This window comes from Columba livia, chromosome Z (assembly GCF_036013475.1).
Source record: "Columba livia isolate bColLiv1 breed racing homer chromosome Z, bColLiv1.pat.W.v2, whole genome shotgun sequence".
In the NCBI taxonomy this organism is placed as follows: Eukaryota; Metazoa; Chordata; class Aves; order Columbiformes; family Columbidae; genus Columba; species Columba livia.
This window is the reverse complement of record NC_088642.1, coordinates 24,142,558-24,286,736: the sequence shown is the minus strand read 5'-3', so window position 1 is coordinate 24,286,736 and position 144,179 is coordinate 24,142,558. Positions and strand designations below refer to the sequence as shown.

The 144,179-nt window shown below is 37.5% G+C and overlaps 1 protein-coding gene across 4 annotated transcripts; it reads left to right on the top strand.

Annotated features, from left to right (window-relative positions):
- Positions 1 to 23,806: 23,806 nt before the first annotated feature.
- Positions 23,807 to 140,083, top strand: FGF10 (fibroblast growth factor 10). 4 transcript variants are annotated; one of them, XM_065045172.1, is made up of 6 exons: positions 23,807 to 24,225; positions 25,096 to 25,138; positions 74,747 to 74,821; positions 74,913 to 75,476; positions 133,089 to 133,192; positions 137,729 to 140,083. In XM_065045172.1, the coding sequence occupies exons 4-6, from the start codon at positions 75,140 to 75,142 to the stop codon at positions 137,924 to 137,926; spliced, it is 639 nt and encodes a 212-aa protein (XP_064901244.1). In that variant the 5' UTR covers positions 23,807 to 24,225; positions 25,096 to 25,138; positions 74,747 to 74,821; positions 74,913 to 75,139; the 3' UTR covers positions 137,927 to 140,083. The 4 variants fall into 4 exon arrangements, with proteins under 4 accessions (XP_064901244.1, XP_064901243.1, XP_064901242.1 ...); XM_065045171.1 differs by lacking the exons at positions 23,807 to 24,225; positions 25,096 to 25,138 and adding an exon at positions 74,078 to 74,330; XM_065045170.1 differs by lacking the exons at positions 23,807 to 24,225; positions 25,096 to 25,138 and adding an exon at positions 74,078 to 74,625.
- Positions 140,084 to 144,179: the final 4,096 nt, after the last annotated feature.

Genomic DNA, 144,179 nt, shown 5'->3' with positions numbered 1-144,179 from the left:
ACAACTTTGCAAATAAGGAACACAATGTTGCCTAGAAATGATGCTTTTCTTTGAAAAGATGAGTAATATTCCAAGATGAAAACAATTAGTATTGGACTTGTATCATGTTTTTTCCAATACTTTCAAAAGAACTGGAAAACCAAGGAACATACTACAATAAACATATAAAAACAAAAACATGAAAGGAAACTTAGTGAAGCTATTGAGAGCCGAGTATCTAAATTTGGGCTTCTGAGTCTACAGTAAAGCAGCTGTATATTAGACCTGATTTTCTAAAGGGCTGAGATCCCAGTACCTTCTACTAAAGCTGACATTTTGGAAAGTGCGATCGCCTACTTAAGTGTTTTCACCTGGGCCTCAGTTCACAACTCTAAATTTCCATGTTCATTAGTCCTTGAAAAGGGAACATAAATGCTCTGCAAAGTAAAACATGGTGAAGAAGGCAAGTACAAAGAGAAAAGACAAGTACATTATTAACAACAACAACAACAACAAAAAAGGCAATATCAAATCTGAGATGTCAACCTTTGTCTCAGCACTTTTGGTTATCAAGGAAAGCGATGCTGTTATTTCTCACATGCTTGGCTTTTCCCAGAATACCAGGAGGTAGGATCAGACCTAAATAGGAAAAGATATTTAAAGGTTCATCATTTGACTGTGGAAAGATTAATAGAACTGACCATCCAGCCTTCTCTACTCTGTTGGTTTGTGCTACAGATAGACTGAGTTTTTTGAAAAGCCGGTTAGCAGTGAACATCTGGGAATTACTTCTGTTTTAACAAGTGTTCTTCATCTTTGATGCTAAGACTGTACTGTTCAAAGCCAGCAAAGTAGTCCCTGCTTGACTTGTTTCCTGAGTTTACATGCACAGTGAAAAAATGGGCCCCATTTAGGTTTAACTGAACTCAACTCATTGCACTATGGCATTCTTGATGTGAGTATAATACTCTTCCTTCAATGCTGTAGGGGGCACCTCTATACAAATAAATTATTTCTACATACATTAGTATTCTATGGAAGTATCATAGAACTTTTATGTTTTAAGATAACATATAATTATAGAGACAATGAAATATATGCAATACATTTATTTCGCTTGAAGCACTTCTTTTTGTTTAAGTGTTATGCAATATGCTATGCGTTGCTTGATGCACCGTCCTTTATGGTTATCTTGTGATTGTGGTACAATGGAGTGAAAGTTTCACAAGAAACAAGAGGAAGCACCATTCTCCAGAGGGAGCAAGGCAGAAAACAAATATTGACATTCCACAGAAACAGTGACTAGATTAATTTCCCTGTGGCAGACTTACTGGCAGCAAGAATCAGGTGTCCCCTGTGCCATGTAGAAGGGTGCTTCATCCATCTTCCATCTCGCTCTAAGTGTGCAAATCTGTCTTACCTAATGCAATTGCCTTTGCCGTAGTGACAGATGTTAATTTGTTTGCATCTGTTGGTTGTTTTTCTTTTTTGCCACTAATGGTACAGTTTTTCAGTTGTCTTTTTTTTTCCTGTGGTCTAGTCATAGAAAGTATAATGCACATTTTTTCTTTCATAGACCCACACTAGATTCCTCCACAGATCACCTTGACAGTAGGAAAAAGGAAACCATAAAGATAGAATTTTCATAAATCAGGAAGAAAAACAGGACTCAAAGCTGAAAAAAAGAAAGTCACAACTAAATAAAGAAACACTTATTTTTGAACGGCAACAGAAAAGCAGTGTTGGGAATTGTTTGATTATTATTTTTAGAGAAGCATACAGTTTCACACAGACAGCTTTTCCAAGACTGCCTATCTGCATATTAGGTGACTTCAAAGAGCTGTCTAGGCCGAGGAAGCAGATCAGCTAACAATGTGTAGAAATTATTATTAGCACCGGTACTTCTATCTATTGAAATTTTGTTCAGACAAAAATGCAGTAAGCTCTGAAAACAAACATATCATGGCTGCATGCATATACTTGCCTTCTTTTATAAAATAATTCTAAAAGGAAAGTAAAATTAGTGATAGTATCAGACATAAACCAGATAGAGGAATTCTTAAAATGTCTAATCCTTAGTATCATAGTGGCTTAGATCAGCTGCCAGATGAATGACTGCTAGTCTTGGGCAATGCTCTGACAAAGAAAAGCATTTAGAAAATTTACAGACTTATGTGGCTGAAGGTATTTTTTCCCAAAGCTGGTCAATTTAATTCAGAATTTCGGACTACTTCCGTATTCCTTATTGACGCAAAGCTCTTACACAACATATTTTGTAATTATATTTGCTAAGCCACACTCCATCATATTTGAGATGTTGTGGCAGTCTGGTGGACGTCCCACCAACTGGACAAGGGGAAATATAACCCCTTTTTTTTAAAAGGGAAAAAAGGAAGACCCAGGGAACTACTGGCCTGTCAGTCTCACTTCTGTGCCCATCCAGATCATGGAACAGCACCTCCTGGAAACTATGCTAAGGCACAGGGAAAATAAGGACATGATTGATGACACCCAACATGGCTTCACTGAGGGCAAATTGTGCATAACAAGTCTGGTGGTCTTCTATGATGGGGTTACAGTGTTGGTAGATAAGGGAAGAGCATCTGACATCATCTACCTGGACTTGCGCAAAGCATTTGACACTGTCCGCATGACATCCTTGTCTTTAAATTGGAGAGACACAGATTTAATGGATGAACCACTCAGTAGATAAGGGATTGGCTGGATGGTCGCATTCAAAGTGTTATGTTGAATAGCTCAATGTCCAGGTGGAGACCAAAGACAAGTGGCATTTTTTAAGGGGTTGGTATTGGGACCAGTGCTTTTTAATGTTTTTGGCAGTGACATGGACAGAGGGACTGAGCGCACCCTCAGCAAGTTTGCCAGTGACACCAAGCTGCGTGGTGCAGTTGACACACTGGAGGGCAGCAATGCGATCCAGAGAGACCTTGTCAAGCCTGAGAGGTGGGTCTGTGCAAACTTCATGAAGTTCAAAAAGGCCAAGTACAAGGTCCTGCACATGAGCTGGAGAAATCCAAAGCACAAACTCAGGCTAGGGGATGAAGAGATTGAGAGCAGCTATAAGGAGAAGGACTTGGGTGTATTGGTTGATGAGAAACTTAACATGATCTAGCAGTGTGCACTTAGAGCCCAGAAAGCCAACCATATCCTGGAATACATCAAACAAAGTGTGACCAGCAGGTTGAGGAAGGTGATTCTGCCCCTCTGCTCAGCTCTCCTGAGACCCCACCTGGAGTCCTGCATCTACCTCTGGGGCCCCAACACAAGAAGGACATGGATTTGTTTGAGTCAGTCCAGAGGAGGGTAACAAATATGATGAGAGGAACACCTCTCCTGTGAAGACAAGTGGAAAGACTTGGAGTTGTTCAGCCTGGAGAAGGCTCTGGGGAGACCTTATAGCAGCCTTCTACTACCTAAAGACAACCTACAAGTGAGCTGGAGTTGGACGTTTTACAAGGGCATACAGAGTTAGGACACACAGTAATGGCTTTAAACTGAAAGATGGTAGATTAAAATTAGACGTAAGGAAGAAACTCTTCACCCTGACAGTGGTGAGACACTGGAAGAAGTTGCCCAGAAAAGCTGTGGATACCACATCCCTCCAAGTGTTCAAGGCCAGGTTGGATGGGGCTTTGAGCAACCTGGTCTGGTGGAAGGTGTCCCTGCCTGTGGCAGGGGGTTTCGAACCAGGCAATCTCTAAGATCCCCAGTCTGCTTTCTGGAGTGTCATTGTCCAAATAATTCCATCATATAACAGCAGATGCTGATTTAGCCTAAATTATTCAAACTCTCATCACCTTCCAGTTGAATGTAAAGTATTAATTACCTAGGAAATTCTAGCTGGTATAAAACATTATAGATCGTGCTTTTGATAATACTTGCTACTGTAGAAAACTCAAACCTGCATTCCATTCTCTACAGTAAAGATAACTACCCATCCAATTTGTAAGAGTCCATTAACCCAAAACCAGTGTATTACCATTATCACCTAGAGCTCCGGGCTTCATTTAATATCTTCCTGCTCCCAAGGTATTGGCATTCACTAGGAAAAGCCTAATTATTGTCTGTGCAAGGAACATGCATTTTCAGGGACAGATCCAACAGCATGCTATGTGTTCCCAAGGGATGAAGAACTAGCTTGCTACCTTCTGGTCTAAAGTAATTTCCTCAGCATTTATTTTTTGCCTCTACCATAAACATGCAACAACATGAATCTATCACTGAAATGAACCCAAAACACAGCACTTCTTGCACATCTGCCACTGGAGAGGAGATGTGAGAATGAACATGTGGCAGATGTTACTTACGTTGCTTAATGCATTATTGGAAGGTGTTCAAATATTGCGGTGATATCACATGGAATACAGCAGAGAACAGAATGCAGGCAACAACAAAACCTAGGGAAGTACAGTTGTGTTGCAAAGTTTCTGTTCTGTTTTATTTTCTCCTTTCTATACAGCAACATTTTCCACAGCTTAATGATCTCAGCCTCTCTATTAACCTTAGAATAAATGAATGTGTTAACATTGAGAGCTTTTTTTTCTCTTTTTCTGACCTTATCTCAACACAAAACTTTGAATGCCTTGCCTTTTTTTTGTTACCTTTTTTTTTTCCTATGCTCGTGTGGAAATTTGTTCCCTTAATGTGGTGTTTAATGGAGCTATTTTCCTGCTTCCTCTAATATGTTTATGGTTTGTTCTGATATGTAGATAGATTAATAGAACTGAGGGCCCAAACTGACCTCCAGGTCACCTGTCTAATCTGACTTCCTGCATATCATGAGCCATGAAGGTTATGTCTACATCTTACAATGCAGCATGATGAAGAGATGCCTGGGCTAACTCCAGAATCATAAATATTTTTGTCACATCATTATGGCATTCCTCCTGGGATGATTAGCTCAGTTGGAGCACTACATAACATAGCTATACCACTGCTGGATACAAGGTAATATTTCTGCCTGAGACCCCAAGGACACATCAACTCAACATATTTCAACATGAGGCTGCTTGACTTGCGTTGGCATGTCCTCAGTTTCACTTAGTTTCTGATGCTTGAGACAAGCTAACGATAATGCGAATATATATGCTTTTTTTAAAATTCACCCTTGCACATAATTCATAATTTGTGTGTTTTGTAATATAATGTTAGATATAAGTGAAAAATTAAGATAAGAAAGCCTATCTTAAGCATTCAGCTAGAGAAGCCCTGATGTATACCAGGACAAGGTGATAAACATAACAAGAAATTATTTCCATTGTTTTTAAAACTTTTCATCGCAATGTGCAGAGGCTTCCAAGAGGACTAGACCCATGCAAAATTGTACACTGTGCAAAGGCAGTAGCTGAGTTTCTGCTCCTTCAGCATCTTGCTCTTCATTTGCTTGTTGAAAATAAAATGTAGAAAGCTTCCACTGGCAGAAGTTAACCTTAAAGTTGTTTGGGACAGCTCCATGATTACCGTGGAGCCAGGAGATCCCAAATTTAATCTTTACAGTATGTATTTCCAAATAATTAATCTCGGTGATTCCGTTCCTGAGAAAATCTGGCAGCAGTGTGGCCTGTCTTCCATAATAGTCCCTACAGGTTTTATTTATATGCCTGGTGTGTATTCAAATGTGTTCATTTGCAAGTTAAGGTTCTTCCAACAAAGCAAGCTAACAATGAGAAAACAATATAATACCCAGGATTTCACAGTCTTACTCAGCATTAAAGAGCCAGAGGTAAAAGAATCATCACAGTCAAAATACTGTTGTGAACAGTGGGGAACAAACACAGTAAATCATATAAATTATATTAAATTATATATAATTTTAAAGCTTTGCTTGGTTGATTAACTGAATAATCTTCCTCCACTTAGTCCTCCTCAGTACCCTGCACAATTTAGTCCCTAGTGAAGTGGCTGTTTCTGGCTACTTCACAACTGGAGAGTGAATGTGTGGTGGGCTAAAACATATGGTTCATGTTTCAATAGAAACACTCCTTTTTCTATATACAGCCTAGCAGGATGAATGTTGCCTTTTATGATGCAGATGCAGAAATGTGCTATTGGTTTGATTTTGACCTATGCTTCCCCTATCATCCTCTTGAGTTCACAATCATCTATAACTTTCACACTGAAAAGCAGTGATATGAATGTAAGAAGTCACTCCACTTTTCATCAGATTTCACATAGGGCAATATCCATCTTCCCATTGGTAGCCCTACCATGTAGGGTAATAAAAGGGATTTATGAGCCACCAAACAGTTACTAATGGATGTGTAAGAATCCACAAATGAATCACAAGCCTGAGTCTTGAGTAACTGGAGTTTGAGACTGGTTTTAAATGCAGCAGTTTCTCTTGGACTCTTTATTCATAACAAATGTACGTGATCACTATGTAGAAAATAAATTTGTTTTCAAAAAATAAACAAAATCTGTGTGAATGGGCAGTAATAACAAAAGAAGCATCTGCTGCCTGTAACATGTAATTTGCTTTCTGACTTTCAGTAACTGCATCCTCTTTTGTCAGCTAAAACTGTATGCTAAATACCTGTTCTCCTTCTGATCAACTACCAGTCCAAGGATCTCACTAGTGGCTCGGATTTGAACACACATGCTTCTGCTTCTGTAAGAAGACATATTAGAGAAGTCCTCCTGCTCTTTTTATGTATCAATGCAATCTAGCTTTCATCCCGCCTGAGCGTGAAGCCACATGTTCAATGGTCATATTCGTAAACTGGTGCATTTACAACAGAATACATTTGATGATGTAATACATATGAAATAGTGTGTTCTGAACATTTTTAAAATTTTGTTTTGTTTTGTTTTATTATTTGATTATGGCATCGGAGTTCCTCACTTCTCTATTGGAGTTTAAAAGTGGGGTTTAAAAAAAAAAAGAGCGAAAGTGACTGACACTGAAGTATATGAACAAATAGGGCAAAATATTCTGACACTGACTCAGATGTCCCCTATGAACTCACAATGGGATCAAAGCTATTCTGTGTAATTAAAGGCCATCAACACAGAGTAATGAAAACAGGAAAAAAGGAGGTGATTTTTGCTCACTTTTTTGTCATAATAATCTTAGTTGTAACTAGATTGAGTATAAAAACTAGGGGCAGAAATGTGACCTGTAGTTTGCTTTCTTTACATGGTTGCTTTATTTCTAGAAACATGGGAACATAACTTCAGAGTTTTAGATTTCCTTACCCTTGTCCATACAGTTTAAAGCACTGCTTTTTTTTTAAACCCTTGCTTAACTGAAAAATTCATCCCCTGTGCAAGCAAGTGCAATGCTACAGACGACTCTGCCTTTTGTTCATTTAAACTCAGTGTTTCTGCCGTAAACCAGGCTCCAGCACTCTGTCAGCACAGCCTGTGGTACTATACTAATTTTATTATTATTTTATTTTATTCAAAGTGCTTTGCTTGGAGTGTGATCTTGAGTCCTAAATTTGAGCACAGACTGGTATACTCCCCTGGACACACATGCATACACAATGAAAAGACAGAGTCTGTTGCAGAGACACAATGCTGTTTTACACTAGTTGGGTTCGGTCGCAAGTGTTTACTTCCAGCATATTTTTTTATTTACTACAACTAATTATGTTGGTTTTTTGTCTTGTTTTGTTTTTTAATGTTAGCCATATATAATATGCCTTCTAGTTAACAGTTTTAATGATCTGATTTTAGAAGCTGTACACCCTTATAATTGGTGACATTTTCTGTAAACATATATTTTGTCAACAGAAAATGTCACATTCTACAGGACACTATGAAGTATGCAGTGAAAAGAAAGAGATGTCCCATTTCAAACAAACAGAGGGAAGTCAAGGGAGCAGATATTTAATGCTTCGGTCCATCTGCCATTTCAAGACAGAGAATGTCTGTTTCTTGTCAGCTCGCAATAGGAAGCAAAGCAGGATCTAAGAGCTGCTGCAGTATGGAGGAAAAGGGCACACCAAACATTATTCACGTCAAGTCCATTGTTTGATCCATGCTTCTTTATCCTTTACAACTTCGCATATCCATATCATTTAGGTTTTGTCTACATGAACATGACATCCAGCTCTTGAGCTCACAGCCATTTTTCAAGCACTTCTAATTTACATCCTGAACATGTACCTAATTATCCTCTAAGCCTATTCACACAGCTAATAGCAGTTATAATGCTGTTCATAACTTCAGTTCATGTGTTTAGTTAGTCAATGTTGTCTCCATAAAGCAACATGAAAATACTCTTCCATAAACAACTCTTCCATAGTTTTCAGAAGCGTTGTTCCTGAAGACTTTCTAACTAAGTTTTCATTAAATGACTCTGTTGCTCGTATCTCTTGCATCATGCATTACACTGTTTTTTTAGCTCCAGACTCAGAGGTCATTTGAGATGTCAGAGTCTCAGGTGCCTCAGCAGGAAAATTTCCATGCTTACTTCAGTGGATTTTTGTGCTAGTGTAGTAAGAGGTTGTTTGCCATAGGAGATACTCTACATATGGCAAGAGAAGATTTTGGAAGCAGATAGAGACTTTGCATTCTTCAGGTTATTTGGGTAAGAAGATGATGGGAAAATAATCATTAAGAGATGTAAAGATAGAGAAAAATGAACCTAGAGGTGTCAGCATTTTCTCTGAAACCAATGTTGAGAGTTTGTGTCCTTTTAATAGTTCATGAGGAATATAAGCCAAAAATGCTCTTGGTGTAAGTTTGTTTATAGAAAATTGGATACCAGTAGTGCATTTCTTGTTACTAGTACGTGAGACTTTCTTGCCTAGAACTTGAAATCGGGTTGATTTTTATACCTCTCCAGCATAACAAGTAGTACAAGAAGTCTAAATTTGACTGCTGGTGCAGAATTCTTGTGAAGCTTGTGACTCAGATTTTCCATATGTGCAGATATTTGCTTATCAGTGCAAGGTGTGTAATATATCTTTCAGAGCATAGGAGTGATGCAGGACTGAAGACACAAACACACAGTACATAGCCAGTACTATGTACTATAAATACCTATTTCTCTGAAGCAAAGCTATGCCCATTGATGAAATTATCAACTATAGTAAAACAAATTAAAAAATCCCATAAGCCAAGTTCAATTTTGTCCTTCCAGTAGACAGAAAGAAAAACTACACTTGATTTTGTCTTTCCTCAGTGTAATCTATTTTATAGTACTCATGCACACATTAGGACTTGCAACACAAGATACAACTGTTACTTTCACTTCTATAAGAGAGTTGACTTACCACTAGATGACATATGTATGAGTGAGCAAGAGCCAAAGAGCTTTACTTAGCATTACCGCTGCATACCTTGCTTCCTTGACACATTTAGACCATTGCACACTCAACAAAACTCTTGCTGCAGAGTACATTGTTGTGGACATATTATCATCCCAAACTGCATGGACATCCTACATGGGAGGCAAGGAGCAACAGTAAGAAGAATCTCCTTAGATTCAGGCCTCTAAACATTGACCTCTGAGATGCATCTGGGACACAGCTCCATGCAGTTCAGCTTGTTTGGGTAATCATTCAATATTATAGCAAACACTGTACATTTACTTTCTCAAGAAGCTACTCAGGTTTAATTTATGGGCTTATCCAAGTATTGTTAATAGGAAATGTTCTTGGCTTTAAAATCCTCTCCATGACCAGAAGGGTGCATTGTCTACACAGAATTAATTACTGCAAAACTTGAGACTATGAAGACACTTACCATGTACCATGGGTGGAGTCTAGCTAAGTACTTCAGTGTTGAAATAACGGCATAAGCAAGGCATCTTTTGTCTGCCTATTGTAACAGTGCATACCCTCATGTGGAAAGCATTTTTACACCCTATTCATCAAACAGAAAAGCCTCCATTGACGCAGTACAATTGTAAACAGAAAGATTTTAAGAACCTCACACAAGAAATCTGACTGTAAAAGTTTATGGTACTGCTGAAACTCCTGTTGATGTCATGTTGGCAACCAGTTGACTTCCTCGGCATCTGGTGCTACTACATTTGATCAGGTTAGTGGTGACTGGATACCAATACACTGAGAATGGGAAGGCTACTTTTAGCTTGCTCTGGGGATGCAAGTCAAGAAGCCTTTGGGCAATAGATCTTAGAACAAAGATCTTAGAACAAACACCATAAAATAAAATAAAATAAAATAAAATAAAATAAAATAAAATAAAATAAAATAAAATAAAATAAAATAAAATAAAATAAAATAAAATAAAACCACCATTGACTGCAGGCAATGTCCGGCAGCTAAGTTTGCAGAAAGGAAATTAAGTAAATAGGAACATTCCACGCAGAAAGCTTGTAACTTCAAAGGTAAGAAATGAGAAATTTCGTGACACGGTGTCTGAAGAACAATTTCCCTGCAAATTTTGACAAGACTCGTAATTAGTTGCTTGTATGTTGTCACAGGCAATACAAAATTCATATTTTGTAACTAGAACAACTAAAACATTTTATAGAATTCAAAGAAGCTATACACAGGATTGTTTCCAGGGCAAACTGAACTGTTCTCCAATGTAATATTCAGTCCAACTATAATTTTTATTTAATGTTAGACCCAACTGATATCCAGTGCAAGGTTGCTGTCAACTTTCCTTCACAAATGATTTCCCAGGATTTTAGTGCAGCTGTCCAAACCATAGTTTCTCCTTATAAACCAAATATAAAAAGGAAATTAATCTAGAAATGCTGAAACTTTACCATATGCAGTGGTTATTTTGACAAAACTTCATCTGCTACTGAAAAAGTCCGTTTTTCAAGGATTCACAAACACACTATGAATATCTACAGTTCAGAAAATAGCCAGCTATTATTCTGGGAAATTACATGGTTTGTTGGCTGCCCCAATAATGTTCAGTTGAAATTCTGGTTAAAATGGTCTCCAGAAGTGTAATTCATATTTAAAGTCTTTCTCCAGGTAAAAAATAGAGTCCTACAAAATCAAAATCTTTTTTCATCATTCAGCTTACAAGAGATCTGTTGTTTTGTTTTGTGTTGATGCAACTAGTTTTTATTGCATTTGTCCAGCTGTTCCTAAGATAGTTTCTTCTATTCGAGCTGGCATAAATCTGTGCTCTGTCTACTTGGTAGTAAGAATTATGTAACAGGGCCATATCTGAGGTAATAAACCCTGAAAAAAATTCTTATGTAAATTAGAAGGCATATCAGTGGTATTTAGCAGTACTTTCATCAATTAAAAATTCATTAAATCTGATGTAATGTGATTGTTGTAGAGTTGATGGCTAAATTCATGTTTTGTTAATTTGGCAGAAAATACTAGTGTCTCGACAATATTAGACAGAGTTCCTGGAAGACTGGCTGGGGAGATGATTTGTCACTCAGACCTGAGTGAGTTTTGGGCATAACCATATCTGCATTTTATAGAGTTCATGGCGTAACATGAGTCCTGGTTCTGTAAAGGCTAACTCCATATTTCTGAATAGGGTCTAGTTAAAGGTAGAATATTGGCACTTTGGTGAGTCACCAGATAGTCATGGTGGGGAGGTTGGTACAGCTTGACTTCCTACATGTTAGCACCATCCTACACAGGATGTCATTTGACTCCGCCTCCTTCCTTGTATATATCTGAGCTAAATGCATTTGAAAAGTGACCTTTTCAAATTAGAAAAATTGCAGATCCGTATGAAGGGTAAGATTTGAAACAGGGGAGAATGTGACTGTAGTTTACATTAAATCCAGTATGGAACAAAGTACCTAATGCATTTCTGCTTATACCTCTGTTTCTTACATCTTCCAACAGAAAGTGGAAAAATTTATTCCATCAGAAGTGCTGCAAACATACATGAAATTACCTTTGGCGTGTCTAGACAGCTGACCATTTTTACAGATACTGCATCAGCTCCTTAGCATGTAAAAAAGTAAAAGATACTCAGATTTTAAACATTTGAATGTAACAGGTTAAATTAAGCAGCAGATCAGGTATCCCACAAGGCCAATCTAGAATTTCTAATTATTTTCCAATTACATTTATCATTTCCTTCTGGAATGTGAAATGGAAGCAAGTGCAGTCGGTCAACAGTCAAACTATTATTTCTTGGGAAAGACCAATTCCTTTTCGTTCAAACCAAGCATTAAAGAGAGCAACCGAATGGACTTTTAAAATTATTTCAATACCCTTCTGTTTAGATTTATTTTATTTTTCATTGCTTCATTTGTGAAACTGAGGCTCACAGGACCTTGATTTCCTTTCCTATCTTTCTTTAAAGCTCTATATGTTTCCAGAGAAATGCATATGTCTGGTATAAATGGATGCAGCTATAAATTTCTGCAAAGATTGTTGAGTGCACCTTCTTACAGAAACTCAGCTTTTGCTGAGAGAAGTGTCCCATGAAAATAAACACTTTCTTCAGTGAAGCATAAAATACTTCAGAGACACTACCTGAAAGATTGCTTTAAACCTGTAAATTAATTTATACACAAGATGTTTGATCAATATCATTTGTGTATCTTGTACTAGCCAAAAAATCCCCTGTCAGGTAACTTAGATTCTCACTAAATTTCCTGTATTGCTGAAGATATGATGTCATTGTGTCACTGCAAAAAGCCATGTGCATAATCTTTTCTTTTGGTTTACTCCAAATTGGTTTGGAACAAAAGAAGCAATAAGTTATTTGTAAGCCAAGTCATTCACAGAGAATTGGGTTTATACAGATTTGAGAGCAGAGAGGAAATTCTGAGACTAGTACAAGTTTTCTTAGAACGTAATGCCTAAGAAACATTTTTCATTATTATTTAGGTTAGAGCATATGGTACACAATGCTCACTGTTTATATGACAGGGAGCAGGTAACTTCTCAATATGTTGCAAACTTTGAGTATAGGAAACAATTAAGACTAGGCAAGTGTAGAAACCTGTTTGAACAAAAGCTAGGTAGAAGAGAAGGGAGCTTCTCTGCTGCCTCCCCATTACTTTTAACTTTGCCATAAGTAATGCAGGGTCTCTGAGGAACAGAATGGGTTCTTCTGAGACTCTTCACAGACTTTTTCTCCACCAGAAGTCTTTTTAATGCAAAGTCAAATGCAATTCTCATTCATACAGCTTTGACAAAAGCAATCACCAAATATTTAGCTAACAGATCTCATAACACTTTTAATTTACATTTCATGTGTGTATGTGTGTGTACACATACACATGCACACATATTTATACAGATTTAAGGGGAATTATTAGTTCCTCATTCTAATCCAATCCTGGTACATATTCATAGAAATATTCTAGATCAGACACGGGCTTCGCCCTCTAAATATAATATACTAGATATTAGAAATGTTAGAAATAGTCTATTCTAAGTTTAGGACATTTCTTTTCTTGCCATGGCTGCTGTATAAACCTGAGTAAGTACTCTTTATCCTCTTTGGATAAAGAGGAACAGCAAAGAAGGCTGTTTACAGCCTTTGTCACCCATGCCTACAGGCAAGTTTGTTTGAGAAGATGAACACTGTTAACTGAGTGATAACTGTTGGATACTAATAAAAACAGTTGTCAACTTGACATGAGTCAGTTTGGGCAAAAGTCAAGTTGTGGAAGAATCTTAGGATATCAATTTTTGACTGATTTCCTCTTTTCCCCACATAAATTCACAAGCTGGCACAATGAGGAATCAAGATATCACATTCCAGTGCCACACTAATTATAGTTCAGAAGCCAAACAAAACTTGAGGATGGTTTATATTAATCATATATGCACTGAACATCCTAAAGGTCTTGTCTAAACAAGGACTCCTAAGAAATATAGGGTGAATCTATTAATACTAATTTAATGTGCAAGTGCATTAAGCTCTTGTTTCTTTTAGACTGTCTCAATCATGGGCACAGTCTTTTCAGTTTAAGGTAATCCTATCCAAAAATAATTAAATCTCCTTTATTTCTGGAAGAGGTCACAACTAATAGGCAAATCCATTCTTATTTTGTGCATTAACTCTGGTTGATTTACTCCTATTTTTCTTTTTCCTGCATATACTACCATGAACATAATTTTTGGCCCTCTAATCAGGTACATGATTCAACTACCTGATAACTCTGGTGATTTCCAGACATACCTGTAGGGTATGTAGGTTAGAAGAGTCACAGAGAAAAAAGTTTCTAGGAAAGCTCACTGTAGAGCTGTCCTCCACAAAATCTCTTTTCCATTCCAGCAGCACTGGCATGAAATGTAACTATGTGAACTGTGAGAGGATACAAATCTTAGACCTGCTTAAAATAACAGCAAAATGGGTATCTGTCAGCAATATGTTTTGCATTACATTGGACAGAACATAAAAGCAGAAAAACAACATAAATCACTATATAACCTAAGAAGCATTGTAACAGTGCTATAATTTATGTCTGTTTTTCACAGTGCTTGATTTCATTCCTGCTAGCCTTCATTTTCTATTCACTATGGTTCACATTCTCCTTTGGAAACACCTTGCTAATTTTAGTATCATTTTAGCAATTAATTCCAGAGTGAGAAATGGTAGCTAGACGCATAAGAGAGGAGCTAAGGGATGACAACAACAAGGTGAGCCAGAGGAGAAAGGAACAAATGCTGATGGATACAGACAGGAAAGGTCAATCTCTTTTGTTTCTCCCCAAGCAAAGGAGAGAAAACAATGAGACTGATGGGGAAAGACACGGGAGTGATGCCATGGAGGGGGCCGAAGTCTTCAGTCTGCGTGCTAGAACTGCACCCATAGTTCAAGAATATTAAGCTGGGTCTATCAAGAGTGAAGCACAAAAAGAATTCCTATAAAAAACTAATGTAGCCTAAAAGCTGGAATATTTTTTTCAAGTATGATTTTTCTTGCAGTTTCTATGCCGTTTGCATTTGGGCTTGCTATTTCCATCCACCTTCTATTAGTGTTCAGAGAGAGGAATGCAAAAGAATCACAAAATGAGATATGTTCTCTAATAAATAATATGGCATATTGATTTGGAGTCGTATATGGAACAGGAAAAAACAGGAATTAATGAACGAATCTACTGAATATCTAAAGCAGACATTTCATTTGCAGTTTGGTCACAAAAAAGTCACTTCCAATCACAGACACTAAAGATAGGGTTCTTTTCTAGCACTCTCCAAGATATACCTCATATCTATATATGAATTACTGCTAGTGATTCTTTTAGTAAATGGAAGTTACCATTTCCTTACACATTGTTAGTTTCCTTCTGACAAGTAACTTGTCACCCTTTTAAAAGTTTAACAAGCAGTTAAACTTAAACTGTCCTGTTTTTATCTAAGGATGCAGCTTGACATTACAACTAAACTGATCTAAGTGTAAACTACTGTCAGAAGAAGCAATCTTGCTTCTTATTTTCTCCCACCAGCTATTAATCCCCCTCTCCACCCCCTTTTGCACCAGAGCGAGAGAAAGAGAAAGAAAGAGCAAAAGAGATTTTAAAGTCAGTCTTCCTTCCTTCCTCCCTCCCTTCCTTCCTCCCTCCCTTCCTTCCTCCCTCCCTTCCTTCCTCTTTCCCTTCCTTCCTCTTTCCCTTCCCTTCCCCTTCCCCTTCCCCTTCCCCTTCCCCTTCCCCTTCCCCTTCCCCTTCCCCTTCCCCTTCCCCTTCCCCTTCCCCTTCCCCTTCCCCTTCCCCTTCCCCTTCCCCTTCCCCTTCCCTTCCCTTCCCTTCCCTTCCCTTCCCTTCCCTTCCCTTCCCTTCCCCTGCCCTGCCCCTTCCCCTTCCCCTTCCCCTTCCCCTTCCCCTTCCCCTTCCCCTTCCCCTTCCCCTTCCCCTTCCCCTTCCCCTTCCCCTTCCCCTTCCCCTTCCCCTTCCCCTTTCCTCTTCTTCTCTTCCCCTTTTCTTTTTTCTTATTTCCTTAATTTCTTCCTTTTTTTCTCCCTGCCCTTTCCTCTTTCCCTTTCTCTCTTCTGTCAAATCAGCCTTGGTGGGGCTGGGGTGAAAGCCAGTGCGGGTGTCAGAGGAGAAGTGGGATTGCAGTGGGTGAAGGATGAGGACCCTGAGCTGGCTGCTCCCCCCGATGGAGCAGTATGAGCTGAGGGTGGATGCCAGCAGAAGAAACGCACAGCGCTGCTTCCTGGGGGTCAACGCCCCAAAATCTTCTCATCCAAGTTTGGTGATGGAATAATGCATGTAGCCAGAACAGGACTGCATATAAAAGTCCTTTCCCATCTATTACAACATCCAAACTGAGATTTAAAGCAAGCAATGGCAAAACTGAATAACAGATTTCCCCTTTTCCTTACAGCAGGTTTCATACTAGTCAATTAGAATAATCACTGTTTATTTAACCATTTGGTCAGAATTCAAATCTGGGATGTGCCATAAACACACATGAAATCACTTCTAAAGAACAAGGAGGTAACAGAGTAACAGTTTTAAGAGAGCCAAAAGTGGACTTGCAGCTCTTACAATTTCCATAAAACAAGTACATTTACGTAAGAAAATACATGCAAGCTAACACGAATATAGCAACCAGCACTCAAAAGTCAGGAAAGCCAAATGCTAAGCTTTAACTTCTTCAGTTTTAACTCTTCACATTGTATATCCTGTAGTTTTTATGTTAGAGTATAAATAACAAAATGATACATTAAGGTTTCCATTTAATAAAGAAACCAGGAATAGAAAATAACACATCTGTACAACTTGGCCAAGTAAACACTGTGGAAACAGTCTGAAATTTTAGTGTTTCCTGAGTCTGGATTGAGGATGTTTTAGACTCACATCTGGATCAAATGATGTGACTTGAGTCCTTCTCAGATATGAAACTGTGGCATAAGATACATTCTTATACTATTATAGCTCAGCTCCAATGGTTTTGGGGTTTTATGGTTTGTGGTTTTTTGTTCTTTTGTTTTGTTTTGTTTTTCTTTCAAATTTTGGGAAATTTAGTGCATTTAGATTGAAAAGCAATAATTAAAGTTCTACCACTGTAGTAATTAATTTGAAAAAGTTGCAGTGCACTGGAAAAAAAAAGGAGTGAGAAGGTTAATAAAAAACACCCTGTGCTGAGAGAAATTGTACTTCTTGAGATGCCTACATTTAAACAAGAGAGCGTGCAGTTAACTGCAACTGATAATGATCTGTCTTGCATGAAATTACACCAGAAATACTACATCAGTTCTAAGTAAATTGCTTGATATTTAAACAAGCACAAGTGCAATTAAACAAGACCTTTGGTTATATTGAAAATATGAGATCATAGTTTCCAAGAGTGTACCTTTTTGACAAAAACACCTACTCTGCTTTTATGGTACTCATAGCAAAAAACTCTTCCAGTGAACTCCAGTTTGCTTTATTTGTATAAAATAAAATTATCTTTTTAGGGCTCAGACGGAGTCCCTGGAATATGCACACCTTTCTTGGTTTAGAGCTCTAACTTTGAAAGTTATTACAGTCAAATTTAAAGAAACGGCAATATAGGTGCACACCAGCAGAAGTACAGATGAGTAATTGGAGCATATTTTTGAGACTTGTGATAACATAAGAAAAATAAAGATGTATCTGGTGTACTGTAAGTACATTGTAAAGTATCCTGTGCAGGTAAGAGTCTTCCACAGCTGCAGAATTCCTGAAAAAGCATCAGCCTCAGTTTTGAACTGTGAGGCACTCAGAGCAGGCACAGTTATGGTGATGGCTTCAGAGGTGTTATCATATCCACCTTGGCACATTGTACTTTTCTCAGAGAGTGGGACTGCAGAGGATTAGAAGGAAACGTATCTTTCAGCTTCCCCGTCCTTTCCCACCTGGAGTCCAGATGGCCTCCAGGGGCCTCGCAGATATTTAAATTTGCACCAGCTTCACTTATACCACAAAGTCCAGTACATCATATGGGGAACCAAGTATATAGCTTCAGGCATTCCAGCTGCCAGAGTTATTAGCTGTTTTTGCACTATCACATTGGATGAATGAGAGTTATCTTCCACAGCACCTGCAAGTTTTCTCCATTAGAACATGAGTTTGATTCATGACAACCTGAGGACTCTCCAGTTCCCAAGTATGTGTCTTTAATTTGAGGCACTTGCGCTAACATTCAGTCACTTAGATATGTGCTCAGACATTTTGTCTGAAGGCCCAAGGGTATTTCTGTATATGCATTGCCCACATTTGAAAACAAAGGCTTTACTTTACTGATCTAGAATTGAAGATCCCTAGGCAGTTCCAGTTATCTGCTGGACTGGGAGCTGGGAGATGTTAATGCTTCAGCTTCTGAAATTCTTGAATTAAATTTCTGACCACTTATGTTTACTAAAGGGAATTTGCTTGAGGTAGCTATGAACAACAGAAATTGTGCAAAGCTATGAAATATTCACTGCTAAAGTTCACTTGGAGCTTTAACCATCTCTGGGGAAAAAAAAAAAAAAAAAGAAAAATAAAGCTGTTGCAAGTGTTCCAGTAAAATCAGTTATTTCTTTGACATATTTGATCACCTCTCACTTTGTCAGAACTCAGAGCACCTGGCAGTATGCCTAGAAAAATCATAGAGTCATAGAATGTCCTGAGTTGGGAGGGACCCACAAGGATCATCGAGTCCAACTCCTGTCCCTGCACAGGACAACCCCATAGTTCACCCCATGTGTCTGAGGGTGTTGTCCAGTCTCTTCTTGAACACTGTCAGGCTTGGGACTGTGACACCTCCCTGGGGAGCCTGTTCCAGTGCTCCACCACCCTCTAGGGGAAGAACCTTTTCCTAATAATGTCCAACCTAAACCTCCCCTGGCACATTTTTCTGCCATTCCCTCAGGTTCTGTCATTGGTCACCAGCGAGAAGAGATCAACACCTGCCCCTTCTCCTCCCCTTGTGAGGAAGCTGTAGCTGCCATGAGGTCTTCCCTCAGTCTCCTCCAGGCTGAACAAACCAAGTGAATTTAGCCGCTCCTCGTATGGCTTCCCCTTCACACCCTTCACCAACTTTGTAGCCCTCTTCTTGGGAGGACATGCTCAGAGGTGCTTTTCTGAAAGGAGCACTAAGTGTTTACAGCCTCTCCAGGTGAAAAGCCCACAAACAAGTTCCCAAATATCTTATTATACCCCTTCATGAGCTTCAAAAACATTGTCTGCTGAAAACAGGATCATGCATGGCAAAGTGCTCAGCATTGATGCACATTTATCCAGCTGACGCAAGCAAAAATCTCTGCAAAAATCTGCCTTCAAAAGACCACAGCAATGCAAGCTGTGTAGACAGGCGCCCAAAACACACAACTCTTGTCCTGCCATGGGAAAAAGACCCCAAAGACCTCTGGAGAACTTCTATATTTTATGTAAAAATCAGCAACACCTGGTATTCTTTTTCTCTCTTTCTCATTTCTCTTCTAACCAGATATTCTCAGTAATTATTTCCTTCTCTGATCACCACAAAAATTGAAAGGCATTTGGACAGCCTGTCAGTTTGTTGTCCCTTTGCATTTTTCAGATCACAACATCATTCTGATACAAATCAAAACTTCATCACCATTTGACGTAAATACTCCCTGCAGATATTTTCAGGTGATTCTATTCCTAGATTGTTGACCTGTATAAAATATATCTGTGGTCATGCCTGCCAGGATCCTTGTAACTCAGTGGATAAGCATTGGTTACACACACTAAAGTTTCCTAAGCATGGCTTCGGCAGATCAGAAACACTGAGATTTTAAACAAGATTTCATAGTGGTTTGGTGAAGAAAATATTTCTCTTGCGGATTTACTACACTATATGCTTCTTCAATATATTTTTATTTTCCTATATGTTCTGGCAAGTTCCCAAAATCTTAAACTCAAAAGAAAAATAAAAATATTTCTAAAAGTCTAAATATTTCTTTTTAATTTCTTTTTTTAAAGTATAATACTCAAAATGAGAGCACAGGGTAACTTCCATTTTAGTTTCCAGCTGTTAATAGCTGCTACTGCCTGACTTTGGTCCAAAGAAGGGAGAGAATCATGAGGGAAAAGGAAAAGACCATGCAGATCTTTACCCCTCAAAGAGTTTTTGGAAAGAGTCCATTGAAAACAGCGATGCACGGTGTATGTTAGATGGTGTTGGTCTGTAGTGGGGTTTTCCCACTCTACCTGAATATATGCTCCGCCTTCTTTTACCCATATAAAAATTATTTGTTCTCAAGCTTGCGAGGTCTTAGCACTTGGGCACGTACCTTGCAGGGTGGTGCCCAGAAGATGAGGCTGGGAAGATGTGGCTGAGGAGTCCCATGGTGAGATTGCACCATGAAGCCCTGAGGTTTCTCCACAGTTGCACACAGGGAGGCTGACTGAATTCCCTGAAGTTTACTGCAGCTTCCCCGCCATAGAAAGAATGAACTGCCAACATCACCATGATACATTTAAAACCAATCATCTAGCTAATTTTATAATATTCAAGTAAACTCTGAGCTGCATTACAGGTTTCACTTGCTGTCAATAAATAATAGTTTATCTGCAATTAAAAAGCAAGGAGTATGCTAGTGTATAGTAACATGAGATTTACATAAAATGTGATGGAGAGGGAAAACAGTTTCTCATAGCCAAAATGAGCAACAGAGTAAAACTACATCAAGGAATTTCAGCACTTTATCAGAATACGGACATAGTTCCTGGAGTCTCCAGCACCAGGTTACAAGAGCATATGGCATCTCTAGGAAGGACACGTCCCACCTGGGGTGGTGAGCCGAGGTCTCTCCTCTCCTGCCAGTGCTGATTTCTTTGGCAGGAGGGGAGTGTCTACAATGGGCACACAACAGACCTATTGCTACCCAATCTTGTTTGCCAGGTTATCCTCTGTATTACGAATTCTACCTTTATGGGGTCTTTTTCTGTTATTTTAATACATGCTTGCAATGTTCTCTGCAGTATTACCACAGCAGAGGGAGCAACCAGCTGTCAAGGGTTTTGGTTGTGGGGTCACAATAAAACTGTGGCAGATGTATTGTTACCCCCTCTCCCCCCCCTTCTCCTTTCAGCCCCTCCCTCTCCCCCCTTCCCACTAAGGACAGGCAATTGAGAGGGAAAGAAGGGCAGAGAGAAGAGAGCTGGAAAAATTAAAAATGTTTTACTAATGCTACTAATAAGAATAGAGAAAATAATACAAAATATACAAAACCAATCTTGAAAGTCTCAGCAACTGCAGAGCCTGCACCCAAAGTCCTGGATTGGATTCTGTAGCCAACCAGAGCTAGATTCAGTCTCTCAGTAGGCCTCAGTTCGCAGGGATGACTAGCAAGGTCCTCTCCTAATGTCAGCCATAAGGCAAAGGAAAAGAAGGAAAAGGGATGAGATCCTCGTGATCCCCCACTTTTATATGAAGTATTCACGTGAATGGGATGTTATACTCTGTTGGTCAATTTCTTGGTCACCTGTTTCTCGTCGCCCCTCTCACGAGAGGTGCATCCGTGATTATCAATAACATCACATTCTATTGCTATGTTTACCGAAACATGTATCTGGTTTTCCAGGAAAATGCAGCTAATATGAAGGCTTTAGCTGACAGGCAAATTCACTAAAAGAGAAACTTGTTCTTAACAAAACCAGGACACCAGCTTAAAGCAGATATGTCCACCTCCATTCTTTTAACTAGTTAGCTGTGCAATTAGTCTTTTTCTAGTTTCTCAGTGTTGCCTGATTTATCTTGCTCCTTTGATAAGTCTATTCTGAACAGACGTATAGGAAGGGTCTGTGTTTTATTCTCCTTTGCAAATGATTGGGAACCATTAACACCCATTTACCATGGCTTTCTGTACAATAGTAATGAGGTTGCATTATTTGTAATGTTTTCTGAAAAGTCTTGAACAGTTGAAACTGGCTTGTTCAGTAAAATGGCAAGTGGAAGGCAGAAGGAAAAGGAGTATCTTAAATATACAATTGCTTAAGGGCTTCCTAGTGCTGGTGTTTTGGAAACATATTCTGCATTAGTCTCTCTCTGTCAAAAAAAAAATTGGTGAGAGTCCAAAACTCCAATCTTATGTTTTTGAAAAATATGCCCCTTTTAGACCATTTTATTTAATACAAAGTTTAAACATTTAGTAATAAAGTGTCTTCTTTTTTTTTTTTTTTCCACAGACACAGAAGTGCTTAAAGCCACAGTTTCACACTCAGTTTTCCACCACTGGACTTTTGCAGCTACCTCAGGAATAAAAATAACAAAAGAAACAGAAAAACATTGCAGGAGTAGGAATAGGATCATGAAGAGAAACCATCCATTTGAATGACCAGTTTTTGGAGGGCTCATGATAGGATGCCAGTAAGATATCTAGCACAACTAGAATACCAAACAGGAAATATAGGACAATGTTAAGTCAGGAAATTAGAATTATGCTTCCTGCAATAAATCAATCTGTGTTGCAGATAGAGATTTATTGATGGTTTTGGAGTTAGTATATATATGTAAGGTTCAGCACAAGGAGTGGAAGAAGGGACATGGAGCTGGGGATAGAAGGAGAAGGAGGAAGGTGTTAAAGTGTTTCAGTGAGAAAGTTAGAGTGACGTTCTGAATTTCAGGAGTCAGAGAAACAGACAGGACTGAGAACATCACAAAGGCCTTTCTCTAGGGTCAGTCCAGCAAACCCTCGATGACACTGTTGTAGATACACTCCATGGTGAGCAAAACATGGGTTAGTAAAAGCCCCTTACTGTGGCTAAGGGGGATAGTGGGCTCCATTATCAGCTTTTAGCTGTCTTGGATGTCCAAGACACTCAGGATGATTCCATAACTTTATTTCAATCAATCTGTTACAGCAGCACAGAAAATTCCAAGACACCAAGCAGTGTCAGGTAGGGTAAGATGCAGTGGAAATTTTCCATTCATGCAATCACAAAGGAGCAGGGATCAGATACTAGAACAGGTTTGCAATCTTTAGGCATTTAGGATTTTAGTATATCTAACAAAGGGTTGGTAACTCCACTAAAAGTACAGTTTTTTAATGGGAAGATTTGTCCCCTCCCTTTTATATCTGAACAGAAAAGTGATAAATCCTCTTTAGGTTTCCTTTGGCTGAGATGCTAACGTGGGACATTTCATCACATTTAAAGCAATTAACATGTGAAAACAAAGAATTACAGCAATTCCAAGTTTTAATACCCCAAAAATACAGTTTTTATCATGCTGCAAATATATAATGTAAAATAATGCAATTGCTTATACTGGACATACTGTGAATATTCATGATATAACTGTTTCTGCCAGAATTCTTTCTTAAATTATTACTTTGGAAAAAAAAAAAAAAAGGTTTTGTTTTTAAAGCTCCTCCTATACCAAGTTCTCTTGGAGTAATATCATAACCCATTTTTATAACAGAAATCTCTAGAGAAAACAAGAGGAAATTTCAAAAGCTCTTTGTTTCATCAGAGTTGGCTCATCATAAGCAATTGTCTCAAGTAGAATTAGTGAGTTATCTGAAGACCAGAACCTTAGTAAACAGGAAAAACTGATATAACAAATCTTATATTAAAATATCTTGTTTGCAGAACTATGAAGAACTATGACCTATTGCTAAACCTGGCATATCTTGTAGCCGCTGGATGATTACCTAGATGAGAACTCAGTCATTAACCTGATTTTTTCTGCACTTGATTTTTCATTCATTTATGCCAAAGTCCTGAATCTGAATGTAACTAAACACACAGGAATGCCTGGTAAGGAACAGATTAATCCTTTTTAACTCCTGCTTAATGCACTGCCCTAAGCTGTTACGACTGTGAAGGCAAATAAAACTGTCCCAACCAATATCAGATTCACCACAGTGTTCATCATTCCTGGCTGGTGACCTAGAGTGCTGTCAGCAAAATAATCACTCATTTGTCCAACCCCTTAATAAAGTTGGAGTTTTCAGTTAATATTCTCACATTATATTTGGCTTAAATGACAAAGAGAAGTATTGCTGTGTTGGCTGGCCTTGGTAGATGAGCAATATGAAGTTAGATCAGGAGTCCCTAAAGAGCAGAAGCAGGACCAACAAGAAATAGGAAGGGTATCATTTAGCTTTTTCAGAGAAGATTTTAACAGCCTAATTTTAAATGTGGTTGTGGGAACACACATTTGTTTCTGGAAAGGCTCTTCTGTGTAATTTACGAGCTACAGCTCCTCAGGGACTGAACACAGCCCATGGTGGATGAGCTGTACTTGCAGCATAAGTTGCTCCTCAGAGAAGACTTCAGAGCACCCCGTTCCCCTCAGGAAGTGGGGAGAAAAACACCAGGGCCATCTCCTCGGCTTTTTTTCTGAGCTACAGACCATTGCCAGTCATCAACCTCAGTGGTCACCCCGCTGAAGAGGCGTCTTTCTACCTGTTCTTTTTATCAGCAAGGATCAGGTGAGCAATTGCAGCCCTTCTTTTCTAACCTGTCTTGCCCAATCCACAATCCGTTTGTCTGATGTGGTCAGTGAAGTTGTCGAAACTATTATTATCTGCCTGGTCTCAAAGATAGACCTAGGCAGAAACAAGTGGCAGTATGGTGTTTTTTGTAAGAAGGCTGCTCTTATTTGCCGACCACTAGATGTGGAACCCTTTGCCAATATTAGGTTATCTGTTAAAAGGTTTTGAGAAACTGAAAATGAATATATAATGGTGTAGACAAATCTTTTGCACCTGGTCTGTTGTCTGATATATTTTGTCTCTCTGTATGTGTTCTACAGAACCACAGATTTACAGAATTATGGGAAATTAATATATTTTAGTGTCACAGTTCCATAATGTTTTTAAACATAATTTTTTAAAAAATATGTTTGTAAATATGCTACTGATTTATGTTATAAAATATGTAATATGCATTTTACAAAAGTATATAATAGATTCTAAAATTATAATGAAAATTATATATAGCATTGTTTGTTTGCTAATTATTTATTTAGAAGGTGAACAAATGTGTGCTGTTTCACAGCTAGGTATTTACAGGATGCCCTTCCAACACCACTATGAATTCCTACTTATAATCCTTCCTGGAAAAGTTTGTACTGGGTAGAACCTAATTTTTTATACTTTTCTACATTTATTCAGTGTCACTAAAAACAGGTATGTTAAAATATGCATTATTTGATTATTAAAATAATGTCTGTTAAAAATAAACATCCATTATAGTATTAATCAATTATACTCATTGTAGTTAAGAGCAGAAGTAGTTTTCCACCTTTTTGAACCAAAAATCTGTCTAACTTTTTTTATGTGAATTGTTTTTCACCACAGCATTGTTTGGCAACTAAGGACTGACTGGTAACTTACTATCTAGGTAAGTATCATGGTAACATTTTTAACAGTTCTAATTGTATTTATTACAATGAATATTTTAATTATTTATATTATTTTAATTATGAAACTACAGCTATTAAACCATTTCTGTGACCTTTAAATCTTTAGACAGATACTCCCAGCAGTCAGGATTTCACAATCACTTTGTTAGCTATCTAATAATTTCTTGCACAGCTAGATAATGCTGATTCAAGTTGTCGCATTGTTGGTTTTGAGCACTGTACCACAGTTTGGAGCCAAAGTTTCATATATGTTATTCCAGCAACAAAATTATAATTAGCTCTTTCCTGTATTGAGAACCCTGCTGAACATTAAGATTGATTCCTTTTCATTTGGATCTGGAAGTCTATTTCAGATACAGCTCCTTGGAAATTCTTAGAAAAAGTAAAGTCTAATTGTACTGTGATATTTGAGGTGATGAGCTGAGCAACCCAAATTTTCACCAGCTGCAGACAGTTGCCTCTGGAAGTTAATGGCTCAGAGAGAGATGTTCCAGGAAGGGGAAATGCTTTCATCCCTTATCAGAAATAAAACCTTCAACTGATGCAAGTTAAACAGTCCTTGTTTCCCAAGATGTGGCCAGAAGTGATGGGTGTGAACTGCTTCAGAACATAACATAGGCTTAAGACTTCCATTAGAAGAGGGATGTTTCTGAAAGGCATTTTTATTAGGCCTGATTTGGAGCTTTCTTTCAAAATACTTTTTTTCAAGCAGAAAATAATATTTTCATTTTAAAAAATCACAGTTCTCAAGATGAAAACAGTAAATTCTGACTTTGCAAATTGTTTTGGGCTGGATGTGGAAAGTGCTGGGAAATAAAGTCTTCCAGTAATGTGAGTCTGGAGACCCTTGAGCAAGACATGGCACTCAAGGTCCCATGTTCAGCCCCTGCACAGGGCAGAGCTTCCTGTTCTTCCTGCTGCCACTGAACTGACATTTCCAGGTTTCCTGATTCTGCTGCAGGGCACTAAGACATAAAATACAGACCAGTTTTATATTTAAATCTATTAAAAAAAAAAAAATCCTTTTCAGAGATAAGAAGAATTTTGGAGGGTTTTTTGTGACTTGGGACAAAAAATTTGACTGTTTCTCAATCCAGCTTTAATTTTAATTAGCATTAAAAGGAATAATCCTGTCTAGTAAAAATGTTGACTAACACTTGAAATTTATTCGTACAGCAATCATTGTCCCAGGGCTGACTATACTCTTAGAAAATTATTTGATTTTGTGCTATGCTTGCACAGCAAAAAAATATAAGCTGTGTTCTGCTGGTATTTGAAGAAAGGGACAAAGACCTATTTTTGTTAAAATGAAACTAGAAGCCAAGTCTGTATACAATAAATGTGTGTGGGATACTTGCTCTCAGGAAATTTTAGGCATGATTCATAGAACACAACTGAAACCTTTATTGTATGAACACAAGGAACCTGGGAGAAAAATGAATGAAGAGCTGCCAGTGTTGGACATGAAACCAGAGATGGCAAAAGTAACAAACAGCTACTGTACCTGAAGCATAGGTGTAGGATTTGGAGGAACAGATGAGCATAAGAATGAAAGTGCCAAACTGAACACTCATGATGACAGATACTATGAATAAGATCTAATATAAATAGAAGAAAATCTAAGTGAGTCAAAAAATCAGTCACTGGTGAAGAATTATGGTGCAAGTTTATTGGGATTAATGCTGGAAATCTCTGTAAATCCTTTAGATTAGGTTTGAATTAAAAAAAAAAAAAAACCTAGTAATTTCATTTGAAACAAATACTGCTGCAAATTTATGTTGTTATGGGAGACTATAACACTGGACACCCGGTCTATGAGAAACATATGGCTAGTTAGCTCTGGGTGGGGTAGCTCCCACCTGATGACTGAACCCATGAGAGGTGAGGGTCTTTTAGACTTTTTTTCGGTAAACAGTAAAATCCATCATAAAAGAGCTGGCCATGAAAACAAACAAACAAACAAACAAATAAACAAACAAAGTGATCATGAGTTGTTTTACTTTAAATGGAAGGACAAACAAAAGCAGCTCTGCAACACAGGCTCTTAATTTCAGAGGGGTGAACTAAGAAACTCCAGGAGCTAGTTAATGAAGCCAAGTGGACTAAAGAGATAAGGAACTATATAGGAAACCTGACATGTTTTTAGAACAAAAATGCAGCATTATTCATGGTTTACATTACCGATAGTTAGAACAATAAACGTAAAGGAAGTGGTGTTCAGATGTAATCCAGTGAACAGAGAGCTGTAAAAGGATACCTCCTCATGGAGAAGACGGGGGCAGGGGCGGGGGGAAAGATTGACTAAAATATGTTTAAAATTCAGAAATTGTAAGGATAAAGCAAGAAGTAACAAGATACTTATAGCATAAACCATAGGAAGTTCTCCAGGCACATAAATGAAAAGTAAATAAAAACAGAGGGGTAGAACTTCTATGACAAAAGATAGAAAAACAAAATAAATTTAAAGCATAAAATAAGTTATCTGTGTAACAGCTCCAAAACTAAACAGATATTTTCCCTCAGTTTCCAGCAAATTTTTAATGCTGAATACTAGAAAAAAATGCACAACCAAAATGGAGGAATGAAAATGAAAAGGATCACAACGCAATTAGACTCAAAAATTTCATTGAATTTAATATCTTGCTTAATGGGAACAGAGCAATCCACCTTGCAGAGTTCTAAAACAAATGTTTTTATTTAAAAAAATGCTGAGGCAAGATAAATGTTTAGTCCTCTAGGCATTAAAGCTCTTTCAAAAATATCAATACTTTGACTTATGTCCCTGCTTTGTACAAGCAAATTTAGAAGTTGGTTATATGAGTTTTTTAGAAGAGGTTCCCTGATCACTGAATTATGAGGTATTTTGGTTTGCTGTTAAAGGATAGTCCTAGTCCCTCATTTCCTCCTTGAGAGTCAGTAAGTGGCTTTGGAATGAATTTAGTTCCCATTTTAGAACACTTAGTGGAATTTGTTGAGTGTCAAATATTTTGAACAATAAGTGGTGGCAAGTGTTAAAAAACCTAGGCCTGAATGCTTTCCACTGTTGCTTGACAATGTCTATGTGGTTCTGACCATATGCTGACATCTACATTGTACTTACAAAGCTGGGAATAAATATTGGAAATCTCTGTGAATCATTTAGGTTAGATGAGATGTACTTATAAAATTGTAAATCTTGTAAATCTATAAATATGTAATCCTTACATGGTAATGGGTATTTGAAGGCACAGTGTTGATTGCTGTTGAATGATAAAATGAAATTCAGCTTGAAGGCTCCTAGTTATATATCAAAGGTCCTGCATCCATGAGTCACAATGTATGTTTGCATTATAAAAGCATCCAGTACTTCAGGTGTATTACAAAAATATTGCTTAATTAACTTTTTACCTATAGGTTTTATACAAATGCTCTGCCTTTCCACATTTCTCATAAAAATCGAAGACCAGCATGCATTTTGGCTCTGTGCTTTGGCTAATTTGACAGTAAGATTCTGTACCCATGCCTCATCTAGAACCTACCTACATGTCTAGGAATTTGACTGTAAAGGCCTAATATGATAAAAAGACACATGCACAATGATCAGGACATGATATAATGTGAACTGTTACAAAAAAAAAAAAATCTAAAACCAACCAAACCAAACCAAACCACTGGGAAAAAAATCTTTATATCTATGATTGTCCATTCTAAGATAGTACCACCAAGCTTCATTTTTCATTTTTTCCAATTCAGAAACCGTTGGTGTCTATTAAGGATACAGTGGTATCTTTGTAGTTGTTCTGATTCTCATTAGCTCTTTGCAGCACTCCACTGTCCAGGAACACTTGAAGGGATCAGAAGTGCACATTGCTGAATATCCAGACAGATTTGCGACACTGAATAATAAAGTTGCCATAGTTATTAGTTTCCGGTATTGCATTTACAATTGAATTGTTATGTATCTCTGGAACAGTGACTGTCAGTTTAAACATAAAATGTTATAGGTCTATAACTTTCGCAAAATCAGTGAAATCAGAATTCATATAATGAAATCCTTGTTGGAATTTTAATGTAAACTCAAAGGGGTTTTTTTGTCAGATTTAAAAGAACATCTCGCTCCTCAAGTAGTTCAGGAGCATGCATTGTAGAAAATAAAATGCTTTTCTACCTTCACTTAAAGAAATTGGTATGTTTAGTTTTCTACTTTCAAATATTTCAGTTTTTGTTACATCTGGAACCCAGCAAGATGAATCAATAGTATCAAAACTTCTCTCTGTGGCAACCCAGGGAGAACATGCCGTACCAGATGTTATTATGAACCAGCTGCAGAAGCAGACGAAATGCCTAGTTTGTCACAATTCACTGCAGTTGGTTATTTCATCTAGCAGGACTTATCAAGACATGCTTTGACAAGAGCTACTAAATGAGTAGCAGAAGTTGTTCATTCTAGTATTCTTTAACAAAGTTGGTATTTACATCCATCTGATGATTTAATGGTTTTAAGCCTCCAGCTTTTTCTTCCAGCTTTTTCTCTAAACTCCAGTTTCCCTGAACTAGGTAAGAGCTTCTGCTTTACATTACAGAATAAGACAGGTTCTGAACTCTTCTCATACCTGAAATCAAGTATTACAGTTAGACTACAATAAAGCAGGTGTCAAGGGCAGTAGAGAAAAATAGAGTAGAAAAAATAGAGAAAAAAATGCAAGGATTCTGTAAAAACATGTCACTTCAACTAAATATCTTTTCAGTGGATGCCCATGAATCCTTCTTTCTTGTCTCACAGTTGAATGCTGTGGTGCCTGTTATTATAATCGCTGTTAGGAAGACAATTCAGAAGCGAGAGTATTTGGGTATTTAAAATGGCAACTGGAAAACTTGAGCTGTAAAAAGTTGAACTAGCTACTTCTTAGAGACTGTTTGTTCTGTTCTGCTTATTATCCATGATGGCAGCAAACAAATTCCTGTCTACATTAATTCTGATGATGACTTCTCCTATGATTATGAAATCCAAGTATGTTTTCACCACACAACTGTCAGACTTAATTTGGTGTAGCTCTTTCTTTAAAAAAAAAAAAAAAAAAAAAAAAAAAGTTCTCCAGCTAGCTGGACACTAGCTGGACACTAGTTGTTTCAAATATACTTAGACCCCTATAAATCACCTCCTGCCATTTTTTATTGTTTTTGTTAGAGCATCATGAGCTCATAAATCAGTAGACTTTTCACATTTTTAGGATTATCTCCAGAAAATCTTTATAACCCTTAAGCTGACTCTCATGAGAGTGTTTGCCACACTTAAATGTCTTACGGGATAGTCTGCCTCCACACATTTAGATCACATGGCCAACCACTTCAAATGTACACTAGAGAAATCCCTGATGCATTTGTTCTTAGGAGAACTTCAGTGTCTGCTACCTCCTGCCACCAGAGGATTTCCATGGTCTTTGAGGTAACTTAAGGAGAAGTGAGAGTTTCTTAATGTGGCTGTGTGACAACACACTGGAGATGTTACAACATTGTCTTGCAGGACTTAAGTTTTGTTCTCAGTTTGATGCCTCCTCTCCTCACAGTCTCATCCAGAGTCTTCCAAAACTCTTAAAGCCTTTGATAATCTGTGGTTTATTTCATCATGTGGGCGTGCATCTTATAAATGGTGCTTCTTAGTGAATGACTTAATCCAGTGCAGACAGCAAACGCCTAATGGTGATGTTTTGATAAGTGTTTTTTATCTTTTTTAAAATGAAGGGTAGAAACAAAGACATCACAAGTCCTATGGACCTTACAGCTACCAATAGCACATTTTGTTTCAAGAGAGTGCTAGGATCACCTGCCTTATTTTTATGTGGAACCAATGGATCGCGCAAGGAGGAACCTAACACTGAGCTCATGACACAGTGTTGTTAGTAAGACAAGAAAGGTCTTCAGAGAGACAGAAGATTTCATTAAAGATTCTGGGCTGAAATATCTTGCTAGAAAAGGAGACTAGGTGAAGACAAAGTGCAATTATTTCCCCATTTGGGGGAAAAGACTGGGTAAATGAAAGGCAATTCATAACATAGGAAGAAAGGTAAGATAAAGGAAAATAGTTAAATCAAGATGAAAAATTGCCCTCCTTAAATATTTATGACTTAGATTGATAAGATTCTAATTCCTAACGGACAACTTGGAGACTAACGAGCTTTTAATTGTCCTTGATGCAATTAAGGGTGATGGTCTTTTGCTAAATCCTGAGTTTCAGCCATAGTTTATGCAAGTCGTTCACATTACTCAACCTATAATGATGTACTTGGCTTCATTGTTTGTGGTCTGGTTCTCATTTGTCTGGCATTACATTCTAGGATTGCAATGACTCATATTTCCTTCATTTTTACAACAAAAAGCACTAGCATGTATTGCATGAGGCATCTCAAATGTAGTCAATCGTTTGTGGCCTTCTTGTGCAGGCTTCTCAAGCAGGTGTATCCAGACATACACTTCTGCATTCAGAGGATAAACAGGAGCTCCCTGCTATAACGTCACTATAGTGACTCCTTTGCTATATAAAGAAAGACAGAATTATATTTGAAGTTTTTAATGTAATTTGATTTTTTTCAGTCCAGGATGTTCCTGAGAAGTTATTTGATGATAGTCCTTTATTTTTAACAAAGATTGAGATTTATTTCTTTCTTCTTAGAACTTTTTTTTTTTTTAAAGGCATGGAGGATAAACCTGTAGTCAAACTATACTATGTAGATGAAGACAAAAATTGCATATAATCTACTTGGCAGTGCCTACAGCAAACTTTGCTTAACATTTATTCAGACAAAGCACTGCTAAAGTTGATAAGTTTTTTACCTGAAGTAGGACGGCAAGAGTTGACCACTGTGGTGTTACAGTATGTTTTTGCTTATGAAAGAACAACTGCTATAAATTTTAATTGTCTTTAGGTCAATTAGTATTTTTGCTGTAAGCCATAAAAAGGAGGCTCCAAATGTTGATGTTAATAAAATGAAATGGATTCAAGAATTTTAATAGACTTTGGGATATTACTTTTATGTTTATTCTGACAGCAAAAACAATAGTGTAAACTTCAGGATACGCTAACCAAAGAATGTACTCAGACTCCCTTGACAGTCTATACTTCAACAGGAAGAAAAAAATACTAGAGAAAAAAGAGATGAACTGTAAGCAAGTACAGAGTTTTTTGAAAAATAGAATGATCACTTTTTCTGCTGGGCCTGAGATAAGACAGAATTCAAAGGGACCTTGAATTTAATTCCTACGCTCTAAGTTCCTATGGACATTCCTTTAGGTGGGTCATTCCAAATAGGTAGGCAGTGGCGAAGAGGGTAGAAGAGGACATCAAAAAGACCTAACAGAGATTCTTTGAGAGAAGAAGGCATGTTCCTCTGCTTTGGATGGAGAATATTCATCCCTGGATGATAATACTAAGTAGGACTTAGCTAGTAGGCTGAGCTCAGAGGTACTGCATAATGATTACAGAGGCAGAGGACTCTGAATTTGACTGACACTGTGAGAAGCAAGCTAGTGAAGCATGAGAAATCACATTTTGGCAACAAACATTTTCTGTGCGCTTGTAAAGACTCAGTCACATAATAGTTTTAGTTCTACAAGTAATTAAACTAGAAAATGTAACTATTCTCAATTATGTTTAGCTAGAATCTCAAAATCAAATTGAATCGGGAAAACAACAACAACAAAAAGAGATGTCCTTGAGATCCTGAGCTACAGACTGCAGCAGCTAGATGTGGGACACCAAAATTTTGTGGTCAGGGTCAGCAAAAACTGATCCTCTGTGTATAAATAAAGGGACAAACCTACACAAAATAGTCACCAGGAGGTTTTGAATAAAGACTATGCTGAAATAGCTCTATCTTAGTTATATATGGATAGATTTATTGTTGACAACGGGAATTCAAAAAAGTCTGTAAGATGATCTAATGATCATTCTGTCAACAAAAAAGATAGTCCTAGACATTTTTGCTTTCTCTGATCATTGCCATGGTTTTAATAGAAGTTGTGTATTTCTTCAAATATCAAAACATGTTCTATCTTCCTGCAGTGGCCAACAAATTAACTAGGATCAGAAGTCCTCCCGACTGTGGAGAAAGCTTGAGTGTATGCCTGCAAGCTGTTGCTGGTTTATTCTGTTCTTTTTTTATTTTCTTTTTCTGTGGTACCCTCAGCACTGACCCTTGAAAACCAGGCACAAAAACCCAATTTGTTTTTCTTTTCTACAAAGAAATGGCCAATAATAAAGATAAATACAGAAGACTGGATAGCCATTGACCTGATTCTTTGTAGCAGTTCACAATAATCTTATGTAAAATTCAATTGTTTCCTGGAGTTTGACTGTATGTCATTATTTATGCATTTCCTGGGCTCCTAGTTCAAATTCACTCAATCAACCCCCTGAGTAACAACAAGGATTCCAGATCTGTTTCTCCAGGGCACATTGCTCTAAAACCAGGATATGCTTTCTGAGCAATTACTCTAGAAGCACACCAAAAGAAACTTTACATCCTGACATTTGAATTTATAACATAGATGATCCCAATATTTCAATAAGCAATGCAGAGTGATGCTGGTGAAAACAATCTGATTTTAAACTGTTAAGTACAATTAATCTGTAGCCAGTAGAAAGGCTTCCCCTTCCCTTTTCAAGGTCACTTCAGCTGGCTTCAGCTTAGACATCATGACTGTTATTTTCCCATTAGGACAATGAGTCAGGTCTACATTCCTCATTCCATTATGCAATTCACCTTGCCATGCTTTCTACATTTGAAACTGTCCTAAAAATCTAAAATATGATAGTCATGTTACATAGATGTTTTATTTTCAGAATAGCATTAACAGGAACATTAGAGTTTCAGAAGAGTGATAAAAGCAAAAACACAGATTACATAATGTAGTTTAAAGAATCTGCAAAGAATTAGTTGGAACTGTAAATACACTCAGATGGACCGTAATAATTTTGAATCAGAAGGAGATCACTAAGATTCACATTTCATACAGGCGAAACTCTACTTTCCCAACTCAAATGAGTGCCCCACAGGAGTCAGTGAACCAAGAGAGGAGTAATTTTGTTTATGCAGAGCTTACAGAGAAGATTAATATCTTCTATCTGCATATTCCATGCTCTTTTTTCTTAGGACAGACATGAAAGCTATTCTTCCAACAACAATTATTTAGAAACCTATCTCAAGCTGCCTCCTTCTTGAACTGACTGATTTGCAGTATCGGGGCCAAGAATGGTGAAAATTGAATAGAAAGAACCATCAGTAATCCAAAGCAGAACTGTAGGATTAGAAAACTAAGGCAGCTTCATCCTAGGACATCCAGCACCTCCAAAGCAAAGACGTTTGTGCAAAGACCAGTTCCAAAGGCAATGTCATCACATGGTCATAAACAGCTTTCTAGATTTCTGCAGCTCTCCACTCTACTATGTGCAAAGTTCACACTGAAAAGGTACAACACATTTCTGGCTTACACCTTGGAAAAGATCAGGGCTCCAGTGGGTTTAACTGCATCTAAACTTCACATAATGTGAGGTTTCCACTCATGGCTGATGTGTCCCACAGGAGAGGAAGCCATTGTAAGATTCAGATGTGAATCCCAACTTTGATCTTAAACTATGGAATTTGAAAAAAAACAAGTTTACTAATTAAGTATACTTTACGTTCCATTCTCATAACTTTGAGGAGGCTTCATATTACACAGAATTATAACTAGCAGCAGCTTATGGACATTTTTTCCAAGCTGTATCATTTTTCAAGTTTTCTCTTTCTCTGTAATACAAGATAAATACATGCAATTTTAAATATATCATATAACTCTAAGGATTTTTCAGCTAGTACCACAAAGAACAATTTGTAAGATTAAAAATTAGTCTAAATTCTGAGTCTAGGAAGATCATTTAAAAGAAACATCCTTTTTACCCTATTCTTTAAAATAGTCAAAATAATTGTTGAAATAAAATACTTATTAAAATTTAGTGTATTAAATATAAAATATACAAGTGCCAATAAACACCAGTAATATAGAATGCCTCCAAAACAAAGTAACACTCTCCATGTTGAAACTCCTTTACAGAATAATAAAGATTAGAAGAGCTACAAAAATAACCTGCTGTTGTCTCTTCATGTTATATTTACTAGCACAACCTGAATGGCTCTTCAGAAATAAGGAAAAACTGGGTGTCACGGAGATGCACCAGGACCAATTGAAGCAAAGGATAAGCTCAGATAAACTATATTTTGTGACAATGCCAAAACTGGACAACAGAAAACAACAAAAAGAGAAGCAATGCAAAATCAATCAAAACTGCAATAACATTTAACCTACTACAAGTTCATTGTACCTGTCAGGGTATTATTACTGCATCTAGACACACAAGAATGATTATCCAACAGGGAAACTCTTTCAAGTGTGCCTGGAAGACATGATCGCTAACTCAAAGGAGATGAGGGCTCTCTCAAGGATATATCCAGAAGAAATAATCACTCACCAGGGAGGGCACTGAATCCCAGGAAGTTTCCTTAGATGGTATCCCACTCTAAGGGGAGAGGTACCCATCACAGACACACTACTCTGAAAAGACTGACTCAAACGTGACCTCTGGCATTTATAACCTGGTTGGATCGGAGGTGTGGTCATATATTGCCACAATCCAGAAGCTTCTCTGGGCTCTGTTGACTGAAGGGTCCCACCTCTCTCACTTGTCTGCCCAAGGGGTGTACATGACTGAAGTCACTGTACCCAGGTTGGATACATGATGGTCAGCACCCAGCCAAAGTGCATATATGACAACAGCCATGGTAGGGCACATGATGTGCAAAAAGAATGGCATGAAAGAGCCAGTGGCTGCCATGTTGGAAGCTCTGATCTTTATCAGGGTGAGTGCACCTGCCACACTGGGACACTCAGGGGTGGGACAGGGCGCAAGTGGTTTTCCTCACGAACAGACATCAGAGTCCATCTCTCAGTCCTACAGATTTTGAAGTGTTAATGGAATGGTCAAGGCCACCCTTACAGCTCTACTCCTTGGCTGGAGGTTTCTGACCACCTCCCGCAGTACCTTCATACTTGAAAGCCCCTCGTTTACAAGAGCATCTATTGTAACACAGAGGAGATATAGAACAGTAATATCCCTTAGTCTAGTCCCAGATACTGACAAAAATGATATACCCTGTTCTTTTTGGGTGAAGCTTCAGATAATACATAAAGAAACCTTCATGATGCCCTAAGCAGAGAAAAAAAAAAAAAATCACCACTGATGTGAAAAAATGTCTCTTCCTGTGTCATGTCTCCTCCACACACAGAACTATCATAGCCCAGTTACAAAGCAAAGATGAAGAAGGATGATCTCTGAATATACTACACCCATGTAAGAAAGGGAATACTGAAATAGCAAATACATAGTTTTCCCAAAGAAACACACCTCAAAATTGAGTCTCTTTCTGTCAATATAGAGTTTGCAGCAAGAAATGCAAATATAAAAATATTCTGATGCTTAAAAGTTTTTAGTAGGCATACTGGTCTTCTTTTTCCCCTGTGTTTTTCTCAAGAGAGAGAGATTCTTAGTGAAAAGAAGCACTGCATTATGAAAAATTAACTGAAGAGGTTTGCCTAAAATAAAGTAGTAGCACAAAGCTGAGCAATCATACGCATGAATGCTCACAAAACAGTTCAGTCTTTCCAAGGCTAAGTTATTAGAGCCTCACTAAAAGAAAAAAAAAAAAAAAAAAAAAAACAGCATCAAAAGCAGAAGATTAAATTTGTTCACAAAGCTCTTGGAATGATTCTAGCTGGAATCCAAATCTCTAAGCTTTTGGCCCAGAAGAGAGAACACCAGTAAACCCATGCTAGCTTTCACAGCAGTTTGCTTGTACAGTCTGACTAGAGTTTAGCTTGTAGGATCCAAACACAGTTGAGCAACATTTGATTATGATTATTTTATTTGATTTTCTGAAGTATTTGCACAATATTCTTTTTACTTTGAAGATACCTCACTTCAAGCTGTTCAGCTTTTATCCAACAAAGTCAAACACAATTTCTTTTTATGAAACACTGTAAATATAGAAAGCTGTAAATTAAGTTGCTTTGGAACAGAGAAAGCAATTTTAAGAAATGTCAGGTGGTATATCTAGCTTTGAAATCACTCTCCACAGGAAGAAACAGGACTTTCCCTATGTTCCTGCCACAATTGGAAGCAAAAAACCTAATTCAATTTCAAGCCAGAGAAAAATAATATCACTATGCATTTGCATTATAGCACATTCCAGTAGACAGAAGAGATACTGAGGAAAAGTTGAATTGTTTATATGATCACAAAACTTAGGTATTAGCTTAAGTATTAGCAGTACACTCAAATTTTTTTAAGTTATGAACCAGTTACTGTAGTACTTAGAATATATGCTTTAACTGTACCTCTCCCTAAAATAATCACTTACAAGCTTGTACTACCAGTTACACACCACAGTGTTTTCTGAACTATCTTAATAAAACTAAATAATTAAACAATTATCCAAGAAAACACATATATTACAATACTGATATGAATGGGCCTGTTAATGATACAAGCAATTCTTGCTTTTAGTGTGCCTTTCATACATAGAACCATCCAATCATTTCACTCTAGACAGACCGGAAAGGTATCCCTCTGTGTAGGCTGGTAACCATTCAAACCTTACCGTGAGCAAAGGTTATGGAGCACAGGTTTCCAAACCGGCTTGCTAAGCAGAGTTTGAATAGTTCCCCAAACAATGGTGATGGGTTACCTGAGTTGAAGCACAACTACATAAGCAGTTCCACCTTATCCCTACTGGATATCACTGTTACCCCAGGGAGATTATCACAGCTCCAAGCCTGACAGTGTTCAAGAAGAGACTGGACAATGACCTCAGACACATGGTGTGAACTGTGGGGTTGTCCTGTGAAGGGACAGGAGCTGGACTCAATGATCCTTGTGGGTCCCTTCCAACTCAGGACATTCTATGATTCTATGATTCTACTGTGCCCCTGCTGTGTGCTGCTGCAGAGGTCATCTTTCGGCAATCTGTGTGATTTGCAGCTTTTGATGCAAGAATACAACCAGCACTGGAACCTGCTGTTTAGGGTCAGCACATGGGAGCAGGGCCAAGGCAAGGCAGCTTGCTCAGAGGAGGGAGAAGAAATATTCTATTTGGCCTTACGGTTACAATAGCCTTGGCAAGGCAGCTGGGTCTGAATGTGAATTGGCAATGAGAAGGCAGGACCTTTGTGGTGGGGTGCGGACTTAAGGGGTTTGCAGGAGAAAGATGGCAAGAAGGGGAGAGAGATGCTAGGCTTCCATTTCATACACACAACCTGCAAAAAACAGGAGCAACCAGATTTTGAAAAAGCCGTCTGGTAAAATTAAAAATAGAAGGCAAATTTGGGGATATATGTAAAATGTTATTTGCTCAGAACAAGAATGAAACAGTCCTATAACGTGCTGGTCAAGTGGGTAAACTTCTGAAAGGTCAGAGCCCTAGAAATCACATAATCTTATTTCCACGAAATATGCAAAGTAATTTTTATTCTACATTAGTCTTTACAGGCTATGTATGTGCAGGTACTTGTATAGTGAATTGTCTAAAAATTCTGTGAAAGTGATTTCTGAAAAATGCAACTGTATCGGCCCTAATGTGTTTGATTCCACTGTCTACTTAGTAGAAATATTCCTGTGGGTTTACACTGCCTTCTGGTTATCACTGGCGTTCATTGTGTTTTTGATCCTTCTCAAATGCATTTTTTTGGGCAATATAAAACAGCTAGTCATGCTTTGTAGAATAATAACATATCTAAGAAATGTACACATAGGCCCCCATTAACCTGGTGCTCAAAATAGTATTGATGTTCAAATTAAACGGCTGTTGAGACCAAGTCAGTGATGATACAGCTAGAGCATTTTACTGCCTGAGCAGTATGTATATAACCTCAGAAGTTATCTCCTAGTACAATTACGAGTCCTCATGATCAATACATTTGCATAATGACACTGGAAGACTCTAACTATCTCATACTATAGAGCTTGCTTGTTGAAATTAAATTATTCATTAGGACATTACAAATAAGCATCCTGCTAGCACAAGCCTATTTTAATCTGCTTCTACATAATATGAACAGAAAAAAGACACACTACAAAAGGTGACAGTGTGAAAAATGGTAGATTTTAATACCTGAACTTCTGATTACAGCCCCTTTTGTACAACTCTTCCCTTTTATCTAGATAAAAATATCTATAGGACTTTTCTTTTTGTCCAAACTCTTGAAATTCAAATAGTGTGTCTCCTGACTAGGTTTTGTTAGTTTTCTGCTAAATTTCTGGCAGACTGTTGCTTGTTCTTTGAGGTTATCAGCAACTTTTAGCCAGAGCTGTCAGCTACAAGGAGATCTCTCAAGTCCTGAGCAATTTCTCTTCCACAGGCCATCTCCTATTAGGCATAAAACATGCTGAGACAGTTCCAAATTCTCTCTTTGTCTTTCTGAGATGTTTCTTAAATCTCTGCACCAGGTCCTCAACAAAGGAATGACCTCTTGTTTTTGGAATCAACAAGAATAAACTGTTTAGTTTCTTAATTACTGAGCAAGGCTCTCTCCAAAAGGGACTAAGTTTGGAATTGTTTTCCTGGCTACTTTTCCTAATCAAGAGCCAAGCATTTTCTGCTCCCTGGATGGGCACATAATTCTTTTCGTTTCTTTTAGGCTTCTACTGTATCTACTTGCAGCTCAGAACTGCCTCATATTCAGGAATATTGTATTGAGGGCAGAGATAAAACAACACTGCAACAACAGCTACCTAGAGAGGACTCTGATAACTATCAATGCCTTTTGCTAAGCCATAGGAAATCAAAAGTGCAAAAATAAGCTCTGGGAAAGCACTGGATAATAAACCACTAGCAAAGATAACAAATGTTATTTTTATACTCTAGAATTTATAGTCTTCACCAAGACTTTAGCATTTAATTTGTAGCCTCCAAACTCCACACCAATCAAGCTCAATTTATTCAAGTGCAAATCCCACAGCAACTTTTAGCATTGCATAAAAGTAATTTCCCATACAGAAGCCACAAGTGACTAGGATCAATTTAGAAATTTAAATACAATCTAGTTCATAAAAATCCTTTCTTCACCAATTCAAATCCTTTTTGCTGGTCCTCTGTCAAAAGTCACTCAGTCATTTGGTACTACAATGGCATTGCCCATTCATCCAAATCATATACAAATATTCTGGACTTTCAAACTGGTTCCATTTCTTCCAGTCTGGGTTAGTTCTGTAATTGGAGTTGCAGTAGAACAGATGACATTACCTTAAACTTATTTTCTCTTCCTGTGTGTTAAAGTGTGAACTCTAAAATGGAAACATGCATTTGGATAGCATTAGTTCCTGCCAAATAGCTCTCCTGTATTCAATATAAACGACTGAAATAACCTAAGTACTTGAAAACATCTTCCTTTCTCAAAAACTTTGGTTCACTTACTTCTCACCAGAAAATCCAAAAAGCATTCCATGGTGAGTTTTACCTCACTTTACTTATAGCCAGAAATAAAATATATTACATATTTTACTCCCAAAGTTTTCATGGTCTGATATAGGAGAAAACTGTTAACTTTCTTGAACTACCCGTGCATTAGGGATCAGGGTCAACACATGACCTCCAGTTTCTGTCATACTTTTAGAATTATTACTTTAAAGGGCATCTAATAAGCTTGTTATTTAATTTCTTTCATTGTTAGGTGATACACCATAAAATCCTCCAGAGCGTCTTTCTATCAATAATGCATTCCATTTTAAGCTTGTCCTAGTAATGCACCAGATCAAATCTCCAAAGTTTTTTGTTATTTTGGAAAATATAATAGTGTATACTGAGAACTGTAGCTAAAATTACTGCTTCCTGCTTTTTCAGTTCTCTCTTCCAAGGCATCCTCTAGAGCCCTGTCTCATGGTGGCTTCACAGCTCTTATTCTCCTGCCATTAATTTTGCAGCATAAGCTGCAATTAACTCAGTATCCTTGGTCTGGTTTCTACCTGACTGATTCTTGGTCAGCCTCAGTATAGTCAACCTTACATCACTCAGGAGTGAGGCTCTCCTCTACAGATTTTCATTTCAAATGCCAGTGCATCCACTGCCACAGTCCAATGCCAGTTTTACCCATTTGAATTTCTACTTAATTTACTTTAGTTTGAGAAATCTCAGGTGGAGTTGGCCTTTTCCATATGCTGTCCCACTGACCTTAGATTGTCATTTTACCATGATTAAGCAGTATTCTGTATGTGTAATTGCTGCAGATATCACCCCTGACTTGTTCACGTCATCCTTCCTCCCCTAGACCATATTTTCTTTTATGACACACCATCCTATAAGCTACCGAGCTGCCAGGCAGAGGAGAAAAAATGAGTCAACATAAGTATTTCACATATATGTTGAGCTTCCAGAAGGCTACAACATCATGAAAGAGCATCCCACATTATAATATTTATGGACACCATTGATTAACCCAAAACTAGACAGGACAGACATATTGCGATTACATTAAAGCAACCACAAGATAAATCTAAAACCAAGTGCCTAACTAGGTAATTTCACAACATTGCTTTTATTTGGTCTAGTCAAATCTGAAACAGTATCAGCCAAGAGTGGGTGGACAAGAAGAAATTTAGATCCCTTTCTTAAAATTGAAAATTTTGCTAATTTCTCTTCTAGTAAGCTTTCATGCTTAGAGAAATCAAATTCTTAGAAACTGAAAGAAAAATCTTGTTCCAGTACTCCATTGGCACACTGTTTTCAGAAAGGTCCTGAAAATATATGTGTCAAGCACTTGCTTTAGGTAGGCTAGAGCCAATGAGTGTCTTCTATCAAAGGAAGACATTTTGACTGTTGGAAACAAAAGCATTTTGAATGTCCTAAGAGATCTGCAGGAAGTTTGTTGGTTTGGTTTGGTTTGGTTTGGTTTTCCAAGAAAATGAAATGCTTTTGCGAAAACATCCTGTATTTTCAAATTTAAATTTCTGTGAAAAACAAATATGACCACTTGCTCACTTTTGGCTGGACACGTGATGATATATAATTAACCTATTTCTGAAGGCTTCTGATCTCACTGTGTTGCCCTCTTGATTATCAAAAATTCGCAAACATCCATTAAGTAATAAAACTAGGCAAAATTTAAAAACACATTTCTTTACAAAAAAAAGTAGAAATATAAACAGGATAATTTTGGATTCTCAAGCATGAAGAAAGCAAGACTTTTACTAGACATTGCCATGCAAGAAGAAAAACCTCAAATTTGCTCTGAAGCAATTAAAAGGATCATACTTAAGAAAACTATACACTCACTCTGTTTAATGTATGAAGTCATCATTTATTCAGAAACAGAAGCAAAGTAATCCCATGTCAGAAAGTTTAATCTCTTCATTATTTGCTACTGTTGTCTTCTCTTCATTGAGGCACTAGCAAGGTATTTTATCATGCTCGGTAGCTGTATTATAGGTGCATCCAGTATTACAACTGCAATTCAAGTTCTAGAGTGCTATTGCTGCACAAACTTTAACAAAAATACAGTTCTTACAGTTTCATAATTTGGATGAGATCCTAAGAATACAATTCCCATTTAATTCAATGGTAAGCACATAACTAAAACCCTGTGCAAGGCATTGAACATTTAGCACAGTATTCACTAAGTAGATCCAGATGATGGGCCAAATCCAGCTCTGATGTAGGTGGGCAAAATGCCATTGAAATCATTTGTGTTGCAACACTAGGGCTGAATTTGACCTTATATTTTTTGAACATGATGCCAAATGACTGCAAAAACAATGTAGTTTTTACTCAAGTGCAAATGAATGTGGTGGTTTCATCCTATCCCCTGGAGGACATGTATTCAGAGCACAAAAGCATCACACAGTTTGGCACAGCTTGTAACTGCTTTTCCACAAAGATCCAGGACTAGAGTGTTCAGGGCGTTGCAGGTCATGAGCGAAGGAGGCGAAGAGGGATAGCTGCATGGACATGGCTGCACACTGTTTGCCTCTTGCTAACCTCTTGCCAGCACTCATTTCCTCATTTTCATCATTCACTTTAATGTTTAAGGAACAAAACCAGCAATTTTAATTATTTTGAAGTTTCAGTGGATGTGCATTGTTCCTCCCCAGGGCCTACTGAAAGGCAACTCTATAACTTTGTATTTATGCTGATAGAAGTACAAGCTGAATTTGTCTTAGTATGACTATTAACACTTGGCCTGTGTAATGTTTTACCTTCAAAGATGTCAAGAATCTTTCTGAAAGCAAATTTATAGAAGGCAGCGATAAATTGGACCAGCATTTATAATACATGTACTTGTTAGCCGTTCATATTTTCATGTTTAGACTTTGGCTTCCAAAATTAGTAAGCATAAGGAAATGTTATTTGCATCCTTGAGAACTATACTCAACCTATGCCTTCAGGGACCTCATTCAGAATATACATCCAAGACTTTGAGTTCTCTGTCGAGTCAGTAGCAATATGTTTAATTAGCACAAATAAGCACAAGACATGTAACAATAGAAAGGGAAAAAAAAAAAAAAAAAAAAGAAAATCTGGATAGCCTGCATAAAGGCTCCCTGGATCATGGCATTCAGCAACTAGGTAGCAGAAATGTAGAAAAGAAGGGCTCAAAATTCTGACTTAAACTTGTGCCTTCTCACTTCTCTGTGAGGGTGTTGAGTAAATTTAGCACCAACGTCTCTGACTGCTGCTTTTCCTATTTACCTTTTCTGTCTTGAGGGTGATAAGAAAAAGCAGAAATCTTTGCACAAAAAGATCATGTCTGGGGAAAATTTCCTCATTTTGAATATGAAAGGAGATTGGTGTCTAACAAGTTCAATATTCAATAGAAAAATAAGATGCAAGCTTTCTGTTTTTTGCTGGTATTTCATAAGAACAACTTTTGTTCTGCTCTTTGTTCCTCATTTGTACTCTTCCGAACTGTACTGTCACCAAAGAAACTTCCCTGAAAGAAATCACAAGTATAACACCCCAGGGCCACAGAATAGCTGAAGAAATAATCCACAGTAGTACTTATTCTCTTCTCACATAGAAAATGTGAAAGATAATTTGTTCCTCACAAACTTCTCCTCCACTTTCTTAGCAGTTTTTATCACCAATTTGATTCTTCCTTCCAGCATTCTTTGATCTGTCCAAATGAGATATTATAGCACTGTTTATTTTGCAGCTGTGTGGATTCCATACTGTCTGAACCTGCAGAACAAATTTAGCTAAAAAGCTAAAGGAAATCCAAAGCAGGCAATACCAATATGAAGAGCACAGAGACAACTCCTCGATCATCTGTCTGGACTATTAAGGATCAGCTATGAAAAACACAAATGGAAGCTGAGGATTTATTAGGAACTTTCCCAAAAATGAGCTAAATTAAAAGTCTAAGTTTGTTAACCCACTTTTGACGATCTCGACTTACTGCTGTTTAGGATGCTGATTTGGCATTTTTTATTTTAATTAGGACTACATGCTACTCAAGGTTTTCCAAGATATTCTGGAAGAAAAAGGTTCAGATCTCACAATTCACTTACACATTGTTCAAAGAATCTGCTCAACCAACAGCACATAATGTTGTTACATCAAGATACACTTGCTTCGTCTTGTGACAATGATGTCAAAATTAGATTCTTCACATGAACTTCTAAACTGCTGCTGAATAAACATTCTAGATTTATCTTCTGATAGGTGGCAGATAGACTTTTTCTTGCTCTTTTCTTTCCAACAGGTATCAGGAAATAGATACAGAAAACATAAAGGAAAACAAGTAATATATTCTTCTGTGAGCCAAAAAAAACAGACTTTTAAAATAAAAAGATGTGCAACATAGTTATTTTAAAAATGTATTTTACAACCTCATTTTTTTTCTCTAACTCATTTTTTCTTACAGCTGGGTGTCTGGAAAACTGTAGTAAACGGGCTTCCAATTCCAGTAAGCCCCCCTAGGAAAGCAGTTTTCAGTTCCAGGATAAAGTTTTTACTTAGTGGCTAAAAGACTTCCAAGTTCATGATCCAGAACAGGCCAAGAGCACTTAAAAGTCAACAACATCATAAATTAGCTAAGTAAAACTAAAGTACTGAAGTATCTGAGGTTGATTTTGTGGATATCAAATCAGAACTTAACCCAGACTTCTAAAACCTATTTAATTTTCTTATAGAAATTCTGTCTCAAAAACCAGTCTGTACCAAAATACTACATCCCACAAAACCCACCACTGAAACCTTGAACAGGCATTTGCATTACAAAGGTCAAGCTTTTTTTTTTTACCATCTTGGTGCTAAATCAGACTTCAAATAGAGAGCTTTTCTGGGAGGAATTAAAAAGCATTCACAAACTACCCCCATTTTAGATTGACTTTGACATTTCATAAGGATGTGAGAGCTAAGTCTAACCAGCTCTTGGGTGGAAGGCTTCCAACCCAGTATTCTGTGGTGTGTAGGGCTGGTGGATAGGTCAAATTTTTTCCTCCAGCCATTCAAATTGATGTCCTAATATGGTGCTAGGTGCCACTATTCTGTGAACAGACTCCTTTTCAAACACAGTATAACTCTTCATCACTAAATACCACCGTACTGTTTAGCAAAAGTGTGGTGTTAGCCCACTCTTTGGCAAATCCATGGCATGAGCTACCTTAGTCCCCCAGCCATTTCAGCCAGCCCGTTTTGGTTCAGTTGATACATCAAACTTCATGTACTGCTGCTGTCAGAGAGTATATAGGTCTTCATGTACATTTTAAAGTTGCTTTTGCTTTCTAAGTAGGTTCCATTAATGTTAAGGAAACCTTTAAGAACATTAAATAGAGTATTCATTTGTAAAAGCTCTGCAAGATCCTTTAGAAGAAAGGCTCCAGGTCTGTATGAATAATTATTTAATGAGCAAAAATTTAAAAACTTTGCCCTATGCTGTAGGCAATTGACACTCATGCTGCCCTACCCCCTAATTTGCTGTTTGCTGTAAGAATATATGGATGATTCTCTCTTTGCAGCATACCCTTCACATCTTTCTTCTCCCTCTTTCTTTGTACCCTCACTGCTGCACGATGATCCACGAAAAAGAATTCACCGAGACAGGACACCTATTTCTTTAGGGGACTGAAAGCCAGAAACTTGCATTGCAGTTCCAAATGCACCCTTAACATCCTGTGACAGTTTTAATCTCTGTGCCTCCGTTTCACCTAGAAGAAATGCCAATATTTTTCCATGCTTATGACATGTCCTAACATCACTAAACTGTGGCATTCAAGTGTCTTATTATTCTTCCCATATTTCATGGATAAACAGAGGGTATATAGGCAAGCAGATATGCTTTCCAAAAAATGTAATGTAACAACAATGGGAAAAATAATTCCACCTCCTTATCATGTGATCTTCTAAAATATATTTTATGTCTTGTTTTTTTAGTCACTCATTATAGTGTCACTTTCAGATGATGATTCCATCTGTAGTCACTTGTAATTCCTGTGTGTCCCCAGAATACCCATGGGGCTACCAATCTCTTGCCTTTAGCTCAACTTCTTACTATAGTCCAAGGTTTTTAAAAATAGCAGTGCTGTGGACCTCTAATAAAAGTGAAGTTATTTTACATTTATTTCTTGCCATCCATTCCTACTCACAATTTAATGACATTCTGAAAACATTTGTCATTAGGAAAGCAATGTGACTGAGCTAATTAACAATGGTGTTCTTAAATACTGCATATTACTGAAAGAAGTCCTCTAACAGGCAGTTTTCATGGCAGGAAAGCCCTAGAAGTCTGTGGACATTAAAGCTATATTTTCCCAAGCATTTCAGGTTCAACAGCATATCTGTTGAAGCTGAATTCCCAGGTTGAGGCCGTCTGTATAAATAGTTTAATAGTATAACATAAAGTTATCAGATTTATCATGAGCACATTTCATGGAAAGGAGGTCCCTCTTTATTAACACCAAATGAAACAAAGAATTAGTTCAAAATCCAGGCAAAGCAGAGTGAGTTTCATTTTGTTCTTTTCCTACCATCCTTCTCTATTCCTAGCTTGGCTGTTTTCTTATATGTTCTATCCTGCAGGAAGGCATTTTGCATTCCTCTTCCCTTATCTCCAATTTGTCCAGCACACATGAAGGATAACAAGAACTGGCCGTGTAGCAAAGGCAGCGCTTGCTATGGTTAAGGCAGCAGAAGAACTAGCCGGCAGGGTGGGAGCAGAGCCAAACCTTCCCTCCATCGTGCTGCAGCCTGTGCGACTTCACCTCCCTGTCAGAGGGGCAGGTTATGGCTGGGAGGAGGGGCAGCCCCCAGGAGATACACTTTCACACTCCAGTCAATTTGCAGACATCAAACAGCTCTGTGGGGTTGTTGTACTAACACTCTCCCATTTGTTGTTGTCTTAAGCTCTGGAGGAAACTTTTGAGTAACGCTGAGTTTACTTAGCTGCAGAAAGTTTGGTGAACTTCAGTTCATTCTGAGGCCTGTTAACAGCAGGAAAAGTCCAGCCTACAGCTACAGAGGATTCACTGCTTGATGACATTAATAAGATCCAGAACCAAGAGGTAGAGATAGCTGTGATCTTCCGTATCCTCTGCTCTGCAGGGTGAGTATGATAAAGCTTTTCATGCCCTTTATAATGTTCCCTCTCCCCACTCAAGTGCTCAGGGTGAAGGGAAAACAGGAGAAATTAGTGCCCTGATTTTGCATTAGTAAGAATTTGTAAACCTCCACTGAGCAGATAAAGCTTAGAGAAACCGCTGTAAAGGTATGCCAGCTTCACCAATGTTTTAAACAGGTAGGTTCATTAAGACCAGAGAAACAGAAGCTTTTTACAAAGAGCAAAACTGGGAGAAGAAAAACATACGCATCAGGAGGCTGACACAGGTGTTTCTTTGATAAAGTCAAGATTCTGAAAATACAAACCACAGCAAAAAAAAACTGAGGTGGCGTTGAGCTCCAAACATACTTCATAAAAGCAATTTCTATGTCTACATTGCATATTACACTAAAAATGTGTTTTTCATGAACAGATACAGATATTACCACAATGTTTAATAAAATGCCTTTGCATTTTTACATAATACCAGCATCACAGCTGAAAAATGTAACAGAAGTATCTGAGGGAGAAAAAGCAATGTGGCTCTTTAGCTCTTTTAGCTTTGTCTTTTCAAGCAATTCTTCCATTTATAATGTCAGCAATTACATTAAATGCAACAGTTTGCTTTACATATGAGCTATTTATGAAGCAACTGCATGCCACAAGCTACTCAGACTAAACGATTTACGTTCTCAATTCAGAAAACAGAGAGGGTCCTATTCTGAAAATCAGGGCTTGTGGGTAGCCCTTGATCACTGGTGGTATTTCTTTGAGCAGAGTTTAGCAGGATTAAGTCCTAATCTGTGCACCTGACATCAAACCATCAAGGAAAATCCACACAGACAACAGATGTTTATCCTAAAATTTAACAGTGACACACACAAACCACATAAGAGAAAATTCAAGAGCCCTTTTGAACTCCCTTTATTATTGCAAGTAGTTATGTTTCTTTCATCACATGTAATGGAATATTTTGGTTCATTTAATCTAACATGAACAGGTGACACAGTAAGAAATAGTTCAGTCAGTAGCTTATCTTTTAAATTAATAAGACATTGCTGTAGTTAAAGGGAATATCAACAGAAGCCTTAAGAAATAAACTGAACAATCTTAAGAGACTGAAAAGTACAGTTGTTACTACTTTAGACCAGTAACTTACAGCAAAATATTTCTTTGATTACTGGCAGATGAAAAACTATTATCACGACAACCTTTCTAGTCATGAGTTGGTTTATGATCCTTATAAACATGATTAATTATCTGGTTTCACAATAACTTTATGGAATACACAGATTTTACTCTATAAAACCTAAATTCAGTAGGAACCATTATCTTTAAATCAGTACATCATCTGTGTGATTTTTGTCTCCCTTCTACAGTACTTGCAGTTCCAAAATGTGCATGACCTACAAGGAATTTTAGAAGTTGTCTAATTTGAAGCTGCTATCCATGCTTGGCCTTGACTTTAATAATCTGAGTTCTGTGCCTGTGTCATGCCATAGAGCTGAAATCTCATTTAGGTGCCACATTGTTAACATTGGTAAAAACAACAACAAAACAAAAAACACAAACAAAATGTCACTTTTATACTGAAAGCAAAAGAATAAGAATTTGAACAAGTAGAAACTTCAAATGCTGCAGATGGTTTCTATCAAAAGACTGATATCTGGATATAGCTTTATTGGAAAGCTAAACATTTATAAAATAATTTGGGCCAGTATTTAAAGGTCATCTAATTAAACAAAGAAGTAACATTAAATTAGTCACAAATGTTCTTAAAATATTGGTTTGTGCCGTTTACAATTAGCCAGTAGAAAGTTGACTCATACTTCTCACATCTGACAAAGTGTTACTTTTGATTTTTAAAGCAATAAAATATTTTAAGCTGTATCAAGCTACTAATATTTAAATGGGAATTGATAATTGGTTTTGAGTCATATTTGGCATGATCTCCTACTTTTCCTCCCAACGATAAAAGTTGTTGCTGAATTTCCCATTAATTTTCGCAGCAATGTTCTTTGGACATAACCAGACAAATTCTACCCAGATTTGCACTCTGGAATCCCAAGCAGATCCAGCAGGGATGTAAACTACAGCCCAGCAGCTATCTGCCAAAAGGTGACATGCTGTGATGTGTCTGTTTGCCATCAGGATACTGCTGTGGTAAAAACTAATATTAGAGTTATCCCAAACACCTTTTCAAAGCCACTGTTCTTACTTTGAACATGTAGGCAGTGTTTACTTCAGAAAAACACTAATCTGAATGTATGGAGAGTTAATTTGATCCCTGCAATTTAGCACCATAGTGGTACAGCATTTGTAGAGGAACAGATAATTAAGTGATTTCAGAGGAAGGATTTTAATGAGACAGGGAGATGCTTTTTTTTTTTTTTTTTTTTTTAAGGATGGCATCAGTTATATGTAATCATTGTAGTAGCCACTGTTCTTTCGTTGGTGTTGACAATGGCTGCTTTATTTAATAATTTATTGATTTTTGCCGCAGAAAAGTTGATTACATACAGTCCTGCACCAAAATATTTGCCTATTTGCTGAATGATGTGAAATTAATTAACAAATATATACCAACAAAAGTGTTCCCCTAACTACAACACACCAACAAGGTACTAGAAGTTTTTAGGTGGATACAGCAATATTTTACAAAGCCCTGATAGCATAGCCCTGAAAGGATTATACTCACCAGTTTCAATTGCTGGAGAATTATATTCACTTCAAAACAGTTTAAGCCCAGAGTACTTTTCAGCTTTAGTCTGCAATGCTCAAATCTACGATCTACAATAGGTATTGTTTTGATGTAAACTGGCTTCAGTTTGGAGGTCATTTTATTAGTAGAAAACAGAATCAATGAATTCTCAATTGTACTTAATCCCTCTTTTCCATCCTGGGTGCAGCTCTGCTCCTGAAAAAATTAAATGACAAATAAATATTAATACAACATATGGTGAAATCTTTTTCTGTAGCATATGCCAAATAGTAATATATGGCTATCAGTTCCTTCTTTAGTGACAGTTTGCAGCAAAATTCAGGTACAGAATACAGGTACAGAATACAGAATTCAGGTACACTGAATCTTATCCTCCTGACACAATATATAACAACATCCATCAAGCTTAATACTCTACATAATATATTTCAATGTCAGAGCCACAATTGTTTTTAGACATCTAATTCTTTAAACCTTTTTGTGTTACTGCAAGGAACTTTGGCCACCACATTTGGCCCCTGCTCCCCCAAAGCAAGTCAGAATAATATCTGTCAAGAGCTCAGAGCTTGCTTCAGAACAGACTGAGAGATTGCCATCAACCCCAACTGCCTACAGAATTCCTCCCACTAGTGACACACAGAAAGAGGCTGAGATTGTCAGTCTGATACTAACTTAATAGCCTTAAAATATTGTAAAGGTGAACATGAATGCCACTGAAATTTACCTATTCAATACAAATTCAAATCCATGTGGGATAGCAAAATATGCCTGTCAATTAAGGTCATGTCCTTCTTTCAAGGCTTTCAGTCCTTCCCTAATTAAAGGAAATTGCAAAACTCCTGCCCATTTCACTAGGAGAAGAATCAGACCCTTTCAGATCTTTACCAGGGACTACACCCTGCTATGTGTGTTTTCTCATGAGAATCATCCATATCCAAAAGTATTTTTGCAATGGGAACTAACACAAGAAATGAGGCCCATTACACAGTATCCAGAGTAGACAGTCAGTACTGTTTTCTCAGCCTCTAGCATTTGGCTGTCGTATTTAGTCCCAACAGGCTAGTTATAATTCATTTCATAGGATTCAGGATATAGGAAGGATCCAACAGTCAACAACATTTAGCTGAAAAAATAACAAATGTGCGAGTGGAGTGGGGTGTCCCACTTGCTTCAATAACAAGCGTTAAGCATACATGTGCTCAGCTGAGTGTCACGCTCAATCATGCTGTAGGTCACCGTAGTAACCAAAGCAGCTCCCACTGCAGTTGCTTTGTGTCCTTATCAGATTGTGCTGTCCTTTCTTCACAGTAAAAATAGTCAAATTTCCCACTTGGACACACCTTACAAAACAGTAAAATCTTGGTATACAACCATTTCTAACACTTCCATAATTAGCTTTAGGTCTGGGTTGGAGGGGGCTGAGGAAGGAACAGGAGAGAAAAAGCTGTGTGTTAAATATTGTAAGACTTCCGCTGTTTTATATGTAACATCAGAAAGAGAGAACTTCTGCATAAGGTCATTCTCATGGTTTTCATTATCGCATAGAGTTAATCAAAAACACTTCAACCCCAGGCAACCAACACACTGCAAAGAGAATATTAAGAGGGTATAAAAGCATCCTACTCACTTGGAAACTAATTAACTTGGTTAAAAATGAAACAGTTTTTTAAAAAGTACTGTAGTGTCAGGAAGGGTTTGTTGATAACTCAGATTTACTATGTGTGCACACAAATGAAAGCAAATTTTGCTTCTGTTGAAGGTAATGGCAGAAGTCCATTGTCAGCACAGATGGATTAGGTCTTTAGCATTAGTCTTAAATCTTGAAATAAATAGGATAGCCATATAGTGGCTCAAGTTTTTTTAAAAAATAGGTTTTAGCTGCCTGATGCTAGTTTAAGAGGAATTTAGGCACTTAATTCCAAAACAACAGACCTGAAAATCCTTCTTCAACCATTTCCTAAACTTTGCAGTGCCTCTATTATTGTGAATATCTATTTCCAGTTCGGAAGAATAGACATCTTCTTTCTTAAGTACTATACTGCTCCCTACTTACCACTTACCCACAGCTAGATGTAGCTGGCAAAACCCTTCCATCAACCTGTGGGGGTCTACAGTGTTGGTGCCCCATTCTGACACTGTCAGCAAGAATCTTACTGTGGTCAAGGCAAATCAAGGCACTGTAGGTAATGGAGTTTGGGACACAACTCACCTTGTCCCAAGATTTGCTCAGAATTACGATGTAGATTCCACTTACTCTGTTGTCAACAGGATCAATATCTCAGACATGGATACTTAGAGGTGGGTAAGAAGAGCTCTGCATTTGATCGTATTCTTGCTATTTATCTTATTAGGCACTCATTTTCTGAGCACATCTACTGAACACCAGCTGAAGTGGGGTCTGCTTAAAATGCAGTATCAATTCCTTTCATTTAGAAGATGCCTCGAAGAACTGCCTTCCCTTTTACACCAAGAGATCAGAGCACACATGCAGATTATGAAAAAAAATTCCGTCTGTCCTCAGATGTGCCAAAGCTCTCCAGGAACTGGCTAGTCTTATGACTATGTCAGTTAAGGAATTGACAGTTTCAGGCCCTCTTGATGAAGCTGTCTGACTAAACAAACAAACAAACAAAAATTTATTGAGGTCGAAGAAGACATCAAGAAGGAGCAAGGCTTTTTGCAGCATGGCATGCAAAACCCCAGTCTCCTGTACAAACTCCAGAGGCAAGGCAATGCATCCTTTCTTTTCTGCAGGAAACCTACCTCTCTGCACGAGCCCACATTCCCACCTCTCACAGGATGGCCATGCTCTACGTCCCACCCACTTGGCACCCCATGAGGTTTCCACATTGAGATCCCTCTCTGAAATCCTGAATAAAATATATAATACATCCAAGAGCAGAAAAAAAACACACCTTTGTTCACCTCATTAAACCCAGACTAGATTGGGTGACTCTAATCAGCTGGTTTGGATTCCATCTTGAGGTTTTTTTCTGTATGGAATTGATGTTAAATCTGGGAGATTTTCCAGGCACCAGTTTGATAAGGAGAATGCAGCTTCCTTAAGATGTGCTCAGCCTCTGCCAATTTCAGTCCTGACCTTCCATTTAAAGGTTCCTGGCCAGACCCTATATATATATGGAAAGCCAATGGAATTCTCAATGAGTGCCTTAATATGTCATGGGAGTTTCAGAACAATGGAAACCCTACATTGAAATTCTTCCTTGCTGATATGGATTAAATTAGAACACACAAAATGAGTAAATGTTAAAAAATAATTTTTGAAAAAAAGGCAAAGGCAAAAAAAACCCCACCACACAACAAACACAAACAAAAAACAAACTGACAAACAAACAAACAAAATCCAATCCTAGATTTGAGTATTTTTAGATATACAAGGTGTTTAAAAATACAGAGTCTATTTGAAATCACTATATCTTTGACATCGGGTCCATCTATTTGAAACACCTTGTAGTATCACAACAATTTAAACAAAGATCTCAAAAACTTAGTACAGAATAGGTCAGGAGTCTTTAAAATTGTTACTGATACCTATTTTATACTGGAATATTTTAAGTTATTCTGTTGCACCAACTAATAATAGATAGAGCACATTAGAGTGGTTTTATTTACTCTGTTTTCTGTCACATGAAACTAACCCACACATACATTATTGATAAATAATGTGCACCTCTCCAGTTCACAGCATCTAAATTATGCAGAATTAGGAACAGCTGACAAACTAATACATATAACTGTTTATCCTAGTAGACAACAGTGTATTTGTTGCCAGCATACTTGGTGAATTCAGTTTTGAGTAAAATCTGGAGTTTTAGATATAGATGGAGATTTCCATAGATGCCACAATGTTTAGCACTCAGATTGATACCAATTTAATTACTCTTTTGCTCAGACAAAATATATTGGAATTAACTTAAATATATACAAAGCATCATTTGAAAGCTCTAACACAGCTTTATAAAAAGAAAAAGTTTTGCAGTATTTTAGAGTATAATAACATGCAAAAGTTTCAGTACTGCATTGCACTATAGTTGTTCCATCAACAATCAATAACCTTCTACAATGCTCACATCTGCCTTGTTTTTACAAAGCAGTGCTTATTTTCATCTAAGAACTACACACAACATTCACAAGCAAAATCTCTCAACAGTCATGAAGTATTTAGCACAATATTCACCTGAGAGCATCACCTAGCACAGATTTTCAAAGCAATAATCTTAGATTACATTTGCATTGGGTTTCCAAAAGGAAGTATGAGTTTTCCTACGCAGATACACAAGGCCAAATTCACCTCATCAGTTAACTTAATTCATGTCTGGAATGAATTTGGGCTATTCTCTATTCAATTGTGTTGAATTAGACTTTGCATCTTCAGCTTTATTAGATGGAAGTCGTTACCTGAGAAACGCTCCACAGAATATCCATTGTTTAATATTACAGTAGTACAGAGAATTAAGCAAAATTTTGCACAAAGTTAATTGTACACTCTATGTTCTGCCAGTTATGACTGGACAGCTTAGGTGAACAATTCATAGGCCTAATGATGTACATTGTGGGATTTGGGGCTTTTTTTGATCACTGGGGCAACACAAGTACGAGACGAAAGCTTAAAACCCTAAAAGCAAGCGATTCTTCAAATACTGAAATCTAAATCCCATTTTATTATGCTGTCAATGAACTGCTGAGATTCTCCTTTGCTTGTTAACATGATAGCAGACAGACGAGAAGAAATAAAAAGTACTGGCCTGTGAAAGGCAAATCAAAAGGGAAGATTGAAGGGATTTCTCGAGTTACTCAGGTGAGTCTTTATGCTCCAGCCAGTGACCCAGCCAGTGGTCAGAACGGTGCAGGTTCCGTTTGGTTGCTCTGAACGCTTAGACACAGTATCCAACTGTCTGCCCAAAAGGCTGAGAATTTGCAGTTTCTTTGTAAGCTTACTGCACAATAAACAAAAGAAGGGAATTTGATACTAACTAAACAGAGAATGAATAGTCAATAACGTTGTATAAACTTTTTCAAGTCACAAATCTTTATGCAGCAGGAGCGACTTTGTATGTTACTGGAGTCTTTTACTGGAAAGATTACTTTTTTGGTTCCCTCCACTCATTTTTTGGGTGTAAAATGTATTTTTCTAAAATTAAACCCTCACCTGTAAGCAGATAATGCCATTGAATCCCTAACTTCTATAAAAGAAAGGTAAACCATTGATTAAGTAGGAGTTTAAGTGAATGAAGAAAATGGAGAGGGCTATGGTTACACAGATACTTAAATATTCTGCAGAACTGCAAAATAATTATTTTATGACATTCAACATGGGTGGCATAATGTCTAGGAAATAAATGTTTTTAGTAAACAAAAATGTGTATTTTTTCCTTTGTTGGATCTCTAATTCTTAAAATTTAAAAAGTATTTAAAGTATATAACCAACATTTTGAATAAAAAAATTAAAATATGTAACAAGTTCCATGCTATCATAACTCAACAACTATGAAATGAGGTGGCATGTGAAGAAGAAACATAGAGGACAAAATGCAAATGCAAGGATTTTTGTATAATAATTTGAAGTACAATTAACCAGAGGTTATAGACCTAAACCTGAATACTTTTATGGGGGAAACATTATTGTATGCATCAAGGTGTATATTTCTCAGAATGTGTTAGCTGTCAAGTTTAAGTAATACCTTACATGCCCTTTTTGTAACTTGCTGCAGAATTAGCTTTATGAAACACAGCTGTTCAAAATAAAGCCTGGACTAGCAGTGCCATCTAGCATCTTAAAAAAAAAAAAAATTACAACAACAACAAAATCTCTGTGCACTTACAGAATTGGTAGGTTAGCATTTATTAAGACTATCAATCTTTGTAATAGATCTATGCATCAAGTCATAACCCCTAAGTGAGCAACAGGACATGTTTTGATAATCAGTGTATTACCAAATATAACATCTGTACACGTCACAAACCATCTGGACAATAAAAGTGTCAGAAAAAACTCTTTAGCCTTTGAAAGAGCTGAACTGAGACTGGGGAGAGGAGGGCTGCATTTATTCATGCCATGTTGGGTTATAATACATGGATCATGTGAAGCTGTGATAAAGATGGAAAGAAGGAACAGCAAGAGGTTTTCTTCCTGAAACAATATGAAATACATAGAATGATTTAGATAACCAAAGAAAATATTTGGCTATGCCAGTAAAGAGAAACATTTGCTTTACATGGCTTAATAAACAAAACCCCCATTCTGAAATGTAACAGATTTCTGCTTTGCACTGTTAAATATTGATATGTAACAATGCATATGAAATGCACTCATTTGCTCCTCTCTATATGGAGTTAGAAGGCTTAAGATCTGCAAAAGTATAACAGTGAGCGAAATTTCACCCACTTTTAGTGTTTGTTGAACAGAATGAATTGCTTGGCATTGCATAAGACAAAACATGAAAACAAATACTGTCTCTTAGAGCCTACAGTATAGAAGACAGGCTCTGAAATGACAGGATGTACTGGGAAGCCTTGAAACAGTCATTAATTATCGTCATTGTTAGGAGCAAGCCTTTAGAAAGAACTTGAGTGAAAACAAGGATGGGAAGACACTGTAGCATAAGGAGCTCAGAGAAAGAGAAATGACATGGATTATTTTCACAAGCTCAGCCACATCACCCCCTTGGCACAATACAGTGTATAGATAAAGATATAGGTATGCGCCTTTGCCCAATAGCTATGAATAATTTCTGTATTGCAAAAAAAACCCCAGAGGAATTAATTATATCACAGGCATGATAATTAGATTATGAATCTTTCAGTTGAAAGACCCTGAAGAACTATTACATTGTGAAAAATTATTAATGCCTTGGCAACTCAAACAGATTTCATCTGCCACTGTTTTCTCCTGTTCCTGGGCATTTTTGTGTGGATCTTACCTGAGAAAAATTTCATTGATCTAGGACTGTAAATCTCAGATACAGCTTGCAATACCCTAGATCATACTGTTCATTAAATGTAATTCTTCGCCCACCTCAGCTGAGTTTTCTTGGAATAGAAACAGAGTGCAAAGATTTACACAAATACCCCTACAGCAAAACTAACCCCACCAAGTCGAGATGCCCAGTGACTGCTCTCAGATAACCCATGTGTCCAGATTGTGACAGACCTACCAGCAAATTTTGTCTCCGTAGAAACTCGTACAAAACAAACCAATTTAGAGACAGCTTAATGTAACATTCTGCATCTGGATTACATGTTAAAAATAAACTAAGTTACATCAAAGTAACTGTTAGGCAGCTGCTGTAAAGTCACCTGTATCTCAAAATCATCATGCTATTAGAAGTCCCAGTAGAAAAGTGCTGTATCTAGATATTTATTTAGCTGTTTTTCTTTCAAGGAACAAGTACCTTTTATCAGTCAAAAGCTCCACTTCATTATGCTTACTTATTAAGCTAGTATTACATAAAGTTTTGTGAGCTTCAACAATGGCACAGCATTCAGCTGAGTTAGATGCAAACACTAAATACATATCCATTATATTCTCATTTTCCATGTCAGGGCTTTGACTGTTTGATTATTTATTTTTCCTAGAGAGAAATTCTACTCTGTAAGAATAGTTATTTTTTGAATATAAAGTCTGTAGCACTTTTAAAATGACAGCAGGTTTTACATAGAGTAGTGGAAAAGCATACTGTCAACACTATAGTCTGATAAAGTGTTTTTACCTTTATAAAAAAATATACAAATGGTGGCAGCATGCCATGTGTTTCCCAGTACGATCACCCTAACTTTAGACCTACCAACAGAAAGGAACAACATGCACTTTGAAAGGCAATCCAAAGGAAACGTGGGAATGGAGACAAGGCAGATGTTTTACAGAGCTCCCTTCTGCCCTCAGTTGCTTATTTCAAACTTGCTAGAAAGAAAATTCAATGAGATGGTTAACCCAGAGAATGTTTAATTTCCACACTCTTTTCAACCTTCTGTTTAAATGCTAGTTAGTATCTTACCTTTTTCTTGTGTTCTAATTTAAAAACTTTCATTTTCCTTTTTAATTTTATTTCTGTTAAGGTGGGCTGGTGTGGTTGGGAATCCATCTTCACAGGGTGAGTATACGCTTATAGACTTAGGGAGGCAAGGTACCTTACATACACCAATACAGCTATTTATGCTGATCGCATCAGTTTATACAAAAGACTCATCATATCCCTGCAGAGCTCAGGGCTTGATATGACAGGGCGCCTATTTGTTCGGCATCATCCCTTTGGTGTTTAAATAGTAAAAATGTTTCCAAAGGAAACTAAAAGCAGAGAATGAAATACAGAGAGGGGAAAATACACTCAGACACCCATACACACAACTAACACCCGGCACAAAACTGATTAGCTGCCTGAGGCCACCGAGAGCATAGGCACAGGATGTTTTCCTAAAGGGAGGAGGGGCTAGCTTGACCTTTTAATTTATAAAGGGAAACCACACACCCAGGTGTTGCAGCTCTGCTCACTAGGAGCAATTAGGACATAATCTGGGTTGTTTATTTTGTTGGGTTCAGAGGTCCACGCTGAAAGATCAAAAAAGACTTATAGTGACTCAGTAAGCTCCATGCGTGTGATGTTTTTCAACTGGCTTTTGTGTTGGTACTGTCTTGTTGTTTGTTTATTTGGAAAGAAAAAACAGTCTCCTTAAGTAGGAAATCCCACTTTGACTACAATAAGGCAAATTGCCCCTTCATGTTAAAGTTGGATTTTAAGGAAAAAAACTTGAAAGGAAATTTGTGTCTGTACAGTGAGCAGCAGCCGTTCAGTTAATGATGAATTCTCAAAACCGATAAGGCAAATCCTTTCTAGCTGAATCCACTTTTATTGAATACTTTGTGACTTATGGTATATTGTTATAAACAAACTTAGTAAAGGGATTGATTTAGTGTATTTTAAACCAGTAATAGGTTTCAGACACTATGACAATTCTTCTTGTTATCTACAGAGACATAAAAGAAAACATATAGACATCAATTACAGCAGGGACTCTTAAGGGACTCTTCTGGACAATAGTGACATCAATGTCACAGCCAGTTGCACAATTACCTCTGCTACTTTCTTAGAATGAATGAGTCAAGCTTGTATGGCTCTCCCAACCCAAACTGTGCCAGCATGGCAACGAATGTTGGGCAGTATTTCTAAGAAGCAATAAAAAAATGTGTCTCACGCTGTCAGCACAGACCCAATAGTGAAAGAAAATATGCTGTGGTGCTCCCAACCTCTGGTATCCTGAATCTCTCCAAAGATGATAGGTGCTGTTCTAAAAGTGCTGCCCATTAGTGTGGTCTCAGGTTTCCTTAAAAACAGTCCTGCATCAAAGCTGTGCAGAGCTGACCCCTTGGATAGTACTTAAAGGACAACTATCCCAGAAATGTAGGTCCCTGTGTGGAACAAAACCTACCAGTTATTGTATGGATATGCAACTTTTAGCATGTTGTAATATCTTGGACAATCTTCAAGCAAGAAAGAGATTCTTCCTCTCTACTAAAGTTCTTGGTAGTTGATCTGTCATCAACTACCCACAAGACAGAAGGAGGGTAAAAATAGCCATTCTTCACAACAAATTCCTTTCCAAATCTTTCAGATTCTCTGTCAATGCCTCTTCTGTGGCTACTGTTCTTTCAGCTACAGGGGACCTTGGCCAACAGGATGGCAAGCCAGCCATACAGTGGAAACCCTCTGAAATCTTCGATTGGCAGAGAGATGTCAAAACTTCTCAATAGGGCTACATTACTGCAACAACTAACAACAGGCTGGGATACCACAGTGTGGTCACTGCTCTTGCAAAGACTTGTACACAACCTCAAATTAACATACTCTTAGTGTGATCCAGAAAAAAACTGATATTAATGGAGACCATTTTCCAGCTGATGTGATAGACCTTTTGCTCAAGAATTATAAAGAGCCTTGTGTGTGTAAGTAGGGTTTCTTTCAGTGTGTGAACCTAAATCTTGAAGGTTATGACAGCAGCACCTACCTGGTACATGTTGGGATATGGCAGCCAACAGCATTAGAAATTAATTAATACAGGGTGCTTTTTCTCTTGAAATAGTCTTTTTATTTCTAATGTTTGCTGACATTTAGTCCTACATCAACAAGAAACTTTAAATAAAGACAGACTGGCTATTTGGTCTTGTCTTCACTATTTAGAAATTTCCTTGCTAAAGTTTTCATGGAAAGAAAATAAAACCCAAGTCTAACATTTCAAACTTCCAGCACAACCCTATACAAGTCCACTTCTTTTTTTTTTTCCCCCACAAAAATGAAGTAAGTATGTTTTTCTAAAGGAAATGGCATATGAAAAATTTGGCACTGTAAGATCTGATTCACTGCAATGTCTTCTTCTTCCATTCCATTCTGACTAACACAAAAACCAGTGATGTGGAAATGTCAGCCCTCATTTTATATGGCACTAATATTTTCCACAGCTTTGATATTCTAAGACAAAAATTACAACAGAATCAGTTCTGCTATCTTTAGTTTCAACGAAGAAAAACTACAGCATTCTATAAGTTTCACAAAACTAATTTTTCTTTCATCAGAGCTAAAAGCTAATTTGTCATGGCACAAATGGGAAAGAGAGAGAAAATCTATTTCTGAATGCATCTGTTGGTTATGAACACAAATTAAGCTATGATTTTGTTCTTTTTAACCAATGGAAAAGTTTAAAATCTTGAAAATACAGTAAGAGGAGAAAATAAAACATAAAAGTTTCAACATTCCAGCTAAAAATAAATGTCCTGAACTTAGACACCAATTGCTTCACTTTTATGTAACTGGAACGTGTTTTCATTGTTTCCATTTTGATTTTTTGGGGAGTAAGGTTATTGTACAGATTGGTGAATTTCTAGTCCATAAGCCAGTGGATGTCATACTCAGAGCTTGTTCGTCCTGACAGTCTTAACTAGAATTCACTGTTGGAGGCTTCTTGAAAGTTACTTTTAGCCACAAATTATTGTGTGAGCTGCAGGAATAGTACGGAAGATAGACACAGAAAGAGGAACTTTCTGAAGCATACATTAGAATGCAAGATGGATCTGATAGCCATAACAGTTATTCCTGGATCTGGTGTTTATGAAAAAGTAGACTCTTTATCAATAACAGCTGTAAATTTTATTCCATATTTTAAAGAAATCCTACCATGTACAAAGCTATGGGGCTACAAAACTGGTAGTAATTTAAAAAGAAAGAAATACTTAAGAAATATAGAAGCAAATTCAATGGTTTCTTTCTCAAAATTTTAAACTACATCAGATGAGCAAAATAGCAAGTGAATAAATAAGCAGATGAGCAAAATCTTGTTTTCTCAGCAATTTTACCATCAAAAGTTAGTGGACACTAAATAGGAAGAAAGAATTTGCTGCATAGATGGTGTAATGGGCTCATATTCTGAAGTGTTGGCACTTATCTCTGCTATTTGTCTTCTCAGCTGCCTTCAGCAAGTCTCTTCCATAGCTTTTACCTGAATTTTGTGGTATGTAATATGGATTTCTTCTGAAAAGTATTTTGAGATCTCTTGGTAACACTCTCATAGTTAAATTATATTGTTATCTTATTTTACTTTGGTCTTATCCTTTTTGAAGGCAAAATACAGTTTGGACATGCGGGATATAATCTGTCCCACAGCACTACCTTTGGGTGAATAATGTTAACCCAGGGCTATTTGCAGTATCCAGAATGGAGTTTAAGGCACTTACACATCTAATCAACTGAACTTTTGAAAACCTTTGCTCAGAGATTATTTAAAGCTCATAGGGGCCTCAGCCTTAAAAATGGTGCTTTGGCAACTACAGACTCTCTTCCAGTGTGTAAAAAAGAACTTAAACACCTAAAACTGGACAGGACCAAGCAACTCTGAGCCCTAGTGCACACCTTATATCATGGTGTATGTGCATGTCCTGCTGGAATTCTGAAACTAAATCTGTTTATTTCCATAAAGGATTCAACCCAGTGACTGTTAACAATCATACCTGTGAGAAGAAAGGCTTGAATTTCAATGCCGGGTTGAACTGCTGCTTATTTATTTTTGCATTAGGCAGTCATAAAACGCAAAAGCATACCACAGAGCATTTGACTGGAACCTAGACCTTTATTTTAAGAGGAAAGCCTTAACCCTAGGACAGAGTGGCTTTCTGGACACGGGTGCATGCAAAGCAGAAAAATGACATTGGAATTGAGTAAGAAGAGACATTATTTCACTTAAAATGGATTGACCACTTTGTTGGACTGGAGATACGGACCTAAATCCTCTTCAGGCAGAAGGATTTTAACTGAAAAGTCCCATCACATTATTAAGAATTTGTGGATGAAAAGCGATTGCCACTTGTGCTTTCATCTCTGTTTCAAAGTACTGATTGCTACCTCATTTGAACAAAGAAGATATACCTGTAGTGTCTATAAATTCAAAGTAGCAGAAGGCATCTAGGTCTGCAGCAGAATGGTAACCAGGGCAAAATGTTTTCTTTTAGGTATACAGACAACAACCTAGATACAATAGGCTGTAGGTTCTTCTAGAACCACAAAACATCTGATACTTAAGGATTGTGATGATGAACTTGACAGCGTGGAAATCCTTTACTATGAACATATTGTCCTCGTTATATTGCACAGAAACGGGAGCTCACTTGTAGACACAACGATGTCTCCAGACACCCACCAATGTTTGGCAGTTCTTACAGTGTTTCAATTCAGATTCCACTTTGTAACTCATACATTTTCTCATAAAAATATGTAGGAAGAATGTTTTAGATATCTTGTACTTACCAGAAAGAAAGGACATTCTGACAGTCACGTAAAGTCATAATCAGTAACTAAACTGACACAAGTCAAATAGTGTCGATGTCTAGTTCAGGTACTTAGTACCTTAACCCACTGTCATATTTATTACAGTGAATTTCAAGAATGTTGTGAAAAACTGTCAGCGGAAGGGACAAGGGGTGAGGGTGCGTGTATGCGCACACATTCCAGAAGAGGTTGATTCAGTCAGTATTTGTCACAGCATAAATTACAACTTCCTGAGTTTTATTATTTAATTATTTGTTTGAATGCCAGCCATCTGAGGGTGTGATTCTTGGCATAATTTCCTATTTTTCACATTTTTTATCTACATAGAAAATACCACAAAATATGGCTCAATAAAAGACGAAGACAAGACTACTTCAAACAGATGGAATATTTACACAGTTAGATTTTTAACACAATTAACACAGTTAAATTTTTGAGAAAATTCAAAACCAGCAGGAGCTCTAGAAGTAAACAGCCTGCAGAATTGGTCTAGGACTATTTACAGGACCTGGATTGCTAATGTAGACATGAGTAAGAGTGCAACAAACAGCATCATGACAGAAGCAGCCCTTCTGAGTCAGATAGCCTCTCATTACTTTTTTCCTCCCTTTCTATGAAGGTTGATAATATCACCAGCAAAAGATTTCTTCTTCTAACTCAGCAGCAGAGAAGTAAAAGCAACTCAGTCTACCTATTCTCTGCCCTGAGCACCCACAGTTAAATACCTTGGTGCACCAAGCACATGTACATACGAGTTCTACTTACTGCTGCCATAGCAGACCAATGTCCAAGACAGCAGAACAAGAGTAGCTGAAGAGGTTCTCTTTTCCTCAGCTGTAGGGATGCATTCTTCAGACTAATTGGTTACAAATGTTCACTTAACAGGCAAAGTTATTCATAGGTTACAGTAATGCAACAGTGAGTCTTGAAGATTTTAAATGTTGTTCACTTGTCTTTCTAAATCAAAATCACCCAGCAATTATTATCAAAAAAGAACACAGTACTTAAAGCAAATGCCATTTTTAATCTAGGGGAAATTTGTATCCCATCATCTAATGCACTGTTATCATTCTTTTATTTTTTTTTAATTTTTTAACCAAAGAGAAAACCCTCTATATGAGTGCATAGCATAGCTAAAAAGCAAACAACCAACCAACCACAAAAGACAAGAATTATAAATACAAGCCTTTTGCTGCTATGCTATTGATTTTTTCACTCACGTGTGACTAAATAGTCATACTGTCCGACAGGTATTCAGTGTAATGTGTAAAACAAACCACTAAATCAAACTACTAGTGGGTGTGCATATGTGACACAAATATAGTACACTGGAAAAAATATAGGAAGAATTAAACAAAAAACACCAAACACTGAATGAGCATTAATACTGTCTTCCTTAGTCTATACTGGATATTTCCAGGGAATTTCTAGAATTGCCACGCCTTGACGTATTTTCTGTAATTTGGTCAGTGCAGGAAAACCACATAGAATCTGTTGAATTCAGCTGCCCAGAATCAACTGAAATTTGAGTCCTGTTTATTCTCTATGTTTTGCAGAATTAGAGTTTTAGAGAGAGAGTATCCTCACAAAAAGAAATGGAAAATAAATTATTGTGAAAGTCTGACAGAGCTTGCTCTGTTCTTGCTTATGCTGTAGTTTTGCAGGAGATGTCACTTAGTAATGCAAGCATTTTGTTAAACTTTTCATTGAGACATATTTGGTTTATTCAAAATTATGAAAACTATAGGAAAATAATCCAGCAATCATCTAAATCGATCCCTGCATCAGATCACGTCCACCTAGAACCCAAAAATTTCTTTCTAACTTAATTTTGAAACTTCCCATGAAAAAGATCATACAAGCTGCTCGTTCCTTGTAATGCTCATCAAAAGCATTGTTTCCATATAATGACCTTCTCCTGAGAGGATATGTAACAGCTGCTTTGCTACCATTCTTTACAGTTATGAAAATGCTAGTATCTTTCAGACTTGAAAAAGTGCGATGAAATGTAGCTTTTCTTTTCACATTTTGAGTATTTCTTAATCCCTTAGAATCCTGACAATCTCATTCCTGATACCTAGATTTCTATAAGAAGAATTCCACACCTGAGGAACTTTTTATAAGCCAGCTGAAAGTCTGAGTAGGAAAAGCTGAATAATCCTCCCCTAAGAGCATTTAAACACACACGTAGCTTTGAACACACGTGCTGTCATATTGAAATTTATTGGAGTATGCAAGTGCTTAAGCACATGTGTAAGAAATTGTCTAGACAGCTAGCAAAGGGCTCTAAGTTCTGTAGGACCAAGCCCAGTACATTAGAGGGTCTTATTTATGGATAGCATTTTATATGTCCTGATTTGCTGAGCTGACTTGCATTCATTTCCCTGACATTAAGCTTAGTCATTGTCCCTTCATAAGTATGACTTGCATATTTGCTCTTGTTGTAGAGAACAATACTTTTTACATACTAGCAGACGTTGATTGATTTGCTTCTGTCAGAAGTACAGGCTGGACATAGTCACTCTTAGTGCCAGGCCACTCCCTGCCTGCAGTTTATTCAGTCTTCAGAAAGGAGATCTACCATGTCAACCATCATTCAAAAAACTGGGGAGACAACATACCAGCCATCACTTTTCTGCAGATGCTCCATGTGAGGTATAGGACAGGCTGTTTTCGAAGTCCACAATACTGTGCATTTCTGAACAGATATTCAAGGACAAGTTTCCATTTTTGAGGATGTGTGGCTTTTCCCTAGCTCCCGTTTGAGGACACTAACCATTTGCAAGAGAAGGCAAGGATATTTCTTCTGAAGACCACCAGGGACCATTTTGTCCAGTGGAGCTGTGCATAAGCTCCCAGTCTTAGACTTCTGGAGGAGCACCTTTTACTGCTAACTGTAGAGAAAAAAGCATTGTTTTCCCTCATCCCCCTCTCCTCACTGAGTGGGCTTGTGGTTGCTTACCTGGTGATTTGAACGTATGTCCATAGGGAGCGAGGACCAGAAAGACTGTTTGATAATTAAATGGTACAGTCTGAGTTAATACATTATTTGTAAATGCTTTGATTTTTTTTTTCTTCTGACTAATCACCATTCATTAACCATGAATGTAACTAGCTATCTCTCATGCCTGGAGTTCCTTGTAGAGAGCATTTACATACCACTATACTAACTAGCTAGCTAGCTAGCTAACTAAAGAAGTTACAGAACTGTTCATGTATTGAGGAGTTTTCTGCATTTGGGTCAACGTCTGACACAAGCACCAACAAGTGAAGCTGACCTGTGGCAGGCTGAAGCAAGCGTCACCATCTTTTTGTTAAATCGTTTGTATTATGTTGTGTAATCCAACAGACTCACAAAAGTTCAGATGACATTAAAAGCATTAGTGTTGAATGACTCAAAAATTAAGCAAATAATCTGCATAATCTGTGGATATTGTAGGTTGGCCTATCTATTTGGCCTTTCCATATGCTCTCCTCTGCTTAGACGTCATTTTGTATTAAGTAGTGCTTTTCCACAAACAACTGACACCTTTTGCCACAACTGAGTAACTTGCTCTTTGTTGTTTATATTTCTGCCATTCTGATACACAAAAAACGGCTTCAAATTTATATAATTTTCCCAGTAATCACATTAATAGGATAATTTTGTGAATCAGGGCTGGAAGGAATACCAGAGGAAAAGCAGTATCACAAGCAGAGCAGAAGAGAAAGAAATCGAGGTGTCCCTCCTTCTTTGGCTTCCTCCCTCCATTCTTTGGGTGCAAGAAGCTTTTGTATGCTTTTGAAAACTGCTCACGGTGAGCTTATACCCAATACAAAGGCTTTCACTGCTTGTTATGATCAGTAATATCTCTTGGTTTGGCAAATTCCGGCCTGGTTTAAGGGCCACATATCCCAGAGCTGCACTGAAAAAAGAAAAAAAAAAAAAAAAGCAGCATTATTTTTAGTATTTAGAAATACCCAAGTAAGGTATTTTACTAATTGTTAGCATGCAAAAAACAACGTGTGTCATTTTCAGAGTTCCTTGCTTTTAACTGCATGTAGGATACATGAAATGTGATGTCAGGTTTACTGAATCTGGCGTGTAGAAGCTAATCATTATCATCAGTAACTGGTAACATGTTAAAATCTGCAACAATTTGGATCTCTGTGGCCAGTTGTTACCCATATGCTGTAAAGAAAAGTAATCTCTTTAAGCCTCACAGAATGGATGACTGCTCTTCAGAGAGCTGCTTAAATCTTTAACATACTGTAAAGATTTTCAATAATGCTAGAAAGAAGATACCATATTGTTATCCTTTATGTTTTGATCTCAATAAAAAAACTAAAAAATCTGCTAATATATATAGAACCAAATAAGGTGCATTTCAAAACCATAATCAGCAGCTGGAGAGTACCCTATAACAGAAGAAAATCATCTTTAAAAAGACCACAGCTCAGCACTATGCTGACTCTGAAGGACTCATTCTTTGATACAGACTCTAGCACAGTGGTGAAGCCTGGCTGTTCTTTCCAAAATCCAGGACTAAATAATAAGAAGAGTGGATCTAGCTGGGCAATTATATCTGAGTCATGGTATTCTTCCTAATAATATTAAGGTTAGCAGCATGTCCTAATGTATGAATTGCTTACGAAAAAAATCCCATATATTTGAGATGGCTCCACGTTTGTCTTTTGTCTTCGTGGCATCTTTGATGAGACACGTTTGTCACACATATGTGACAAGGTATGTTTTTAGGAAAGGTGGCATGCAACCCTGCGCTGCACTCCTGTGGAAACACAGGTGGAAGATACCCTGTAAGAGATAGTGTGCCATGTATCTCCCAGTTTATGCCATACGTGGGAAGATTGACAGGTCCCCAGCCTGGCTCACAGCAGCTCCAGCACCGCCGCTCAGCAGAAGGCACGCAGAATTGTCCCTTGCCACCCAGCCCTGCCCCACACTTCCCTGCAAGCAAAGCGCTCCCTTCCATCACCCTTCCTCACACTGAGAGGTGCTTACTCACAGAAGTAATCCCAGTGACTGCTACAAATTAACTGACAAAGGAGAGGCAATGTGTGAGCTCCCTCTGCAATGTGTGAGCTATTAACTGGCTCAGAGGGAGCCCAGCTGGCTACCCTGGCTGCCTGCGGCGCGGCAAGCGTCTTCAGCTGTTGGGCTGATGTTCCTAGCTGTCAGCTCTGTTTCAAATAGCTCCACAAGCAATGCCTAGAAGTAACTTCTTCACTCTCTTCCAGTAGCACTCAAGACGGATGGAGCCTAGCAGAGCTGCAGTTTTGGTTTGGCTTTGCTGCCTATTTAAAAAGGATCTTGGTTGGATGCAGGAAGAGTACTGGACAGCACCTTTCAGGATACACAACCCTGTTCATAAAAAAGCTTGTATAACTTTTTTGGTTTTGCCTCAGTTATATGCCACACAAAGACCTTTTCTACTAAATTTATAGACACAATTCAAAGCTACAAAGATGATGTTTAAGTATCGAATTATCTCTATTTCTGGAAAGTTCCTTCAGGGAGTGGGATCTTCAATGTCACAAATAAGCCAACACCTAGTTTCAGCTGAAGGTTTGGATCCTGGGAACAATCAGTTTTTCTTCAGGAGACCTTGTATAAAAAGTTAGAATAACCACTATGGAGAAAAAACAAGCAAACAAACAAACAAACTAACTAAACCACACACAACACCACAAAACCATTACCATCAGCATTATCCACTACAAGAAAACCCACAAATGTATAGGTTTATGTGGAGTGAGGGTGTATCAGAACATACAAAGTGTAGGTTTCCCCATGGAAAATGTAGACTTAGATGAGACTGAGTGGGGGAAAAAAGAATCTGCAAAGACCTGACTGGCAGCTCCTGACAGTTTTGTTCGCAGTAATTCGTATTTATAGGAGTATTTAAGTGGCCTGCATTCATGGTAGTTCTACATGAAATGAGAAAGAAAAACAAATCCTCTAAGATTAAAGTAAGTCCTTGAAAATATTGCCTTTTTAATTATTTTTGTGCCGCAAAGTATGCAAAACTGGCTGCCAGCAGACCATTACTAAACACGGTCAGTGTCCAACCCATGCACATAGCTATTTATGGCACTGCAGCTCAATGTTTGGAGGTCTGTAGTCTCCTCTAGCTGACCTCCATAGAATGGATTTTTTTTTACTTATTTCTTCTTCTTCTTTTTTTAATAGCTGTATTTATCAAACAAAAAACATACAGATATTTTCAAATGTCATACCTCTCTTTGTAATTTCTTTGTCAGACATAACTATAAACATATTGTAAGAGAATAGCCATAATTAGCATTTCAAGAAGAATAAACAATTTTCTTAATTGTCTACTTGAAGCACAGTATTCAGACAGTTTTGCCAATACATCCATGAGAGAGAAACACATAGTACTGATTTAGGTAATGGGTAAATCATGCCTGGTCCCCCAATTTATATGTCTGTTCACAAAAAGATGACCTATGCAGTCCTAAAACCTGCAATATTTTGATCGTTTTTCTTAAAATAAAAACATAAAATAGGGCATATTGCAGCTAATAATTATTTATCACCAGTGGCATTGCTAGGCCAGCCAACTCCTGGTTCTTTCACCAGATCTCAGAGTACCATCTAACTCCTCCTGAGGGCTATAGCCTCAGCCTGGGCAGAGCACTTGGTCACTGTCACTACTGACTATGCAGACTGGGTGGAACCAGTTCTAGCTGAACTACATTTTGGTTATCACAGACTCATTTTGCATGTATCTGTTGTTGTCTCTGACCTAGCAATGCAGGTCATTTTGAAATAAAAAAAAAAAAAAAAAGAAATGCTGCAACAGGCATTTTTATTAACTAAAATTAGCTGAACTCTGCTCAAGTTCTTCTCTGATTTTGGATACGTAGTTGGAAATGAGTGCGCACACAGAAGCCAAAGAGTATGCTCCACGCACTACCAAATCCCACTACAAACAGCTAAAACAGTATTCTGATTTTATATGTCTTATTCCAGCTTCATACACACAAATGAGTTATGCCACCTTCACTCTTGATCTTTGACAACTTAATGGCTTATTTTATATCTCATTCTATACATAAAATTGGAATAATATTAGTATTTTGACACTTTTTAAATGACATGGAGGTACATGAAATGGTGGGAAAAATACAATTATGATGACTTTGCGTGTTTCTCAGAAGAAAACAACTGTAATGATGAATGTTTGTTTGTCAAGTTTTGAGGCATACGTTATTCTGATAAAATGCAATAGCCTTCAGTCCCCATTGGTGGACATGAATTCCACTATACAAAGATTTAAGCAAGTAGCACTGCATCTCAAACCAAGTAGCTTGTCTCATTGCTTGTTGGTAATTGTGGACACTATGTGCTACTGACTTTTTTTTATAACTAAGATTAGTGTTTTACAATACTGCCAAGTTCTGCAGTTCAGCAATGACATATGAACAGACGTACCAGAGCCATCAATGGTATTTCTCACCTAATTTCTGGCAGAACTGTCTCTCTGGATTGACATTCCTGGCCCAAATTTCTCTCAATGAAATCATTGGCAAATTCCCCAACACCCTGAATAGGAACAGAATTGGGTCCCATGATCAGAAGATGTGTGGGCACCTCTCATCATACTATAAGCTGTAAATGTTCATAATTGCTATCTAGCAATCCCAACTGAGATGCTGGTGACATCCGAGAGTGAGCTGATTACATTAACACTCAAAGGCGTAGACAGAACTTATTTACAATGTCAGAAAACATAATGCCTTGCCTAAGTGAAATCATGCAAGGCAAAATCTATTCCAACTACCTTAAAATATCCCTTCTCTGATTCAGGCCATCTATGCAACAAGGAAAAGAAAAGAAAAAAAAAAAGGCAACACCTCAAAACATCCCTCGTTGCCAACGAAAAGACAAAATCATGACATAAACTATTTCTACAAGTATCAAAATAATATATTGTTAAGATTATTTTTCATTAAAATTCACCTGTGCAATTCATTTCCCTGAACATTCTTGGGAAAGAAAGCAGCCTGAAAAGAACATTCTTAAAATATATTTTCTACCTTTTGCACATTTTTTTTATACAGGGTGTTTTTTATTTCATTCTGGGTGGGTCAGTTTAATTCAGCATTCATAAAATTGCAGCACAGGAAACTTTTCACAGGATCTTAAGAGTGGTAAAAGGCAAAACAGAAACACTGTTTTAGAAGCAGCAGGTACCGTTTCTAGTCTAAGACCTGTACTGAAGGTAGCTGCTTTTCAGGCTTAGCAATGGAACAATTAATAAAGGAACCCATTAAGGTCTGATTGTTGCTGCTAAAAAGGAAGGTTGAATTTCAGTCCTTTGAAGTAACTGAGAATGATTCAGGCCTCATTACAGAGATATAATCTACATTCATACATTTATGTTAGTGATTCAAATCTATTGGGACAGATTGAATTCCGTTAAATAGTGCATCTTTCCTGTGGAACTTTTCTCAGGCTTTCTCAGGCTAACCTAAGAGGTGACCTGACAATACAAAGTAGGGGGGTATTTAGGGATTCAACTGTGCTATAAAAGAAAAGCTATACAGAAAGTAGAAAAAAGAATGAGATATAGTCTAAAAAGCTATGTCAGCTTTTCATTTGGACTCTGTTTTGTAAATGCCCTCTCTGTCATCACACAGGATAGAAAAGGACGCTATGCGTTGTAGTAGTTTTAAGTACTGCATTGAATATTGCACCTGCCAGAAAGCAGATTTATTACGAAATTCCAGAGATGTGGGTTTTGTTCTTAACCACAAGAGCTTACAACCAACATGCAGCCAATCACAAGTTAGAAACAGGCCTAAGCAGAACTCTTCTTGAGTAAATTCAAGACACTACCTATTTTGTTTTAATTAGTAGGGGTTAAATATATCTGTTAGACCCCCAAACTACTATTTTCTCCTGTCACCAGAGATCCTAAAGGGACAACTTGTATTTTCCAGCCTTTGACAGGAAAAAGAGAAAAAATGAAAGTTTTTTTCAAATGCATAGTTTTAAGACATTATAGTAACTATTTATTATTTAAGCTGCTGGAATCAAAATAAGTTCAATTTTAGAAATAATGTGTTGTACCCTTCACAATGTAGACAGCAATCATTGACATCACCTTTGTAGACATACATGTAAGCTGGCAGGCATTCACCAAAAAGTAGGCTTTTGCTTTTCATTTTTGTCTTATTTATATATATTTTTTTAAATTATTATTATTATTATTTGTTGCCACAAAAAGAAAGCCTTAATCAGATTCACAAAAAAAATCTCCAATGCTTTGCACTCAGTGCAAATACATGCAGAATAAATACTCTGAAGTACCATAAACAACATCATAAAAGATATTGATTCTGAGATTAAATGGTTTCATTTTTAAGGCTGTTTAAATGTCAGTCCCAGAAGCTGAACACATAAATTTAGGAGCTGACTTTCTCCAGAATAAACACCATAATTGGAGAAAATCATTTCTAATTTCTGTTGTGAAGCTAACAATATATTTAACTACCTAATCTAATGAATTGATCTAATTTTAGAAGTATTTGTTATTTTCTGCATTTTCTGTTGTTCAAGATTTACTCCAAATGTAATTGTATAGGTGGTTTTCCATTGCATTCCACTGATCTGCATTGTTGAACTACCTCTATTTAAAAAAAAAGTCCTGGGTTTACATATTGAGCTACTCACTGTTTCTGTACTGCTTCACTTCACTGCTACTCCATTTTCTTAGTGAACGTTCGACCTACTTGCATAACAAAAGTTATTTTACAATAATAAATACAGCACCAAAAATTAATGTCTTGCATGCTGCCGATATCCTGTCAGTCTCTGATCCCTTATTCCCGTGTTAAAAGATACTACATCATATAGGAGATACCTATTAATTACTGGGAAAGTTGACGGTTCAGTGATAGGCTAGAAATATGAATCTGTCATAACATTCAGTATGTGAAATGACAAATCCATTAGGAGAGATGGGATCAAAGGAAAAACCAACAACATATGCCCCTCCAGGAAAATAATAGCTTGAAAAATCACTTTAAAATAGCCTTGAAAATGGAAAATTTGTTTCTTTCTGGCAGAGGAAACTGCCTTGGGGTTTTTTGTTTCTTTTTTTTTTCTTTTTTTTTTTTTTTTAAGACAGCAAAACACTCAGATTTTATGGGGAAACCTTTGCAATCCAAATAAAGCCCCTTTTGCTTTGAAGTCAGATGCGTGATTCAGTAAATGACTCATGTTAGCAATTAGAAAATGGTCATTTAGGGCCCTGATTTCTTTTGAGACAAGGAGGGTGAGGGTGGAGAAAGAGACACAATAAATCTTGAGTGCCTTAAAAGGAAGAACAGGCTAAAGTGTGAACTTTTCATTTCAGCAACGGAAGTCAGAAATCAGTGATTCATTAAAGAAGGGAGAAAGACCTCCCATGGAAGCTGGCAAAGAAGAAGGAAAAGGAGCTAATTATGTCTCTTCCCTTTTTACTCTCTCCGACCAGCATATAATCTGCTTTTCCAGGGTCTGCCTGTAGTATACACTTCTTTCCAACCCCTTCACCCAACCCCTCCTCCAGCAGGGGGGAGGGGGAGATCTCGCAGGCAACAAGCTCCAGGTGGCTTTCTCAAGCACTTCACTGCCAAAAAAATAAAATAAAATCCTCCGCTAGAAAACAAGTTTCTTTTCGGGGGGGGAGGCGGGGGTGAAGTGAAGGGGGAGGGAAACCTCCCCAGAGGGGATTGGTTCAGACTGGAAGACAGGGAAATTAGTAAAGCGTAAGTCTCCAAGCCGTGCTGGTGGCCGGCTCTCCGAGGAGAAGAACGCTTTAGGAGCAATTAGCAGCGAGCCGAAGGCGGCGGCGGCTGCTGCCGCTGCAACCCGGGAGGAAGCGAGGGCAGCTCCTGGGGCTCCCTCCGCAGCAGGCACCGCTCGCTGCAACTGCGAAAGGGTTTCAGATGTCCCACCGCTGCTTGACCCCCTGCAAATAAGGGTTGACCACCAGAGGCACATCCCACCTCTGACTTGTAATCGCTGACATTTAGGCTACAGCTTCCAACCTGTTTACAACCAAAGGGGGAGGGAAAGGAAGAGAAGGGGCGGGGGGGACAAGTTGGGATTTTTTCCCTCTCTCTCTTTCTCTCTCTCTCTCGATTTTTTTTTTTTTTTTTTTTTTTTAATACTGTTCTGGAGAATTCAAAGCAAAACAAAGAAACTGCCTCCTCTGGGGTTGTCAGTGAGAAAGGACGAGTTGTGCAACTGGTTTGGGATTTGCAAAAAAGCAAGGGGTGGGGATCAGAAGAAGGTGCAAAGCCACAAAGTGTGAGTGCTTGTGTGTGTATGTGTGTAAAGGGGTATGTGTGAAAAATCCCTCCCAGTACCCCTTTCCACTGGTTGTTATTTATTTTTGTTGTTGTTCATTTTGCTGTCATCTATTTTTCAGACCTTTCTGCATCTAAGATGGTGAAGAAAGGAGTGAGGAGGAGAACAAAATAACTACTGGGAAGTCTCAAACCAGGTTGGGGAGTGTGTGTGTATGTGGGGAGGGGTGGGGTGGGGAAAAGAAAAAGAGGATTAACCACAGCAACCCCCCAAAAAAAACCCAACAGCTCTTTTTTCTGAGGGAGGACTCGAAGGATTAAAAGGCAGCAACTTCTGAGGCGATTTGTCCCCTGAGTTATGGATGTTGGTGCACTTACTTCAGGCCAGGTCAGAGCTCAGAGGGATCTAACCAGAAGCAGCAACCACCGGCTCTCCACTTGCCTTTTACCAGGTTTTACCCTTCCAGTATGTTTCATTTGATAAGACATTTTCCAGCGCCCAGAGTTTCAGTACAATGTGCAAATGGATACTGACAAATGGTGCCTCAGCCTTTTCCCACCTGCCTTGTTGCTGCTTGCTGCTGCTCTTCTTGGTGTCTTCCGTGCCTGTCACCTGCCATGACCTCGGCCAGGACATGCTGTCCCCGGAGGCCACCAACTCTTCTTCTTCATCATCCTCCTCCTTCCCCTCGTCCTTCTCCTCTCCTTCCAGTGCGGGGAGACACGTGCGGAGCTACAATCACCTCCAAGGAGACGTGCGCAAGAGGAAGCTCTACTCTTACAACAAGTACTTTCTCAAGATTGAGAAGAACGGCAAGGTCAGCGGCACCAAGAAGGAGAACTGCCCCTTCAGTAAGTACCGCTCCGCCGCCGCGCCGCCAGGCAGCGGCTGCCGCCCCCCGACCGCCCCGGCCGCGGCAGCCCCGGCCCGGACAGCCCGAGCCTCTCGCTGGGGAGGGAAGGGGAAGGCGACGCCACGGCGGGGAGGGGGCGCGGGGAAGAGGTGGGGTGGGCTCCTCCGGGATCCCGGACACCGCCAGCCCGTATCTGCAAATCTCTCTTGTTACATTTGTTTCGCAAATGGCTTCGCCGAGCACAGTTTGTTTCTTTCCCTGGCAGAAGAGCAAATTAGAAAGATTTGTAAGGATGTGGTGCGGAGTTGCGGGGGGAGAGGGGAGGGGAGAGACGGGACATTGTCTCCCAAATCTGAAAATCATTATCCCCTGTCATTAAAGCGCCTTGACGAGAACGCTATATTGAAACAATGCATCGATTTTCCCCCGCGCACATACAGGCTACTCTCCCCGCGCCTCGCAAGCGGTGTCTGCTCCGCGCTCCCTCCTCCCCGACCCCGGGACAGGGGGCAGTTTCTTTCGGGGTGGGGTTCTGCCCAGGTTTGCTCCGCGCCCTGGCGGTGCCCGGCGGGCGCTGAGCGGAGGTGCGCGGGCGCGCAACCGCCCGCGGTGAGGCGATGCGGGTGCCGCCGCCACCGCGCCGCTATACCGCCGCTCGCTCCATTGTAAACATCTGGGGCTGGCTTCGCACAGACCTCACACGCGTTTCATTGTCATTAAAATATATATATATATATGTATATATATATATATATATTTCAAAGTAAAAGCCATATGACTGTTTCCATGGCTGTAGCTTTTCTGTAGCACTAATTATGCTTTTAGTAATAGCGTGCTTCTAGTAATGTATTTTTGGCTGCCAGTGCTAGAAATGTAACCTTTATTCGGTTTTCCTTGCCTGTGCAATCTCAGTTTGAAGTTGCTGTAGTAAATCACAATGTATTGCATTGTAACTCTCAAGTGACTGCATCCCACTGTAGCAGCACACTGAGAAAGAAAGCTCTGTTATGCAAGTGTTGGAGGAAACTCTCTGGCTTGCTTCGCTTGGTGGAGAACCACGTTTTGGTTCTTGGGTTGTTTTACATAAATCCAGATAAACCTGGGGATAAATCTTCTGTTAAATTAAAACAACTCAGTGGCTTAAGGAGATCCCTTGTTAGCTAATGTGTAAAGTATGGAGTACTTCGGCAGGTTGCCATGCTGTATGATAGACATTACTGTTAATTCAGCTGTATTTCTATTAAATATCCATAACATAGGCTTACAAACAGGGAGGAGAGGGCTGCTGTATCATATGGCACTACTACACTTGCTCCACCTTGCAACTTCATGCTTTATCATGCACTTAATGTTTATAAAAGCTTTAGAAGTCAAAACAGCTGAATCTTACCACCTCTCTTTCTGTATTTCATGGAAAGCTAAATTCTTGAAGAACAAAACTACGATGAAAGCTTCATTTTGATGAATTTGTGTAGAATGAGATCTTAGCACTGTCTTAGATTTCTTTTGTTTGTGGAGGAAGACAGCATCATTCCACTAAAATGGGATTCTGAAAGCTTCGTGTCTCTGAGAACATTAAGCCATTCCATGCAGAACGTTGTTGCCAAAAGAGCTGTAATGGGCCTAGTCTGAGAACAGTGCATTCAGAGAAGTATCTACTCACCTGAGCAGTCCCATTTAGCCAGCAGAACTATTCAGTGAGTAAAGTTGCACACATGCATGAGCTTCTGCAAGATCTTGCCAAGAAGAGTTAGAATGAACTGAAATGCACATACACATCTTTCTACTCTTCCAGTCTACATGCAAGAGAAACCCCCTGCAACTATAAAATGTCATTCTTTTTTTCCTAGTTTTCCAGTCAGTGCATCAGAAAGAGAATTGGCATTCTTGGTTATGTCATGGTTATTGTCGCATCTCCAGAGTATCTACTGACAGAAAAGATCCTGTAATTTGTTTCATATAAAAGCAAAACAATGCCTTTATTATACATAATTGTAGGCTGTCTCTCAAGTTAATGTGCAGTGAAGAAAGGGCTCCCATAATCTTAAAACTTGCAACTTACTAAATGCATTTATATCACAAAGTCAGACCTAGTGTAGAATATCTTTAATACAAAACAATTACGACCTTGTTAGCAGAAGATAAGTAAAACAGTTGTATGTTCTTCTTTAATAGTCATTATAATTTGCAATGTGAAATTGTGTTTTCTGTTACCATAGGTAGTCTGAGACCATTTAAGAATATATTTACAGTTGCCTTTCTTGCAAGGGTGTCAGTGTAGCAAAATGTTGCAAGACATTCACAAAATCTGTGCTTTCCCTGACCTCAGGTGTAGCTGTGCCATCATAATACTGCCATAATCCCCAGCTGGACTGATTCCATACAAAGACATGGTATCTTTATGATAGTCTAAAATATGTAATTACATGTGAGTAGATTTCTGCCATGCACAAAGGGTTAGCCAGCCAGCCCACTAAACTGCAGCCTGTTTAACATTAAAGGCTATTTAATCTCTAATATAAATTCCTCTTTTGAAACCACGCTTTTCTAAACAAATAATAGTGACTATTGACACACAAGACTTTGAAATATTCTAATTTGGGGCTAATTTTATTTTTCTCCTATGCTAATGTTTAAAATCCATTTATGCTGCAGTAAAGCCTTATCTGTTGGACTGTGAGATCATGATTTGTTGTGTAATTAGACAACAGCTTTCATGGCTGACTGCCAGTTAGGCACTGTCAAGTACAAAGAACAGTTGGAGAAAGTCAGAATAAACATTCGGAAAACAGAATTTAGTCTCCAGCCTTTAAATGGCTCAAGCAGCATTCATAGATTTGCTCTATAAATACTGTGTAGGGTGCGCTAAATTAAAGTTTATTCTGGCAGATGTTTTCAGACTCGATTGCTTGGAACTATTCCATCAGCCTTCCTCTACCTATGGGTTAATGGGAACAGAGGTGCCTTCTGACTGCTCTGTCAGGAGGCAGGGGGAACTTGCAGAATTTGGCATAGCTGGACGAGTGTCTGTCACTAAGTAGAAGTAGGATGCCTTTTAGGTTTTGTTTTGTTGTTCCTTGCATCTGGAAGTTTGTTCCCAAAATTCAACTACATCCTGCAGCACCACAGCTGTGAAGTCCCTTGCCCCTGTTCTTGATAGAGCCATTTGCGTGCATGAATAAGAAGAGCTGTACTGCTTTCTGGTGACTTAAGTACTTGGGGGCATGGGGGTTGTGTGAGAACCAAAACCAAAAAGCCTCTAAAGAGCAATTACAAAAGCTTTCACTATAACTTGAGATCTGGGGTGATGAAGAGGAACTTAAGCCATACATAAAAAACAGAGAGAGAACAGCATGTGTGCAGATTCTGACTTGACTTGCACCAAGAAAGCTTTATCGAAGATAGTGAAACTCTTCAGGTTTAATGGTTGGCATGCATTGGGATACATGGTATATGATAAGCTGGTTCAGGAAAACTTGAACATATTTTTGAGTGTTGTGCTATTTTCAATCGACTTTTAATGCAACTGTTAATAGTGCTATGAAGCACACACACTTCAAATGTACATGACCAATCTTAGTAGCTGAAGACCAGTAATGCAATATGCAATACTAGAAGCAGCTAACCTGCAGTCTGTGGAGGGAGTTCCACCTGAGCCAGGCTTACTGGATCATGGCGTAATTTAACTACAAGTTTAGGGAGTGGAGTCTGTGTCCTTGAGCCTGGATATTAGTGGGAAAGATTGCTGGAGTGATTCATGCGGGCTTTGGACCAAGCGGTGCTGTGAAAAACCTACAGTAGATGGCGGCACAGCCACTGTTTGGTGCCACCTCTGCGCCCAGTAGGTGGACAAGGAGGGGCTGGGTCCTCCCCTGCATGAGCCAGTTTAGCTCAAGCAAAGCTAAAAGGGCTTCCACCCTTTAATGATAGCTGAGAGGCTATTATTAATTGGCCTTCTGAGCACTCAAACAGCACAAAGGCACTGCAATTGCAGAGTACGAGTGTTCACTGGGCTAGCTAACATGAAATAATTAGCTGCTTCTCACAAGCTAACCTATACCAGGCTTTGCCCCTGAGTATGCAATTATCTTTTATACATAGCTTTAGGATCTGCTGAAGTCCCTAATAGTCTTGGGTTTTGCTTTAGATAGTGTGGGATCAGAGTAGAAATGCGGTGACTAATAGCAAGTAAGTTTTGAGCCTCATTCTGTAGCCCAAAAAATTTTTAACAACCACTCTAATTACTAGAAATGCTGAATGTTACTACTGGGGGTCTTAAGTGTGTGTATATATACATGATATACAGTTAGCACTAGATATTGGGTTATACGCATGAAAATAGCATGAAATGTGTTTTGATTAAGTATACTGAGTTTGATACTTGTTTTTTTGATTGTATGTCAGGTATGAAGTCATAAAGCTTGACAGATACCTTAACCTTATCTACAAAGTTAAAACCAGGTTAAAATACTTGATAAAATATGATTCTTTTGCTATCAAACAGTTTCTAAGCTAGCTGTTTGGGATTATCAACTCCTCATGAGCTCGTGTTTGTAAATTAATGTGAGAAATCTTCTGTTTTTCTGAAGACTTGTTAGCAGGTATACGTGTTTTGTTGTTTTACTCTCCATAGAGATCTAGTTTATTTTCTTAGCAATCAAAAGACTAAAATAGGAAATAATATTGTTTTAGTGAAGCAATTTGAAACTTAGGTTCTTTAATATGAAATGTATAAGTTCTTACAGAGATGATTTCTCACTTTAGGTCCTTTTTTCTTTTTTTTTTTTTTTTTCCTCCTCTGCAGAACTCAATTACATAATTTATAACCAGTAGTATACAACCTTAGGCACTTAGGATTTATGAATGTGGAAAGAATTGTACTATTTAACGTCTACTGACACTCTCCTGTTACCCTTACTGCATTCCTACCTTGTGGACCCTCCATGCTGGTACTGTAGCCCTGTCGTAAATCTGTTCAAAATATACAGTTGTAAGAAGTCTTTTCGTCTTCATAAATCTAACTTATAGCCACTTTAAAAAAAAAAAAAAAAAAAAAGTTAGGGGCAATTGGAAGTGTGTTCTTCTTAAAACTTCAGAAGAAAGAAACCAATGGATATGGAGGCTTGTAGACACTGTGCTGCTGTTTTAATGGGATGGTTTTCAGGTAGTGGCTCAGTCAAAGCTTCCCTGGAAGATGGCGTTAGCTGAGTGAGCACTGTAGAATGTGCTTACGCTTCTGAAACATCTTGGATGCATTCACTCACAGGGTAAGAACCTCTGTTTTGAAATAAGGCATTTTAAGATGAATTTCAGATGTCTTTGAGCTGTGTGTGTGAATAGGGCCCTTTCCACTTCAAATGGGAGTCAGATTAGATCCTTCAATAAGGAAATTTTTCTTTTATTCCACAGAGCCTTTCATTTTAGAAAAGGAAAAATCCTTCTATGAGCAAATCTTGTTAACCTGTGTGTCTTAAGTTAAAAATTGCAGGTACCTGTATGAACATAGGGCAACATCTCATGTCCTGGTGGATTTCTGACTTTTCTACTGAGCAAGTAATAGAGGTACACAAGGAAGGTTCTAAATAGCTTTAAAAAAAAAAAACAAACAAAAAAAAAACAGAAAACCTAAACTAACCAACCAACCAAACCAAACAAAAAGAACAACAAAAATCCCCACCACCTTTGTTAAACAGTATTGTATTTCTGTTCTTAAGATTAATATTTGGGATTATAGAAACATTGTCAGCGAAACAGAGAAACAATTCTGTCAATTTGGGATCTGTTATAGTGTTCCCTTCTTGACCTGTTCTTGTGTGGGTTTTTTTCCTCAGTTTCTGAAGAGCTTTACTAAACAAGCTCTTACAGTCCCTTCTTCCCCAAAATAGCACAGAGCTGAAATGTCAGTTTGCACGTTTTGAACTTATGTCAGTTTGCACGTTTTGAACTTCTACTGCTATTGCTTGCAGTCCCCTTAAGACACTGAACTGCCTTATCCTAATATTCTGGGGTTTATCACCTAATGACCTCTTTGTCAGTTTGAACAGCACAAATAGTTTGAACGTTTATCAGCATTAACAAATGATTTCATCTTTTATAAATCTGCTTTGGGTTGCTTTGGGTTATGAAAGCCAAATTATCAGATCAGAAGTGGAGGATGAATTTAGTTAATATTAGCACATGTACACCTCTCGGTCCATAGGTATACTAGTACCACTAGTCTGTGTTTATCAAACACATTCTCCTTCTTTTGCTTTGACAACTTATTTTGATGCAATATTTTAATACCTTGCGGCCTTTCATTACTCAAACACAGAAAAATAGTCAATGATACTTGCAACCATTAGTTCTGTTAACTAGAAAGATCCTTTCTTAGCTTGTTAGTTGCTTGTATTTCTAGTGCCAACTTGTTGTAAAACATTTATGTTAGTTACAATACAGTCAAAAGCAGACATGAAATACTTTTGAAAATTCAGCCTGGGAAAACTCTGTGTTTATGAAGAAAATGAAAATCTTCAAGGGTAGGAGTGAGGAGGAAGTGGCTTAATCTTTAACCACTGAATGGATATTACAACTGAATTAATTAGCCAAGTGGAATATTAAAACTGATTATGCTGCTTAATGAGTACAGTGCAACAAATGGAAACTGCAGGGGAAAGAAATGGTTACAAGTGAGTCAGGTCACACGCTAAATAATGGCTTTGGAGGCACTCTTTGCTTTTAAATTAGGTCACTTGTGTTCTTTCTTTGAACATTCAGTTCTAATTGCAACAGTAAATCAAAGAATACACTCAAAGTAGATTCCCATGTAAGGTGGACAACTGGACAGTGCCTTTTTACTGCTGCTAACACGTGCATCCAATTACTGGGTTGATATACTCACAGTGTCAGCTGTAAAGCATTCCCCTATTTTATAGTTAGCCTAAAGAATTATTAGCCTGTCCCCTTTCACATTTACCTCTAAATAATCTGTCAGTAGTGTATGTCTTCTATAGTCAAAGAGGAATTTTCACACACATCGAACCTGACTTTCAAGAAAAAGGAAATGTTGAAACTACAGCAGAAAGTTTCATTTCTTTTCTCCCTCCCCCTTCCTTAATTTCTGATGTTGCGCAAGAGAGGAAAAGGCTACAGATACTAGAAACATGAATGCTTATGAATTTTGTATAAAAACAAGGGTCAGATCTTTCACAAACCTTGCTTTAGTAAAGCAATATGATGCCTATTCTTTTCACGGTGGAAAACATATGTGAAGGACAATAAACTTAGTTGTTTTTTGCAGTTCCTGACTCCTTTTCATAACATGGGGAGCTGAAGTGAAAATAGGAGGCCTGAGGACTCTAGTTGTTCTCCCTTCTTCTGCTGCTGATATTAGAAGTGCAAGCATGCATAGAAATAAAGGAAATGTAAGTTGTCTTTCAGGTTCCTGATGCACATCTGTGCAGCTGTAGTCAGTGTGTGTGGGAGTTGGGGAGGGAATGCTGAAACATTTTGGAAGCATTCAGGATGTTGCTTAATTGGAATTAAGGCATGGTGTTAAGTGGAGTCTGAGTATAAATCAATGATATTGTGCCTGCATTAGAGGAAGGGGATGGGAAGTGTGACAAGTGCCAGAGCACTGCCGGAAAGGATGACAAGAAAGAAATAGTGGCAGCATGTGTCTTAAGTGGGAGAGGAGTGGGGAGCATGGCTACACTTTTTGGCAGCTATGAACCATCAGTGATGTTGAATTGTCTAGCCTCATCTCAAAGCATCACTAGTTTACTCACAGCCTGAACCTGTGAAGCCATTAAGGTGCTTGTTGAAGTTGTCAAAAGCACGTAATCAGCAAGGAGATATAAACTCTTCCGACTTCCAATTTCATTGTGTCTTCTCTGACCCTGTTCTCTATATACTATTTGGTACATGCTCTGGGATTCTCTTCTTCACATTGCCCTCTTCAAGAGGATTAATAACCTGCTTTATTGCTAATGTGAAAGTCAACAAGGACTACGCGCAAGCAGAAAGGTGGGCAAACTTTGCCTTTGGAAGTAATAAGCTATTTAAAGCAGCCACGAGCAAACCTGTGTTAAAGAAGAGGTTTTGGTTGGTTGGGTTTTCTTCAATTTTTCACTATGCTAGTAGTATCCACTATATTTTTTATGAGAAACATACACGTGAAGGACATCAAGATATCCTAAACTTCTAAGTGTTTTAATCTTTTGAGGTGGAATGGGCTATTTTTATGACTGATATGTTTAGTGTTATCAAGTATGTCATATTTTGTAAGCTTATCTTTAAGATTTGAAGTAGTTACAAGTTCATATATTCAGTAACTGTTACTACAGTGAGTAACGGAATATATGCTCTAAAATAGGATACAGGATGACTCTATTTATATGAAGTGTATTTTATAAGACTGCAGTTTTAGTGTCCTCTTTTAATACAATTTAATGACATTCTAGGAGCTGCTAAAGTTCCTGATGATCACTGAAACAGACTTCTGACTTCAGCAGAACGAAGTTTGATCTCTGTGGATTTCCCAGATACTTATTTTTTCCTAGAGGTAAACATTAAAAGTGTAAACTACATCAGTTTGGAGTACCTCTCTCATCCACATGAAGTGTCTTAGGACCCCTGGTACCTGTCAGAGTCAAGAAAGCAAACGAAAACTTTCCCCTGAACTGTAACAGCTGCCTTCACGGTGTCCTTCTCTCCTGTCTCAGAGAAAGCAGAATAGTGCACATGGCCCACGTTCTGATGACAGGACACCTTTCCTTTATCAAAACACTGCAGTACAGAAGTTGTCTGCTCACTGAGGAGCTGTAACTGCAAAACTAATAGTAACATGAAAAGAAGCAGCAGGAGCCTGGAACTAACCACATGAGCTGAGCTGTGGCAACTTTTGTTACTCTGCTTCAAGTTTTAGGGCTGGTTGCTCAGCTGGCTCTTCAAATGCTGAAAAGATAACCTACTTCCATAAAAGGCACATGTGTGGGTTTTGTGTTAACCTTACCAGGTAGCTGGGTCAGCAGTAGGTAATCTGGCCAAAGGGCTGGGCTAAGGCACCATCATGTGTAAACCGGAGCAGAAAGTTAGTAGGAGCTGAGTTTCACCAGCTGTTCTGAAGAACAACCAGGCAGCCAAACCATTGCAAGCTCTTTAAATTATCACTTCACCTGGTTCTGACAGAAATAGCTTGGAAAGTGAGTAACATGTAAGAAATGCAAGGAAATTATGATTGTTTCAGCTCCTTATAGGAGAAGATGCTGGGTGAAGGCACATGTGCAACTATGTCAACTATTACAAACAGTGGCATTTACTGTTAGCTTTTCTTCACAGACCAGAATCACCTCTTCTTCCAAATATGCATGAGCACACACAAGCAATTTTTCATTTCTTACAGCAATGAATAGTTTAAACCACTTAAGCAGCTAAACCAAAATTTACTAGGGTTAGCACTGTGAGGTGCAAGTTATGTCCTTCCTGAGACTCAGAAGGTTATTCAATCCAAGCAGTTTTGCTGCTTTTATTGGGTTTTGTTTTGTGGGTAGTCCTAGTTGTGGGCCAAGGAGGGTGGAGGGAGACACTGAGATCATGCAGACTGTAAATTCCAACCATGCTGGCAATGGTGATATTTCCTACTGCCAATATACAGTGGGATGTACTGCAGGATGGAGGAAGGGGGACAAAAATCTCTGCTCGAAGTATTAAGTAGAGAAATGGACCCACTTTCTCACAGCTTCACCTGCCTGAGGAATGGGAATTGGAACCTAGTCTGTACATCCCCATGGCATTTAGACTATGTAACAGCTATATATTACTTAGTTAATCCTTGGTACTTTTCTCTTATGGCATAAACCAGTTGAGAACAGGGACTGCAAATTGCTTCAAAGCTGATAACTGTGTGTTAAGGAGCTGCAAGATTGAACCCACTGACATCGGTAAAAACATTTTAAGATCAACGTATGGAAGACATGAAAATAACCATTAGTAAATGTAGTGTGTAAAATACCTTGCTATAGGGCTTTGAATGAGGAAATGCATTTCAGCCGGATGTTATACCTCAGAGAACAGCTACTCCATCAAGGGTGCAACTAAACTGGCTGTGAAAGAAAAGGTCCAACACCAGCTTTCTTTGTAGAAGAGTTTGTGTGGTTTTTTAACTCTCTAAAGATTCTTAATGACCACAATGGATTTTTTTTTATTATTTTTTATTTTTTAATCAAAACAAGACTGAAACACGTAAGAGCTGGAATAAATATGTAGGATTGTGGGAAACTGAAGGTTTATGTCCTTCGTGATGTGCTGGGAAGATATCCTGGGCATAAAGTGAGCTGAAAGACTCTTCTAATTTCCCTGTGCTCCTCCTCCTGATGGTCAAGCAATGCAGAGGATTAATCTGATTAAAGGGAGAGAGAAGAAGACTGAACAATTTGGCACAAGGATACTCTGTGGGAGTGCCATGTAGTGTTAGGTATTATGAAATATCAGGTCCTATGTATGTTTGTTATCCATTGTACCCCAGAATTTATGAATGCATTTGACTCTACTCTCTTTGGCTCTTTGCTGCTTATAGAATGAGAATAGTGATACTTCCTACACGAGCAAGGGTGTTATGAAAACAAATTATTTGTGGAGCACACCAGTAACACTATGATGAGTGCCAGGACAAAAAACATTGACCCAGAGGGTAATAATTCTCTTTTTACAGAAAGGTTTGGATATAAGGAAGAGCAAGGGCAGTTTTGTCCTCTTATGGCACAAGAAGGAGTAGGTTACATCTCAATTCTAGCAGACTTGGGTGTTTATCTTTTGACTAGAAAAAAACTTAAGATTCCCCAGAAAGTAAATCATTCTATAGACTTTCTTGCAAGATTTTCCATCAAGATTACTCAACAAATTTGTTGCATAGCATAATACAAAGCTACTGGCAAGATAGCTCCCAGCCAAACAGCATGGGTGTAGGTGCAAATTGGATCTGTCCTTCTGTCAAGCTGACCTCTAGATTTGTTTGTGTTGCATGAACGTTATATTTACACGTGATGTCAACATTTATTTTATTTCAAAGGTACAAACTTTAGGATGTTTCATCTCAAGGATATATAATAATTTCCATGATTAAAGAGTTAAAATATAATTGCAATTTCACTGTCTTTACTGTCAGGCCTATCAGTTGAAGAAATTTGAACATGATCTCCACCTAGTATTTATTGTCTTTGTCCCTATTATATATTTTTTGGACTGCCTTAATTTCCCTGAAGTTTTGTCTATGTGTTAGAATTAAGCTACTGGAATTATTTACTTTGTTTTAATTTCTTTTCCTACAATTTATTATTATTAATATTATCGGGACTTCCCCTTCAGTGTCACAGACATCATTCTTGCAGTTTAATTTATTGCAGTTATTTCTACATGTCACAACTTCTGTTTGAAATGACAGCCATCCAAGTCAAAGTCTTTTCAACTTTAGTGAAAACACATATAATGAGGCTGACACTTGGCTCATGTGGTATTAATCTGGTCTCTTGGTCATTTCTTCTGTGTCTCCTGCTGCAGTCTGCTCTCAAAAAGATATATCTGCAGCTGGGGAGTACATAAGATTAACTTCCGCCTCTCTGTGGCTCCTTGCCTCAGACCACACACCAAATAATTCCTCAAAGCATTATCCAGATTTGCTCAAAATTCACCATGCTTGCTTTATTTCTTCAGTTCTGCCACACATGCATTTGTGGACTCAGCTTGCAGCTGATTTTGCTTATGAAACAGGAAACATTTTGCAAAGATGGGGATTTGGAGACAAAGACTATTGTAAAATATCTATAATAATTTTTCTGTGCAACTCTTCCCTTTTTGGTTTTTGTGATTTTATAAAGGTATACAGTAGACCAGAAAGGTCAGCAAGATGTAATCTTTTTGATTTCAACCATACTCAGGGCATAACAAAGAGTGAAGTAGCTTGTCAGTACAGACAGAGTTATAGTAACTCCAGTGTCCAAAATGAATTTTTTTAAAAAAGCAAACCACAGTGCTTATATTCAGGAAAATCTTTAGTGCTGTCTGAACTATTGAATTCAATTATGCTACCCCAAAAATTGCCGCTGTGAGGGTGCAGGAAGCGTTAGTCAGCTCTCTTATCCAGGGACCTCCAAACCTTAATCACAGTTTAAAATCATTAAAAAGGGAGCTGCAGATGTGAGGAGTATGAGTACCTGTGCTCACACAACAACGCAGGCTCAGGAAGTATCTGTAATGATGGGCAGGAAAAACAGTATATATAAACATCTAACTAATTTCTGTTACCTTCTACTTAACAGAAAAATTTATAGCTGAGTTTGTCAGAGATTTCTCATTAAGTCCATAATGGTGCTGGGAATGTCATTTCGGTGTTTGAGTAAACTTCAGTCTGGTATTTTCTAATATTCATGATGTCGGTTTTTCATCTAAATATTTTTTCATGGTATTTTCAGAATCTTTCTGCTTTTCACAGTAGCCAATCAGAAATGCATATTTAAGATCTTCACTTACAGATGTGTTTTGTATGTCATGCTATGGAATTTCTACATGCAAAACTCCTGGTACACTCTCACGGGCATACTGATAATGCAAGAGCAGATTGCATGATGATGCAACTAATGTACCACATAATATGAAGAATCTGTAAGGGCCCTAACTGAAGAGCACACTCACATTTTCAGGTGTAGTCCTTGTGCAGCTATTGCTGTGAACACTTCTGAAAGCTTGCTCTATCAAGTTTATGATGTAAAAGGTTTCATGATGTGAAACATCTTGAGAATGAGTAGAAAATTGTATCATTATTGCAATATTTGGACACATTAGATTAATGTCTTCAGGAGAAACATAGCATAGGCTTTACCTAGCAAAGAATGGCAAATGATAGAGACTTCTACATAATCTAATAATAATTTCAGAGTTTAGTCAGTTAAAGAACTTGACTCATTCTCCTGTTCCAATAAATACCTTGTTAAAGAATCCTAGTTAACATGACCTTGTAACAAAGTTCTTTGCTCTTGTTTTGTTTTGTTTTCTTTTGCATTCCTTATCCAAATGGTAGATTTGTTTTCTGATTTTGAAGGAGAGTTGATACTAACAAGTCATATGTCACCAGACACTAAAAGTGTCAAAATCTTACAGCAAGCCCGTGGTGGCTTGTTAATCTCTCCTTATCCACCTCCCCTCCCCACCCCTGGCCTGTCTCCCCTTTTTTAAAGGAAACAAACTAATTCACTTAAATATAATGAGAGCCATGCTTGCCATAGCCTCCTTTTTAAACAGTGTCAACCCAACTAAGATCTGTCTTATTTCTTCACCTCCTTTTCTTGGCTCCAACACTAAGCACAAAGCTGAAAAATACAGGTTTTTATGGCAGAGCTATTCCATATGTCAAATGAGAAATGGGGGCTGCCATCTTTGTAACAGAAAAAATTACAAGTGTTAGGGCAGGGAAGTTTTTATTTTCCTTTGTGGCCCTTTTCCTAAGTATCATCAGCAACATGCAAAATATAAACCTCTGTGTTAAATAGGGAGACTAGATGTATGTTTAACCTCTTGCCCTTATTTTTCTAATTTTCTAATCCATTAGGAACAAAAAGTTAAATATCTCTAAATACAAATAACTGATATGTTAAGGTGAACTTTTCAACTGGATTAGAGCTCTTTAGAAAAAGACAGTATTACAGAGTTTTGTGTTAAACCGACAGGCTGTTTTACTGCAGTGATGCATCTATACTTAGAACGATAAGTCCATGTTTACTTTTGATAAGTCATGGCAGAAATTTTGTCTAGTTGCAGCAAAAATGAAAGTAACAAGTAGTTAAAATTCTCATGTGTTAAAGAAAATCTGGAAATATCATGCTGCAGAACTTAGGGTTGTTATTCAGTGTTAGACTTTTCCATCTCCAGAGACATTAAGTAACCAAATCTTGAAATATGGCTGTGTTATTTTCACGTTCTTCAGATACAGGGACTGAGGCAGAGAGTTTAAAGACTAGGATTTTCTCTCTTTTATCTTTATTCCAGTTTATTACACCATAAATCCCTGGACTGATGATTCTACTCTGTTTCTTATTTCATGATGTTCATGCTTCTAATAGCAATGATAATTGAAGGGTAAAGTATAATACTGTTTATTTTGTGTAGCAGAGTATGTCTCCAACATACATGTCTATGTATGACAGACTAAATTACAACTTTAACACTAGTTAAAGATACAGAAAGTGAAGAAAAGTCTACAAAAGTGATTGAAAAGAGGCAATAGACAATTCTGTTTAAAGATGGATGTATTGGAAAGTGTCTTCTTCTGGTAAAAATGCCTGTCAGCCAGTAGAGTCAAGAAAATTAGCAATGTTTGGTTCTTAATGAGCAAAGCTAGGAGCTGCTGGTAGCCTATATGCTATTATTTGGAAGAGTCTGGGAACTGAATTTGTTTTGTCATGAAAGAGAAATGTTTTAACTGCTATGAATGTATTCATTACAGATACCAGGTGGAGAGACGCAGTCTGCAAAACACCAGGTTTTGCATATGGATTCTAAACTCTTAATTTTGTTTCCTTGTCATATTGCTAAGCTTTTATGGGTAAGTTAGTGTTTAGGAGAGATTTAGCTTAAGAAAAGATATTCACCCAGGCACAGAAGAAAATTGTCTACAGAATGGCAGGAGAAACAGGCCTGACATTGAAAAAATGCAGAGACTATTGCAATCAGGGAATCACTACCAGAAGTGAGTAGAGGAGAAGCCCTCCAGCAGCTTTTTCTAACTCCTCTGGTGAAGGTTACTAAATCTCACCAACTCACATTAGCATTCCATAATTTCCTCATGCAGAATCACACATTGTAGCTTTACTGGCTTAAATACAAGATTTCAGTCATCCTGACTGATACTATTTAAAGCAAGTGAACACTGGAGTCTTTGGAGAGCAGCTACACTTCATCTAGGGAAATCACATAAAGACTGGCTGGTATACTTTTTTTTTTCCCTTTAGTCATGATTCATAACAGGGGTGTGGGATGTTTTAGAAGGAAAAAAATGTAGTGTGAAAAGGAGTGACATTTGATAGAAAATCACCAAAATTATTTAGAATTTTCACAGTGAAGAAGGAGTTTTGACCCTGTATATAACGATCCAGAATCTCAGTTATGCATTCCTTGTATTTCTCTGAAATTGGCAGTGTAAAGAAGCCAATTTATTCGCACTGTGATTTCAGTTTCTATCAAGAGTATAATTTCAGCACCTTATAAAAGTAATAATACCACCTTAGAACCTAGTCCAGAAAATACCAGTCTATTTTATGCATTGTGCCAATCCTGGAAAAAGCTGCAGATGTCAGCTTTACAGAAGGCTGAAATAGCCAAAGGAGAAGGTCAGTCATGGGATAAAGAGGAAAAGGAAATTAAAAAGGAATTCTTTCTGCTGCAGGCTGCAGTGGAGAGGGGCAGGAGCACTCTGAATTCACACAACAAGTGCCTCATCTTTTGTGTCCTGCAACTACCTTAGAAATTCTATCTTCTCCTTATGTGCATAAATTTCAAAGGTAAAGCACTAATATTGGAACCATTCCCACTGGATAGCTTCAGCAGGCAGTTTCTGAGGAACAGCAGTTTATGCACAGTATCAACAGCATCTTTACTACACTTCCAGAACGCTCCCTTATCTGCAGGATGGGCACCTCCAGGTGGCCTCCCACACCTACAGACATCCTGTCTGTGGCACTTGGAGAGCTGTAGGTGGGTAAGGAGTGTTTTGTGGCTCTTGGTGTAGAACAGGGATGATGCTACCAAAAACCCAAATCTTTTATCATCTTCCTCTGTCTTCTTTTAATATCAGCTTTTGGTGGATCACTTCAAAGTGGTCAGGCAGCCCTTCTGTTCCAGGATCAGGAACCAGGCAGCTTTGCTCTCTGGTTTACAATGACTAAGGAGCTCTGCTGCCTGCACAGCCTCCCCTTAGGCATCTGTTAAAACTGGTTGGTGTGTGTCTGTTAATTGAACAGGTGTCAAGTCACAGGAAATCAGAACTAAAGAATACCTCAGGGGAGCCCCAGCGTAGCCCATTGTTGCCAGTGTCTGTTATATAAATATCCTAAGTTTACCAAGTTCAATTACCACCAGGTAGGTTTTCTCACCACACTCCTTATCTGAAGGCTGTTCCACAATCTCACTCCTCTAAGGGCTCTAAATAATTCTTATTTTCAACCAAAATACCTTCATAACCAGCACATTTCTTCCTGCTCTTTTGTCCCAGTAGTGTCCTTCACTGCACCACAGCTTTTCTTTAGAGTTCACCACCACAATGTACACATTGGAGGCAGTTATCTTTTTTTTTTGACTCTACTAAACTTACTATGTCAAGTTCATTGCTAAACAGAGAACAGTGTGCTGAGACATAGCCCACCATCTTCCTGCAGGTTCTGGGTGCAAAGCAATTTACCTATATCTCCATAGGTTAATAAGCAATGTGTCTTGGTGGAGCATATTCATTTCCATGGTGCACCCCGGAAACATAACAGTCTTCCCTTCCAAAGCCAAGTGTAATAGATTTTCCGGGTCAATTTAATTTGGAGTATTCCATGTGGATCTTCTGTTTGATTCTGTGTAGGCATGCCCTTTTCTTGCACATAATGCTTTCATTCTCCCACCTTTATAGAACTGCTTCTAGGTGCCTGGTCTTAAACCAGAACTATGGACCATATCCCAGACCTAAAAGAAGAATTCCAAGATTGACAAAACTAACAAACCCCCCAAACAGACCTCACATCTGGCACTTGGCAAAGGCTGCTCTATGCCCAATTAGTAAAAGAAATGTGGACTATAGAAATGGGCCTGGTTTACAGTGTGTTTGACAGGACAGAGTGTTGGAATGTTTAAGTACTCTGTTAAGAGTGATGATAAAAATACAGCTGTTGTAGACAAAGGTGGAGTGAAACAATTTATCACATAATATTTTATTCTTTTTGATTTGCATTGAGACTTCTCCTGAAATTTGAAAGGAGAATATTGGTTTATGGGTATTTTGAGAAAGGAACTTATTCTCCCCACTTTCTCAACAATGTTGAAATGCCAAGGCATTTTCAAATTAAAGTGAATATGGAATATTGAAACAGACTTTCCTACAAAATGAAAGTTCAAAATTATGTCTGTTCAGATGAAGCATGACATTTTGCAGAAATTAGTTAGAAATAGATCATCAAAACTGTCCAAATTGAGTTTCTTTCTTTACTATCAGAAGCCTAACAAGATGTTTCTCTGTTTCTTTTAAAAGTATAAAAAATACATTTTTTCATAATTTTTAAAAAGCTGAATTTGAATTTTGATTGAAGCTCATTATTTCTATGAGGAAACAAAATTAATAGGATATTTTCAAATTAAATAATGCTTGTTCTTAAAGGTTCCATATATAGCTTACTAATTTCAAAATAGGAAAAGAATTGGAGAGTTAGCAAACAAATACTCAGAAGAGAGTTGTGGTGTGCTTTGCCAAAATAATCAGGCTCTTCATTGACATGATGCTAAACACAAAGAATGACTATGTTGTGTTTTGCACAGGCCTGTGTCCAAGTTTTTTCCAGGCAAGCACTTCGACCATCTGTAAAATGTCTAATCTAATACTTGAAGCTCAAGGCACTGATGTCTGTACAACTGAAAGAGGAGACAGTTTCAGCTAGTCCTTAGGTAGCTTCAGTCCCTAAGAGTTACTGAATTATTGAATTAGAAATTTTAGAGAAGTAGGGCACAGAATGGCTTAACACTGTGTGCAAAACTGTTGCTTGCCATGCAGAAACCTGCCCATTGCTCATTATCTCCTTGTCCCACAAGAAGAGAATAGGCAGAGCTCTACTTTTACTTCCTTGGCTTCATTCCCCAGTGTTATCAATGATTTTAGGGTAAACATTAGGAAATATGCTTGTTTTCTGATCCCCAAACAAAGCATTGCTTTGCCTGTTTTTTTTTCAGGAGTAACAAGACAACTGCCATTTGTTCTGCATACAGAGCAAGCTGAGCAACCAGGACATTTTTTTCGTGAAGTTGTATCTTTTCTATGTTGAACACACATTCATATTTAGAAAAGCACTTTAGGAAACTGTGTGTTAAATGTGGCTGTGTATTTGCGTTTTTTATAATCCATTTAGGTCTCTTGCCTCTGTATTGAGGAGAGATGAAAAGAATGTGTTGACAATTTTTTTTTTTCCATATTGTGACAGATATTTTCAATATAGTATTTCCTGAAGCCTTTAGGTATAATTTCACTTGTTCCTGCCATTCTAAGATAGATATATCAACCAAAGCTATTCTTAGTGATCTCCTGAATGCATCAAGATGTCATAGAAGTGTGGACTGTTGCAGCTGATATATGGAGATAATGGGCACCACATGACAATTTTTTTTTCTGTTTTCCTTTTCTTTTTACTGTCTGTACATCTGGCTTTAATCAGTGACTTCTCAGTGAAATGTTGCAATTGGGCTTGAACAAACTCTTTGCTCTTCTCTGTTATGTACCTGTGGATTATTGGTGAAACTGCATTAAGAGGCTACAGAGGTTAATTATGCCTGAAAGTTTCCAGCACTGCCCACATCAGTTGACACTCTCGGCACACTACATAAACAGTCCAGCAGAAGCTCTCATTAGCAAGGCAGGAGAGCTGCACTTCCCAGCCTCTGTGCTGTCTGCTTGCCTTTCAAAGACTTTACATGTGGTTGTACATTTTGCATGAGTCATTTATGCATTCAAATAACTCTGTTGGTCAGCTGCACATTCAGTGTGTGTTGTTGCTTTCACATATGTAAGGGAAAAGATTCCTACCTATCTAAAATTTAATTTAACACCTAAATGGTAATTTCTAAAAGCTTTATTTTTATTTCAAGTAACTAATCTTTCTTACTTTTTTAATAAAAGCTTAAAGTTATTTTGGTAGAACACCTGCATATATTATACTTGTCACAGACTTTTGAGGTTCAGTGATCACATTTTGGAAGAAAATTCCAGATTGAGCTGGAAAGTACCTTTCATCAGGTAACTAACAAAACTGTTTGAAAGGAACTGTTCTCAAGAGTGCAATGTAAGCATGCTGATAAATCATTGCTCTCTTTTTAATAGAATCCCTGTAAGTGTTAGTTTAAAACCACAGAGCATAAGGTTTTCAAACAACTGCTGTCCTCAGGACAATCATGCCTCATTTAAGATTACTTTATTTCAAACCAAACTCCAGTGAAATTGGTTATCTCCTACGCAAAACAAACGAACAAAAGTGCAAGTACCTGCTTCCCTCTATCTCTTGTTATGATGTTTTCTTACATTCCAACACCATTTCCTTTACTCTTTTTGAAGAGAAGAGGCATCTTAATGCTTTGGAGTGTGCAGGAACAAGTTGAGGAAGGGTTGGAAGGTCAGCCAGTGAGCTCAAAGCGTGGCAATTCACTTCTGTCTCACCTCATTCCTGCTTCTTCAGAGCAGCAGCACAATAATCTTTTAAATCTGTTTGATATGGCTCGTGTGCTTGAAGCAACTTAGACATTGCTTGCATAGGAGCTGTCTTGAATTTGCCTACATGAGATCACAGAAGAAAAAAAATCATAGGACACTCAAGGAATTCTCCAGGTTGCTAGATTTAATTACCAGAATTTCTAAGGAATTCTTTTGTACCAAAAATAATTGGATCATCATTTTCTTTTAAGTGGATTAGATACAAAAACGTAATGTAAAACAGCCATTACCTTGAGATATGATGTGGGACATTTTTAGCTGTCAAAATGTGCTTAGAAATGTATAACAAATGCCAGCATGATACTGTGAATTGTGAAAAGGAAAAGACACAAGTTCTGCTGTTTGCTGTTGCCAGTAAATGTCTACTTTTGTTTAGACATTATTACTACAAAAGCCAAGATAAGATGTGCAATTTGCCAAATGTTGCATTGTGCTGTCCAACTTGGGTTTTGAACTAAAATACACACGTGCCAAAAAATATGTTTATATAATTTAGTATGTTGTGTAATAAAAGAGTGTTACGTAGTCCAGTTAATGAAATTATTGAATTTTGGCAGAGTGGTGTTAAATTGAGTTTATATTTAATATTGGTTTTGGGGAAAGTGTGTGGAAGGAGGGTTGAATTCTACCTCATATTGATTGAAAAAGATTAAACTGTTGATATAGTAAGGCCAGTAAATAGCAATTACCTGCTATGTGACAGTAGCTTTTTCTAGGAAGACATCTTGGAAGGGGTTTGCTTCAGAGCAAAATAGTCTAAAGTGGAGCTTTTACCCTCTGTAAGCAAGAGTCTGTGTAGCCAACTTTCCTTTCAGACAGGTGAGATGTTGCTTGTCCCAGGAGAACCATGTACTGGAGAAAGGGTCTTTTAACTCACAGAATCATGGAATCATTTCATTTGGAAGAGACCCTCAGGATCATTGAGTCTAACCATAACCTAACCTAGCTCTAGCGCTAAAACATGTCCCCTCATAGTGCGAGTCAAAAAAACCCCACCAAAAACAAAAAAAAAAAAAAACAAAATGAAATAAAAACAAACAAACAAATCAATAACAAAATAAAAAGCAGTTAAATATTCAGTGGTAGAAACTGGCCTGTGGAATTAGTGTACTTTATCTTCTGTCAAATGAGATCTTGATTCTCAAAATAAGTACAGCCATTTCCATTTTTTTCTAAATTATACTACATGTACAATTTGAAAGATCTCATTCCTTATGTCAAAACCTTATTGTAGTCACTTGGATAATTTTCTTGAGGTTAAATATCACTTGGATGGAGGAGTTTGCAGATTCAGCTTTGGTTTCCTTGCAAGTTGCTCAGGCACTTTGAGTTGGACAAAATCTGCACACCCCAGCTTTTATTGGTTATGTTTGTTATTTATTTTTCCATTATCAAGATGACCAGTTGTATGTTTCATAAGTAGTTTTTTGATTGAGAGTGTGGCAAACAAGTTCTATTTATCCCTTGCTTGGTTTGACGCCCTTCCTGGACAGTAACACTTAATTAGTCATTGTCCAATCCCAGGAATTTGAGTAAATTGTTGGTTTTGTTTGTTTATTCCATCCCATCAGTAAGCACAGTAGTGTAAGACATATCTTGGAACAGAAAATTATGTGAAATGTCCTTGTTGAAAAATTGCTCATTATGGGTAACAAAAGTTAAACCATTGCACCATTCGTGAATTCATGTTGATTGTGCAATGAGAAGTGACATTCTTCTAAATTGTATATCAGAGAAAGAGAGGGATGGATTGACATTGTTGTAGCTACGAATATCTCTGAAGTCTGAGTATGAAATTGAACACTTTTCTAGGAAAAAAAAAGTCAAAATATGAAAATCCAGTGTACTTAAGCCAGTTTGAAATAAAACTGTCTGAAAATCAACAATGGCAGTTGAGCTGTCCGTTTAGTTGCATACTACTCTTTCTTCTGAGCAATAGCTTTCTAATTTGGGTTTCACTGTATAAAAATATTAGAAGAAAATTCATGTTATAGAGAGATTTCCACATAGACAAAAATATTGGCCCTGTTCCTTTTTGAATGACTTGTATAAACACCTGCCACAACTCAATCCCAAAATGTTCAGTGAAGACAATGTCCACTAAGCTTCAGAATTTTTCTCTTCACTGTCAATATTTCCAGTTGTTGCAAACTAGGTAAAGAGAAGGGAGGGCTCCATTTTCCTTAACTTATTTTGCTGTAGCAATAAGCAAAGAAGCAGCTAAACATGTTAAAGTATTGTTTTGTTTGGATCGATTCAAGTCAAACCTTGACAGCTTGTGTTTATATAAAATCTTTCCCTTCATTTTTATTTTAAATTAAAAGAACTTCAAAATCTTTGATGCTGGAAGCTAAGGCTTTGGGTATCCACTGATAGTGTTCAAGTGTACATACTTTTCTGCACATTCAAGCATTTATAGCTCCTGTCCAGAAGGACATGCCAAATAGTCTCACTCTGCTCACATACATTGGAACAAAATAGTTAAGTAGATAAGGAAACCAAGACAATGCCCAAAACAAGAAAATGAAATATGAGAGAGATGTTCATATACAATTGTAAACAACAGTGTCATCACTAACATACATGTCATGACCATTTTCTTCCCAGAAATATTAATGTAAAATGACCGGGTCTGACTGCCCAGCTGTAGGAGAGTATTAGGTGTCTTGTGTTATAGGCGTAGAGAAACCATAAGAATTGAAAAGAGTAGGTGTGTATATGTGTGTGTGAGTGTGTATTGTACAAAGAATAGATTAAATAACAGATATCATTTTACTTGGGGTGGTTTACTGCAAAATAACTTTTTTTCCTGAATATTTTTTTTACTAATTAATCATTTGATTTGTTACCTAGCTGCCTGGTTTTGTTCTCATGGCTACAGTTGTTTTGCCTAGACACACACATGTATGAGCATACATTGCAGGGGATTTGGAGGAAGGACTAACAATACTTTACTGGAGTTAGCCACATGAAATAAAAGCAAGGGCATTCCTGTTAGAAACCTGGCTTCAGCTAGTGTCTGCCTAACCACTGTTGAGTCTAATGAATAGCAATGGAGCCTGGTATTACGAAGTGCAGGGAATCATCAAAGGTAATAAAACTGAGATCAGACCAAAGCAGCATCTGGGAGTGAAGTTTTAAGTAGCAGACAGGAATGTGTACTAATTATTGTGTTATTAATACATTGCATGTGTTGCTTGAGTAGAGATGGTGTGACTAGGGGCAGGCAGTAGCACAGCCAGTAGCCCTGGATTTTATCCATCACAGATTCTGTATTAAAACTCCAGCTGCTTTATAACTTTCCTAATACTGCATATTCCCATGGAAAACCTGTCTGTTGAACTGAGCACACCACTTGTTTCAGATGTCACCAAATTTATGGAACAGCCTAGGACCATTTGGCTTCCTGCTAAACTGAATTGAAAGCTTAGAAGAGACAGCTGGACAATGTTTCACTGCTACTGAAATATTTGCATTGTATACATCAGACAGTCAAGTTCATCAGTGTGCTTTGATGGCTTCTTTCCTATATATACAGGAGGAACATTTAGTTGAGATGATATTGCAGCATTGCCTTCAAACACAGCATTCCAAGGTGTCTTTTGTGCTTAGACAAGACTGTTCTTCAGTCTGTTTTTCCTTTTCATAGATCAGGAGGCTTTGGAGAAAGTATCGTTTTCTTGTCTGTACAAAGTGTGCCAAACAAATAGAGAGCAAGCACACTTCACCAGCCAAAAAAAGTCTTTATCCTGAATTTTACGTGTTTATTATTTGAAGGTTTGAATCTGTGAGATGAAATACTAATCAACCATTTGAATAGAATAATATTTAGCATTTGTGCTTCAAATTTTCAAAGCCATAGCAACATTAGTTAATTAATGTTCTGGAAGCACAGGAAGCAATAAAAGTCCTGTAATGCTTTGAATGTGTTGTAACAGGATAACATAATCAGCTTACATGTCTGCATGAGAAATAGTCTTGAATATTAGCTGGAGTAATAGTGTAATAAGTGAAGTAATAATTTTTCTCTACGAAGTCTTCTAAATTTAATAAAAATGCAGAAAATTCACCTGTTACCATCACTGCTGTTTGTATCATTTTCAGTTTATGTCCTGTTCTGCTCCCAGACTTCTTGGGCTATCTGGTATCAATGAAAAATTGTAGCATTATGACAGATGTCAATGGATTTTACATCTCTCATCTAGTAGCTTTGTGAAGCTCTTATGGGAAATTTTTATTTTTCATGTCAGTCTGAATGTTGTCTTCATGTCAGGGAAATATTTTAGTTGTTTATAAGTAATATGACATGTAGTTTGTCTATTAAGGGCATGTGTAGGATGTGGTATCAAATACTTTCTGAACTGTCTTGTAACGTAGTTGTCAATCGATGACAAATTTTGGTAAGATTTAGTTGAAAGTAGAGATGCACTGAAGGACCTCACATCACCATCCGTTTTATGTGGAAAGGGAATTGCATTTCTGACTTGATCAAGAGCACACATCAGGAACAGTCACATTTTGTTGTGGCCCCTCTCACAGGGCCATCAAGAAAGAATGCAGCAGGGTATAGGCCATCAGCTTGATTGTGGTTCTCTGGATCTGTCTTATGATAGTCAAGATTTTCTCACCCCTGTCATAAACTATCCAGTGACCAGATGCTATCACACTAAAGAATTCACATCGGAAAAGAGAAAGGGGAAGGGTACTTTAGTTCTTCTGGGCTTTGTCCACTCTCCTGTACATTATTTTTGCCAGGCTACCAGGGCTCCAATTAGGTTTTTCCTATTCTGATTTTTCTCTCAGACTCTAGTGGTGAGAAAGTCTGATTTTTATTATTTTTCCACCCCTCTCCCTCCCCCCCCCACCCAACTCTGTAGATTTTGCAACCATTCTTGTCACTGTCTATTTTGCTTTGTAACCTATTTTACTTTGGACGCAAAAACCCACCTATGTGATACCAGTGATAGCAATGGTTTGGTCAGCCTCCTTGATGCAGAATGGGAATACTTCTGAAATCCCAAAACATTTCCTTGGCTAAAGACATGGCTTTCCACCCATTTCTCGCTAGCAGTTGCATATTTATCCATGAAATCCCCATAAGACACTGTGGGTGGTAATGTGCAGAGGGCAGCTTTCCCACCACAGCAGTTTTCCTCAATACAGATTTATTTCTCTTTTGCTCTGCAGAGATTTCAATCTTAATCACTATTAAACTTAGGCCTGGTGTTTGTAAGCCAATATTAACTGTATGAGGAAATAAGCTATATTGAACCTTACAGCTCCTTGGATACCCATTTGTTACTTTTTGTCTTTAAAATTGGATAATTATTTTGGAACTTTCCTCATCCTGACTAGAGGCAGAATAGAATGTACAAAATCCTGGCACCAAGACTTTCATTACAAACTCCAGCCTGGAGGCAAATTGGTGACCCTCTGCAGAAAACCTCATCCATGCAGAAAGCAAAGGACCAACAAAAGCAGAGTCCTCTGGCTGACTCCTGTAGATGAGAGCGCTCTGTGTACATAGCAGGGGGCAGACAGCAGACAGCTTTTCACATCTTTGTCAGCTCTGAAGTCAGCACTCCTCAGAAATCCATGGCACAAAAGTATGAGAACAGCAGGGTCACCCTCGAATTGATAAATATCAGTTTGCAAATGCTCTCCATTATATAAAGATTGGCTGGAACCAGACTGAGCATCACATATCTCATGCTGTTAACTTGTGAACTGAATTCAGAAAATTGAGATGTGTACCTGTATTTTGCTATTAAATGGTTCAACAGGCTGAGAAGTCATTTGGTTCCAATCCAGTGGATACAGATCTTAGCTCAGTTAGGAGATGCCTTTCTGGCAAATATAGCTTCTTCTCTAACTCTGAAGGGAAATAATAAGGCATGGTTTCTATGTCCTGTCCTCACTTGAGACTTAGGGTGCAAGAGTCATTTAATGTACACTGTGGGCTTCCATTGCAGCCTGGTCCAAACACAAATGTTGTGGCTGGAAACAACAGGCAACCACCTCTCCTTCTCTTGTAAGGTGCATGGAGTACCACTATCCTATTCCCATCATACTAATGGGGCCTAAGCAGAACGTAGGCATCAATATATTGAGAGTTTTTCTTCATTTCATGGAGCTCATTGGAGGTTTCATACCCACACGCAAGAATTCTTTTTAAAACAGTAGTTTTTAACAATATTATAGGATGATCTCATATAAAATGTAAAATCTGTTAGAGGGAAAGGTGTTCATTCCTACACCTCGCAATGGCATAGAGTCTATCATCTTACTCAAGTCAGATTTTTTGTTTATGATTTTAAGATTGGTTTCAAAGTATTCTTCTACTTTAACTGCTTGAAATTACATGATCATCATTATCTCACCATGTTTTGTTATTTTGTAAGTGCTACTGCCTAGCATAATAGAAGTACAAACAAAACAGGCGGAAAGATTTGTTGAGTCTAAACTCTGTACAGAAGTGCTAAATACTGCCATTCAGATGTTGCCTTTCAGCTATCTCTAATGGGTACTCTTTAAGCAAAGAAATGAAGTAAACAGAACCATTTAATAAAGTACACCAAAGCAAATCAGTCAGTTGCAATTCATAATGCATTTCATCTTTGGTTTCTATCAGTAAGCTACCTCTGTATTTCCAACCATTAGAAAATTGAACTTACAAATTAAAACTAAGTTCAAGTGTGTATGAAAGTACCTTGTGAATACAATGTATTATTTTCTAATAAAAAAGCAAGTAAAAGAATTTGATTTTCTGCTGCTGCAACTGAAAGGAAGATTGCTCTAAATTGTGTGTTGTTTACAACCTAAAGACATTGAATAGGTTCTCCCATATAGTCACATCATCTTGATTTAGTCTTCTCATAAAAAGAATTACAGAATATTTTTGAAAGTACACTTAAAAGATGTGAGGTCATTCTTTCATTGTTTCTAGTTGTTTGGTGGGAATTTTCTTTGTATGAAGAAGCTGGGTGCTGGAAGCACATGGGCCACTTTCTGAGCTGCTCTACGAGCATTTAAGAAAACTTAGTCCCAGCACAACTGAAGCCTTTCATTTTTGACTTTGGAAGTGGCAAGGAAAAGATGAGCAGAAAGAGGACATGGCAGGAAGTATCATCAGACTAGGGATTTCAGTATTTGTTGTAATAAATGCAGGACCTTAAGATTACAAAATGAGGCATTTGCTTCTGGTTTAGGAGCAACAAAATGTTTCCTTCTCTAGGTATAAGTTTAGTGTAAGAGAAGATTAAGTAGGACTGCAATGTGCTCTGAAGTAAGCTGTGCCCCAAGTGCATTTGCAAGTTTGAGTGAAAAGGGTGAGAAGAGTGGTTCTTGGTGCAAACTCAGAGATTAGACTGAACTATGGGGAATGAGCACTGAAAGGCACTAGAAATTGACCTTGACCCTCCATTTGCTTGAGTAAATGAGTAGCAGTATATTAGAAGCCTCAGCTTTGGCTACCAGGGGAACAGAAAGTTCAGCAATTAATGCATTTTAGTGCCTCTTCTTTGGAAAGAAAGCTATCAGAATAAACCTTAAAAGAAAGCTTTTTTGTTTGTTTGTTTAATTTCAAGCAATTTGCACAGTTCTGATTTATGCTCTTCTTTCTTTGGTGGAAAGCATTAAAGAGCTCTTGCTTAAATCCAAGGCAAACGTTTTCTTTATAGTGTAAATCAAAGTTATCTTCCCATGACACTGTGGTGCAATCTCATATCAGTGATAGATGTAGAGCAACAAAATATACTGCTTAAGTTGGCAAAAGTTAGTTTTCTGACAGAGACAAAGTCAGTATCACGTCCTCAGTGGATTTTATGCATCTGTTCATTGCCATAGAAAAAAAAGTAGTAGCTGGAATTTTAGGACCTGGTGTTCTCCTTCAAACCAGCAGTAGTTTTGCTATTAACTTCATTGGGAATAGGGCCAGTTTACATTTCACTAGAGTGTAAACCACTGATTTCTGAATAATGGCACTTCTAAAGCAACCTTTGAACTACCTTTCACAGTCTTCAAGTGTTAAGAGTGTCATGCAGATTTTACCACATACAAATTTATCCATTGAAAACATACTGCCCTAGATAGAAGTAACTCAGAGAGGCATTCCCAAGGGTCTTGATGCATAGAAGATCTTAGTAGATAAAGTAGTTCATTAGCAGCAAGAAAAACGTTCACTTTTTTTGTCTTACAGTGGCATTTTATGCAGCAATAGCATAACAGTGTGCAAACTGACAATTTGAGACAGATTCTTGGGTGCCTTAGCTTCAGGCCTATTTATCTCTGTTGAAATTGCTGAGGTCTTTTTTTGTGTGTTTTTAAGTAGCCTCTTAATTTGGTGTCACAGACAGAAATAAAGAAAAACATTTTCTGGACATTGGTTCTTTGTGGACTACTAGCTATGTTCAGTGGGTGACAAAAGCTCTAGGCATCCCCATTTGAAAGTTACTAAATCACTGATATTCCAGAAACCGAAAACTTCATTAGTCTGTTAAGCACCACCAGCACCTTTCCATCTCATCCTACTCACAAAGACGAAACAACCTTACACCCAAGAAACTAATTAAAAGGTTTTTTATGCTACCCAAATAATATTAATAAACAGAGTAAGACCTCATTGAGGTGTGTAAGAAGCTAATATTTTGATTCCAGTGGGTCAGCATTGATATCAAGTAGATGAGGGTTTGATCCTTCTATTTTACTGTTACAGAAGTTTTTGTTTGTTTTTGTGACCTGGAAAGGCTTGATAGTATTTTTGTTATTTTGTTTTTGGTGTTCTAATATTTCACTTTTAGAGGTGGAGTAGGAGATGCCCCCTTGCATATGTTTGTTGAGAGTTGTTGATAAAGTGATTGTAATTATTGTTCTTTGAAAAAAATATGTCCTTCATTGTAGATTGATAAAAAACAACTGTTCCCTGTATCTGGCACAGACATGGCCAATCATCAACATACATTAATACGTAATTTGGTATGTTTTATTTTACAGACATCTTCTGTGTGGTGTGTATATTTTTCTGATTGTGATAAAGTAATATTTATTCTGATTGAGAGTTGAGTTTGAGTTGCGAGGAAATGGACTTCACTGAGAAATGTGCCATTAAAGGTTCCAGGCTGAGGTTCATGGAAGTGTTTCTGCTGATGCCAGCAAGCTTTAAATCTGGTCCCTAATGAATGTCAAATTAAAGATACCTTATTTTCATAGATTACTGAAACATACTGCCCTACACTTTGGTTCACAACTGGAGGTTAACAACAATTAGTTTCATAAGAATTTCAGTTCTGTATAAATCATTGTTTTATATGAGAGAGGTTGGTTCCTAAATTGTTAAATGTGGTGTTAAAAAGCAGACACTTCTTTGTGACTTGAAAAAAATGAAAATATTTCAAACATACAGTTTGCTTTTATTTTGTTTTATTTTTAAGCCCCTCATCTTCAAGAACTACTCTTTACCTTAACTTTTAAATGGGATCTTTGAATCAGGTTTAAATGCAGTTCCAGATAAATCAACTTCCAATATGACTGTCTTGTTTAAGTAGAGCTAAGAATTAAAATATGTTTTAGCTTAGATAAAAAAGTTGAAAAGCCCAGAAATTGTTATATCACTGTTTCCCAGAGTACCTCAGAAGATTCCTATTTTATGTTTCCAAGATTAAATGATCCATAAAAATTATTGTATGCTTGGGATGGATGACAAAGTATCAAATTTCTTGCTTTGCCTTAAAGACAAGAATGCATCTTCCTGAAAAATGATCCTGTATAGCAATTTCAACATGACTTTGAACTCATCCTTGACAGCATCTTATTCTGAACACATTTTTTTCTCAAAGGGCCCTACTGGACACATGGCTGCCCTTAAAGATTCAGGTCTCTGACATCTGGAGATGATCTCACTGTGATCGTTCGTTCTCATCACCCACCCATCTTCCCTCAAACAATTTCCAATTTATTTTTCTCACACAGGCATTACTATGCCCAGAATTCATCTTTGGAGTATTCTTATCTGCACGAAGAAATGGTAACAGTACAAAGCTATGACTCATTGACAAAATTCTGTCAGTATGAATTCTGAATACTGTTACCTTGAAAAAGTTTTGTTTGGCTTCTGCTAGCCACGTTAGTCTTTACAGCTTTTACAAATGTCATTGCTGTTTCTTGTCTTTCTTCCCACCTTTCTTATACTTCCAAAAGTATGTAGAAAACATGATACCATTATTTCTGGTTTCTGCTTCAAATTCATATATCATCACACCCAGAAAACTGATGCTAATTGTTAACTTGTTAACAAGTTAACAATGTTAACTTGTGCTCACCCTTTTTGTTACATCTTGTCAATATTTTTTAGGATGGAAACTCTTGGGAGTCAGTTCAAGAATGAGTATGAATATAGAGATCTGCAAAATACGGTGGAAGATCTTGCATGAGATCTCCAAGTACCATTGCAGCTAAGCAGAAATATTTTTTATGCATGTGCATACATACATAGCCCAAACTTTCCATATTAGGAAAATTCTTCTTGTCATTGTCAAGAAGCATGGCACATGCTCTAGAAGTTTTGAGCAGGACCATGTAGAGATATGGTTATGGACAAAGTTCTGGTGTAATTTATTGCTATGCACAAAGCCTTGCATATATTAAGTTCAGATAAAGCATATTTACAAGATAAGAGGTATAATTTTGTCTTTTCTATTACTATATTCATCCCCTACTTGCATGTGCATTCACATTCACTTTTCAATTGCATGAAGACAAGAAGGCTGTAATTTCACTTCCGTCTGTTGATGAACGAGGACAGAAGATGATCTTTTACAGTGACCTTCTTGTTTAGGACATAAACTTTTTTCCTACAAGATGGATTTGAACTTTTTTTTTTTTTTCCTGGAGAACACCACTTGGTAAGCTTTTTTTCCAAAGGACATGGGGTCTTAAACACAGATTTTAGCAAAAAAAAAAAAAGTGTTATCTTGAGACTGTCCTGTTCTAGCTGGTGACACCAATCCGTTGCATATCGTTTACTGAGTGGCATCAAAAAAAGAAATGGGATGCTTTGCCATTGGCTATTATCAGGCAAAAAAAAAAAAATTCAGCAGTGTTGGAATCTACTGATGATTCAAAGACAGAAGACTGCTCTTAGTGATTCTGACTGCTCTTAGATTCTTCTGCTGATTACATTCAAATATTTTGGTTTTGACTCATCCACACAACTAAAAATCAGATAATCTGAAAATCATAGGATATAATTATCCTCTTCTTCAATATTCACTTTAAATGCATGGAAATAAATAAAAAATTAGACAAAATTTAAGACATTTTTTCCAAAAGGCCGTAAGGTCAGGGCAATCTGATATCTTTCTTTGATGATTGTTTTTTCTAGGCAGGGAAAATGAATGAGATCTTATCTACCTGGCTGTCCTTCAGGAGTGTTGATACATTTTCAGTGTTTTTGGTAGTAACTTGGACAACAAAGCAAATTACCTTTGGTAGTGTGATATTGAGAAATCCCAAAAATATAAAGAAATAGTGGTAGTAGGAAGTATTTTATGAGATTGGTGAGTGTAGGGGTGGAAGAAAATTTGAAAGTTTAAACAGCAAGAGATACCTTTATGGGCTAGTAACAGGAATATATATTATAGGTAACTATTGATTTATCTGAAAGCAGGACTTCAGTATACAGTTTCATCACAGAATGAATAAGAATGTCTAATGTGATGCAGCCATGAGAAATAAAACCACAAGCCTTTAATCTTCTACATTAGAGAGTTCCTGCATAGGTGGAGTAATTGTGCTTCAACTCTGCCAATATTAAGAGCTCGTCTGAAATAAAATGCATTATTCTTGTCAAGAAAAAATGGAAATTGGAGCTGAGGCAGACACGATTCAGTGGATAGCTCTGCAATGGAGAAGCACAGTCTCAGCAGGGAGTCTGAAAAAAAAAATTGCTTATTTAACCAAGCAAAGGAAAGGCTGAAAGAGGATGCAAGCCTTCTCTGTTAATACCTCTAAGTGGGAAGATAAAAAGAAGTAACCTTACAGATCTGGAAATAAGCAAGATAACTTCTTAAACTAGAAGAGACTAATGATAGAGAAGAAAATGGGTAAAAAAAATGACTCTTTAAAAATGTTGCTGGAATTTATATTTTTTAATTGTACAATACAGGAGATTTTTAAAATGCTCATTCAACAAAAATGTAAGCAAGGATTAAGGTTTATCAGCTCATTAAAGGACTATATAATGTGGTTGCTTAACCTAACTTAGCTCTACTACCCTGCTTTATGCTACCATGATTTAATTTATAAAGAATCATTTTGCATTTGTTGATTTTAGTAATTTTGTTGGTTCTTACTGCCTAGTACTGTTTAACACTCTTCTTTAGAAACCACAAAGTATCTGCAGATTTGCATGTGTATAGCTATGTGGTTTAATGAACAGTTATTCATATTTGTAATTTTTCCTTTTTGTTTTTGCTAGAAAATGGTGGATGATAAGTTATTTATTTACAAGATAATCAATTACATATGGCTTTTGTCAAGCCACATTTGGAAAGAAATTAGCATGTAACTTAAAAAATTCAAACCCAACAATTTAACATTGTTTTGTTAGTTAAATTACATTGAATTACATTGTGTTGGAAACATAAAGAGTAATTTGTCAAAACATGCTTTGCATTTAGTATGAACTAATTTATTAAGCAAAAGAAGTGAATGCAGTTGTAGTAAACTAGCTGTTTCTGATTACTGTTTCCTTTGGGTTTTTAAAAGTAGTAGAACTCATCTTCTGACACCTTATTTGTAGTCATTGATTCCTTTCCTGTTACAAATTCCACTATATTTAAAGATCCAAATAACTTCTTAACATGGCGTGGATGACTTACTAACATTAAGTTGAATAAATCGTGATGAAGAAGTTATTTTCTCTGCTAAAACTCTGATGCAAAGTGTTTCATCCATGTTCTTTACTACTCAAGTGTTTGACACCTAGTAAGTGTACTACTTCATTTAATATCGTACTTCCATGATTCAAAACTGCCATGGTTTAACCCCAGTGGGCAGCTAACTCCAGACATCCACTTGCTCACTTTGCCACCCAGAAGGGTAAAGGTGACAAAACTCCTAGGGTGACCCTAATGTCTGTTTAATAATTGTTTTAAAAAAGAAAACAATAAAGAAGAAAAGCAACAACACCAAGAGAAACAAGTGATGAGAAAAAAAAAAAATTGCTCACCACCACAATGGCAACCCCAGCCAAATACCCTCTTGAACCCAGTTTTGTTGCTGAGCATACCACCACATGCTACGGAATATACCTTTGGTCAGTTGGGGTCAGCTGTCCCAACTGTGTCCCCTCCCAACTTCTTGTGCACCCTCAGCCCCTTCACTGGTGGGGTGGTATGAGAAGCAGAAAAGGCCATGACTGTATAAGCACAGCAGTAACTAAAACATCCCTGTATTACCAATACTGTGTCCATCACATATCCAAAACACAGCACCTTACAGACTACAATGAAGAAATTTAACTCTATGCCAGCCAAACCCAGTACAAAGACCAATATTGTATTCAGACTTTCGCACACCCTACTATTATGCAATCCCACTAATGTCTGTTTATGTCTCTAAGAGCCATATGCTCAATCAGTAGCTACCGAAGAAGCATGATATTGTAAAGGAATAGTCAGAGGCAAGGTTGAAAGAAATTCAACATTGATTTTAGTGGAAGCAGTTTTAGCATAAGAATGAACTGTTCAGATATAGGCCAATCTTAAACGTCACTGTGCATTTATCTTATTTGCCCACTCTACCAGCACAAATAAAATATAACTGCTATAAACAACACAAAATAATGTTACTGTATGATGAACTGTAGATGTTCTTGTGTACTATAATATCTACTAGTTCTGCAATATTCACTAAACTATGATTTTTATTGTTCATGATGTTTCCAGGGACCTAAGCCTTTTTTCAAGCAGCAGATTGTTTCCAGTGTTGGCAAGACTTCCAGGCTGTAAAGTGAAAGTATTTTATGTGGAGAAGGCAGAGAGCAAACTTGAGATTTAACTTTGGCTGACACATCTCCACTAAAACTGCTGTCACCACTGTATTTACCAGCCCTGCTCATGGCTCACAGGAAGAAAAACTCCAGCCATTTTGTGCACCCATTTTCAGACACTGCATTTCATAATTACGTTTCACAATTCCTTTTCAGCAAAGCCAGCCAAATGTTTCATTGTGATCTCTTCTTTATTAATGAAGTGTCCCTGTACAGATACATTTTTTGATTATGCATTTGTGATGTATGTGAGCTTAGTCCATGAGCATGGTGTGTGAATATGCTTCAGCTGAAGTGTACACTGCAATGGAGTCCATCAACTTCCATTTTCATTATTTATTCTCCTTGATGTCACTTTATGATGTTTCTGCTTACTTATAATATACTGAGAAATCATGCATTGGGACAGCTGCCAGACAATTTCTGTGGCATGGAGAGGGATGCAAACACCTGTATTAATGAGCTTAATATTCATCACGTAGATTACTATTAGGAGATATTATCTTTAGGGATATATCAATGTAAACATGCATGTTATCTGATGTCACCAAAAACAAATTATGTTTTTCATAGACATCTTCTAAAAGTTGGCTAAACACAGCTGAGTTAACAAGATACACATAATTAGTGACAAGCTTGTAATACTTCTGAAAAACATCCTTCTCCAGCTCTAGCTGTTATTTCTTTTGTTTGCTCTGCCTCCAGATGGGAAATAGCTTAGACAAGATCTATCCATTAGAAAACATTGATATCTGTCTTGTGGGTAGAAATATGAGAAGGGAAGATAAGTGGTGTTTCATGCCTGTGCTGAAATATATCAAATTTTAAGAGAAGCAAATTCACCCTGTGCCCTTGGATTACCTGAAGTATTTACAAGAGATCACTATCATTTTGCCTGCATATAGAATCCTGTAAGTTTTCTTTTTCTACATAATTTTCTGTATCAGAAAGATTCATTACTAATTACTGTGGTTTGTACATGTTCAGTATAATCTGACAGTATGAACAGCTTGATAGCTATGCAGCAATTTGGCTTTTGATGGGAAATATACAGGGGATTTCACATCCAGTTAGATGTTCTTCAGAGTTTAGGAGTACATTTCTGAATTATGTGTGAAATATTCAGTGTATATAAAGTCTTCTGTCCTGGTTTCAGCCAGGGTAATCAATTTACTTCCAAGTAACTCAGCATTTTATAATTCAGCATGAGAATAGTGTTGATGATGCCTATTATTTACAGTTGTTACCTAGACAATGTTTATGCCTAGCTGGGATAGAATTGATTCTCTTTTCCACAAGTGCCCTTTCTTTAGTTTCTAGTACAAGGAAAATGCTAGGAAAACCAATGTTGATATAAGTTCCTAGGGAAACTAAGGTCATCCCTCAGTTTGCCATGTTTTGCAGGTAAGCGGATGTATAATGTGGGGAGGCGCAGATACAGGAGAGCTGACCCAAGCTGGCCAACAAAAGTATTCCATACCGTGAATGTCATGATCCATATATAAGTGGGAAGTTGCCAGGGACTGCTCTTTCCTCAACGACAGCCGTCCATGAGAGCTCCCTCTCCCACTCCTGCTCTGGGCAAAGCTCCATCTCTGTGTTTTGCTGAAGTCGCTGCACTTGCACTGGCATTCATTGCTGTTAGTGCACGTTCCATTAGCTAGGTACTGCTTTGTCTATCTGTATAGCTTCATATATTTTATGATATTCATTTTATTATTCACTCTTCTTTTATTATAGTTCTGTTACATCTGTTTATATTTCAACCCACCAGTCTTTCCTCCTTTTCCCTTTCTTCCCTCTGGTGAAGGAAGGGCAAGAGAGAGTGGCTGCCTACTGTTTTAGCCTCTGCCCAGGGTTAAACGGTAACTTTTTCATAAACAGTGTTTCAGTAGCTAACATTCATATGGTTGAATCTATATTTTTACATCAGAGACATAGTACGGTACATATACATACAATGATACATATGTTTAATACATATACAAAAATCCAGATGTAATAAAAACCTTTTCCTACGTGCAATTTAATGTTGTGAACACAATGAATTTAGCTACTTGCAGGTACGTAGGTAAATATATGACTTCTATCAGTTCAGTTTTGTTGCTAAACTTAAAAGTCATTTGCATTTCTGTTGTATTTTAAGCAAAGGGACGTGCAGAACTTTTCATGGCAACTTAGCCTTTAAAACCAGATGCCAGTTTATAAATATCATCTGTAGACATTATAAGATAGGTACAAAAGTGGAAACATCACTAGTAACTGGACAAGTGACCCACAAAAAGACAGCATCTAATGCAGGAGAAAGCTATATCACAGAGAAACAGAATGAGTCAAACATAAAGGGTGAGGTTTATTCTGGAAAAAATACAATATGTTTCTTCACCATGGTATTACAGAGCTATTCTCCCTCTTTAAACTAGCTAGCCTGAGTATCAGCAGCAGTCAAGCCACTGGGCTGCATCCATCTGTAGAGGTAACACACTGTGTGCTGAGCACCTAGAAATCCATGGTGCTAATCCCCTTATGCTAAACACAGTACAAATACAAAATAGGAGACAGTTCCTCTGAAAAATGTCATGGCATTAAACATATTACTTGCTTGGGTTTTATTTTTTTAACACAGTGTAACACCTCTAAAGGCATTACATTCAAATCAAATAATTTAAATAAATCAGTGCAGGGTCCTAGCCTGCATGGGAGTTCGTTACACAAGCAGGGCTGCTCTCTCAGATGCTGAGTTGTCTTAACAAGTAGACAAATCATGCTTCCTTTTAAAAAAACTGTCTATACTGCCTCCACTGTTGCAAAACCTCTGTAGTTTTAGTTTTTCTTGTAAGTGACATTACTCAAGTTTCTCTGTTCACAAACACTAATGAATTCCAAGGATTTCAGAAGAGTGGTTTTCAGTTTACACCAAGGTATTTTCATTTCTCTCTAGCAGACAAACTCCTATGTCCAGCATCCACACATGTGATTATACATGTTGTTTCAACACATCTACATATGTATTACTTAGAATTTTATTGTCACAGATTTTCAAAAACCTGTATTTGAAATGAACACTTGTTTGAAGGAAATGAATGCCAAAGTTACTTTAGTTTAGTTATAAGTCTGTATTCACTATTTTAGCCTTGTGTACCTAGAAGTAATTGTAGATGTGCTGCTTTGTTTACAATGCTGATTTATTCTGTGGTTTCGGGCAAAGCAACTGAAGGAAAATGGTGGAGAATCTTAAAGACTAAGGATGGCAGAACGAGGCACGCTTTCTATTTGTCTCCTAAGAGAATACGTATTAATTTTTTAAATTAAAAATAAAGCATATACTGGCTAGATAAGTCTAATGAGTTACTGATCAATTAACTAACCTAAAAATATGTACATTTGATGAAGGAGACTGTGAAAATACCTTGCTTCTTGGATTCTGCAAATCATATTGTCTCTGTCCATTTCCATCTCCTTTTGTGGGGTGATATTCAACAGCGGCTCCAAATTTTTGTATCTATTTCTACCTTTCCTAGAGTTTTACCTACATTTAGTAGCTCCTTCATACATGAGCTATGCTTATCACTTCCATGAGGAGCAATGATAGCCACATCCGGCTGCAGGTAAAATAATTCTTTTCATCATGTAAAAAATGTTTGCATGCTTAGGGTTTTCTGCTTTCTTTTGGCTAAACTTCTATGTTACATTTGACTTATAGAACTGAATTTTTCTCAGTAAATACTATAGCTAGTGTACAGCCTGTATCACCCTCATGTCCCTAAGCATCTACCACTCTCATTTATTTTTCCTGTGGTAGATAAATGGTCACCAAGTAAATGTTGGCTGGCTATTACAGCATTTCTTAAAAATGCTAAAACTGTATGTGTCAGTTCCAAGCTGCTAGGAAGCTTTTGTAACAATTCAGCTTTTTTATAATATCATTTCTTTGAACTTGCAGTGCAATGGGGAAGATGGGGAAAAGGCTCTGCTGATATTTGAAACACATCAAAGGGTTGAGAACCTAAACATGCGAGACAGATGCTTTTGTTAATGTGTACTGTATCTCATTTCACAATCTTTAGCAGCATATACAGCTTCATGATTTGACAGAATTACTATTTTGGTGCTTATTGATGTGAAAATTTGATACAGTAGGAAATGCTTGTTTCTGGAGGGAAATCCCATTTTTTTAATAAGAAATCTAACCTAAAAATACAACTTCAAAGAAAAATAAAAAATAAATAAGTAGATAATAATTTGCAAATATACAGCAATTCTGAAGAGTTCTTAATAGTTTGGAAAGATCCATAGCATCTAGTCTGACTGTTTATGTATCATAGCCTATTGCATTTTCTACAGTTAACACTGCAAAGAGAGTAGTAACTTCCACTTTGAGCATAACTAATATTTGTCTAACCCTGTATTCCAGGCAGGCTTTAGTCTTGGTTTAGACATATCAATATATAGAGAACCTTCTTCTCTTTTTGTTGGTGTTTTTTTTTTGTTTGTTTGTTGTTGTTTTTTTTTTGATAGCTTGTACCCAAGCCTGATCAAAATTTTTTGTTAAAATGTTGCGCTTTCATTCTTAATAAGTTTTAGTGGCTTCAGCTCCTACAATGTGATGTCTGCTGAGTCTCTGAGTATTTTGTGTTAGATTGTAATTGTTTGTTTATTTGTTATTCATTTGTGAGGGTGGTTGGTTGGTTGGTTTTGGTTTTAAATGAGCAGAAACCTCAACACAGAAATAATCCTAGAAGTGAGCAAGGTTTGCCAGTGTGATTGTAGCAGCAAATCCTTCCTAATGTATGCCCAACTTTAAACCTGAGTTCTGAAGCTGGAGCTGAAAACATGAGGGAAACAGGAGTTTGGATCTCCCCATTCCTGCATGTCGATAGCCCCAGCTGCTCTTCCTCCTGAACTCCTACACTACCAGTTTCTGATTTCTGATATTTTTTCTTGAAGTAAAACAGTAATGATGGTGATGATAATCTAATAAATTGGCTAATGAATATGAAATAAATTGGCTAATGAATGCTGCCCTCTGCTGTGTCAACTCTAGGGCGTGCATATGTCTAGCCTATTTAAAGACAATTCTTCCTAAGTTCAAGTGGTAGAGAGGCCTGTTACAGTAGGAAGAGCTGGGTCTTATCTTCACTTCTACTTTGTAACTGCAATATTTTTACAGTACTTTACATATACTGCTTTCCATTTGTAGACCTCATTGAAAATACTCATCTCCAAATATTGCCAGCTTTCCCCCTCATTCAGAATACAATATACCACTGGGATTTCCTTATCTTATTTAAACTGAAAATGGGCGTGCACTAAGACTGTCAGTTTTGGTTTATTCCGTTATGGTTAAAGTAGCAGCCTTTAATCATTACCAGCAATATTGGTGCCACAACAGTGTTTACATCTTAAATATGCTTCTAATTTTCCCAGTCAAAGGCAAATTGTTGGTGATATCTTAATGTTTTTTTAGGTAGCTAATGCCAAAATGCAAGGTTATGATCTTGATCTGAATATTTCCCAGATGTGTGGTAAGGTGAAAGGTGGAACAGCTAACAGAACTTGACTTCCTATCCATGTCACTCTAAGTCAAGTGAATTCTAAGTCAGATATAATTAGAGAATGAGACACCCAGAAGCCTTCACCTTCACAACTATTTGAAATGAAAGCCCAGCGCTTGGGTGCATGTAACATAATCCACATGTTGGAAGAGAAATCAGACTTAAATATCACTGTCTTCTTTCATATGTGTTGCAGTTCCCCATTAGCCACCTTCTTGTCAAAAGTCAGTGATCATCTCTGAGCTTAATGCTTCTAATTCATTTACAGTGGAATCAGGACCAGATTCTGAACCTGACTGTTCTACCCCACTGACTTCCACTCAGATTCTGAACCTGACTGTTCTGCCCAAGTGACTTCCACCGAGGTTTCAGTTTGCATATGGCAGATCCACTTTTGAAAGATGGTTGATAGAGATGAATTCTGAGGATCCTCATTCATGGAAGTCACTTAACACTTTTCCAGAACAGCGACATCAGAAGACGAAACAACTTAACAGAAGTTTGAATTCGGCCCCTGGGGTTTGGACCAGGTGACCTCCAAAGGCTTTTTCCAACCTAAATTATTGTATTAATCGAAAAGGCATCAGGAAACCTTTTCTATATCCCACAAGCCTGAAAGTGGGATATATCTGGGAAGACATTATAGAGTGGTCCTATAGCAAATCCATCAGCAATTTGCTTTGGCCTACTTGTTATTGAGAGGTAATGTCAGGTTTCTTGAAGTCAGGTTTTAAGTATTCATGCTAGTTGCCTTCTCCTAATAAATTTTCCATCTGCTGGAAATGTTAATTCAGGTCTGTTAATGAATAGCTTGGAGTTTTCATGTAAACAAATATATAGCTTGTATGAGATAATAGGCAAGAAATCAGAAAAGTGATAAATTATTAGTTCTAGGCTAAGAAAAATGGTAGATTTAATCAACCACAGGCCAGAGATCTGCAAGAATGTTTTTTTGTTAGTTTTCAAAGTTATTTTTATTTTGACAGAAGCAGCACACAAATAAGGAATTGCTGAAGTATCAGATGATGGTTACAGTATATTTTAGGACATCGCTGATGACTGGCTCTACATGTCACAAATTAACTAAGAAGAGATGAGGCTTCATAAATCAGAGCATACTGGTCATTAACATCTTTCTATTTCTGAGCGCTGGACTGGTTTTGAGCAACTAATGATGAACCAGCTGAGAACTGTACCAGTCTAGTCACTTGTTGATTCGTCTGAGATCTCCTGTTGAAATGGGATTGAAGGAGAAAGGATAGATCTGTCATAAACTTAGTTCAACTTTTTGGAAACTTCCAGTCTTGCTGAACATGGGTAGACTGCCTGAATTTGAGAATGTAGCCACAGATTTCCCTTTTATGTGCCCCACAGCGCTGGAATTGTTACACTGGAAATCAGAGATTGATATTCAAAGAGTTAAGATCAATTAGAAAGGTCTGCGTGATTGCTAAGGTCAGTGAGCACTGAGTCCTTTCAGCTGACATTTGCAGCAGTGGCACTGACAGCTTTGAGTTCGTTCAGGCAATGTGCTAGAACTCCTTCCTCCATAACTGCTTTGCTTTGATACTAGAAAATTGCAAAGGTGGTTTGCCAGATGGGCTTTCATCATCTCTGTCTTATTAAAGATCTTACAGAGTGCTAGCTGTTGCTCAGTATGGATGTGAAACATATAGGACATGGAAATAAAAAATCACCTGCAGATAGTGTCATTAATATATTGAGGTTACTCTATTGTCATAACAAAGGAAATATTTGCAATATAATTGCTATCCTGATGCAACAATTTCTTCTGTCTTTCCTACCAGAGACTGTTTAATGATTTTTCGCTTTTTCTGAGGGCTTTCATTTTTTCATAGGCAGCTAGCAATGCAGTGAGTAGGACTGAGTGGAGTCAGGCAGTCCAGTTGCTTTGTAGTTACATGGAAGTGAACTATGATTTTGCAGATGCATGACAATAGATTTAGCAGTGTCTCGTAACTGTTGATTTTTGTGTTAGTTTACACACAGCAAGAAGCTCCCAGAGCGTGGTCTGGGCACACATCAATTTCAAAACAGCAAAATAAATACAGTAAATAAATAGATTGACAGTTTAAAGGCAGCCTCTGTGATTCTTAGTTGTATGTTTCAACTAACTCTTTTACTATCAAGTTGTTTTGTTCGTGTCTACTGCAGAGGTAGGAGGAGGAGATTACAGTGTGGGCTCGAGAGGAAAAAGAAGAACCAGAAAAATGATGAATAGAAAGAAAATATTTCACTAGAGGTGCGCAGAGGAACATGGACATTACAAATCAAATTTTTAGAAATGGTTCTGATATCTTCATGCTTTGCTTTGTAGAATGCTTTCTGTCTATGAGCCTGTTTTATGGAAGAAGTCCCACAAATTTGTAATGTGTGTAGGAACTAGAGCTGGAATCCAAATTTCAGATACTGAATCCCAGGTTCTGTAGGGTTTGCCAGTATGTAAGCTCATTGTTGGTTTGTTGGTTTGTTTTTAAGTAGGTGTCCCTTGAAATTTCAGTATTACAGGCCTAGTACTATTGTCATAATTATGTTTTTCATTAGAGGAATTAATTAGTGTCTCATTTCTAAGCACCACTGACTACAGTATTTGAATGGTTTCTAATAAAACAAAAAGGATTTATGGTTAGTGTTGCATTTGATCAGATATCAAGTAGGATCAATAAGCACAAACATACAAATGAAGAACATAAGGATAAGGGATGTGAAGTTCACAATTTAAAGGTAAGATCTCTGAAGTTTATACATAATCTGTAAAGATGATGCACTGTGAAACAATTCATAGTCTTGAAGTTTTTGTGATCAAAGTCTAAATGATCACATTCCTACTGTCACCTAGAGCTGCCACTTATCTGAACATTTGCTGACTGGGCTTTTAAATGATTCTTTACATTTATTCTGAGATTCCAATGCACTGGTAAGAAATATGCAGTAATTCTTACTGGCTGCTCTGTAACAAAAAATCCTGAATATTTCGGGACATCAGCTGCACACCATACACACCGTAAATCCATGCATTTCTAGAAATGTCTGACTTCCATGTAAATACTGTACAGAATACTGGTGTGGGCTTAGTAAGTCCAACATTTTCAGAAACATTTGATTGACTTCCTGTGTGTGGAAACACAGCTCTATAGGCTTGGAAGAAATCTCAAGAGATTATGAGGTGCATCCCCTTGTACCACAATGTACATATGGATGATACCTACTGTCAAATCTTCTAGACACTTTTGTCACCTGTTCTTAAAGACTGCATGCACTCCAGAGCATTTTTGATGAATACACAGAGTTTTTACCACCCTTTTTGAAATCTTATTATTCTTAATAATGTCTTGTGCTCATCTGTGCTGTTGAGCTCGTTGTTTCTGTTGCTTCTTGCGTAGAATATTACCTCCTCTTTCCAGATATTTTTAAAGTATTTGGAAATTCCTGTATGTTTTCTCTTCCCAAGTCTCCTCCTCTTAAGATAAACAGGATGAATTTCTTTAATTTACCATTGCAAAGCATGTGTTTTAGACCTATGGCCATGCTAGTTGTGGGCCACTAACCACCCAGACACTTTTCTGCAGAATTTCTCAGTCTTCTTCATCCTGTCTTGGTGTTTCTTCAATACTTCATTCCATTGTGGCAGTGAATAATTGAGAATAATTTTCTAAATACGGGTTTGTAACCTGTTTTTCATCCTACTTAAAATACAATTTTATATGAAATTGTTGTATTCATAACGTAATGTGATAGTGTCAAAAGTCTAACTACATAGCTTATTTCATTGTATGACCTGTTACATTTTCCTAAAATGAAATTAGATTTAACCGAATTTACTTTTGAGAAATCTTTTTGGCTGTTTCTCTGCTTTCTTCTGTTTCTCTCTATGAGGGGATGTATATGTAAGAATTGAAGGGCCGCTCCACTGCTTCAGACTAAAGGTCAGTCTCCGACAACAACAGTATCAGAAGCCTGAAGAGGAGAAGAACAAGCATATACTGATAGCTTTCTGTTATCCTTTCCTAGTGTCCATCACTATGCAATTCAGAGACTAATGATGGTACCTATTTACTTGTCCTAGGAACACATTTTTGGAATTAATTGTACTGATTGCTTTGCAGTTCATGTAAAATGACATCTCACCAACAGCTGTAACCTAGCAAATGTGAAAAAATGCCTGATTTTGTTTTAAACATCAAATTTAATTTGAGATTCAGTGTGTAGTTGTTTCTTCTTCACTTTCTCAAGGTTGCCTACAGTTTCTCTTCCTCAAGCCATTTTTGTTACACCATGCAAACCCTGAACTTTTAGTTATTCTTAAAACAATAGTTAGTTAATCCTTATTTCTGATCATACATGTTGCCCTTTCCTGTAGCTTTTTCACTTTAACTCCCATCTTTTATGAGATGAGAGACTTAAGGTTGCATGAGTATTCAAAATGTAAGCACAGATGGATTTAAACTTTGTTGCTGTATTTTCCATTTCCTAATCTTTCCCTGGTCCTGTCTTGCACAATCCTAACTTTGGTTTTGCTATCTAAGACTAAGAAGTGTTAGATGGGTGATAAGCCATTCTGTAACACAGTCTGTGTTTATAAGCTTAACATTACTTTCTGTGTATGTGCCACTTCTTACAGCATTTACCTACATTGAATTATATCTGGTATTTTATCGCCTTGTCAGCTTGGATCCTGAAATTCTTCTGCAGTTACTCCCAGTTACTTCAGATTTACTATGCTGAATAGTTTAGTATAATCAGCAGAGTTTGTCATGGCACTACTGTGGATCATTAATGAATGTGCTGAGCACAGACAATGCCAGGACTTTGCTGATTTATTCCCTGAGAAAGCTGATTAATTTTATTCCCTATTTTTAACCCATTACTTATTTATTTAATGTGATCTGCACATCAGCTACACAACACGTATAGAAAAGCTTCCTGGAATGCAATTGTGTAGTGGGTTCCTGCACAAGCAATAAGATATTGTACATAGGTAGCTTTAAATTTATTATCTATGCCCAGGCTGTACCAGTAGCACATGCACTATTGCTCTGAAATTGCTCAGAAATGTCTGTCTCCATATGCAAAATCTCAGACAGAAATATGGCAGCTTTGTTCTTCAGCTGCTCGTCTCCGTAGCTATCTAAGACTTTGTCTACACTGTCAAATAACTTAGCACCCCAGTTGAATTTTGGATCCAGCACTGCAACCCTTCACATTGCACATGTTGGTTCATGCTTAGCTTTTTACAGCATGAACAACTTCCTCCTGAGATGAACCTCTACAAATCTGTCAGGGTAGTTCACTGCAGGGACTCTTTAAGAGGGAATATGGACAAGACCAGGACAGGCTTGGTTCTTTTGGTTTTATACACTCTCATGCCAGGCCCTGCAGGAGGATGGCTATGTGACCTTGGCATCAGACTATACAAACAGCAAACTGGTGGGCTACCACAGTCCTCACAGTATGTCAGACATTCAGAAAAACCACAGACATGTCTGAGGTCTGTGGATGAAGTCTCTAGAGGTAATAGTTTGAGGAAAACTGAACCATGCACTCTCAAGGATGCAGCAGACCACCCTAGAAGGTGCAAATATGACTGTCAGGCAGTTTTCACCAAATGGCCTATCGGCCAGATGCTCTTTGCAGTGTTAGACAGTAGTATAAGCAAAGGTACAATATCTCTGAGTCTGACATAAAAGTATATAGAGAAGATGAGAAATTCTCTGCCTGCCCTCTTGGATTCTCCTGGAATCAAAGCAGAAATTGCACTCACTGTCTGTTGAGTGGTTGATTTGGGTTGGTTGGCTGATTGGGATATTTTGCTGTTAGACCTCCGTGAGCAGAAACCCCAATTTAAGTATGGAAGGTTGAGTAGAAAAGCTGGAAAGAATGAATAAAACCTGAATCATATTGTCTGTTAACTGTCCCACATATAGTTTTATGAGTATTTGTGCAAGAGAATTAATAGTTCAAGGAAAGGGAAAACCAGAAAGATTTCAGCAACCCAGGCTAGAGAATCAAGAGTTTGTATAAAAGGACAGGATATGAGATGCAAGCACATGCAATAGATCAAATAATCCTGTGTGCAAAACATGCTTGTTATCTGCTATCTGAGGATGTCAGTGGGCAAGATGGGAAACAATATAAAAGGTTACTTGATGATAATGAAAGCAGAAGTGTGTGAAGTGATTGTGCTCTGCAGATCAGCCTTTTATGTTTCTGTGCAAGATTGATGATTTTGTCATCCTGCTTTTTGATGAGGTGTTGAGTGAATGTTTAAGAAGACAGCACTTATCACTGCTCATCAGAGTTTAAAAAAAAAACAACTGTTTGTACTAGAAGACTGAGGATACCATGTCCAGCCAGGTTAGGAGACAGTCAAGTATTAAAGATGAAAACACTGTGAAAGATATATATCAGGTGCTTACACTATAACGGGCAATAGTTTACATCTGTATGCAAGAGTACAGACCTTGTTACTTGCTTTAGTTTTTCAGCATACCTTTGGTGATGAAAGAAGTGTACAGAATATGTAAGACAAAGTACAAATCTAGCACTAAAAAGTAAGAAGTTGATCACATAACATCATAACAAAAATAATACAGTTATTGAATGGTGTATTTTTGATTGGTTGTAATTTAGGATGAATTAAGTGAACAGTATTATTTCTGTCAGAGAAAACAAAAAATGAATGGACAAAGCAATGAAGTAGTGATTAGAGTTCATTGAGTTCAGCTGCTAAACTCTTGGCCTTAACATAGTCTCATATTGTAACAACAAATTTCTCTTTATTTACTCCAAGACTTTCCAATAACAATTGTTATAATATTTGTGTCTTTCAATAAATATTTGGTATGAACAAGTTTAGACAGTATTTAGACCAGTGTTATAAGCTACTCACAATATATGACTGGTCGTCTTAAATCATATACAACATTGACCCAAACTAGGTAAATAACAGTATTAGGATCAGAGACCTGCCCTGTACTTGATCACATCCAGATCACTTAAGAAAAGAATTTGTTGAGAAAAAGCCACAAGGGACAAACAACAGTTGGAATTTTAAGATAAACTGAAATACTCTTTGCAGTCATTTTCTTAATACTCATCACCCATACTGCCCTAATCTACACTTCTCAGATGTTCATTTGATTCCCATAGTCATTATAAAGTTTCCTTTTAAAAAGTTGTTATTATGACCAAGTAATATAAGGAATATTTGTGGCATTGTAGAAGAAAACTGCTGAAAGTGTTGATGAGTAACTGCCACCAAAGATAATTATATGAAAACGAGTGATCATTATAGCTGTCCAGGGGTAGCCTAGCATTATAAACATGTGGATCCCATATTTTAAAATACCATGGATTCCTTTGTCCTGTGTGGAACAAAGACAGACATAAACCATTAGAACGAACAACTAATTGATGTGGTGGATTAGTGTGTTTGGCAAATTTCTGATTTTCCGGGAAAACACTAAAACTGTTTGTATTTTACCCCATTACTAGGCCATTATTCCCATACAGATTTAGGAGGTGATCCTACCTGCCACAGGCACTGCAATGCACATTGCCAAGCTTTATAGTACAGTTCTGCAGTGAGTTTCCTTCTGTCTTCTACCTTCCACAAGAAGATAAGTGACTGAGACTAGCCAATGAGACACCATATTTTACCAGTCCTGTTGTCTTGCACAACAGGGAGACGAACTGTGATCCATCATAAGAACAAATGAGGCCCAAGTTCATTATCACTATTGAAATAAATTGTTGCATTTCAATGTGCAGCTGAGCAGCCTTAGCTAGAACAACTGTGGTATGTGTCAGACAGCCTCAGCAGGAGGCAGCAAACCTGTCATTTGGATAAAGATTGTTGACAAACAAGTAGCAGAGGCCATCTGCAGCACACTGCATTTCCTAAGTCTCACAACTTCCATACAACATCTCCTAGGGATGCTGGTTTTCATCTGTTTCTACGTACCCTGACCAATTTAGCACCCAGTCTTGACTTCCATCTGCTCATATTTCAGTGCCTAAGTAGCGATTTACTCCATTTAATTATAATTTGTGCCGCATTTGCAAATATATGTACTGTATGTATCTGCTAGAAGCCCCTGTCTGAGCAGCCGCTGACTGCCTGAACAGTGAAGACCTGCATTTCCTTGTCCTGGGTGCATCCAGCACAGCATTGCCAGCGGGGCAGGGAGGTGATTGTCCCACTCTGCTCTGCACTGGTGCGGCCTCACCTGGAGCACTGTGTGCAGTTCTGGGCAACACAGGATAAAAAAGATGTAAAGCTACTGGAGAGTATCCAGAAGAGGGCTATGAAGTTGGTGAAGGGTTTGTAGGAGAAGCCATGTGAGGAGCAGCTAAACTCACTTTGTTTGTTCAGCCTGGAGAAGAAGAGACTGAGAGACCTCATCCTGGCTACAGCTTCCTCACAAGGGGAGGAGAAAGGGCAGGTGCTCATCTCTTCTCTCTGGTGGCCAATGACAGAACCTGAGGGAATGGCAGGAAGGTGTGCCAGGAGAGGTTTAGGTTGGACATTAGGAAAAGGTTCTTCCCCCAAAGGGTGGTGGAGCACTGGAACAGGCTCCCCAGGGAGGTGTCACGGCCCCAAGCTTGAGAGTGTTCAAGAAGAGACTGGACAACACCTTCAGGCACATGGTGTGAACTGTGGGGTTGTCGTGTGCAGGGACAGGAGTTGGACTCGACGATCCTTGTGGGTCCCTTCCAACTCAGGACATTCTATGATTCTATGATTTCCTGATATTGCAGTGATGGACAGCTGCTTATCCTGGCAGTCACCATACATTTTAACTCTTTCCTCCTTAGTGTACTGCCTACATATTATCCCTTCCCCTGTATTTTAGGATGGGCAGTAAATGGAATAACCTTATCTCCATCTGGTTTCTTCCAATTTACAATTATTCACATTGAAAATCATACAAATAGTAAAACACAGGAGGTGAATGTAATTATCATGAATGCAGAAGATAACTCAGGATTATACCCAGGTTGAAATATGCAGCTCCACACACCCCTGAGAAAATTTACTGAGCCATCTTAGTCACTTATAAGCTTTCAATTCTCCTGTGTATTTCTGTGGAGACCTAGCAATTTAAGATTTGGCAGAAATCCTGAGTGCCTGATCCTGTCTACTGAATGGAAACATATATGGTTTGCCAAGTTGCGTTTAGGATTTGGATTGGGATCCAAGTTTACTTATAAACACGTGAAGTAATTTTTCTGCTCAATTCAGTACCCATCAGGCCTTAGTTAGAACATTAGTCCAGTCTTGGGCACCTCACTTCAAAAAAATTAGCCAACTGGAAAGAGACCAGAAAGAGAGCAATAGGAGGTCTAGGAAACATGTATTACTAGGAATTACTGCAAAAACTTGGATTGTGTAGTCCTTAGGGTTTTAGGTTGATTTGTTTTCTATTGAGAGTTATTTCCAAGCCAGATCATTCCAAAGATATTGTTTATAGTACTGCTCCACAAAGAGTTATATTTGAAGGGTTGGTGAACTTCAGCACAGAGGCAGGAAAAAGTATCTGGAGAAAGGGAGGGCTGCAACTCCTTAAGCCATCTTTGTCAGGAGCTCTAACAAATTAGATAACTACAAACCTGCCTCTAACCACATATAGTAGGTGGGGGTGAGGATATTTGGTTTTCCTTTTGTTTTTTTCTTGGCATGTGAATTGCTACCATTCCTTGGTCAGTATGACTCCTCAGTTACAACTCCTCCATCGCAGAAACATATCAGATAATGAATTCTGACACTGTCTGTGTCTAATCTACAAGTTATCAGGTCTTGCAATGTTGGGGTCAAATACACTGAGAAGTTCAAACCCTTATATTTTCCATTAACATTCGCGTAGCTGGCTTTATGTCTTCCTGTGTTGGCTCAAAGTGTAGAGCTCAAGAAATCTGAGCTCTGATTAACAGAGCTAGCTACAGTTGGCTCTACCTGTAGCCATCTCATCTCCACAGTATGAATTAAATCCACCTGAAGGAAGCAAACATGTTTATCTTCCCTCCTGCTAGATAGTTTCAGCATTTTGGCTAAATCTGATTACATGCTTGCATGTTAGTTATGAAAGTGATAGATAAGGTGGCCTTCAGGGAGATCTGAACTCAACTGAGAACATAGATGTGTCTTCAAAGTAATTTCCTGCATTCCCTTTGCTTAAGTTTAACCTTTCTATTATAACTTTGGACATTTAGCAGGAGAACTGGTGGTGTTTAGAACTGTTCTTTGGAGTTGCCTCCTTTAATTGAGAAGAGGAAAGAATGTAGGTTAAATGTGCTAGTTGTTTCTGTTACCTGTCAGGATGTACACTAGCTAAATTGATTCCTGCCATTCTTATAGCTAAACTTAAACTCCTCTTTTACTAAAGAACAGCTCTCACTCTTGCATCACTAATGATGTTCTCTCTTTCCATGTACTCTACTACTGCTATTTCCTTGGTCTACAGAGGACTGCTGATTGAGTAGCTCTTGCTCTGCTCTGAAATTAGAGCCATAAAGACAGTAGATAAGGAAAGGAGAAGCAGTTTATTTTCCTTTAATCCCCTTGTGGGTCTGAGAAAGGGATCTAATAATTAGTTTTTTACTTTGTCTTTATGCACCACAGTGATTTCACATCTTACACTGATATTGTGCTAATGCAGGAAGGCTCAGAAGTCCTATTCCCACAGCCTTCCAGAAGTTTGGATACATATCTCAGGCTTATCCAATGCGTCAGATGTGGGAATTGGACTGAAAAGCTCATGGGACATTAACATTTTTGCTATAGTTGATCTAAATATTACATGTTAGCGGCTTGCTTTGTGGTCTTTAGTACTTTCACTTCTGATTTAGAGCAGGAAGGATAAGGTCTAAGAAAATATTAAATAATAATCAAAAGCACCAAACTGACTTCATATTCAAATAAAGTTTTAGTTTTAAGTCAAAACTCAGGTTATGGTTTGGACTTGTTCTTATTTGAGATCTCTGCCCATAACTGTGGCATGGCTTGTTAGTTTTTTATACTAAGCTGCCTTCCAAAGACGACTGCAAAGTCTGTAAGATTACATTTCAGTGTAACAACTTTGCTTCATTGAAAAAGCTTCCAAAATCTTGATTAGCACATCTTGGTTTTATCTTCTACTCCACTGTCTTTCTGTTGTCAATAATTCCATGCAAAACAAATAAAAGATAGGAATATCAGTGTAACTTCTCATTTGGGGATGTTTTCAACTTGCTTTGTGCAAGCTCTTCTCAAGCTCTTCTCTCTTTTTCAAGCCACGTACTAGAAGCAGCTGTTTGAATTATTAAATGTTTAATGTTGTGCCTTATCACCAACCTTGTTTAATGCAAGCCAATGACAGTCAAAGGTACCCCTTCACCAAAGGTCCCTGGAGGGCACACAAACGAAATCCCAGAAAAGTCAGTTTAGAGGAATGTTTTCAAGTTCTGCCTTCTCTAGTTACCCACCAAGAGCAACGGCTGCCTTCATAGGCCCACCAGCTTCTTGCCACCACTTGGGAAACCAAAAAGTTTTGGAAGCTCTCAGTCATCATCACATTCCATCCAGCTCAAGTCACTTTTCATCTGTGATATTTCTGCAGACAGAAGAAAAAGCAGGGGAGGAAGGGACTGGCTGTGGATTTCCACATAGATGGGATAAAGTCTGAAAGGGGGAGAAAGATGCGAGGTGATCTGTTTCTCTACATTAAGGGGACTGCAACTAGGGTTGCAGATGTTTAAAGGGTGTGTTAAGAATTTATTACACAAATGATGCAGCTACAGAAAAATGGTCATTGCCTCACACTGCAAAGAAGCTGAATTTGGCCCCAGAATCAAGTGGTTCTCATTGCAGGGTATGTTTGGATCCATTGCAGTATTGCTGTGATAATAAGTGTGATACTCTGTTAAGTTGTCTTTCCTAAGAAATTGCTTGACATAATTTCACTCAAGTTCTAGGATATTTTGTAATTCTTTTGCTTCATAGTAACAACATTTTTGTAAAAAAATATACATTTGGAATTAGTGAACAGAATTATGTAAGTGCAATTTTTCACTTATGTTTTTTACAGTCATTCTGTGCAGAGCAAGGCAGGCAATCAGCTTTCTGTCGCCTTTTCATTTATATAATGATCACTTTTATAAACTATAAAAATACTGTTTGTTTAAGCTAAATATATTTAGTTTCTATTGGGAATATATTTCTAGCCTTTGGGACCTGTAAAGAGAACACATGCATAGCTACAGGGCACATCTCAAGTTGATATTTAAAATATTTCTAACTATAATGAGTTGGAAATGTTTTGGGTATTGAAAACCATGCTTTTACAGTGGATGTGGTCAAAGAAGATTAGTTGTAATTGTTGAAGTTTAGAGAGTTGTGGCTGTAAGATAATATTGTGCTATCTGTTTTAAAACCATAATGGAGGCCACAGCATTTTATTTATTTGTAAATTATTTTATTTTCCTTGCCAAGTTCATAAAAGCATGGAACCAGAAATGAGTAACTCCTAGAAAGAATTTTCCCTCCAACAATATTAATTTTTTTTTAATGCTTATTATCAAGCCTGATTACAAGTAACATTATATCATGGAGATTATTTACATTGTGTATTTTCTTGAAGTGAAAAGTTTCAAGGAATGGAAATGCCCAAGCCCAAGCAATCGTATAGTATTAGATACAAGAAATATACAAGGGAGTATGTTAAAATGCATTTTTGTTTCAGTCTTCACAGAAGATAAACATGAGCTACACGGAGAAGCTTACATTGGTTGGAATAGAAAAAGAACAAAATGAAAATGAGTTGGATGATTAATCTGTTTTTCACTTGACAAAATTTACTCATTCTACTGAGTAGGTTGGCCAAGACTCTAGAGAATCATTCTGAAAACTTCAGGAGAAAAACGACTCCCTAAATAACTGAGGAAGTAGTAAATATAAGCTCCTTTTTGGAAGAGGATAAAACAAAGACCTAGAGACAAGCCAGCATAGCCTGAGAAAAAAATATGGGAAAAGTAATTTTTAAATGTATGTTTGCAAACACCTAAGAAATTAAAAACCAAACAGAATTAATCAAAGAATTAATCAAGTAGAAGTAATACCAAACCAACCTAGGTTTCAACTGTGATGAGATAAAAATGTTCATTTATAGGAGAGAAGCAGTAGATGCCATGAATTTGGGAATTGTTTTTGAAACTAACTTCTCTAATCATATTCTCTTAACCATTGTCAGCAAAGAAAATCTAAGTAAAAGTCTTACAGTATGGAAGTCCATACTCAGGTATTAGCAGGTTTTCAGTGAAAAAAAGCATCAAGTTCCACAAGAGCCTCTTCAAGGTATCTCCTAATCAAAAAGTCATTAATAACTTGAATTAAGGAATTGAAAATATGGTTAAAAAAGTTGCAGGCAATATGAAACTTGGAATGTTTGCAAGTATTTTGGAGGACTGAATAAGAATTCAAAATGACATTGACAAATTATAGAAATTATAAAACAAAAAAGAGGCCACTTAACTGGGCTGTGTGGGAAGTACAATGTTTAATTAGGAGTAATTGAATTTACAACTACAGAATGAGGAATGCTTACTTATATTTCTTCCATGTATCTGAGGGTGGTGGATCACAAATGAAGCATGAATCAGCATTATGTATTAACACTATTATGGCCATTCTGTGGGCATAAGCATCAGGGATATTCAAAGGTTTAGAAAACCTGAAAGTTTTAAAGAAAATATTGAAAAACCAGGCTTGTTTAGAGAGCAAAAATTGGTAGTAGATAGGTAAGTGTGATAATAATTCCTGAATATGTAAAAAGCTTCTTCAAAGAAAAAAAAAAAAGTATCTTTTTTTTGTGTTAGTTTACTGTTTAAACAGGAATTAATGGGCTTAAATTACAACAAGGCCATTTACATTGGACACTAGAAAAACTTTGTGATGTAGATAGTGGAACAGGTTACCCAGGAGGTCACAGAATTTCATGTTTTAAAGATGCCTGAGAACAATCATCTGTCAAAAATAACTTCCCTGACTAGGGCCAGTGGAGTACCCACAGTGGTCTGGCATCCTTTCAGCTATATTGTCTATGATTACACATGGGCTCTTATCTGCAATCCTGCAGCATTTGAAGAATATGAAACTTTACAGAGTCAATCTTGAGAGCCATTGGAAATTATTTTTTTTATTGTAGCAGTATAGAGCTCAGTCACGTCCTCTGACTGTACTACATGAGCCTTGAGGAAAACACTATTTTTTTTGTGCCCTCAAAGAAGTCAGTTTCATTAGATGGTTAAAATCCTGCAGTTTTAACCTTCATTCTGTATGCCTCAATTTCTTTTTTTTTTATACATTTCTGTTGAATTTATTAATGACTCAAGAATAATCAAATACATATTTTCACCCTTACATCAAAGGCATTTGATTTAAATCTAATCTATTTCAAATTTCTGAAAAGTCCTTATGATTTCTGCTTGTAGATCCATATCAGATGAGTTGGTGCTCTCATGCTGACCTTTGAAGTTTGTGTCTACATCACTGATACCAATGCAAAGACTCCTGTTGCCTTCAGTAGATTACTATCAAACTCATGGGAGGATCTCCTCCTGAGAAAATCTGAAAATAATACTGAATAATTTGCGATCTAGACAAAAGCTGGTTTTGTGTCTGTAACTACCATGTAATTCCAGTGGAGTTTCTGGGGTGTACAGAGGTAGATAAGTACCAAATTATGTCCCTGTTACCCAAGGGGTAATAGATCTAGACAATTAAATTCATTTGGAAGAAAAACAGCCATTAAAATGTCCCCTTCCCTCCCCTAAAAACTGCAGAGGTTAGAATATACAAAACTATACGTTTTTCAACTTCCAAACAGACAGAACATACTCAGTGAGAATAAATACAGGAACACTGGTGATGAGATCAAACATTTGGCTACATTTGGCTCCAGTTAAGTAGTGTAATGTGTAACTAGGTATTATCAAGCTAGTTACTGTGGATATAACGTAAATGTAGTAACATTTCTCCTCTTGACCTCCTTTCAGCTGCCCCAGTGGGGATACAACAGAGTGTGAGCTTGCAAACAAACTTTACCAGGAAAAAACTGCTTTATTTTCATGAATTATATGTCTGCTGCTGTTACTTTAACTTAGATGTTGTACTGAAAAGCATTGTATCTCCATCATTCAAGTGCAAAAGACGTAAAATGGGCTAATTCAAGTTTATTATTTAAGCACTCTTCTCCTTCAGCTGCAAGTGAATTGAATTGAATGGTCTAATATGGTGTTACTGTTACAAGGATAATATGCCAAAATATAACTTGGTTTAATCAATTTCAACATAAAAAAATAATATTGACCCATGTTACACAAGTATAATTTTGTTGGTATTGTTACTCCTGTTGTTAGAAATGGACCCAGCCTGGTTTTACTGGTGTGACAGTTCAGGTTACAGCAATTATTTTTGTAGAAAGAATTATCTCAATTCTTCTAATCACTTTTTGGCATGGAAAATTAAACAAACAGCCAAAAACCACTACATGTCACTCATGGATGATGTAGCAGTGTTCACAACACATTCTTACCCTTTAATAGCTTGTCATCCACATTACATAAGGTACTCCACTTAAGTCTGTTTGATTTTGAGTACAAATACTGTAGGATGTGTCCCATGGTAGAGGAGTATTAAAGACTACTGCTCTGTATTAATGTGCTTGCAGAAAATCAAGAAAACAACTTTGTCTTTTCTTTGCTGTGAAAATGAGCAACATTTTGAGAATAGTACAAGCATATGCATTACCAGCCTTGGCTGGCATGGACTCACTGATCTGTTTGTATGAAGGGCATGACACTGGTATATATGAGTTGACTATCAAGACCTAATTATGGAGGCCTCACAACTTGACATTACAGAGTATAATTCTCTTCATTTTATATATGGAAAATTATATCTGGCTTCTTTGCAACACTAGAAAAGTCACCCTTAAAACTTGGTCATGGATCTCAACTGACTTTTTCCCCACATTTTCTGGGTTTTGCTAGGTTACAGAGTTCCCATGAGCTACAGCTCCTCTTATTTCCACCTAAGCACCTTGTGCTAATTCCACAGCTAACCTAACATTTAAGTAACTAACACGAACTGTGTTTAGAGTTTTCATTTAAATAACTGGCCATGTCTTTTCTGCTTGGCAGTAGTTAGGCAGCTCCAGATATCAGAAGGGCCTTTGCTGCTACTGAGTTGGATACTACTGATGATGGACTAAGCTGATTTTGGAACCGTTGTTCCTACTCCCTCACAGGTAGCAGAATTGCAGTGCTGTATGTAACTGCACATTCATGCTGTGTGTTCAAGTCTCGGTTTCCAGCCTGAGGGGCCATTAGTGTAGAACTGTTCTTACATGGCTGTAAGAAGCTTGGTGGATATGCAGATCATTCACAGCATAGGTGAAGTTTTCATAGTTCGTATGTGCAAACCCATTCTTACAACTGCTGATTTTTCATGCTGCCATTAAGAATCTTACCATAAAAATCTTACACTAGAAGACTTCATCAGCTTTTTCTTTTTTTAATAATACATGATAATTTGTGTCTGTCAACAATTATATTTGCCTTTTGACATCGATTTTTAAAGAAAATAATGCTCCACTTTCAGCTCTTTATAAGTTTGAACAATAAACTTTATTTTTAATATTATTATTTCTGGTTTAATATGACACTTTTAATGAAGGGCTTTACTAGATCCTAGACATACTCTTGTTTATCCTGCAGTTGTCACTGAAGTCTTTCTCATATGCATTGGCTATAGACCTTGTAGCTGTAGCCAACCTAATGCTTTTTGGTAAGTAAACACAAAACCTCTGCTAATTGCACTGGAGTTTAACTTCATATAAGAATTTATGTAGTTTATATAAGTATAGAATTCTAGGTATATTTTAAAATGCATCCAGGAAAGGCTACCTCTTCTTTCATGACAATAAAATTAGGTCTTTCATGTTAAGTTGCCTAGTTTGATGTTCTCTTTCTTCTTCACACACGTTAAGTGTATCACCAGTTTACTCCCAATAAAAATCAGCTGTTACTTCTTAGTATTTGACTCACAGCTGTGAGTTATTTGCTGTCCAGCTAGCATCAAGTCATCTACTTCTAGTTACAGAACAAGCAACACCCTCACTCCTGAGTTGCTTAGACCAGTCTAATGGCCTTACTGAATGGCTTTTTCATTGTATTTAGAGCAGCCATTTTCATAAAAAATTACAATGAAGGAACTTCCTCCTAATCTCCTCTGCACACATCTACATGGTTCCACAGTGAACAGACTGCATTCAGTTTCCAGGGACAGAAAATCAGCATTTCCAGAAAAAGCACTGAACACCATGTTACACTGTTGGCTTCAGTTGACATGTGGTTAACATAAAGAATTTTTAACTAAATGAAAAAACATATGAATTTTCCAGTACTACCCTGCTCAGACAAAAAGCATCGAAAGTATTTAGCAGGATGTTATTGCAGATTCTTTTTTTAAGCAGGTAGCAACTCATCAATGTTTTTCCAGCTGTTTTATTCATCACTTTATTTCTTGGATCAGTTTAGAGTGTTGTTTACAATTTCTTGTCGCTTTTATCCCTCTTGTAATTTCCCCATTACCAACCACTGGGTTAGATGGGCTGTTGTTCCGACTACTTTAATGTCATTAAAAATGTTGGAGCCAGGCATACTACCTGGATAAACCATTTAGAAGTTATTTGGCTGAGGTCATATTTATGCTGTATTAAGACACGATGCCTAAAAAACAGAGCCTTCCAGTCACTCTAGTAATAGCCAAAAAGGGGTCTCTGAAGTTGCTGTTTAAATTGTAATGACTTCTACTATTCTCAAATCAGTGTGCTCTTGGCCAGAAAACATAGAGGTGAAAAGCTCTCTCTCCCACTATTGGCCTGTTGAGCCATCCAGTGTCACAGAAAGAGTTTGTTTTAAAGAAAAAAAAAAAAAATTGTATTTATTACAAACAGAGCAAAATGTTTCTGATATCTGAAAGACAAAGATAACATGGCCTTTAGGGTTAGTCTCACTATATCCCAAAATGTCAACATACTAGCCAAAAGTGAATTTATCAACTCAGTGCAGCCAAGAGACTTAGTTTATCTAAATGTCCTACAAGGAATAAATAGGTTACCACTGGTTTTGAAGATTGGGGTAAATTTTGACATTCTATTGACATATGCTATAGATTTAATTTAATGCTGTGGTTCAGATATCTCTTGTGATAAATTTTAGTAAAATCTATGTGAAGAAGAATGAAGTTGTTTCAGTATTTATGGGGTTTAAAATACAAGGTTAGCAAAGAAAACATGTTAATAGAAACAATGTTTGTGTATTTTCTTGCAATGGTTTAGAGAAGAATTTTCCTAAACTTTGTTGATCAGTTGGTTCCAAATAGTAGAAGTTTGGTGTTTTTCAGGTTTATTGCCTTTTCTGTAGTAAGAAAGTCCTCTAATGATGTGATTGAATAGCTCAAATTTTGTTTTTCAGGCATATTGGAGATAACGTCTGTAGAAATTGGAGTCGTGGCAGTTAAGTCCATTAAGAGCAACTATTATTTAGCCATGAACAAGAAAGGAAAAGTCTATGGCTCTGTAAGTATTCTTTCACCTTCCAAACAGGTTGCAGTAATCAGCACGGCTCCCTTTTTTACCCACTGAAAACCCCACTTGTCTGTGTATTACTACTAATTAGAGCTCAAATAAGCTCTTCATCAAAATTTCATCCTCTGGTAAACCAGCAGTCCCCTTCACCACAAGCCCTCTTTTGTTTGTTAAGCTTATACCAAAGCAGCTGCTGAGATTTCTTCTGTTTACTGCTTCAGTCAGGTTTCTTATTAAGTCATGGTCAATGGAGACGGTCCTACAAAATATAATATTTGAGGCTGGTTTTGCCTGTTTTTCTACAGTAAGGTCACATTTATCAGTAGTTTATCAGTAGCTGTGGGGAAAGGGGGAGTGGAATAAAGTGTATATGAGATGTTGGAAACTTCAGCTGATGGAGCAGACACATCATATTATCAAATTACAACTTCCAGAAAGACTTCTAGAGTAGCCAGCTTTAAATTGATTGTATTAATTAATACACAAGTTTATGGGCAGTACAGAGAGATACATTTTTATGTATCAGCAGATAGATAATCATAGAATATAAGGTTGGAAGGGACATCAAGGATCATCTGGTCCAACCTTTCTTGGCAAAAACACGATCTGGACAGGTGGCCCAGCATAAGCATTGACTGGGCAGAATTCGGGTATCATTTGAAATTTGTCTGTATACACTCTATTTATATTTGTGAATGTTTAGCATTATTGATACATTCAGGGCAGGGGGGAAGTAACTATTCAAATATTTGTAATATGAAGCAATTTGATCTATAAATCTGACTACTAATCTCAAGTGGACCCTCACATGTCTACATGGTTACATAAACACCAAATTGTTTTGATATTACATCTGGTTTGATTTATGATTTTGCAACATTTTGCCAGTTCCGGTGAGTCTGAGCCCACATAAACGTAAACTTATTCAAGTCATCTGCAAAGGTTACAAGCCAGTCTTCAGATTTTGCTCAATATTCAGAACATCCATGGGGTTTAATGAGAGCAAGTCACAGATAGGTACTGGGGCTGGGTTTATCCTCAGGCAATGTAGCTAAGCCTCCTGCCTCTGCTGAAAATAACAAAGTCATGCCAGTCTCAGCTGAGACTAGAGGGGCTTGAAGTCATTTGACCCTCTTTTTTAAGGAATTGTTTCTGTGGAGTGGGTTTACTTCATACAAACATTAAAAACTGTCCTTCCTCATCTGCACTGTTTCAAGTCAGTCCTTGTCTGAAAGGTTACCTCCGACTTTCTAAGCTCCTGAACAGTGTTGAAGAGTCACGTTAAGGAAAGACCAGAACAGAGAAATGTTTCTTAAACTCTTGTAAATGTGCATTTTAATTTCTAGAAGTACATTGGTCAGAAATACAGAAAAAGTAGTGCTCAGTTCTGCACCAAAGACAGATCTAAGGGTATCCTGACCTGCTGACAGTGTCACCATTTGTCAGTTAAACTACAGTCATTGATCATGGGTATGCTTCTGTACATATGTGGAGGCGTTAGCATAAATCATTATCTTCAGTTCACATATCTCAGTTTATGGCATTTAATTTAGTAATTTTTGAGCATTCATCCCAAAGTCTGAGGAAGTTTTCCTACCCAAGTTGTTTAGCTGCAGCTGGTGTGGTGGGAATCCATCCCAAACGCCATACACACAAAATAAGTCAAAGCAGCTTTCATGTGCCATAGGTGGAAACTGCTGCCATAAGATTCAGTAATTCATAGTGTATTAGAAATAGTGTTGACAGGAGGATACGAATGTGGAAAGCTTTTTTTTTAATTCCAGCTGAGATAATTTTTCAATATTCACATCATAAAATCAAAACGTAATGACTTATCAAAATCCATTCCATAATACTTCAGAGATTTCAAGAATGCTTCTGTTATTATTTTTCCCATCCTCCCAAGACCTGCAGTTAGACTCATATTACTACAGCATGGCAGCTTGCAGATGGATATGAAAAACAGAACCAATAAAAATTGTAAAAACACTCTTAAGCATGTGCACAATAGACACTGGTGCAGGGTTATGCTGAAATTTGTTTGAAATGAGCAAGGCAGTCTTGGCCTAACAGTCAAACACCTGCCAATAAGACTTCTTAACCACATCACACCGTTATCTGTTCTCTCTGTATTATCTAATAATAGAGATAAAAGTTTGGATTTGAGTACAGTTCAGCTTCTGAGAAAATTTTATGTCTCTGACATTTATGTTTGACTGAATTTGGTTGGAATGAGGGAGCAAAAGAAGACTTATTATTTGGTTTCTTTAACAAAATAAGGTGCTAGCAGATAGAAGTTACTGCCGTTTAGAACTGTGATTGGTAGACGCCTGCCTTCTTCATATCTTGACACCTGAGGTGGTATATTACAGCAGATAAATGTTAAATTATCTATATGTAGCTTTGTGAATACAGGCAGTATCAAGGGTTGTTTTGTAGAGTTTTCTCTTGATAGTGCCTTCCCCAACAGTCATTGTTCAACTAACTACTAATTTCAAAGTCAAAGAGCACTTTGTGAGCCAAACTGAGTTTGAATATGCACAATTCTGTTGCAAATACATAAACGTATGTTCTATGGTCTCAACAACAAATAGGTAAAACATTAATTATAGACCCAAGAATTCTTACTTTATTAAAGTACTGAACATTAGCTAGTTTAGTAATTCTAATTTAAATTAATAGGAATGGAAAATAAATATTTTTAATAGCCTTCTGTCTTTTTTATTAATGTGGATACTTTCTTTATCTCTACTAGCAGAATATCTAAGGATTTTGATGATAACAAAAGATAAAACATGCCTGAAATTCTTATCTGTACCATGAAAATTGTTTTGTTATGCAGAGATATTTCATGTCGTGTTTGTAGACACATTAAAAATGCCACATGTAGTTAGTATATCATACTCTGAGATTCTGATATGCTTCTGCCTGAGCTGTGAATAGCATCTTATTTTCTGAAATGCAGAAACAACAAAATGCTATTTTTTGCTTGTGATTTAAGCGTGTTGCAAATTCCCTACTTTCAAAAGACTTCTAAATGGATTATATATAACTTCATAAAACTGAGGGGTTTTATGTCTAGGAATTACTTGTTTGTGAAAACAAAGTATTCTTGGCTTCGTTATAGAGAAGCAGATCTGTGTAAAAGTGCATTTAACATTATTGACATTAATAGTCTCCCCCTATATGCTTGCACATGCTTGTATTTTTTATTCTTTCTGACAAATTGACAAGTGATTGTCCTTTAAAAACAGAAAACCTTAATCGCTTGTATCATGCACAAAATTGCTTTCAAGTTTATTTGGTAAATAAGATACAGGATCATACATGATTAAGGTGGCACGGGGCCTTCTCCTTGGTTGGTGTAAATCCCCTGTGCTGGTTCACACCAGCAAAGCAATGCTCTCTGCTTCTTTGGGGAACCTTCCTGCAACTGGGGAGCTCTGTGGCCCCCCACACAGTCCCACACCCACCTTGTCTTTCTCCTGCAAAAAGGTAAGCTGGTGAAGGGTCTGAAGCATGAGTCTTATGAGGAGCAGCTGAGTGACCTGGAGGGGTTTAGCCTTGAGAAAAGGAGGCTGAGGGGAGACTTCTGGCTCTCTACAGTCACCTGAAAGAAGGTTGTAATGGGGATGGGGGGGTCGTTCTCCCAAGTAACAAGTGATAGAACAAGAGGAAATGACCTCAAGTTGTGCCAGGGGAGGTTTAGATTGGATATTGGGAACAATTTCTTCCCAAAAGGGGTTGCCAGGCACTGGAACAGGCTGTCCAAGACAGTGGTGGAGTCACCATCCCTGGAGGGGTTTAACAGATGCAGAGATTATGTTCTTAGGTGACAGTAATTTAGCTACAGTGTTGGGTCAACAGTTGGATTCGATGATCATGAGGGTCTCTTCCAACCAAAATGATTCTTTTGTTCTAGGATCATTTTTAGGCTAAGACTCTCTTCAGGTCAGCAAAGTACACAGGCTTCACATCCATTGTAACATCAGCATAACAGTGATTTGCACCCATTCAAAAAAGGACATTTCATGGCCAGTGTAGTGCAAAGCATCTTACTTTAAATAAGAAGTAGGCGTATGTTTAACATATGGTATCAATAATCTGGTTCAAGATATTTAAGGGTTGTATTTGTTAGAACTGAAATATGACGGATGATTCCAAGACTGCTACCTCATACTTTGAATTTATGACTGAAAATTTGGTTTAATACTGTTGCTACATTCCAACACAGAGAAGTATAATTTCAGTTGTGAGTGACCTATGTCATTTCACTGCTATAATAATGCACTGAATAATTGATTATGTCTCTTGTTGGTTTCACTTTTTGTAGTCTAACTGATGTTGCTTTAAATGCTGTGGACACAGCTGAACTCTTCTTTAAATACACTGTAGAATCCTAAAACAATGTCACATACAGAACACTGAAATCTTCCAAAATATTTTTAGAAACTACCTTCAGTATGTTGCAACTCTGAAAGATTATGTTTATTCTGAATTTGAGTATTTGTTTTCTTCTTTTAACAGAAGGAGTTTAACAGTGATTGCAAATTGAAGGAAAGAATAGAAGAAAATGGATATAACACATATGCATCCTTAAATTGGAAACACAATGGAAGGCAAATGTTTGTGGCCCTGAATGGAAGGGGAGCGACAAAGAGAGGACAGAAAACAAGAAGGAAAAACACTTCAGCTCACTTTCTTCCAATGGTAGTAATGTCGTAAATGAAGGAGCTGTTTTATCGATGCAGTTGAACCAAAGGCTCTTATGTCAAGATTATTAGGTAATCCTCTTGAAGAGTAGATGCAAAGAAATAGTGCAGACATCTGCTTGTTTGAAAAGGAGCAGGGGAAGCCTTTGAAAGTTTTGTACTCATTGCTGGCACACAAAATACTTTTATTTAGTTCAGTGACATATCTTATTATCAGGATACAAGCTGGATCAAATGGCATGGAAGTTATTGCCAGTGTGAACAATTTTTTCTATCTCTGCAACAGAATTTAGGGGATGTGAGACAATCTGTTGAGTGATCTTCATGGGGAAAGTTATTTATGGAATACTAGCTCATATCAAAGACCTTGATTGCTCGTTCAAGCCTAATGATCCAATGAACATTTAGACACGCAAGCATTTACTGGAAGCACTTGGGTCATATGCACAAATAATGACATTTCTGGAGAAGCCTTGTGGAAGAATGGATAGGATTAAGGAATATAAGCAAAGTAGTGTAAACTGTTCTAACAAAACGAATAGTATGTTTTGCTTGTATGTTCTAACTTCATTTCTTTTTATTTCTAAGTTATTTATTTAATAGGATGTTAAATATCTTTTTGATTTGAAATGTTTTCCTCATTTGCTTCTTTGTTATTTTCCCTTTTTCTCAGTACTTCACACAGAGGGGGATAGGTTAAAATATCAAAACCACAGAAGTACTCTGAGAATAGGTATTAGACAAGGCTTTAAAGGCAGAATTTAATGTGTATAATCCATTTTTTTTCTAACCTGTCTTGCACTTAAGCAAAAAGACCAAACAAGCAGTGCTTGGATTTATGGTATTGGGTGTCTTTATGTTTGAGATTTTTTTTTACTTACCAGCACTCAAGAACAAACTTCAATAAATACTTTGTTCAAAGGGTCTTTCTGCTATTTTGAAATTGATAGGAGGGGCCACACCTGTACTTGGGTGTCAATGCATCTGTGTGTATATTCATCTGATCTTGATTTCAATTTTTAACTAAGATCTAATGCGTTGCAATCAGTGCAATATTCTGCAGCAAGTGTTAGGCTGGAACCTAGATGTGGACAGCCCTGCTAAAGTCACTGAGATTGCAAATGTTAAGATTAAACAGTGCATAATTCCCAAGTGTAAAATTTGGCCTCTGAAAGGTAAGCATGAAGACAACACAGTCCTGCACTCCTTATTCAGTTAATGCACCCATTCAGCACATTGGTCCTTGTTACCAGCTTGTAGAATCACAGGCACGTAGTGGAAAGTGATACCTATGTAAGGACTGAGGGACAGGAAATCCAAAATCATGCTCGTGCATTTATCAGAGATTATTATTCACATGTATATTATATATGAGAGCCAACAAAAAAGCTGTGCTGGTATCCAGCTTTAGCATGCCTTTTATATCCATCATAGTAACTGAAGGCTCAAAATACATAATATCCAGCACATTTTTATGAGGTGTTACTAGTCCCATGGCTTAACTTGAGCAACTGCAGTATAACAAAGTTAAGCATAATATGAAGTCTGTTCAATTAAAGGTACATAAGGTTTGTTTTATGTTTTGCTTTAGTCTGTAATTTTAGAGAGCTCTGGATAGCTCACCAATGTATCCATATTGAGATTTTTTTTGTTAGAGCAGATAAATAGAAAACAGTACATCAAACAATTTGTAGCACTGTCTTCACATTGTATTCCACTAAATAAATAAATAAGCCTTTGCAGTGTCTCTAGTAAGAAAAAAAAAAAAAAAAAAAAAAAGTAGTATAATATTATTTTGTTCTAAATACTTTAAGTGATAACTATGAGATTATATTGATGCTGCAGTTTTATCTTCAATATTTCTTGTTGTGAAAAAGTTTGTTTTATTTTTTATTGTTTGGAAACTGTATTTTGGTACAAAGGAGAGCCTTGCTTGATGTGTCTTTTTGAGAATGTTTAACCTCTATAAAGGCTGGTGTTGCTGAAATCTTCTATAACTTATTTAAGTCAATGTTTAACCAGCACTTCAATCTTAATCTGTTATTTAAATACTAGCTGGGGATCTTTTGGGGAAAAAAAAAAAAAAGGCAAAAAAATGATAGCTTTCCCATAAAATACAGAACGGTCAGATTGTATTTCCTGTCCTTAAATAAAGTCAGCTGTTCTAAAACTAGGAATTCATTGAGAGACAACATTTCAGGTGATAGCTGACATTGTATTTCACAGTACTTTATCTCCAGCTTTCTTCTTCACAAATGATTTTTCTAGAAAGGGAAATAATAATTTCAGCTTTTAAATGTAATTGCAGGTCACAGCAAAACTTAACTGCCATGATAAAAGCAAGTTTCTGTTGTTTAAAATTTGTAATTGATAATTAAAACTGACAAGACATAATGGACCACCCACAGTGAACATTCAATGTGAGCTTGGGCAAATGCATTATTGGATGACCACTTAAAGAACATTTAGGGTACAAAAGAAATTCTCTTTTGACAGAATTGCCTACGTGACTTGTTCAGGGGAGGGATTATACATAAATATTATCATAATACTCAAAACACCATGCTGCTCAGAGGCCAAAATTGGCAAAAATCACTTTTTCAAAGTGAGTCAGGAGCCATTTGTGACATGAATAGTGGTTACTGAAAATTAACCAAAATAAATAAAAAAAATGATAATAAAAAAAACCTTGAAGGAATCACTGATTCCTGTGTGTTTGGTATACTGTAATACCCACTATAGTGGGAGCAAACTGCAGACACTCTATCTAGAGTATCACAGATCCTCAACTATAAGCTCTGTTTTCTGTCATCCTCAGCATAACAGACTCCTGAGCAAAAGGAAAACAGGGTTAGGGATTTAAAAAGGAAACAAAAATCACTGAGCAACAATGTATAGTATGTTATATTTAAATAAAAATAATAAAATATGGGGATAGACAATAAGAGTATTGTCCTTGTTTGTTTTATTAACCTGATATGATACTGCACAATAAAAATAAATAAAAATGGAAAAGATCTGTTGTACTACAGGATGTGGTTTGGTGCTGTATAGCCTCAAAACAAAACAAAAATCATTTTAACATTTGTAAGTTTCTTTAATTTTTTGCATGTGTGAGTCAGCTATCTCCACACTAATAACAACCAAATGCCTTAGATTCTTCCTGTAAGTATTCAAATCCACCTAGTTTATACAGTGGAAAAAATAATGAATTTAAAGCAAGCACATTTGATGAAAGAATGAAGGGGTTTACAAATAAGAACATGTACTCACATATTTAAAGTAAACTTTAGATATGGAAAAATAGTTACATTTTATTTAAGACTTCATTAAAGACATTTCAGGTTATAAAGTCCACTAAAGGTTAGTAAGCTTGAGGAACAGAAGAATACTAGTGTATTAGCACAACTTTGTAATTCATGCCCCTGATGAAATTGATTGTCTCTATTGACACAATCAGTTCTATAATAACTGCTGCAAGGAGTGATCTTGAAAGTACTGCTTGAAGACAGCCCCTCTTTTGAAGTATCAAATATCATTATTTACTCTGTTAAGTTAGATTGTGAAGCCAAATTTATCCTCCTAATCTCCTATTAAATTGGAAAAAGGAAAAGTGCAACACGTAACACAAACATTATCTGCTGCAGCTAGTCAATGTGTGATTACTGATGGTATTTTTCAGAACGAGCTCATTGACTAAAACAATTCCAGTGCAACTGCTAATAACAAACACATACAAAAAAAAATATTTTCCCGTCACGTTATAAAAAAGAAATAGAATATGAAAACTTAACTGCTTTTGAACCTAGCAGATTATTATTATAGTTATCCTTGCCTGCTCAGATATTTGAACCTCATTTTTAGCTATCTAGAAGCTTTCTCAGAATATGTTTTGGGATTTTTCTAATGAAGCACGGTATCAAATAAATGATTGATGTATTTTCACTCACTAATCCAAGAAAAAATATATAGTATGTCCTCTACCCACCCCAGCTATTTAAAGAAAATAATGCTCCTGTGAAAGGCAAAATAAAGGAACCATGACTAAGACTCAGGTAGCTGACATGGGAGCACTCTAAGCTACTGCAGTATAAAAGAGGAGAATTTGCTCTCCTGAAATTCACCACCGGGACCTTTAGTGGTGCTACTGTACACCATGTAGTTAATGCAGAATACTAACTCATACATTTGAATAAATAGCTATGCTGGTAGTGACGTCAGATATAAATGTCATACCAGCCATTATCCAAATATGAGTCTATGGAAATAGCAATATCTGGGAAAAAAGAAAAACAACAACAAAGTGCCCCACTGTATAGTTCCGTGTAAAATATTTAGGGCTCCACTGTAGCACAGTGGAAAGAACAGAGTCTATGCTTACATCAGGAGGACAGGGAACTGCTGCAGACAGTGCAGCACAGGGCAATGAAGATGATTAAGGGAGTGGAGCACCTCCCTTATGAGGAAAGGCTGAGGGAGCTGGGTCTCTTTAGCTTGGAGAAGAGGAGACTGAGGGGTGACCTCATTTATGTTTACAGATATATGAAGGGTGAGTGTCACGAGGATGGAGCCAGGCTCTTCTCAGTGACAACCAATGATAGGACAAGGGGTAATGGGTACAAACTGGAACACAGGAGGTTCCACTTAAATTTGAGAAGAAACTTCTTCTCAGTGTTGTGGGTGACAGACACTGGAACAGGCTGCTCAGGGAGGTTGTAGAGTCTCCTACTCTGGAGACATTCAAAACCTGCCTGGACACATTCCTGTGTAACCTCATCTAGATGTTCCTGCTCCGGCAGAGGCATTGGACCAGATGATCTTTCGAGGTCCCTTCCAATCCCTAACATTCTGTGATTTTGTGATCAAAGCTCATGCTCTATCTTGCAATTATGTAGTAAATCAAGAATCAAGGTATTACAGGTTCTTTATTACTACAGAAATGTAAAGTGTGCATACCTTCAGTGTAGCCATTAGTCCAAACTCCAGATGTACAATTTCTCCATCAAACTTATTCTGTGGCTTGGTTTAAATTGTATTATTTTTTTAATCATGAAATGTGTACTAATTCCTCCCTGAACTTCCAACCCTTTCATTTGCTAACAGTCTTCACACAAATCTGGGAGTAGGTCAAACACTGGTCTACACTTGAATCTGTACTTCTTTTCTAGCTATAAATAGATGAAAAAACACATTAAACTCAATGTTGTACATGCAGGAACTTGCCTTATTCAGTGAGGTGTGTTGGATTTATTTATTTAATTTAATCTCTCCAACCTGTTATTTTAATAGTGTCCAGCTAATTTGTGCACTCTATTGAATTAGAGATACTCTTGAAGTCTCACTTCCCCAAGTTTCTAAAACGTATATCACAAAACTGTATGAGCACTTTAGCTTTTTCTTTTAGCTCTTCATTTATTTTAGCAAGTTGAGACAGCCCTCAGAAAAGGAACTGCCTTATCAGGACCCTGTATATAAAATGTAGAATTATTTCCGAATTGTACTGAAATAGTCCACTCAGGACAATCAAAATGTCTTGAGCTTGGTCTTACAGTGTCCACATCAGTAGGCTTCAGATGTAATTAAGTGCCTGAAAAAGCTATTTTATTATACTCAATTGTAGACAGACTGCTCCAGGAACAGCAGCATCTTTGGGGAAGAAAAAAAAACACAACAACAAACAACAACAGCAACAATAAAACAACAACAACAACAGTAGAGTCATAGAATAGTTTGGGTTGGAAAGGACCTTCAAAGGTCATCCTGTCCAACCCCCCCTGCCATGAGCAGGGACATCTTCAACTAGATCAGGTTGCTCAGAGCCCCATCCAGCCTGGCCTTGCATGTCTCCAGGGATGAGGCTTCTACCATTTCTGTGGGCAACCTGTTCCAGTATTTTACCATCCTCATTGTAAAAGATTTCTTCCTTTTGTCTAGCCTGAATCTACTGTCTTGTCATTTCAAACCATTACCCCTTGTCCTATCACAACAGGCCCTGCTAAAAAGTCTGTCCCCATCTTTCTTATACTAGTACTTTTACATACTGAAAGGCCACAATAAGGTCTCCCTGGAGCCTTGTCTTCTCCAGGTTGAACAACCCCAACTCTCTGAGCCTGTCCTCACAGTAAAACTGTTCCATCCTTCTGATCTTTTTTGTGGTCTCCTCAGATTCCTCTCTAACAGGTCCATGTCTTTCCTGTGCTGAGGGCTCCAGAGCTGGACACAGGACTCCAGGTGGGGTCTCACCAGAGTGGAGCAGAGGGGCAGAA

What these genes read in the sequence shown, in the direction of transcription:
- FGF10 (XM_065045172.1), top strand. Translation starts at nt 75,140, where the DNA reads ATGTGCAAATGGATACTGACAAATGGTGCCTCAGCCTTTTCCCACCTG. An exon ending in GAAGGAGAACTGCCCCTTCA is followed by an intron (nt 75,477 to 133,088) that starts GTAAGTACCGCT and finishes TTTGTTTTTCAG; the next exon opens with GCATATTGGAGATAACGTCT. An exon ending in AAGGAAAAGTCTATGGCTCT is followed by an intron (nt 133,193 to 137,728) that starts GTAAGTATTCTT and finishes TTCTTTTAACAG; the next exon opens with AAGGAGTTTAACAGTGATTG.